We start from the raw sequence: 144179 nt of genomic DNA on the forward strand, positions 1-144179 counted from the left end.
TGGTGCTACCTTCAGAGAGATAAGATATAACTCCAGACCAGAACACAGGCACAAGACCCCTCAACCAGGAAGCCATCACAGGACACTCGTCCAACTACACCCACAGGGAGCAGAGTCCACAACTAGGAAGAACTGTGACCTTGAGAACTTTTTTCAGTTTCTTCTTTTAAATCACAATTTTTATTCTTCCTATACACTTCTACTTCTACATTGACCTTTTGCAGTGCTGTGGATTTTTCCTTTTTAAGATCTTTTAAAAGACTGTTTCTTCCTCTTTTGGGATTTTTTGTTGTTGTTCTGTTTTACTGTTTTTCTTATTGTTTTTCCAGCTGTAGCCATTCCTTAATAAATACAAATCTTTTTCACATACATCTTTTTATCTTGGCTTTTCTATTTTTCTTTTATCTTTCCTTCTGCCCCCTCCTTTTCTCTTTTATTTCCCTTCTTCTCTTTTTTATTCCTTCACTCTTTCTTTTTTTTCACCAGGTACGTTAATTTACGTTTTCTTTGCTATATTCCCCAGTTGACACTGCTCTGACTCAGTTTTCCAGTCTGAGTTTTAGTTAACCCTGTTTTTAATTTTCAATATCATTTTTGGTTTCTTTTGCTCATCAAGTCAATCTCTTGTACTTTCTTTTCTTTGGAATACTTTGGTTATATTTGTGTGTGTGTAAGAGTGTGTATTGGAGAAGGCAATGGCACCCCACTCCAGTACTCTTGCCTGGAGAATCCCATGGATGGAGGAGCCTGGTGGGCTGCAGTCCATGGGGTCATGAAGAATCGGACATGACTGAGCGACTTCACTTTCACTTTTCACCTTCCTGCATTGGAGAAGGAAATGGCAACCCACTCCAGTGGTCTTGCCTGGAGAATCCCAGGGACGGGGGAGCCTGGTGGGCTGCCGTCTATGGGGTCGCACAGAGTCGGGCACGACTGAAGCGACAGCAGCAGCAGCAAGGGTGTGTATATGTCCCATTGTTTTTGTAATTATCTGCCTGACCTTGTATTTACCATTTATGTAGGTTCATCTTTTATCTGTTATGTTTTGCTTTTGTATTGATATGTTTGTTTTAATACCCTTTAATCTCATAAAAAAATGACTTATGGAGTCTCCCATCCAGGGAATTGGCCTAAACCATTGAAGTGGGAGCCCTCAGCCCAGGAATGCAGACTGCCAGAGAATTTCTAACCCCAGGGGATATTAATTATTGAGAACTTCCATGAAGGCCTACACCTGTACACAAAGCCTGATATCATACCCAGTTGCCAAGGCACCCAGTGCAGGACATCTCACCCAAACAACAAGCAAGACAAAAACACAAAAACAATCATCGCTGACAAGATTCCCACAGACACTCCAAAATGTCTCCTGACATTGTTCTGCCTATCAGAAGGAAAAAACAAACAAACAAAAAAAAAACACAAAAAACCAACAACAAAAAAACCCCAACTCACCTCCTCCCACTAGAACTCAGGCACAAGTCACCCCTAACAAGAAGTCAACACAGACAACTGAACCAACCTTAATCACTGAGGGCAAAAATCAAAAGGAAGAAGGAATATGACCCTAAAGCCTGGGAAAAGGAGATCTCAAATGGAGTCAGTTGGGGAGAGAAAATGAAAAGACAGAAATATAGCAGAAAGGAATAAACAAAGTAGCAACACAGAAGATCAAATAAACAAAGAGGAAATAGGAAAACTACCTGAAAAAGAATTCATAATAATGATAGTGAAGATGTCCCAAAGCCTCTAAAGTAGGATGGAGTAAATATAAGAAGCAAGCAACACAATTAATAATGACATAAGAGAAGTAAAGAATAAACAGAGATGAATAACACAATTACTGAAATTAAAAATACTCTAGAACGAACCAAGAGTAGAATAACTGAGGCAGAAGAACAGATAGGTGAGCTGAAGATAGAATGGTGAATTCTGCTAAAGAGCAGAGTAAAGGGAAAAGAATGAAAAGTATTGAGGACAGCCTCAGAGACTTCTGGGACAATATTACATGCACCAACATTAGAGTTATAGGAGTCCTAGAGGGAAAAGAGAAAAAAGAAAGGCCCTGAGAAAATTTTTGAAGAGATTATAGTCGAAAACTTCCCCAACATGGGAAAGGAAATAGTCAATCAAGTCCAAGAAGTGCAGTCCCACACAGGATAAACCCAAGGATAAACTCGTTGAAACACATACTAATCAAGCTAACAGAGATTAAACACAAAGAAAGAGAGCAGCAAGGGAAACAGTGATACAGTATATTGACGCATATATATGGAATTTAGAAAGATGGTAACGATGATCCTATATACAAGGCAGCAAAAGTGGCACAGATATAAAGAACAGACTTTTGAACTATGTGGGAGAAGATGAGGGTGGGATGATTTGAGAAAATAGCATTGCAACACATATGTTACCATATGTAAAACAGATCACCAGTGCAAATTCAATGCATGAAGCAGGTCACTCAAAACCAGTGTTCTGCAACAACACGGAGGGATGGGGTTGGGAGGAAGGTGGGAGTGGGGGTTGGGATGGGGGGAAACATGTGCACCCATGGCTGATTCATGTCGATGCGTGGTGGAAATCACCACAATATTGTAAAATGATTATCTTCCAATTTAAAAAAAAAAAGCAGCAAAGGAAAAGCAACAAGTAACATACAAGGAAAAACCCATATGATTAACAGCTAATCTTTTGGCAGAAACTCTGCAGGCCAAAAGGGACTGGCAGGATATATTTAAAGTACTGAAGTAGAAAATCTACAACCATGCTTACTCTACCCAGCAAGGATCACATTCAAAATTGATGGAGAAATCAAAAGCTTTACAGACAAGCACAAGTTAAGGGAATTTAGCAATACCAAACCAGCTTTACAACAAATATTAAAGGACTTATATAGGCAGTAAACACAAGAGAAAGGAAAGGCCTACAAAAACGAACCCCAAACAATTAAGAAAATGCCAATAGAAACATATATATCAACAATTATTTTTAATGTAAGTGGATTAAATGCTCCAACCAAAAGACACAGACTGGCTGAATTGATACACACACACACAAAAGACCCATATATATGCTGTTTACAAGAGACCTACTTCAAATCTAGAGACATAAACAGAATGAAAGTAAAAGGATGGAAAATGATATTGTGTTCAAGTGGAAATCAAAAGAAAGCTGGAGTGGCAACTCTCATTTCAGATAAAATACACTAAAAATAAAGATTGTAAGATGTAAAGAAGGACACTACATAATGATCAAGGGATCAATTCAAGAAGAAGACATAACCCTTGTAAATATTTAAACACCCAACACAGGAGCATCTCAGTACATAAGCAAACATTAACAGACATAAAGGAGGAAATTGACAGTAACACAGTAATAGTAGGGGATTTAAACACTCCACTTACAGCAATGGACAGAACATCAAAACAGAAAATCAATAAAGAAACACAAACATTAAATGAAATATTAGAGCATTAGTACTTTCCATCAAATGCAGAAGAATACACTTTCTCCTCAAGTGCACATGGAACATTCTCCAGGAGAGACCACATCTTGGGTCACAAATCAAACCTCAGTAAATTTAAGATTTAAAATTGTATAAAGCATCTTTTCTGACTACAACACTATGAGACTAGATATCAGTTATAGGAAAATAATATTGTAAAAACAACCACAATTACATGGAGATTAAAGAATACATTTCTAAGTAACAAACAGGTTACTGAAGAAATAAGAAGGGAAACAAAAATAAAGATTCCTAGAAACAAATGACAATGAAAACACAATGACCCAAAACCTATGGGATGCAGCAAAAGCAATTCTAAGAAGGAAGTTTGTAGCAATACAATCCTACCTCAGGAAACAAGAAAAACATTGAATAGACAACCTAACTCTACATCTAAAACAGCTGGAAAAAGAAGAACAGAATAAACCTCAAAGTTAGTGGAAGGAAAGAAATCATAAAGGTCAGAGCAGAAATAACTGGAAAAGAAACAAATGAAGCAATAGTAAAGATTAATAAAACTAAAAGCTGGTTCTTTGAAAAGATAAGCAAAATTGATAGACCATTAGCCAGAGTCATCCAAAGAAAAAGGGGAAAAAAATCAAATCAAAAAAATCAAGAATGAGAAAGGAGAGGCTGCAACAGACAATGTAAAAATACAAAGGATCTTGAGAAACTGTTAAAAGCAACTAAATGCTAATAAAACAAACAACAAAATAGACAACATAGAGGAAATGGACAACATAAAGGAAATAGACAACATAGAGGAAATGGACAGATTCTTAAAAAGTTTAACCTTCTAAGACTGAGCAAGGAAGAAATAGAAATTATGAACAAGACAACTGCCAACTCCAAAATCAAAACTGTGATAAACAAAAATCTCCCCCAAAACTAAAGTCCAGTGTAAGATGGCTTCACAGGTAAATTCTATCAAACATTTAGAGAAGAGCTAATGCATATCCTGAAACTCTACCAAAAAAGTGCAGAGGAAAGAACACTTCCAAGCTCATTCTATGAGGCCACAATCACCCTGATACCAGAGCCAGACAAAGACATCACAAAAAAGAAAATTATAGGCCAGTATCACTGATGAACATAGATTCAAAAATCCTCAACAAAATTCTAGCAAACAGAATTCAACAACATATTAAAAAGATCATACACCATGATCAATTTTATGCCAGTGACACAAGGATTGTTCAATATACACAAAGCAATCAATGTGATACACTGTATTAGCAAGTTGAAAGATAAAACCATATAATAATCTCAATAGATGCAGAAAAAGCTTTTGACAAAATTCAGCACCCATATATGATAAAAGCTCTTCAAAAATTGGCCAAGAAGAAACATGCCCTAACATAATAAAGGCCATATACAACAAACACACAGCAAATATTCTCAATGCTGAGAAACTGAAAGCATCCTCTCTAAGGTCAGTAACAAGACAAGGTGCCCACTCTTGCTACTATTATTCCACAAATTTTGGAAACCCTAGTTATGGCAATCAGAGAAGAAAAAGGAATAAAAGGAATCTAGATTTGAAAGGAAGAAGTAAAATTCTCCCTATTTGCAGATGACATGATACTGTACATAGTATCATGTACTATCATGTACCTAAAGATACTATCAGAAAATCACTAGAGCTAGTCAGTGAATTTAGTAAAGTCACAGGACACAAAATCAATATGTAGAAATCTCTTGCATTTCTATATACTAACAAATAAATTAGAAAGAGAAACTAAGCAATCAATCCCATTTACCATTCCAAAAAAACACTAAATACCTAGGAATAAACCTAACTAGGAAGACAAAAGAACTATATACAGAAAACTATAAGACACTGATGAAAGTAGTCAAAGAGGACATAAACAGATGGAGGGATATTCCATGTTCCTGGGATGGAAGAATCAATATTGTAAAAATGACTATACTACCAAATGCAATTCAGAGAAGGCAATGGCAACCCACTCCAGTACTCTTGCCTGGAAAATCCCATGGACAGAGGAGCCTGGAAGGCTGCAGTCCATGGGATCACTGAGGGTCGGACATGACTGAGCAACTTCACTTTCACTTTTCACTTTCATGCATTGGAGAAGGAAATGGCAACCCAGTCCAGTGTTCTTGCCTGGAGAATCCCAGGGACAGGAGAGCCTGGTGGGCTGCTGTCTATGGGGTCGCACAGAGTCGGGCACGACTGAAGTGACTTAGCAGCAGCAACCAAATGCAATCTACAGATTCAATGCAATCCATATCATTACCCATGGCAGTTTTCACAGAACTAGAAGAAAAAATTCACAATTTATATGGAAACACAAAGGACCCCAAACATTCAAAGCAATCTTGAGAAAGAAGAATGGAGCTAGAGGAATCAACTTACCTAATTTCAGACTGTACTACAAAGCTACAGTCAAGACAGTATGGTATTAGCACAAAAAGAGAAGTATAGACCAATGGAATAAAATAGAAAGCCCAGAGATAAACCCTGGGATTTATAAGCCCAGAGATAAACCCACACACCTATGGGCACCTTATCTTTGATGAAGGAGTCAAGAATATACAATGGGATAAAGGTAGTCTTTAACTATAGGTGGTGCTGGGAGAACTGGACAACTACGTGTAAAAGAATGAAATTAGAACACTTCCTAACACCATACTATGCTGTACTGTGCTGTGCTTAGTCGCTCAGTCATGCCTGACTCTTTGTGACCCCATGGACTATAACCTGCCAGGCTCCTCTGTCCATGGGGATTTTCCAGGCAAAAATGCTGGAGTGGGTTGCCAGGCCCTGGATCTTCCCAACCCAGGGATCAAACCCAGGTGTCCCACATTGCAGGGAGATTCTTTACTGTCTGAACCACCAGAGAAGCCCTTTTAACACCATACATCAAGATGAATTTGAAATGGATTAAAGATCTAAATGTAAGACCAGAAACCATAAAAGTCTTAGAAGAAAATATAGACACAACACTGTATGACAAAAATCATAGCAAGGTCCTCTTTCTATAATGGAAATAAAACCAAAAATAAACAAGTGGGACCTTAATTAAAGAGTTTTTGCACAGCAAAGGAAACTATAAACAAGGTGAAAAGGCAACCATCAGAATGGGACAAAATAGTAGTAAATGAAACAACTGACAAAGGATTGATCTCTAAAATATACAAGCAGCTCATACAACTCAATACCAGAAAAACAAACAATTCAATCAAACAGTGGGCAAAAGACCTAAACAGACCTTCTTCCAAAGAAGACATATGGATGGCTAATAACCACATGAAGAGAAGCTCAACATCGCTCATTATTAGAGAAATGCAAATCAAAACTACAATGATATATCACCTCACAGTGATCAGAATGGCCTTCATCAAAAAATCCACTAACAGTAAGTGCTGGAAAGCTGTGGAACAAAGGGAACAATCTTGCAAAGCTGGTGGGAATGTAAATTGGTATAGCCACTATGGAAGACAGTGTGGAGATTCCTTTAAAAACTGGGAATAAAACCACCATACAATCTAGCAATACCACTTCTAGGCATAGGAAACCAAAACTGAAAAAGACACATTTATCCCATTGTTCATTGCAGTACTATTTATAAGGGCTAGGACACGAAGTAACCTAGATGCCCATCAACAAATGAATGGATAAAGAAACTGTGGTACATATATACAATGGAATACTACTCAGCCATGAAAGGAACACATTTGAGTCAGTTCTAATGAAGTGGATGAACCTAGACCCTATTACACAGAGTGAAGTAAGTCAGAAGTGACAGTCACTCAGTTATATCTGACTCTTTGCAACCTCATGGACTGTACAGTCCATGGAATTCTCAGGCCAGAATCCTGGAGTGGGTAGCCTTTCCATTCTCCAAGGGATCTTCCCAACCCAGGGATCGAACCCAGGTCTCCCACACTGCAGACAGTCTTCACCAGCTGAGCCACCTGGGAAGCTCCATATATATTAATGCATATATATGGAATCGAGAAAGGTGGTACTGATGAGCCTATTTTCAGGGCAGCAATGGAGGCACAGACATTAGAAAACAGACTCACGGACCAGGGTTGGGGAGAGAAAGGAGAGGGTGAGATGTACAGAGGTGGTAGCATGGAAGCATATACACTAACATATGTAAAATAGGTAGCCAGTGGAAATTTTCTGTATGACTCAGGGAGCTCAAATTGGGGCTCTGTAATAACCTGGATGGGTAGGAAAGGGTGGGAGGTGGAAGGGATTTTCAAGAGGGAGGTGACATATGTATCAGTTCAGTTCCGTTCAGTTCAGTAGCTCAGTCGTGTCCAACTCTTTGCAACCCCATGAATCGCAGCACGCCAGGCCTCCCTGTCCATCACCAACACCCAGAGTTCACCCAGACTCATGTCCATCAAGTCAGTGATGCCATCCAGCCATCTCATCCTCTGTCGTCCCCTCTCCTCCTGCCCCCAATCCCTCCGAGCATCAGAGTCTTTTCCAATGAGTCAGTTCTTTGCATGAGGTGGCCAAAGGACTGGAGTTTCAGCTTTAGCATCATTCCTTCCAAAGAAATCCCAGGGCTGATCTCCTTCAGAATGGACTGGTTGGATCTCCTTGCAGTCCAAGGGACTCTCAAGAGTCTTCTCCAACACCACAGTTCAAAACCATCAATTCTTTGGCACTCAGCCCTCTTCACAGTCCAACTCTCACATCCATGCATGACCACAGGAAAAACCATAGCCTTGACCAAACGGACCTTAGTCGTCAAAGTAATGTCTCTGCTTTTGAATATGCTATCTAGGTTGGTCATAACTTTCCTTCTGAGGAGTAAGTGTCTTTTAATTTCATGGCCGCAGTCACCATCTGCAGTGATTTTGGAGCCCCCCAAAATAAAACCCGCCACCGTTTCCCCATCTATTGCCCGTGAAGTGATGGGACCAGATGCCATGATCTTCATTTTCTGAATGTTGAGCTTTAAGCCAACTTTTTCACTCTCCTCTTTCACTTTCATCAAGAAGCTCTTTAGTTCTTCTTCACTTTGTGCTATAAGGGTGGTGTCATCTGCATATCTGAGGTTATTGATATTTCTCCCAGCAGTCTTGATTTCGGGAGATTCTGGGAGGTGTTACTTACCTCCATTTTTCCTGAAAATCAGAGTGGGTTTAAACAGTCCTGGAAAAGACTGGGCTTAAGGAAGCAGACTGACAGGTGGAAGTTGTCCAGGCTGAACTGAAGTGGTAAGGCCCTAGTGATAGGACAGCACACTTAATGGTCTGCTACACACTTCAGCACATGGTGGATGCTCTCACACCTGCTTTTGTTACTTTCTCTGGTTCTTGGATCCACGTTTTCCTCTCTCTTGAATTTTCATTTTACAAAAGCCCATCCTTTGGAAACTGCGTGAGAAATGATGCATAGAAAGTAAAACTTTGGATCTTTGCATGTTTGAAACTGTCTTCACTGTCACATGTGATTTAGTTTGATTGTGTGTAGAAGGCTGGCCTAAAAATAATTTTTGCTCGCATTTTAAAGGAATTTTTCTCTCATTTTAAATAGATTTCTCCTAATACTTGCATTGTAGATTGTAGCTATTGAGAGTCAGAGAACCTCCTGACTTCTGACCTGATTTTCTCTTCTCTGGACGTTTTTAGGATACTCTCTTGTCACCCACGATGTTCTAAAATATCATGCTGCTGCACTTTGCTATATTTTGTCTCTTTATTCATTTTTCTAGGATTTGACTAATCTTTCCAATCTATAAACTCATGTCCTTCTGGTCTGAGAAATTTTCTTATATGATTTCTTCTATAATATTTCTTCACTCTTATCTCTTATGGAAGTCCATTTTGTCTGATAATTGGATTTCTTTGTTGATTGGTTGATTTGCCATATTTTCTGTCTTCATTCTTACACCCAACCCTTTACACACTTCTTAGGAGATTTCCTTGGCTTTGTATTCCAAACCTTTTGTTGATTTTCAGTTTCTTTTAAGAACATACAATAACGTTTTTCAAAAGATTTCTATTCTCTTTAAAAAAAAGTACTGCCTGTTTTTTCCTACCTAGATTAATTCTGTCTTCATGCAGTTATTTGTGATAGAGAAGTGTTATTTTTCTCCCTGCAAACTTTTATTAATGAACATGGTCTTTGAAGACTGATGCTTGAATAATCTCATTTAAAGTTCTGTGTATATGAACAAGTTTTGCTGACTGTAATCTTGCTTGCAGTCTGATGGTACAGGTGAGGTATTTACAATTAAATTGTTGTCATAACAGCAATTACTAAATTTTTTCTATTTTAACCACCCCCCCTTTGATTTTAAGAAACAGAACCACTTCTGGTTTATCATTTTAAATATCAGCTGGACATATCACTTTTCACTAGAGCCTACCTATCTTGGAGCAACTTTCTAATGAATGCAACTTCCTGATCAGTTACTTAGAAAAGAAACTGCTTGACAAAGTCATAGATACAGAGAATAAATAGGTGGTTACCAGAGGGGAGAGGGGTAGGGGAAGGAAATAAACAGATGGGGGGGGGATTAAAAGGTACAAGGGTTTCCCTGGTGGCTCAGTTGGTAAAGAATCCTGCTGCAGTGTGGGAGACCTGGGTTTGATCCCTGTGGTGGGATGATCCCCTGGAGATGGGAACGGCTACCCACTCCAGTTTTCTGGCCTGGAAAATTCCATGGATAGTATAGTCCAGAGGGTCGCAAAGAGTTGGACACGGCTGAGTGACTTTCACTTTCACTTTTAAAAGGTACAAACTTCCAGTTGTAGAATAAATTAGCCATCTGTATGAAATGTATAGTGTGGGGAATACAGTAACTATGTTATATTTTTGTATAATGAGATTTTCTAACTGTACTTATCATGGTGATCATTTTGAAATGCTTAGAAATACAAATTATCATGTGTAACAGGAACACCATGGTACATGTGTACCATGGTGTTGTTGTAAATCAATATACTTCAGAAACAAACTAACAAAGAAAAAGAGATCAGATTGAGATGATTGGATGAAAGCAGTCAAGAGGTACACATTTCTAGTAAAAAGATAAATCTGTACTAGCGATGTGATGTGGGCTTGCCTGTTGGATCAGTGTAAAGAATCTGCAGAAGACTCAAGAGCCACAGGTTCAATCGCTGGGTCAGGAGGAGGAAATGGCAACCTGCACCAGTATTCTTGCCTGGAAAATTCCTTGGACAGAGGAGCCTGGCAGGCTACAGTCCATGGGGTCACAAGGAGTTGGACACGACTGAGCGCATTCACACACAGGGATGCAATGTACTACATAATAAATATAATGTATGTTATATATGAAACATTTGTTACATTGAAAATGCTATATGCTATCACATAAGCTGTATGTTATATATGAAAGTGTTAAGAGAGTAAATCTTAAGGGTTTTATCACAAGAAAAAATTTTTTATATTTCTTTAATTTTGTATCTACATGAGATGATGGATGTTCATTAAACTTACTGTGATAATCGTTTTGTGATGTATATAAATCAAATCATTATGCTGTACACTTTAAACCTACACAGTAGTATGTGTTAATTATATCTCTGTAAACGATGTGAGAGTTGGACTGTGAAGAAAGCTGAGCGCCGAAGAATTGATGCTTTGGAACTGTGGTGTTGGAGAAGACTCTTGAGAGTCCTCTTGGACTGCAAAGAGATCCAACCAGTCCTTTCTGAAGGAGATCAGTCCTGGGTGTTCTTTGGAAGGAATGATGCTAAAGCTGAAACTCCAATACTTTGGCCACCTCAGGTGAAGAGTTGACTCATTGGAAAAGACCCTGATGCTGGGAGGGATTGGGGGCAGGAGGAGAAGGGGGCCATAGAGGATGAGATGGTTGGATGGCGTCACCGACTTGACGGACATGAGTTTGAGTGAACTCCGGGAGTTGATGATGGACAGGGAGGCCTGGCGTGCTGTAATTTATGGGGTTGCAAAGAGTTGGACACGACTGAGCGACTGAAGTGAACTGAACTGAAATGAAACGTGGGAAGGGGTTGGGAGTAAGAAGCTGCTTGCTCTTTGCTTCTTTTATCCCCAGAGTCAGGGCTGAAATGCAGACATAGTGCTGGTGAGCCAATTTCCGCCGTGTTTAATTGCAGCCATGAAATTAAAAGACGCTTACTCCTCGGAAGGAAAGTTATGACCAACCTAGATAGCATATTCAAAAGCAGAGACATTACTTTGACGACTAAGGTCCGTCTAATCAAGGCTATGGTTTTTCCTGTGGTCATGTATGGATGAGAGAGTTGGACTGTGAAGAAAGCTGAGCACCGAAGAATTGATGGTTTTGAACTGAGGTGTTGGAGAAGACTCTTGAGAGTTCCTTGGACTGCAAGGAGATCCAACCAGTCCATTCTGAAGATCAGCCCTGGGATTTCTTTGGAAGGAATGATGCTAAAGCTGAAACTCCAGTACTTTGGCCACCTCATGTGAAGAATTGACTCATTGGAAAAGACTCTGATGCTGGGAGGGATTGAGGGCAGGAGGAGAAGGGGACGATCGAAGTTGAGATGGCTGGATGGCATCACTGACTCAATGGACGCGAGTCTGAGTGAACTCCGGGAGTTGGTGATGGACAGGGAGGCCTGGCGTGCTGCGATTCATGGGGTCGCAAAGAGTCGGACACGACTGAGCAACTGAACTGAACTAGGAGGATAGCATCCTGTGGGATGCTGAAGCAACAAGGAAGAAGGAATCTGGTCTTTGGTTGAAGTACTGCTCTTCATCCTGTTCAAAGTGCCAGATGTCTTGCTGCTCACACCCTCTGCACTGTTTGCTGAACCCAGGGTGGGCAAGGTGCGAGCTGGGAGGATGAAAGAAGATGCGAGAACCGCAGGGACTGCAAAGGTGTTTATTCTCTTTTGGTTGGCACGGCAGCTGTAGCAGCAGACATAACATAACACAGCCACTCTCCTGGCTGACACAACAGCCATAACACAGTATTCTCTCCTGGCTGATGCAGCAGCCCTGGAAGTATTCACATTATATTCTCTCCGCTTGTGGCTGACCTAACGGACACAGCCATGACGCAGCAGTAATTCCTGCCACTGTATTGGTGGAGCTCATATATCTGCGCAGCACAAGGCAGTCGTGTGCAGGGCTACAAATGATCTCACCTGTTACATAGCCATTATTTACAAAACTTGGGGCGAGAGAGCCTGAACACGCCATCTTGGCTAATTTCCCCACTGTTGATCATGTGGTCAGAACAGCTGACTGTCCTAAATGCCTTTAATGACTCCTCTTTCGTGAAAGACAAATAAATTTCTGTCTACTTTGAGCCACTGAGCTTTCGGATGTCCTATTTCCTGACAAGTAGACGGTGAAGGTGAAAGTGAAAGCGGAAGTTGCTCCATCGTGTCCGGCTCTTTGCGACCCCATGGACGGTAAAGTCCGTAGAATTCTCCAGGCCAGAATAGTGGAGTGGGTAGTCTTTCCCTTCTCCAAGGGATCTTCCCAACCCAGGGATCGAACCCAGGACTCCCGCATTGCACGCAGATTCTTTCCCACCTGAGCCACAAGGGAAGCCCGAGCACAGGGTAGGGACTCCCCAGATCTCAGTGGTTATTAGTGTTTTCTCTGTTGCTGTCCCAGGTCTCCAGAGAAACGGTTTCTGGTCTTCTGCCTGCTTGTTTACTTGAACTTCTATCATGCAAGATGAAAAGGTTACTGCTTCTATATTCTCTTTGAATTCTGTTTTCTCCCTCCACTTCCTGGTCTATTTCTATCACATTACTTTTGCTCTATCAACTCTGAGAGAACTTTCAGTCTTTCCTGAGATAGTTGCTCCCTTTCTTAGAATGCAGAGGATTTGCATTTCTTTAACAGCATTTTCCCTTCCACTATGATTAATTCATCTTTGTTTTTCACTCAGAGGTTTGCTCAGAGTGGTGCTGAATAATCATATTGTGAGTAAAAGTGTATACAGTTATGTGAAATGTTAATTTGGTGCCAAAGTTTAGTTCGGTCTAAGAGAAGTCAGTTACAAAGCTTCTGCTGCTAAATATTTTCTGACCACAGGAAAATGAATTACAACAAAGTGAATTATTTCTATTTTAGATTTAATAACCTTGGGGAGAAGTAAATTGGTAAATCATAGGTTCTGTCAAGAAACATTTTAGCTAAAGGGGGACTATATTGATTGTACTGCCATTTTGTATTTATGGGAACCAAAAAAAGGGCATGTTATTTTCTAAAACTCATCTGAATTCAGGAATTATTCTTCCTAGTTCTTTCACCAATTTTAGGCAAATAATACACTTTCTGGTATGATAATGAGTCTATTTGCATATTTAAAAATTTGATGAGTCCTCCTTCCTATGTTCAAAGTATATTGAAATAGTCTACATGAGTTTATGTACTTTAAAATTTTTATTTCTGAAAATATTTGTTTTTCTTAAAACCATTAGATGTCATCTAGCTCACCTGACAGGAGCTTGGGTATTATAAGTTTTAAATTATATCCATTTTTAATGTGTACCAAAATGTACATGTATCCATCTGGGTTTGATCTGGAAAGAAAGAAATGACACAGTGATTTAAATGGGGAAAGTTTAATATAAGGAATGGTGAAATTTTGATACAAGAGAAACTTTAGGCTTTAAGAAAACTCTATATGTTTCACTAGGGCAGCAGGAAGGTACTCAAGCAGGACAAACTTCAAAGGGGGTCCTTTTCTGATGTTTGGGTTTAGATCTTGTTGGAAAAGGCATAATTGTAACCTATTAGATGCCAGAGAAGTTCAGTAAGTTGCCTGAACTGGAGCTGGTCTACAGAAACCAGCCCTTGGGCGTGCAGGCAGAGTAACTGAGCTGCAGCTGGTGACTGCTTGTGGGCCTGCAGCTGGCCTGGGGCACTAGAACATTCTTTGTGTGTGCAGTGGCTGCCCGTGGTAGCCAGGAGCATAGGTGTGCAGTGACAGGGAACCCACTTGCCAGCCTACAAGACAGAGATGGGTGTAGGCACATGGCAACTGGCAGCCAGGTGTGCAGACATGCAGACAGTGCTGGTATGGCAGAAGGGCTGGCATAGCATCCCTGTCAGGAGAACCTATAGGAAGTTGGTGGCCAGGCCAGTTCACGGCTGCAAAATTACCATGAAATTCTGCATTCTGGGCAAGGACTGGGGCTGACTGCTGCTAGATAACCTCACACTCACAATGCTAACCTACTGTGAAGCAGCAGGAAACAGCAGGAGATACCTTCTTCCTACAATGTTCCCTTAGCACCCTCTGCTGAGAAAGCTTAGCATCATGTTCACTGCAGAGGGGAAATGTTCATTATCACAGTTGTCTGTAATTGGAGCCAAAGGGCAATATAGTGATAACGGGCAGAGAATTGATACCTTAAAGTTGCTAAAACAGAAATGTGAAGTCAAGACACTCCATGATTGCTTCAGAATTAAATCTATAAAGAAGGAAATGCTGGAAGAGAAGCAGAAAATTCATTAAACTTAGGTTTATTTACTTTAATTTTTGGCTGCACCACATGGCATGTGGGATTGTAGTTCCCCAACCAGGGACTGAACCCATGCCCCCAGCAGTGGAAGTGAGGCGTCTGAACCGCTGGACTGCCAGGGAAGTCCCAAAACTTAGATTCATAATCTAAACATTCCATCAAGGAAAAAATGAGAAATGGTTATATATTTCCTGTTGGTTGATAAAACTAAACATATTTCTGACAGAGGGCCATATTTGCTCTTACTAAAACAGGTAATATTAAATAGAAAATTATGATTGATCTCAGGTTACTTTATAAGAAATGAATAACATCATGGACAACACCATCACCAACTGCAAAGCTCTACTTTCAATAGCCAAAGGTATAGCCTTTTATAAGAACTGAGTTGATTGATCTATTAAAGCATAAGTTGAGATTGATGCATTTGAAAGGAGGTAAGCTCCATCACTTCATGGAAAATAGATGGGGAAACAGTGGAAACAGTGTCAGACTTTATTTTTTTGGGCTTCAAAATCACTGCAGATGGTGACTGCAGCCATGAAATTAAAAGACGCTTACTCCTTGGAAGAAAAGTTATGACCAACCTAGATAGCATATTCAAAAGCAGAGACATTACTTTGCCAACTAAGGTCCGTCTAGTCAAGGCTATGGTTTTTCCTGTGGTCATGTATGGATGTGAGAGTTGGACTGTGAAGAAGGCTGAGCACCAAAGAATTGATGCTTTGGAACTGTGGTGTTGGAGAAGACTCTTGAGAGTCCCTTGGACTGCAAGGAGATCCAACCAGTCCATTCTGAAGGAGATCAGCCCTGGGATTTCTTTGGAAGGAATGATGCTAAAGCTGAAACTCCAGTCCTTTGGCCACCTCATACGAAGAGTTGACTCATTGGAAAAGACTCTGATGCTGGGAGGGATTGGGGGCAGGAGGAGAAGGGGCCGACCGAGGATGAGATGGCTGGATGGCATCAAGGACTCGATGGACGTGAGTCTAAGTGAACTCTGGGAGATGGTGATGACAGGGAGGCCTGGTGTGCTGCGATTCATGGCGTCGCAAAGAGTAGGACATGACTGAGCGATTGAACTGAAGCTACTGATATTCAGATAAATAGCTACTAAAGCTCTATTTTGAAACAAAGATAGATCATGGAATACATAGAGAAATGAATAAATAGCATCTCCGTTAGATTTGTGGTTCTCCAATTTGTTGCATATGAGAATCACTAGGGCCATTTCAGGAATATTTCAGATCCTCGAAGCCTTACCAAGTGTATTTCTTTAGGCGACAGAGCCTGAGAATCTGGATTTTTAACCACCATAAGGCATTTTGGGGGAACTACCTCACCTAAATTTGCAATCTCTCCTTGAGGGCATCTGATAATTATTCACAAGTTGATACAGTGTTTCAAAGGCTCACCTCCCTTGACCTTGATCTTCCATCTTTTGCGTGCCTGGGGGATCTGCTGTAACTTCTGATGCCACTGCGTCCCAGGTCAGCTTGTCCCTCCACCCAATCCTGGCCCCGTCATGCCTTTAAGGCATTGTTCCTGAAAGGACTCCTGAATGACCCATCTGCGTGCAGCCTCCACCTTTGAATCTATTTCTCAGGAAATGGAATATATGAACTATTCATCAGTTAACCCAACCTATGAAATATCTCCTTTTTTGATTTACTTGTTCATTGTCCACATTTTTACATGCTAGTTCTATTTTTGGAATGATTTGTAAAAAAGTCTTTTCTCTTTATAGCATTGTCTTAATTTGTTATATATGTTTTAATTATTTTATTATCTTTTCTACTGTTTAAGGTGTAAGTGGTGTAAAAATTATACTTGAGTTAAGCATTTTCCCCTTTGTTTTCACCTTTGATATTGTGTTTAAAACTTTATACCCCCAAAATATGTGGTTCTACATGGACATTGAGAATGCTCTCCAAAGACAAAAAATCCATAGACAAAAGAAAAAAACAAAAAATTCATGGATAAAAACAATCTTCAAGGATTGCCTGCAATTAGATCCATAAGAAGAGGACATGTCAGAAAAGTAAATAGTGGACAAAATGACAAAGGGACAGAGTGAGAATCAGAAGGAACAGACTGGGGATTCTAACCGTTACTTCTGAAGTTTTGCTATAAAGAACAAAATATTAAATATCTCATCAGCAAATGCATAAATGCCTTCACATTAAAATTACAAAGCTCTGAGAGGATCTGGCTGCAGCAAGAGGGCACATATAGTCAGAACACCTTTGCCATGGGTAATATTTGAGGATACAGATGTTTAATGATGACATTTGTATCACACTTTAAGGTCTGACAATCGATGTACCTATGTGATGGTTTTAATCAAGTCCTCACTTTTGAATCCAAATCTTTCAAGAGTGTTTGGAAACTAAGACAGTATAGATGCTCCTACTCAGCATGTGGGAGACTCTGGTTCAATATCATAGTATTTCTTATCTATTCAGTTTCTATCCACCTCTGAAACATATCTGCAATTTACTTCAGAAAGGCTCCAATTCTGCCTGCCACAACTTTGTCTTACATGATTTCGTCATGCCTCCATCATTATCCTTCTTGATGTGTAGTGGTCACTTCCTTTATGTTATTTATAGTTTGATGAAATAAGTGTGGATCCTTAATTATTAGCTTGCATGCTCAGTCACTTGAGTCATGTCCGACTATTTGCAACCCCACAGACTGTAGCCCACCAGGTTCCTTTGTCCATGGAATTTTCCAGGCAAAAATCCTGGAGTGTGTTGCCATTTCCTTCTCCAGGGGATCTTGCCAACCCAGGGTTCGAATCTTCATCTCTTACATTGGCAAGTGGACCTTGAACCACTGAGTCACCCAGGAAGTCCAATTACAAGCTTGGGGTTGATTTATTTCTTTTTATAATTGGGATCATGTAATATGTATTATGGGCTTCCCAGGTGGCTCAGTGGTAAAAGAATCCACCTGCCAATGCAGGAGACACAAGAGACACAGGTTGGACTCTTGGGTCAAGAAGGTCCCCTAGAGAAAGGCATGGCAACCCACTCCAGTATTCTTGCCTGGAGAAACACATAGACAGAGGAGCCTGGAGGGCTACAGTCCATGGGGTCACAACAAGTCGGACAAAACTGAAGCGACTTAGTTGCTGCTGGTGAGATGAGCTTAAAGTGGATTTTATTTATGCATTGTTTAAACTTAATTATAGGAGCTAGTTCTTCGTCTAACACTCTGAGTTAGGAATAGCAGGTTTTAATGCTTTCATTTTTCAGCAAATAAAATCCAGTCCCCAGGACAGGAAGATATCATAGATCCAGCTTTCCTAGCCTCTAGTTCTACATTTTCTTTCCCAGTGAACACTGTTGTTTTTTTGGTTAGGTCATGGGAATCATCCTTCTAATTATCCCTCATGGGTAAGGTAAGCAAAGGGAACAATGAACTATTATGACATGTTATCAATTTGGAGACTTGTTAAGGGGAAGGAGGAAATTAAGTATCCACTGCCACTTTTCTCTGCAGTTAATTATTTGCAAGGACAATTAACGGTTACTTCTTATCTACACCAACCGCTCATTTCTACCTGACCAGCCAGCCACCAATCACATTGCTGGAACTCAGAGGATTTTCAGCTGAGCACTTGCTTGAAAGGCAAGGACGCTGTGATAAATTCTGTTATAGAGAGGGCTAAGAATATCAGATCAAAGGTAACTCATTCTGAGAGAGAGAAATCAAAGCAACACTGTGGAGTCTGTTTCTCGTTCAGAAACCTACAGTAATTTACTAAGCACTCAGATTACCTTAAGGAAGAGACCGATGTTTTTGTCTGAGGAGTGAAGGCTTCAAAGGATAAGGCAGAGAGAAATAATCAAGTGTCTGTTCATCAGAAATCTTTTCAGGATTCCTGTGTTTTGTGGTAGAAAGAAAACGGTTTGTGGGACTTGAAAAATATTTAAAAATTTTTGAAGGCTTGGTTATTTGCTTATAGATGGGGAGAAAATAATGCCTACCAATGAAATAAATTGGAAAGTAAATCAGGAGTGTAAGATGCTATTTTTACTGATTCTAAAATATGTGTGTTTGTTGGTTTTCTGCCTATGTCTCACGTCTGGGAGAAGAAGCTGGAAGTAACTCAAATTTGCTGGAAACACAAGGGTGGTCCAGTGAGGAAGTAGGGCATAGAAGGTCTGGTTTTCAGAGCCTACATTCAGCAAATGTGTTAGGTTTCTCTTTGGAGATTTCATCCACCTGTCACCAGTCTTTGAAAGCAAAGATTTGTAGATAATAAGTGGATACTGGTAACCCTCTATTCAGTCTTTTAAGCATGAAATCATAGTCTTCCTTACCTCTTTTCTCTCCCTCACTTTCTGTAATTGGCATTGGTCTCTTCTGCCTTGAAATTCTCTTCTACCTTGGTTGAGCATGGCATACTTGCATTTTGGTTGTGAATTCATTCATTTCACCCACTCCTTTCCTTGGCTGCATCTGTTCTGACTTAAACTGGTAGTAAAAGGAGAGTGAAAGTAAAGTAGCTAGAATAAGCAGAAGCATTAAAAAAAAACAAAAAAACAAAAAACCCCAAAACTCAGAATGGATCTCAGACAAGCAGAAGAACTAAAATGGTGAAACACTTAGAAGTGTTTAACACTCTTATTCCTAAACACATAGGAATAAAATCTTCACATTGAGTTAGGCAATGGTTTCTTTGATACATAGTCAACAAAATCAAAAAATAAATTACAAATTCATCTAAATTAAAAACACTTGTGCTTCAAAAGATACTATCAAGAATAAATAGAAATCCCACAGGATGACAACTAACTTGTATCTGGAATATATAAAGACCTCATATAACTTAGAAACAAAAAGACAATTAACCCAATCAGAAATGAGCAAATGATTTTTAATAGAGATTTCTTATAAAGAAGGTATCCATGTAATAATAAGCACATAAAAATATTCAACATCATTAGACATTAGAGAAATGTAAATCAAACCCACAATGAGGTACCACTTCATACATACTAAGGTGGCTAAATTAAAAAAGACAACCAATTGCAAGTGTTGAGGGATAATGCAGAAAAACTGAAGCCCTTGTTCTCTGCTGCTGGGAATGTAAAATGATGCAGTCACTTTGGAAAATTATTTGGCAGTTCATCAGTATATTAAACCTAGAGTCACTGTATGATCCAGCAATTCTAGTCCTAGAAAAAAGGAAATACACCCAAGGAAAAATGAAAACAAGTGTCTATGCACAAAAATGTACATGAATGTTCATAGCAGAATTATTCCTAATAGCTCAAAAGTGGAAACAACTCAAATGTCCATTAGCTAAAGGATGGATAAACAAGAGGTGGAATAGTCATAGAGAAGAATACTATTCAGTCATAAAAAGGAATGAAGTACTAAAGTTATGATATCAATGAACCCTAAAACATTATACTAAGTGAAGGAACCAGTCACAAAAACCCACATACTATATGATTCTGTTTATATGAAAAGTCTGGAATAGACAGATCCACAGAGATGGAAAGTAAGTTAGTGGTTGCCAGGGCCTGGGAAGGAGATAGACGTGGGGAGTGACTGCTAATGGGTATAGCATTTCTTTGGGAGTGATAAAAATATTCAAAAATCAGATGGTGGTAATGGTTATACAACTCTCTGAATGTACTAACAGCCACAGATTTTATGCTTGAAGTAGGTGAAATTTGTGGTTTGTGAATTATTTCTCAGTAAAGCTTTTTATAAAATGATTACATGTGGGATGAAAGAGGGTAGAAAAAGGTTTTTATTTTATAAGATTTTTATTAACATACATGCTCCATAAAAACCAGAGATAGCTGGGCCCAGAGATCTGTGAATGATTCACAGGTGATGGTCAGAGTCAGGGAGCTGATGAGTTCCTCCCAGGAAGACAGTTAAGGTGAGGGAAGAAGCAGCCCAGCATAGAGCTTCATGGGTGCCCCATGCTCTGGGTATGGGACTGGGTTTCTCTATTACCACGAGCCATAGTGAAGGCCAGACCAAGGCTTCTGGCTGAAGTCCAGCGTGCCTTCCTCTGCACCAGGGCTGAGTTAAAGACTCCTGGAATTGCAGCCACTGGTCGTTGTAAGTTTAGATCATTATTGTGATGATGTTTTGTCTTCTAGGAGTTCACCTTCTAGCAAAGTCACACGGTAATTCCAGTTCTGTTCCTTTCTTCCCTGGGTTTAACAACTGCCAGCACCACGGCAGTTTCAGTGACTATGCCAAGCCCTTTACAGAAAATATTCTTATTTAATTTTGTCAACAATTTTGAGAGAATTGTGTAGTTTTTTATAGAGGAAATTTGAGCGTAGAGAGCTGAGTATCTTGCCATGGGAACACATTTCCCATGTGGTAGAACCAGGAGTAAAACTCACATGGCCTGGGCCTGATTTCAGAGCTCACGCATGGGTACTGGCCACACACTGTCCTCCTCTGTAGATAACACTTTGGCTGTGGCCTAAATAGGTGTAGATAAAAGGAGTGAAATCATTTCCCGTCACTTTCCATCTGCCATCATTGCCTAACTTGGCTGTGAGCTGCAGAGAAAGAAGAAACATTTTTTATTCCTCTCTCTCACTCTCTTTTTACTGGTCTTATGCCATTGCTTTCCATTAATTGGTTGATAACATTGACTCAGGTTAAAGATGGGAAAGGGGAACCTTGGAACCTACAATAAAATTACCTGGTAGTATCTTATTAAAATAAAGAGATACTGGTTCAATCCATTGGTCAGGAAGAGCTCCTGGAGAAGGAAATGGCTGGGAAATCCCATGTGTCCATGGGGTCACAAAAGAGTCGAACACAACTTAGTGACTAAACAACATCTTTAAGATAAATACAATCTGACCACACACACACACACACACGGATAGAAATGGACATGAAGCATTTTTCCTTTTTCCTCTTTAAAGCATATTTTGTCACTGTATACTTTTGAAATTAAATTTAGAAAATATTTGTTCAGCACCTTTTCTGTGCAAGGCGGTGATAAATGAGAGGGTTTTCACCCTCTCACTTCAAGGAGTTTATGGTTAAGCTGAAAGACAGACTTTTGACATTAGCTGTAATCCAAGTCGCAATTAGAATTATGAGCACTAAATTGTAACTGGAAAATGGAAGCTGAAATTTCGGATAGAACCAATGGTTGAGATGTGTCTGGAAAATGAGTGGGATTTAATGGAGGAAAGGGTGAAAGAGCTGATGATGTAGACAGCTAAGATGTGAACTAGTAAGACAGTGGAAAAGTGTTTGACAATTTCAGAATATATTGAAGAATACAAATATTTTTCAATTGAAGATAGGCATGAGAATATACTTTTAAATATCATTTTAAGACTGTCCAATGCACTGATCACATGGCAGAGCTATTATTTATAATGAGTGCATTAAATGCATACATTTTTCTTATAAATTTAGGTACAAATATGGAGTTATTTAGAAGGCATTTTCACTTTAAAGTGTCATTACAAAAATTTAAAGCCATTTACTTTTTTTGCCAACATTTTAGTATTTTAGGATTTTTATTCCTTTCATTAAATGACCAGTTTACTATAGCTAGCAAATTACTGGCTTACTGACAAACTACAGTTTTTTCTTTTTCCTTGGGAAGATTTTAATACTTTTGAATACTTCTGTGAGCTTGGAGTTTGGTTTTCATCATGTACAAATTGTCTTGTGACAGCTCCCTCTGCCTTAGAGGAAGGTGGTAAGGAGACAGCCCAGATGGGGACTAGACAAAGGCGGTCAGTGGTCCCGCCTCTCCTGGGGCTGTCCCAGTTTTAGTACTGAAAGCCTCACATCCTAGAAGACCCCCTCAGTCTCAAGCAAACAGATGGTGACCCTGTGCCGCAGAAGTGGAGTGATGTGAATGCCTCAGAGATCTAGATTTCTATTTCTGCATGCTTGTAGAACAGGCTGACTCATTCCATATATACTCAACATTACTTGTTATAGACAAATTTGCTATTGTGTTGATTGAATTTTTGGCAGAATTGAAGTCATGAATAGAGCATGTGGAATGAGGCAGGAGGATTGGCTGAACATGCAGGAGATAAGTTTGGAGGAGTGGTGTGATTGCAAGATTTAGAAAGTTAGTGTGACTTGAGTCTTCACTTAATCAAAGAGCTAAGCCGCTGCTAAAATAGATAGCTAGTGGAAAGTTACTCTATTTCACCGGCGGCTCAACCTGGTGCTCTGTGACAACCTAGATGAATGGGATGGGGTGTTCAAGAGGGTGGGGGCATATGTATACTTATGGCTGATTCATGTTGTTGTATGGCAGAAACCAACACAACACTGTAAAGCAATTATCCTCCAATTAAAAATTTAAAAAATGAGCAAAGCGTGTGAATAGATATTTCACCAAGGAAGAGATACAGATGGCCAATGAGCACACGAAAAGTTGTACAGCATAATTCATCACAGGGGGACACAAATCAAAACCACAGTGAGATCCCACTGCACATCCGTGAGGATGACTACCATCAGACCAACAGTGACAGGTCTTGGTGAGGATGCAGAGAAATTGGAATCCCTCAAGCTGCTGATGGGAATGTGACATGGTACAGCCATCATGGAGAACACTTGGGCAGTTCCCTTCAGCAGTCAAACAACTTACCACGTGACTTAGCCATTCCATTCCTAGGCATCCTCTAGAAGAACTGCAAACACCTGTCCTCACAATGACTTGCACACCATGCGCACAGTAGCTCTGGCTTCAACCCCACAAAGAAAAATACCCAAATGCCTATTTATGCATGAATGGATAAGCACATACTGATGCAGTTGTAGAGTATTATTCAGGAATACAAAGGAAACACCAATATAGCACGAATACACACAACAATATGGATATATCTCATAATAATTCTATGAGAGTGAGAAACCAGACAAATAAGAGTATACCTGTATGTTTTCTGGTCACACAGCTTTCTAGAAAATGCAAATTATCCTTCAGTGACAGACAGCAGGCCAGAGGTTGCTGGGGAAGGGTGTGGAGGGAACTGGAAGAGGCTGGAGTGCTGGATGACGAGGGGAAGACTGTGGTTGATGAAGGTGAACTGTCTTCACTGGAGCAGTGGCTTCACAGGTGCCACAAGGATTAAACCACCAGATTGCACATTCGAACATAGGTTTATTGCATACAAAATACACCTAAACAAAATATTCAAAGGAGGGAGGAAATCATGTAGCAGCAATCTTTTCTTTTATGGGTTCAGGATCTCATGACATTTTTCTCCTAGCATATTTTTGAAAGACTGGGCAAAGATTTCTTATGAACAACATCTCAGATAGTTTCATTTTTCATGTGCATATAATTCCATTTGGAATTCGTTTGAAATACTGTGAGGTAGAAATCCAGCTATTTCCCCCAATTAGGTCAACACTATTCATTGTAAAAATTCATCTTCCTACCCTTACTTGAAATGCTACCTTTATCACATAACAAACTGTGTATACATTTGGAAAAAAAGAGAGTTAAGCTGCTGCGTACAATGAGAGAGGTACCATAAGCTTCCCCCCCCCAGCAAGGAGCACAGTGACAGCTTTGGGAAAAATAGAAAACTGCTTTGACTTAAGTGGGCATCTGCTGACAATTACTATAATTAAGGGTTAATGGTAATATGAAACCATCTCAATCTATGTCAGTTTTTAGAGTAAAAAGTGAAATTTTGTGTTTTACTAAAAGTTAATTTTATATATCAGGCTTCCCAGGTGACTCAGTGGTAAAGAGTGATAAACAAGCAGGAGATGCTGGTTCAGTCCCTGGGTTGGGACGATCCTCTAGAGAAGGAAATGGTAACCCACTCCAGTATTCTTGCCTGGGAAATGCCACTGACAGAGGAGCCTGGCAGGCTACAGTCCATGAGATTGCAGAGTTGGACGTGACTTAGTGATTAAACAACAATTTTATATATCACTTTAGATTTAAAGTCTATTTCTTAAGTAAACTAAGGTATGTGAGGTTTTATCCCCCAATTAAGGGGTAAAAATGGCCCAGTAGGGCCAGCCATTAAAGAGGTCTCTGATTAATGAATGACCAGAACCAAGAGAAACACCAGGAATGCCTCCCCCCTTTCCTCCTTCCTTCCTTTCTCCCCCTCTCTTCTCTTTCCCTCTCTCTCTCTTTCCTTTCTTCTTGGTGGCAAAACTGATGCTTTGAAAAGTTTGAATTGACCCGAAGGATTACTGTTCTTGTTGATAGCTGCCATAAGAAACGTACATAGCTATAGATAGATATATAAGTTAGTAAATAATAGATAGATCAGTAGGTGTAACTCCTTTCCTCTGTCTCATCATTTCTCACTTTTCTTTCATTTGCTTCCACTTCCCTGATTCCTGTGCCATTTCCTTGTTCAGAGCATCTCCATTGGTTTATCTGGCCAACTGCAATAATTTTCTTAATCTCCCTGTCTCCTCTCTCTGCCCCTTTCAATCTATCTTGTTCACAGCTGTCATAGTGATCCCCAAAGCACAGTAATCACGTCACTTAAGAAAATCAATGGCTGTCCATTACCTATCCAAACTCCTAACCTTGGCATTGAAAACTCAATAAATCCCAGCTCTAATCAGTCCTTTCTTTTGTCTCTACCACGCATTCCTTACCTGCCAAAAAAATGGAAGCACTAATTAATATTGCCCAGAAATAATCTTTATCTTATATACCTCACTGTTATGTTTTTCTATATCTTCATTTTTGACATAAAATGTCTTGCATCCAATGCTCCAATTTCATAGCAGTGCCTGTCACCTCAGATACAGCCATGTCCATAAAGCCCACTCCCATTTCTTTACCTGGAATTAGCTATCCTCCTGAGGATGCTCCTGAAACAGATATATGCTATCTTTTATTGCAAATATTTGTGCTTAATGTTTTATCTTCTGCACTCAATTGTAATCTCCTTGAAGGGATGGTTCCCATGAGATTTTTTGTAGCCCTTTACAAGGAGAAATTCAATAACTATTTATTAAGATGAGTTCTTCCAACAGAGAGATATTGAGGAAACATCAGATCATGCATCCTCTAAGAGTTCCACATGGGGTCCTTGACACAAAAAGGAAAATGGCAGCCAGGCCCTTCTCTGGGCTGTGGAAAGTCTCTGATCCAGCTCTGTTACAAATGACCTTGGTCGCTGGTCTGTTGGCTTCTGTTTTTGGTGAGTAATGGGAAAATGAGGTCAGATTGTCACCATACAACTGAGTTCATCAGCACATCCTATTGTAAGAGTTGTCTAAAAGATACCCATCCTTAACATTGTGGAGTGTATTTGACCACTTGAAATTTAGGGAAATTTATTATAACCCACTGCCTTCCCCCAGCATTAAAGGTTTATTATGGTCACTTTTAATACTCCTTTTTAGGGCTTTCTCTCCAGGGACCTTTCAAAAGATCTAACCACAAAGCAAATCATGATTTGGAATAAACACATATTATCTGCCACCTGACCATGAAGAGTTTTCATTGCCTGTGTGGTTCTTTAGAAAGTAGTGAATTGGGTGTAATTATGCTGGGGCTCCCATCCCTTTATTTAATTATTTCAAGGGAGGTAGAATTAAGGCTTTACTTTTTAAGGATTTAATGAATCTCTACCTTGTGATGCTTTTTGAAAAACATTTTATTTTCAAATACATAGTCTATTTAAAATCATGTGTAAAATAGCTAGCTGGTGAGAAGTTGCTACATAACCCAGGGAGACAAGCCTGGCATTCTGTGATGACCTGGAAGGGTGGGATGGGGGGAAGGGACACATATATAACTATGGCTGATCGCATTGTTGTATGGCAGAAACCAACACAACATCATGGACAATTTTCCTCCAATTAAAAAACAAGTTTAAAAAAGAACTAGTAGAGGGAAAAAAAGAAAAAAAAAACACAAAATCCCAAAGGTCCAAAAGGACATAAGGAAATGTCTCCTCATTTTTGACTCCTGAGCCAACTAATCTTATATATTGCTATTATTGCTAAAATATGTATTATTTCTCAGGCAAGAAGATAGGATTACACGGCAAGGTATAAATGCCAGTGTTCTGAATATGTAGATTGGGGAATCTAATAGAATGATGAAATTCATGTCTGTTCATCCATTTTCTGACAAATTATCACATATATGGGAGAGGAAGGATGAATTTTTCTGCCCTTTTCCATTATTATTTTCATTGTTATCAAACAACAAACATGCATTATAGATTGTTTCCTATGTTTTCACTGAACAGCAGAGTAGCAGGAGTCATGATAAAGAGGAGCATGATCTCTGCTCTAAAAGTCCTATTACGAATGATTGAGGTGCTATGTTCTAATCTATAACTTGATTCTCCTTGTCATTTTGGTATCCAGGAGACTGTGGTCCTCCACCTAATTTACAGTTTGCTTCTCCAAACAAGTTGAATAACAAAGACTTTAAAACTGGAACTACACTGAAGTACACCTGCCTTCCTGGTTATAGCAGAATCAGTTCAAGTTCAGTTACTTGTAATGATAGAGGCTCATGGGACTATCATGTTTTTTTGTGCTAGTAGGTATCAAAGTTTATTTTTCTCACCTGACCCCATGGACTGCAGAACCCCAGGCTTCCCTGTCCATCACCAGTGCTCGGGGCTTGCTCAAGCTCATGTCCATCCAGTCGGTGATGCCATCCAATCATCTAGTTCTCTGTCATCCCCTTCTCCTCCTGCCTTCAACCTTTCCTGTCCATCCAGTCGTTGATGCCATCCAATCATCTAGTTCTCTGTCATCCCCTTCTCCTCCTGCCTTCAACCTTTCCCAGCATCAGGTCTTTTCTAGTGAGTCAGTTCCTCCAACAGGTGGCCAAAGTATTGGATTTTCAGCGTTAGTATCAGTCTTTCCAATGAATATTCAGGACTGATTTCCTTTAGGATTGACTGGTTGGATCTCCTTGCAGTCAAAGGGACTCTCAAGAGTCTTCTCCAACACCACAGTTCAAAAGCATCATTCTTTGGCTCTCAGCTTTCTTTATAGTCCAAGCTGTATATCCATTGTACTTTTGTGTTTATTTGGGGGGGGAAAGTTCTCTTAGGAACTTAATAAATTCTTTAATTGAAAGACTACTTTGATGAAAGTAGTCTTCAAAATTCACATCACCTATAGTAATTGAAGCCAGTATTTGGAGCCAGTCAGTTGGGAATATACACAGATATTTTGCTAAGAGTAAAAATAAAGAATCTTTTCCCTTCTCTTGTTTCCCTGTGACCAAGGACAGATATTTTTAGAACATACTTTACATAACTTGTCCATCCTTTATTATCAAAATGATCTAACTGAGGCACCAAATATAAGCATATTTTTTCTTCTTTTTAAAATTTTTAAAATATTCAAAAAATGGGATAAATATTTACTTTTATAAATATAAAGTATACTGAAATATAAAGTTCAGTAAGTCAGGGTAATGTATGGCAAAACCCACAATATTGTAAAGTAATTAGCCTCCAATTAAAATACATAAATTTATATTAAAAATTATTTAAAAAGAAGTTTTAAAAAATTTTCTGTGTTTATGTGGAAGTAGCAGTTAAAGCTGATCAATCAGACTTTTCCCCTCAATTACTGCCGTTCAGTAATTGTAATCAGTCATTAATTTCATTTTCTTCCTAGAGAAGCAATGCAGAAACCTAGAAGACTTACCCAATGGGAAAGTGGAAGTTAAGACAGATTTTCTTTTTGGTTCAACTGTAGAATTCAGCTGCTCAGAGGGGTAAGTATAAGGTAATCCAGAAGCAATACTTTTCCTTGCTAATTTTTTATATGTAGATAATACATTCACATATTTCAAAAATAAAATGATATAAAAAGGTATCATCCAGGATTCTTACTTCCTGTCCATCTCATTCCTCTCTGCCCTCTGACAAGCAGTGACTTTAGTTTCTGATTTATCTTCTTAGTTTTTACGTATGTAAATACAGATGAGTACTTTATCACACAGAAGACAGATGACTACCCATGTAGTTTGAACCTTGCTTTTATTTTGTTCACTCAACAATATTGCCATGGGTTGAACGTTTGTATTCTTCCCAAATTTATATGTTGAACCCTGATTTTCAGTGTGATAGTATTTGTAGATAAGGCCTTTGGAAGTTAATTAAGTCACAAGAGTGGAGCCCACATGATGGGATTAGGGCCAATATAAGATGAAACACAGAGCTAGTTTCCTTTCTGTCTGTCTGCACCATGTGAGGACACAGCAAGATGACTGCCACTTACAATCCAGGAGGAGGGTTCTTGCTGGAACATGGTCATGCTGGTGTCCTGATCTCCAACTTCCAGAACTGTGAGAAATAAATTTCTGTTGTTTAAACCATTAATCTATGGTATTCCATTATAGCACCTTGGACTAAGATACATATGTACTGGAGATCTTTGATATTCATGTGCTGTTTCCTCATTCTGCGCCTATATGTTTACAGCTGTATAGTTTTTCAGTGGATGAATCATAGCTTATCATAGTTTGTTTAATGGTTCTTATTGATAGAATTTGTGAGTTTCTATTCTTGTGTTATTACTTACAATGCCCTGATGCATAATTTTCTGTACATGATATTTTGCATTCATGCGGTTATGTCTGTAGGAAAAATTCCCAGAAGTAAGATTATTGGATCACAGAGACAATACTTTAAAATATTGATAAACATTGCTAAATTTCTCTTCACAGACTTTGTACAATTTTGTAATGCAAACAAACATCTATTTTCCCACCATCTCTTCAATTGAGGATTGCCCATTTAGATGAGAAAATAAAACTTCCTTGTAGTTTTTAAAAACTTATTAATTTGAGATGTGTAGGTTGATATGCAGTCATAAGAAACAGCAAAGAGAGATTCTATATATTATTGTTCCAGTTTGTCCCAGTGGTACTGTCTTCCATGTCTGTAGTACAGTATCACAATCAAGAAATTGACACTGATATAATTCATTAGCATTATTCAGATTTCATTTCTCTCTCTCTCTGTGTGAGACTTTATTGCTGATACCATATTCCATGATACGAAATTTGTTTAGCCATTCACTTGTTGAAAACATTTGCATATAGGTTTTGTGTGTGTGTATATGTGAACTTAAGTCTTCGTTTTTTGGGGGGATAGATATGTAGGTGGGTCATATAATAGTCACACATTTAATTTTTAAAGGAAATTGCCTGTTTTCCAGAGAGGTCAAACCATTTTATGTTCCCATCAGCAATGTCAGACTAACCCGTACCATCCACATCAGCATTTGATGTTGCCAAATATTTTAGCCACTTTGATAGATGTGGTGATATCTCACTGTGGTTTTAATTTGTATTTCTGTCATAGACATTGATGCTGAACTTCTTTTTATGTGCTTATTTGCCATTTGTATCTTCCTCCGTGATTGTTGTTCAGTCATTCAGTTGTGTCTGACTCTTTGCGACCCCATGGACTGCAGCACACCAGGCTTCCCTGTCCTTCACCATCTGTGGGAGTTTGCTTAAACTTATGTCCATTGAGTCGGTGATGCCATCCAACCATCTGATTCTCTGTTGTCCCTTTCTATCTCTGTTCATATCTTTTGCCCATTTTCTAACTGGATTATTTAGCTTTTTATCATTGAGTTCTGAGATTTTTTAAAAAAATATATTCTGTATACTAGTTCTTTGTTGGATATATGATTTGCTAATGTTTTCCTCTTGAAGAGATCTCTAGTCTTTCCCATTCTGTTCTTTTCCTCTATTTCTTTGCATTGATTGCTGAAGAAGGCTTTCTTATCTCTTCTTGCTATTCTTTGGAACTCTGCATTCAGATGCTTATATCTTTCCTTTTCTCCTTTGCTTTTTGCCTCTCTTCTGTTCACAGCTATTTGTAAGGCCTCCCCAGACAGCCATTTTGCTTTTTTACATTTCTTTTCTGTGCGGATGGTCTTGATCCCTGTCTCCTGTACAATGTCACGAACCACATTCCATAGTTCATCAGGCACTCTATCTATCAGATCTAGGCCCTTAAATCTATTTCTCACTTCCACTGTATAATCATAAGGGATTTGATTTAGGCCATACCTAAATGGTCTAGCGGTTTTCCCTACTTTCTTCAAGTTAAGTCTGAATTTGGCAATAATGAGTTCATGATCTGAGCCACAGTCAGCTCCTGGTCTTGTTTTTGTTGACTGTATAGAGCTTCTCCATCTTTGCTTGCATAGAATATGATAAATCTGATTTCAGTGTTGACCATCTGGTGATGTCCATGTGTAGAGTCTTCTCTTGTGTTGTTGGAAGAGGGTGTTTGCTATGACCAGTGCATTTTCTTGGCAAAACTCTATTAGTCTTTGCCCTGCTTCATTCCGCATTCCAAAGCCAAATTTGCCTGTTACTCCAGGTGTTTCTCCACTTCCTACTTTTGCATTCCACTCCCCTATAATGAAAAGGACATCTTCTTTGGGTGTTAGTTCTAAAAGGTCTTGTAGGTCTTCATAAAACCGTTCAACTTCAGTTTCTTCAGCGTTACTCATTGGGGCATAGACTTGGATAACTGTGATATTGAATGGTTTGCCTTGGAGATGAAGAGAGATCATTCTGTCGTTTTTGACATTGCATCCAAGTACTGCATTTCGGACTCTTTTGTTGACCATGATGGCTACCCCATTTCTTCTGAGAGATTCCTGCCCGCAGTAGTAGATGTAATGGTCATCTGAGTTAAATTCACCCATTCCAGTCCATTTTAGTTCGCTGATTCCTAGAATGTCGATGTTCACCCTTGCCATCTCTTGTTTGACCACTTCCAATTTGCCTTGATTCATGGACCTGACATTCCAGGTTCCTATGCAATATTACTCTTTACAGTGTCAGATCTTGCTTCTATCACCAGTCACATCCACAACTGGGTATTGTTTTTGCTTTGGCTCCATCCCTTCATTCTTTCTGGAGTTATTTCTCCACTGATCTCCAGTAGCATATTGGGCACCTAATGACCTGGGGAGTTCCTCTTTTGGTATCCTATCATTTTGCCTTTTCCTACTGTTCATGGGGTTCTCAAGGCAAGAATACTGAAGTGGCTTGCCTTTCCCTTCTCCAGTGGACCACATTCTGTCAGGTCTCTCCACCATGACCTGCCCTGTCATTCCTTCTTCAAGAAAATTAGAGAAACCAAGGGAACATTTCATGCAAAGCTGGGCTTGATAAAGGACAGAAATGGTCTGGACCTGACAGAAAAAGAAGATATTAAGAAGAGGTGGCAAGAATACATGGAAGAACTGTACAAAAAAGATCTTCACGACCCAGATAATCATGATGATGTGATCACTAATCTAGAGCCAGACATCTTGGAATGTGAAGTCAAGTGGGCCTTAGAAAGCATCACTGTGAACAAAGCTAGTGGAGGTGATGGAATTCCAGTTGAGCTGTTTCAAATCCTGAAAGATGATGCTGTGAAAGTGCTGCACTCAATATGCCAGCAAGTTTGGAAAACTCAGCAATGGCCACAGGACTGGAAAAGGTCAGTTTTCATTCCAATCCCAAAGAAAGGCAATGCAAAATAATGCTTAAACTACCACACAATTGCACTCATCTCACAAGACTAGTAAAGTAATGCTCAAAATTCTCCAAGCCAGACCAGCAATACGTGAACCGTAAACTCCCTGATGTCCAAGCTGGTTTTAGAAAAGGCAGAGGAACCAGAAATCAAATTGCCAACATCCGCTGGATCATGGAAAAAGCAAGAGAGTTTCAGGAGAACATCTATTTCTGCTTTATTGACTATGCCAAAGCCTTTGACTGTGTGGATCACAATAAACTGTGGAAAATTCTGAAAGAGATGGGAATACCAGACCACCTGACCTGCCTCTTGAGAAATCTGTATGAAGGTCAGGAAGCAACAGTTAGAACTGGACATGGAACAACAGACTGGTTCCAAATAGAAAAATGAGTACATCAAGGCTGTATATTGTCACCCTGCTTATTTAACTTCTATGCAGAGTACATCATGAGAAACGCTGGACTGGAAGAAACACAAACTGGAATCAAGATTGCCGGGAGAAATATCAATCACCTCAGATATGCAAATGACACAACCCTTATGGCAGAAAGTGAAGAAGAGCTAAAAAGCCTCTTGATGAAAGTGAAAGAGGAGAGTGAAAAAGTTGGCTTAAAGCTCAACATTCAGAAAACGAAGATCATGGCATCTGGTCCCATCACTTCATGGAAATAGATGGGGAAACAGTGGAAACAGTGTCAGACTTTATTTTTTTGAGCTCCAAAATCACTGCAGATGGTGACTGCAGCCATGAAATTGAAAGATGCTTACTCCTTGGAAGAAAAGTTATGACCAAGCTAGATAGCATATTCAAAAGCAGAGACATTACTTTGCCAACTAAGGTCCATCTAGTCAAGGCTATGGTTTTTCCTGTGGTCATGTGTGGATGTGAGAGTTGGACTTGAAGAAGGCTGAGCACTGAAGAATTGATGCGTTTGAACTGTGGTGTTGGAGAAGACTCTTGAGAGTCCCTTGGACTGCAAGGAGATCCAACCAGTCCATTCTGAAGGAGATCAGCCCTGGGATTTCTTTGGAAGGAATGATGCTAAAGCTGAAACTCCAGTCCTTTGGCCACCTGATGCGAAGAGTTGACTCATTGGAAAAGACTCTGATGCTGGGAGGGATTGGGGGCAGGAGGAGAAGGGGACGACAGAGGATGAGATGGCTGGATGGCATCACAGACTCGATGGACGTGAGTCTAAGTGAACTCCGGGAGATGGTGATGGACAGGGAGGCCTGGCGTGCTGCAATTCATGGGGTCACAACGAGTTGGACATGACTGAGCGACTGAACTGAAACTGAATTGAACTGAATGTTTTCCTCTAGTTTGTAGCTTGATTTTTCATCCTTTTCACAGATCTTTCACAGAGTTAAGGTTTTTAATTTTGGTGAGGCGCATCTTTTCAATTTTCTTTTAGGCATCATTTTATTGGTGTTAAGTCTAAGAATTTATTGCTTAGTCTTTGATACTGTGTGCTTCTGTGGGTCTATTTCTGGGTTTTCATTTTCTTCCACTGGGTCTATTTTTCTGCCAACACCACACTGTCTTAATTACTATAGCTACATAGGAAGTCAGCTTTCGGTAGAGAAATCCTTTCACCCCCTTTAGGTTTTCCAAAATTGTTTTAGGTATTCTAGGTTCTGTGTATTTCCACATAGCTTTTAGAATAAACTGCTCTATGTACACAACAAACTTTGCTAGAATTTTGATAAGATTTGCATTCTGTATAGAATTTGACATCTTTAAAATGTCTAGTCTCCCAATTCATGAATACAATACTCTTTTCCATTTACTTATGTCTTTTAAAAATTTTTTCAAAATTTTGTAACTTTTAGTGCATGTTTTATATTCACATTTTATTATATCTATATTTGTATCATTTTCTTTGGAGCAATGGTAAATGGCATTGTTTCTTAAAGTTTGATTTTCTCATCTCTGTTCTTGGTGTATAGTAATATGATTGATCCTGTGTGTTGATTTTTGTCCTGCTGTCTTACTGAACCCACTAAACTAGTTCTGAAAGATTTTTGTTTTGTTTTTATAGGTTGCTTGTGATTTTCTACTTAAACATCAATGTCATCTACAAATAGAAAGTTTTTTTTTTTTCCTGCATTCGCAATGTGTATGTCTTTTATTTCTTTTTCTTTCCTTATTGTGCTAGCTAGAACTTCTAATTCCATGTTGAGCAACCATGGTGACTGTGGACACCCTTGCCTTACTCCCAGTCTTGGAGAAAAGCTTCCTTCTTCCACCATTAAGTATGTTAGTACAGGCTTTTTTTTTTTTTTTTTTTAATAGATGCTCTTTACTGAGAAGTGCGCCTCTATTCTTAGTTTACTGAGAGATTTTATCATGAAAGGTTATGGATTTTTAAAAATGTTTTTTATTCATCACTGTGCATACAATCACATAATTTTTCTTTCTTCCTTTTTTTTTAATCCTGTTGGTATGATGGACTACACTGACTAGTTTTCAACTTTTAAAACTGTTTACCTCAAATAAGTTTCATTTGGACATGATGCATCATTGTTTTTACAAATTCTTGGGTTGATTTTCTAATATTTTGCTGAGGATTTTTGTGGATACTTTTAAGAGAAATAAATTGGTTTATATTTTTCTTTTTTTTTTGGTACTATGTCTGAATTTGATGTATGAGTAATGATAAGCATTATAACGTGAGCAAAGAAGTGTTCCTTTCTCCTCAGTTTTCCAGAAGAGATTGTGGAAAATAATTTTTTAAAAATATCTGATAGAATTCTCCTATAAAACCATCCGGGCCTAGACATTTCTTTTTCTGTACTCTTAATTATGAAGTCAATTTCTTTAATAGTTCTAGGATTACTCAAATTGTTTACTTTGACTTTGTTGCATTTTGTACTTTTCAAAGAATTATTCTTTTTCTTTTAAGATCTTGAATTTATGAGAATAAAATTGTTCATTCCTTCATTCTTCCTTCAGTGGCTGCACGATCTATAGTGAAATTCTCTGTTTCATTTCACTATATTCATGATATTGCTGACTTCTGTCTTCTACCTTTATCAATCTTATAAGAGATTTACCAATTTTATCGTTTTTTTTTAGAGTCAGCTTTTTGTTTAATTATTTTCTTATTGTTTTCCTGTTTTAAATTTACTGATTTCTGCTTTTGTTTCCTTTTTCCTCCTTGCTTTGGGTTTATGGCTTCTTCTTTTTTCATGTTTCTTGAAGTAGGGATTTCGATTCCTGATTTGAGAACTTTTCTATTTTCCTATGTAAGCATTTATTGCTATGAATTTCCATTTCAGCACTGATTTATCTGTGTTCTACACATTCTCTTATGTCATAGTTTCATTTTTATTCTGTGTATTTAATTTCCTTTGAGACTTCCCTTTGACCATGGATTATTTAGAACTGTGCTATTTAATTTTCAACTGTTTTGAGATTTTTCTCTTGTCTTTCTGTTATTTGTCTCTAGTTTAATTTCATTACAGTCAGAAAATATACATTGCATGATTTAAATTTCTATATGTCTGCTGAGATTTATTTCATGGTTCAGGATATTATTTTTCCTGGTGAATTTCTCTGGGTGCTTGGGAAAAATGTGTATTCTGCTGCTGTTGAATGGCTTACCTGTAGTCTTAATGTGCATTTTTCTATTTACAAGTGATGTTGAGCATATTTCATATATCTAAAAGATGTTCAGCTGATGCTGAAGCTGAAGCTCCAGTACTTTACCCATGTGATGAGAACAAATGACATGTTGGAAAAGACCCTGATGCTGGGAAAGATTGAGAGCAGAAGGAAAAGAGGGTGACAGCGAATGAGATGGTTGGATGGCATCACCGATTCAATGGATATGAACTTGGGCAAACTCTAGGAGATGGGGAGGGACAGGGAAACCTGGTGTACTACAGTCCATGGAGTTGTGAAGAGTTAGACACAACTTGGCTACTGAACAACAACAAAAAGGTATATATATATGTGTTTTCTTTTTAAACATCAATGAATTACAGTATTTTTTCTCACTGTGTCATCTTTCCTTTGACTTGGCTTATAGTATTTCTTTCTTGCCAAGAGAAATGTATGTGCCATATATGTTGAACTTATCAATCTTTCTTTTTTTAAAGGCTTTTGGATTTGAGTTATAGCTCAAAAGGCCTTCCTTGCTTGAAGATTGTAATTACCCATAATTATTCAACTACGTTTATGGTTTAATGTTATTTAATTCAGAGAGTTCAGAGGCACTAGCCAATTTTATCTTTCCCTAGATGGATTTTATATTGTCTTGCCACCATTTATTAAAGTCCATGATTAATTCAGTAATTTGTGATAACACTTTTAAAAACTATATTTAATTTCCATATGAATATAGTCTATTTTTGGACTTAAATTGAATGCTTTTAGTTTATCTATATATTCATACAACCAGTTCCTCTGTGTTTTAATTACTGAGTTTTCATATTGTGTAACATTGCTTTGAAGTATCTCCCTTACTCCTATGCTTTTCCAGGGTTTTTCTGACTATGTTTGTTTATTTGTATTTCTGTATGAACTTTAAAATTAGTTGATTTTGAATTTCTAATAAATTACATTGATTTTTTAAACTAACTTTAGGTGCACAGACATTATATGATGTTGAGCCTTCCTAGCCCAGAATTCGTTGTGTCTTTCCATTTGTCCTAGTCTTGTGTGTGTGTGTGTGTGTGTGTTTCAGGATTGTTTTAAAGATTTCCTCTATTTAGATTTTATTATGTTTATTCTTTGATTTCATGTTTTATTTTTGACATTTGGAATGGTTTGTTTTATTCCATTATATCTTCAAAGATCTTTTATCTCTATATATGGAACCTATGGATTTCTATATATTAATTTTGTATCTCATCTGATATACTGAATTCACTCCTTACTTTTAATAGCATTTCAATTGTATTCTCTTGGAATTTCCTGGCAAGAAATTATGTCATCTGAAAATAATGATAGTATTATTTTTCCTTTCTAATTTTTTTCACCATTTTTAAAGCATATTTTTTTTTGAGCTGTTTTAGATTTACAGAAAAATTATGAGGATAGTGCAGCTACCTCCCATATGCCTTATACAAAGTTTCCTCTAGTGTTAACATTTAACATGAGTGTGACACCCTTGTTATAACTCCTGAAGCAGTATTGAGACATATTCATTAGCTGAAGTCTGGCCTTTATTCAGATTTCATCCGTTTTTACCTATTAGTACCCCTTTTCAGTTTCAGGATTCTATCCAGGAAAACATGTTACTTTTAGTTGTCACATTCCCTTAGACTCTTGGCTGTGACAAGTTCCGAGTGTTTCGTTGTTTTGGGTGACCTTGTCAGTTTTCAGGACTACTGGTACTTTGAGGATGCCTCTCTGTTGGAATTAGTCTTATGTTTTTCTTATGGTTAGACTGGAGCTGAACACAGAAGTTGGCAGTCATTTGATCAGGGTTAGCTACTACAGTTTGCTCTTAGACTCAGCATCCTTTTTCTCATAATTATGCTAGCAATTTTATCTCAAATAAAATACTAATACTGGCCTTTGATTTCTCCTTCTTGACTTTAGCAGAAACAACTCTAGTATTTCCCCCCTAAGTTTGGTAGGGCTCTGTCTCCACTGTTTCCCATTATATTGGACACTTTTGCTAAGAATGTTTGATTTTATTCAAATGTCATTTTCTTCTTAGATTTATTACATCATATATATATTAATCTGATCAGGCTGTCACAGCAACAGAAATTTATTTTAACAGTTCTGACGCCTGGAAGTCCTAGATTTAGGTCTGACAGCATTCAGTCACATGGCCTTCCCTCTGCACATGCATGTGGAAAGAGAAAGAGGTTGAGAGAGAGAGGTTGAAAAAGAGAGAGCTCTGTGAGCTCTGTGATGCCTCTTCTTATAAGAACTCTAATCCTAGTGAATCAGGTCCCCACTCTTATCACTTAATTTAGCCTTAATTACTTCCTTACTCCAGATACAGCCATACTGGGGATAAGAGTGTCATATGAATTTTGGGAGGACACATATATTCAGTTCATAACAATATATTGTATATTGATATGTTTCCTAATTTTGAAGTTTCCTTTCATTTTTTGTATAAACCTACTTGATTATGGTATGTTTCTCTTTTGAAGTGTTTTTAAATTTTGTTTATTTTATTCAGGAACTTTTTATTGATATTTAGGATATATTGATATATAATTTTTTTTTTTTAAGTAACAAGTTCTAGAAGAATTACTGAGACTTGTTTTAAGGGCAAGAATAGCAAGATGATAATCAGGAAGTTAGTGGTTTATGAAAGTAAGCCAAACTCTAGTGCCAGAAGAATGATTCAAATTAGAGGTCAAAATTGTTTTGTTAATCAGAAATTTATCTGGATCTTCCATTCAAATGAAGCTATATAGGAAACTCAAGTATATTTTTATTCTTTTGTACTGCTTTATTTGTAGCTTGTTAGATAAAGAGTTTAAGTGGAGTTCTAAGATTCTGAATGCAAAACTTGACATTCATTTTTTTTTATTAGCGATGAATATATGCCCTGTAGAAAAATAAAAATAATATGGTTTAAAAAATGAGTAAATAAAAGAAAAATGGAAAAATAAGGCTTTCTCCTTGATATGATGAAATATAACTCAACATTGGCCTAAATGGTAATTAGTAATCAAGAAATCATTATTTTTTCATTTTTAAATGTTAAATAGAATTTCTTTTCATCCAGATCTTATTAACTGGCAATTTACATTTAGAATAAGACAAATTCCACTAAAATCTCCGGCCTGTCTTATTCAGGTATATCTTAGTTGGCTCAGCTACTAGTCATTGTGAGATCCAAGATAAAGGAGTTGACTGGAGTGATCCTCTCCCTCAGTGTATAAGCAAGTAAAGACTTCTTATGACTTGACTATAAACCTAAACCATGTTAGGTAATAAAACACCTGTGCCTCTTTGTTGCTTATTGTACACTCCATTAGAATTTGCATCATAAGTGTTAGATTTGTAAGTATGCTTTCCCTCATTATTTCTTCCTCTTCATTCATCTCAGTTGTCAAGTGCGAGCCTCCTCCAACCATCAGCAATGAGAGGCATAATGGTGGAGATGAAGATTTCTACACATATGGCTCTTCTGTCACATACAGCTGTGACCCTGACTTCTCAATGTTAGGCAAAGCCTCCATTTCTTGCACAGTGGAAAATAAAACGATAGGTGTCTGGTATCCAAGCCCTCCTACTTGTAAAAGTAAGTGACAATGCTGAATGTATTAAGAGAAATGGAATTATTCAAAGGCAAACTAATCAAGGCAAAGTTGAATTCATTCACTTGTTCAGCTGCTGCTGTTGCCAAATCGCTTCAGTCGTGTCCGACTCTGTGTGACCCCATAGACAGCAGCCCACCAGGCTCCCCCATCCCTGGGATTCTCCAGGCAAGAACACTGGAGTGGGTTGCCATTTCCTTCTCCAATTCATGAAAGAGAAAAGTGAAAGTGAAGTCACTCAGTCATATCCGACTCTTAGCGAACCCATGGACTGCAGCCTACCAGGCTCCACTTGTTCAGCTACTCATATGCTATTATTAGTCAGAAAGCATAGGCTATAAAATCCCCAGATTTTTTAACAGTAAAAACTTTGTTCTTTGTTTGATTTTTGTTTGTGTGTGTGTCTATATATATACATACATATATCAGTCAGTCAGTTCAATCACTCAGTCGTGTCTGACTCTTTGCAATCCCATGGACTGCAGCACGCCAGGCCCCCCTGTCCATCACCAACACGTAAATGTATGAAAGTGAAAGTGAAGTCGCTCAGTCGTGTCTGACTCTTTGCGGCCCCATGGACTGTAGCCTACTAGGCTCCGCCATCCATGGGATTTTCCAGGCAGGAGTACTGGAGTGGGTTGCTATTTCCTTCTCCAACGTAAATGCATACATATATATACATTTTTATTTTTTTTAGGCTCCTTGTTAGTGCACAGCTCACCTGGGAAATCCTCTAGGGGGCAGTCATTTACATGGTAATCCAGATTGTTTATATCTTCTGACAACTCCCTCACAAAACATCCAAAATCACGTCTGTTCTGTACATCTGCATCTCTATTCCTGTTCTGCAAACAGGCTCACCTGTACCATCTTTCTTGATTCTATACATATGCATTAATGTACAATATTTGTTTTTCTCTTCCTAACTTTTTCACTCTGTATGACAGACTTTAGTTTCATCCACAGCACTACAAATGACCCAATTTTCTTCCTCTTTTTTTTTTTTTTTTTTTGCTGCAGAAAATAGCACAACATTGTAAAGCAATTATACACCAACAAATAAGGTAAGAAAACCCACAAAACTTCCACAATCAGTTTATCAGGGGACGTGAACAAGTAGACAGTCCTGGGCTCATAATGTTCTTTGACTTGGAAGTGATATATCTTGCTTTTCATTAAAAATTTTGGCCAAACTAGTCCCTTGTTTCTGCCTAGTATAATTGAAATAGGAAATGTAGTCTTCTGTTTCCCTGGAACAACTAGAAATATGGGTGGACACCACACTTGTAATGTTAACCACATATGTATACAGGGCACACAAAGTCATACCAACGTTAGCAGATCAAAAGTAAAAGATAAGCATAGAAGATATTTTACCTTTCATTTCTAAAAGCCATGCCAGGATCAGGAATGACTTATCTTACTGGTATAAAACACCTCTAATTGTGGCAATTAACGGACTTTAACAACACAGTGTCATTTACTGTTTTGATTTAGTACAACACTGGGGCTAGAGAGATAATTGTGAAGAGTTCAAAATACCTAGAGTCTCGCTGCAAGAGCTGGAACTGGCAGGACCTGAGGCTGGAAAGGTTGCAGGGCTAGGTTATGAAGGACCTTTTGTGTCTTCAGGAGTTCAGAACAAATGTGAAGGGCAGACATTGGAAGGCTTTAACCAGGGGAGTAAATGTGCTGCATTTTAGAAAGAGAAGTCTGGCTGTGGAGTGAGCAACAGTTTGAAGTGGGACAGAACTTAACCCATAGACAGCTGCTGCAGCTATCCAGCCAAGCAGTGAGGCTGGTTTCAGCTGAGGCAATGGCAGTTGGCCTGAAGAGAAGTTGAGAAATCCTGAAGGAATTAAAAGTGGCAGGACTGACAGGACTCGATGACTGACGGCTGTAGAGTGGCGAGGGAGGTGGGGTTCGTTCTGCGCTTGTGATCTGGGACGCCCTGACTGCCTCTACATCACAACTATCACATCAGTACTATTGGCCACTGAACATGAAAGTGAAAGCTACTCAGTCGTGTCTGACTCTTTGCAGTAACTGTATAGTCTATGGAATTCTCCATCCAGAATACTGGAGCAGGTAGCCTTTCCCAATTGGCCACTGACCCACCACCAAAATCATCCAGGAGCCTAAACCGTTAGAAGAGGAAGATTTTGGGGTCTTTAGAATTTGGACTTTGGGTTTTAGATATTGATTAGGGGTTTTTGAGATATAACTGACAGATAATATTAATTTCAGATGTACATCATAGTGATATGATATTTGTGTATATACAGTGGAATTGATCATAATAAGTCTAGTTCACATCTTGCACCATACATAGTTACAAAATAATTTCTCTTGTGATGATACTGTTAAGACTCTACTCTCTTGGCAATTCTCAAATATATATTGCAGTGTTATTAACTATAGGCACCAGGCTGTACATCACATTCCCATGACTCATTTATATCTGGAAGTTTTAACCCACATCACTCATTTTTCCAATTGCACATTCTCACCTCTGGCAACCACCAATCTATTCTTTGTAATGATGAAATGGGGTTTTCAAATACTTTTTTCTTTGATGAGAAATATTAGGACCTTATCCACATTGACTAATATGACAGGACCTCATTTTGCTGAGATTCCTAGGAATTAAAAGCACATACATAAAACTTTGAAATATTTTCTTTGTATGTACTTGATGTAGGCTTGTATCAGGTCTCCCCGAGACCCATATATCAATAGTAATCACATCATTATTGCCATTTCTCTTTTATAACTCGGATGTCCTTTTCATGCTTCTTTAGATATAGTCTGTCACGGACCACGAGTTTGAAATGGAATCATTCTGTCTGGATTTGGACCCATCTAGCACTACAAAGACTCTATTCTGTTCAGCTGCAAAAAAGGTTATATCCTCAATGGGAACAATTTAATCCGTTGTGATGCTAATAATGAGTGGCATCCTTCTCCTCCCACTTGTGAACTCAGTGAGTATGCACCAAAGGGATTTTCATAATTGGCATCTAAAATTATGCAGGAATATGGGTGTAGCATGCTCACAGGCACAAGCCCACTTAAATCCCAAGAGTCATTTTACATTAAATTAGTACTTTTCTCTAGTTTTCTCATGTCGGGAGGAAGTTTTTCTTTAATTTTGTTTTTTGTTTTTCCTTTTCCTGCTAGTAATCTCTTTGTGTTATCTGAGGATTTTCTATACATATATATCATACAGTTTTGATCCCAGTGACATCACAGACATAGCAGATTTATTTATTCCTTACAAAAATATTTCAGTAGACACTAGACATCCTAACAAAATAAACATATTCTGAGAATTTTTTGAAAGATGGAGGTAAAATTCCTTCAAGATCTTCCATTTTAAAATTTGCACAGAGATGCTCTATGGGCTAATGTTGGCCTTGATACCTTGAAGTTGTAAATACATACAGATCAGTCATAATGTTAATGATACTTATTGCTAAGAATTATTAAGCACTTTATATCAAGCATTCCTTTAAATACATGACAACAATTAATTCCTTTAGTATTTACCATGATCCTAAGTGGTAGATGTTACTTTTTTAAAAATCACATTTTAATGATGACAGAACAGAATGATTAAGTAACTAGCACAGGCTTACATAGTTATTTGGCAATGGAAGCCACTGCTACATTGTGAAATATTCATTTCCTTCTGCCATTAGGAGAAATAGGTGATGATTTACACATATAGTGACGAAATTTGATAAATATGTGATTTGACAGATCTGCACCCCTTCTTCAATCCATATATACCTTTGGCATCGTACCCATTAGGGAGTAAAAGCAGAATCCAATATTATGTGAAACAAGGTTTAAGCTCAAATAAGAAGTTCCTGGTGACAGTGTTATAGTATCTGGGGAACACAACAACTCTTATTCTAATTCCCTTTAGCCAAGGAGAATCAGGCGAACATTTCATTTATTTAGCAGCAAACGTGTGCTGTGTATCCTCAGTGATCTCTGATGCTCCTATGCTGAAGTGCTTTGACATGGAAGCAGAACTAAGCTGCTGGAAGTTGACCCAGTAATCTAGATATTGCCCCTTTCTGCACCATGGTGTGTCACCTCAGTAACATCCTCTGGGCTGCTGTGTGCTTTGAGTGCTTGGCAATAGCCTATCAGATGTTGATGCTGCCAAGTCTCTTCCTGGAATTCCCATTTAACCTTTGCCATCTCTTTCTCCCTCAGTTAATATGAGCTACCTTTTCTGGGAACGGGGGCTTGTGTGTGCCAGGCTTATTGGGTCAGTCTGCCAACCCCCCAAACAGCTTTCTTTCATCCTTGCACTTTTTTTTATGATCAGATAGTTGTATTGGGTTACCAGACATTCCTCATGCTGTCTGGGATAGAAGAGACAACAAGCTAAGCAATCAAGAAGTATTTGAAGTTGGGACTGAGTTGAAATATCAATGCAAATTTGGCTACAGACCTATTCCAGATGAACCTCTGACTTTGACTTGTCAGGAAAATTTCACGTGGACAGCATCTAAAGGGTGTGAATGTAAGTAAACTTTGTTTTGTGTACTCTTATGTGTGTGTATTCTTTTCCATTGAAAATGTTGAGCATGTGCCTGAATTTTGTACTTTACTGGTTACAATTGATATCTTAAAATGTATGCTTTGAAATATTTCTAGAGTTAATTTATTGGATCTTTGCAAATTAGTAGAGGAGCTATTTTAAAGGTCATCCTGAAGACTGGGAGAGCTGAAAAATCATGTCCTTCATACTCTGTCCCTTCAAATTCAGCATCAAATGAAAAATCAACTTGCGTATCAAAGATGGGTATCAGCTTTATCATTGGTAACCCTCTAGGGCAGCTGCCATTTATATGGTAATCCAGATTGTTTAGATCTGTAACAACTCCATATAAAACCTCAGTGGTCAGTTTTGCAGGCAAAATGAACAAGGAATCTAAAATCTTTGAACTGGAAATGATATATCTTACTTTTCATTAAAGCCTTTTGGCTAGTCTGGTCCCTTGTTAGGGCTTCCCAGATGGTGCTAGTGGTAAAGAATCCATCTGCCAATGCAGGAGATATAAGAGATGTGGGTTCAATCACAGGGTGGAGGAGAGCATGACAACCCACTTCAGTGTTCTTGTCTGGAGAATCCCATGGACAGACAAGCCTTGTGGACTTCATGGGGTGTGTCTATAGGATCACAAAGGCACACAACTGAAACCACTCAGCGTACACACACACACACACACACACACACACACACACACACACACACAGAATACCTTGTTGCTGCCTAGTGAAAAAGAAATAAAAAATATAGTATTCTGCTTCTTCTGAAGCAACTGAAACTATCGGTGGACTCTATACTAGTGATGTCAGCAGGCCTATAGGATGAAAATAAGATCATACCAACATTTGTAGGTTAATAGTAAAAGGCAAGCAGAGATATCATGTTCACCTTCTCTGGAAAAGCCAAAAGGGATGTTATATCAGTATCAGTAATGACTCGGCTTCCTGGTCTAATTCATATCTTTCACAGCAGTTAAAAATGCAGTGTCATTTACTGTTTTGATTCAGTACAATGCCGAGGCAAACAAGCATTTTTGTTGTTCAGTCACTAAGTCAGGTGTGACTCTTTGGGACCCCACAGAGTATAGCTTGTTGGGCTTCCCTGTTCTTCACTATGTCCCTGAGTCCACTCAGACTCATGTCCATTGAGTCAGTGATGCCACCCAACCATCTCATCCTTTGTCATCCCCTTCTCTTGACCTCAGTCTTTCTCTGCACCAGAGTCTTTTCCAATGAGTTGGCTTTTCCCATCAGGTGGCCAAAGTATTGGAGCTTCAGCTTCAGCATCAGTCCTTCCAATGAATATTCAGGGTTGATTTCTTTCAGGATTGAATGGTTTGATCTCCTTGCAGTCCAAGGGACTCTCATGTGTCTTCTTCTAGCCTGCAAAAGCTGGAATTGACTGGACCTGAGGCTGGAAAGTTAGCAGGACTACGTTATGAAGGACCTCGTGTGTCTTCAGGAGTTAAGAATGTATGTGAAGGACAGACATTGGAAGGCTTTAACCAGAGGAGTAAATGTGCTGCATTTTAGAAAGAGAAGTCTGGCTGTGGAGTGAGCAACAGTTTGAAGTGGGACAGAACTTAACCCATAGACAGCTGCTGCAGCTATCCAGCCAAGCAGTGAGGCTGGTTTCAGCTGAGGCAATGGCAGTTGGCCTGAAGAGAAGTTGAGAAATCCTGAAGGAATTAAAAGTGGCAGGACTGACAGGACTCAATGACTGACAGCTGTGGGTGACGGGGGAGGGGGGGCTCCTTCTGTGCTTGTGATCTGGAATGACCTGGCTGCCTCTACATCACAACCATCACATCAGTACTATCGGCCACTGACCCACCACCACAATCATCCAGGAGCGTAGGCCATTAGAAGAGGAAGATTTGGGGTCTTTGGAATTTAGATCTCAGGCTTTAGATTTTGCTAAGGGTTTTTTTTTTTTTTTAAGATATAATTGACTTATAATACTAATTTCAGGTGTACACCAGTGATTTGCTATTTATGTAAATACAGTGAAATGATCATAATAACTTTAGTGAACCTCTATCACCATACAAAGTTACAAAATAATTTTTCTTATGATGAAACATTTTAAGTTCATTCTCCAAACAACTTTCAAACATATATTACAGAGTTATTAACTTCAGGCACCATGCTGTACACTACATCTCCATGATTTATTTATAACTGGAAGTTTGTACCTTTTGACCCACTTCATTCCTTTTGTCCACTCTGCATCCCCACCTCTGGCAACCACCAATCTATTATCTGGAACTAAGAAATTGTTTTTTCAATTTTTTTTTCCACATTGAATAACATGATGGGACCTCATTTCACTGAGGAACTAGGAACTAGAAAGATATCATCCATTCTTAGTTGCTAAGTTGTTTCTGACCCTTTGCAACCCCTTGGTCCATAGCCTGCCAGACTCCTCTGTCCATGGGATTTCCCAAACAAGAATCTTGGTGTGGGTTGTTATTTCCTTCTCCAGGGGATCTTCCAGACCCTGGGGTTGAATCCCTGTCTCCTTCATTGGCAGGTGGTTTCTTTACCACTGAGCCTCTTGGGAAGCCCACTAAAAGGATATACATACGACTTTAAAAATTTTTCTTTGTGTGTTCTTGATGTAGGCTTGTATCAGGTCTCCCTGAGACCCATATATCAGTAGTAGTCACATCATTATCACCATTTCTCTTTTATAACTCTGATGTTCTTTTTATGCTTCTTTAGATATTATCTGTCATCCACCTCAAGTTCCAAATGGAAACATTCTCTCTGGATTTGGACCTGTGTATAATTACAACGACTCTGTTCTGTTCAGTTGCAAGAAAGGCTATATCCTCAATGGCAGCAATTTAATCCACTGTGGTGCTGATGACGAGTGGCATCCTTCTCCTCCCGCTTGTGAACTCAGTGAGTATGCACCAAAAGGATTTTCATAATTGGCATCTACAGTTATCCAGGAATATGGGTGTAACATGCTCACAGGCGCAAGCCCACTTTAATCTCAAGAGTCATTTTACATTAAATTAGTAATTTTTTCTAATTTTCTCATGTCAGGAGAAAGGTTTATAATTTTTTTCTGCTGGTAATTTCTTCATGTTATCTGTCTGAGGATTTTGTGTACCTATAACATGATTTTGACAAATGATGTCATAGATATTGCAGATTTATTAATTCCTAACAAAAATATTTCAGTAGACATTAGTGAGGTGTCTCATCCTCACAAAATAAACATATCCTGAAAAGTTTTTAAAAGATGAAGGTAAAATAGGGCATATTTTATTAATAAAAAGACAAAATTAAAAGCATATTTAAAGAAAAATAGGAGGGTGAGTAAATAGCATCTTTGGAGGAATCTACCCTAATGAATAGAAAAAACAGCTAATATATTAGTTTCTCATATATAAATAGATGCTTACAGATGCTTAAAAATCTACCTGTTTTCTAAGTTAGGTTTAAAGTTTCATTGACTGCTATGTTATATTATAAAGTAATTAACCTCCAATTAAAATAAATAAATTTATACTTAAAAAAACAAAAACTTTTTACCATCTATAAAATAAAATGAGAAGTTGCATATCCAAGTTGTCACAAATGTGCTATATCCATATATTTGTAATTGATGATATTTATGGGTAAATTATAACCTGATATAAATGTCAGGTATTACTATGACATTTTAAGGCTTATTTTGAAAAATTAAGAAGTTTGACAGATACGGAGATAATTCTAGATTTATTTGCAATTAGAGAGCTAGCGTATTTTATTCTAAATTATTTAAAAAGAAATCTAGTGTGAAAAAGTGTTATCTGAGAGAAAATTACTACAGCTTTAAAAAGTATATTTATTTGATGCATATTAATATATGTACATTTATGTCTGTGTGTATTTGTATAACTAAATGACTATATTGTATACCTGAAACTAACATAACATTGTAAATCAAATACATTTCAATTAAAGTAAAGGAAAATAAATATATATTTATTATATTTCCCTTATGTCAGCTTTTTAGAACATTTCAAATTAGGAATTTTTTTACAGCTTTATTTTTTTATTGACATGCAATAAAATACATACATGTAGAGTATGTAAGTCTATCAATTTGACATACGTGTTCACCTTTGAAATTATCAGTACAATCAAGATAATGAATATATCAATCTGTCTGAAAAGTTTTCTCATGCTTCTTCCTCAAGCCCTTCCTTCACTGTCCCCAGAAAATCACTGCTCTGCTCACATTGGCTCATATTGGCTCATAGATTGGCTCACATTTTCTAGAATTTTATACAGATGAAATAATATGCTTTTTTATAAGGCTTTTTTCATTCGCCACAATTATTTTCAAATTGATATATGTGATTATGTACATCAATAATTTATTCCCTTTTATTGCTGAATAGTATTCCATGGTATAAGTATCCCATAGATGTTCAGCTATTTCCTGACTGAAGGACACGTCAAGGGAAAAACTTTCCACTTACTTACATATTTACCATTTCTGATGCTCTTCATCCTTTGTGTAGACACAGATTTCTATCTGGTATCATCTTCCTCTTGCTTGAATTATGTCCACCAATATTTCCTATAATTTAGACATGCTGGTAATGAATTGTTTCAGGTTTAAACATTTGAAAAAAATTTAGTTTTCTTTGTGTTTGGAAGATATTTTTTCTGAATAGAGTATTCTAGATTGATTGTTTTATTTCTTTTGCTACTTTAAAAATATTGCTTCTATTGTCTTCTTTTTAAAAAATACTTATTTATTTTGCTGTATCAGGTCTTAGTTGCAGCAAGTGGGACCTTTGCTTTGGCATGTGGGATCTTTTTGTTGCAGTGGTCAGGTTTCTCTCTTGATATTGTATGTGGGCTCCCAAGTGTGCAGGCTCAGTAGTTGTGGGGTGTGTGTGGGGAGCTTACTTGCCCCATTGCACGCGGGATATTATTTCCCCACACAGGGATTGAACCTGAGTCCTCTGCATTGAAAGGCAGATTCTTAACCACTGGATCATTGGGGAAGTCCCTATTGCCTTTTATTTATTTATTTTTTAAACTTTTGTTGAAGTATCATTGGTTTATAGCAGTCTATGTTTGATGTATGCAATAGTATATTTCAAACTTGGCATATACTACAGCATGCTCACCACCAGAATTCGAGTTTACATTCAACACCATACAGTTAATTTCTTTCCCAGTTTTGCCCTCCCCCAACCTCTTTTCCTCTGGTAGCCACTACTCTGTTCTCTGCATCCACATGTTTGTTTTGTTCATATAGTTTTGATTGGTTTTTATATTTCACATATAAGTGAAACCATACAATACTTTTTTCCAACTAGATGTTTGTTGTCAGCCTTGTTCTTTGCTCCTCTGTATTTAGGGTGTCTTTTTTCTTTCAGTTCAGTTCAGTTCAGTTCATTTCCGTTGCTCAGTCATGTCTGACTCTTTACGACCCCCATGAATCGCAGCACGCCAGGCCTCCCTGTCCATCACCAATTCCCAGAGTCCACCCAGACTCATGTCCATCGAGTCAGTGATGCCATCCAGCCATCTCATCCTCTGTCATCCCCTTCTCCTCCTGCCCCCAATCCCTCCCAGCATCAGAGTCTTTTCCAATGAGTTAACTCTTCGCATGAGGTGGCCAAAGTACTGGAGTTTCAGGCTCAGCATCAGTCCTTCCAATGAACACCCAGGACTGGTCTCCTTTAGAATGGACTAGTTGGACCTCCTTGCAGTCCAAGGGACTCTCAAGAGTCTCCTCCAACACCACAGTTTAAAAGAATCAATTCTTCAGCTTTCTTCACAGTCCAACTCTCACATCCATACATGACCACTGGAATTAGAAAGATTAAAAAAAATTTTTTTTATCTTTGATTTTAGGAAATTTGATTATGATATGTTGTATCTTCATTCAGTTTTCTTTTTGTTTATTGTCACTGGGGTTTGTTGAGTTTATTTAATCTATGGTTAATAATTTTCACAAAACTTGATAAGTTATAACCATTATTTACTCAAATATTTTCCACCTCTATTCCCTTCTTTCTTTCAGGATCTCTGCTTATGCATATATGAAACCACCTGAAATTGCTTCACAATTGATTGTAGCTCTGATTCTTTTTTTCCCAGTCTTTTGACTTTTGGTATTTCATCTTTTATAATTGCTATGTGTTCAAATTTCTTAATCTTTTCCTTTGGAGTGTTTAATATAATGTAAATCTGACTAAATTTTTTCTTTTTTTACTTTTAAATACTCATCTGTTAAGTGAGACCTCTCAACTACAAGTTTTTATTTCTAAAAGTTTAAGTTGGGGCTTTTAAAATATTTTTAATGTCTCCACTTATCATGCTCAATCTCTCATTTATATACTTAAATATATGAAATATAGTTATAATAACCATTTTAGTGTCTTTATTTTCTAATTACATTATGTGTCACTTTAGGGTTTGTTTCTATTGATTGAGTTGTCTCTTCATTATGTGTTATATTTTCTTTGGTTCTTTGTATTTGTAGTAGTTTTAAAGTTTAATGCTAGACATTTTGAATGTGGTGTTTTGGTGCTGGATATTTTTGCATTTGTTGAAAATATCTTTGAGTTTAGTCTGGGATGCAGTTAACTTATTTGGAAGCTGATTATCTTCAGTCTTGCTTTTTAGCTTTGTCTAGAGGGATCAGAGAAGCCCCCTGCAGAGACAATATTATTCTGATTATTTTATCAATTCCCCACAAAATATGAGGCTTTCCAGTCTATGCGGTGGTTAAATGAGCTATATTCAGGCCTGAGTGAATATAGATATTGTTCTCCCTGCTCTTTGGGGTTCTTATTTGCTTACATGCAACTGAAACTTAACATGTAGCTGAAAACTTGGAGGGGATCCTCTGCAGATCTGCAATGCTCTGTCTCTGACCAGACCTTTTCTCTTCGTCACTCTGCCCTGTGAACCCTGACTTCTCTGGACTCGCATCTCTGTCTCCTTAACTCCTTAATAACCTTCAGGGAGAGGCGGAGTTTCTGCCTTGGTTCTCCCCTCTCTGTGCTGAAGCCTGAAAACTCTCAGACTGTGACCATCAAAGAGCTTTTCTCATTTGCTTCCTCACTACTGGGGACTAATGTCTTGTTACTGCTTGATACTTAATGTCAAAAAACATGATTTCACTTAGTTTGTCTTTTCCCTCTTTGCCCTTTTTAAATTGTTCCAGGCTGAGAGTGAATCCTATCCTTGTTATTCCATCTTGACCAGAAGCAGACATCCAAATAAAGGTTGTAAAGTATTCTTTCTCTTCAATTTTACAACAAAAGAAGAAAAAACCCTTGCCTCAGGCAATGACTAAATTTCACCCTGCGTATTACCGCTAAAGCTGATATAAAACTCTGAAAATATTTATTTCTTCATCCTTGAGAATAGAGAGAGAGGTGTATATGAGTCAGTAAAGATTTGCCAAGAGGTGTATGTTAATAGGCAGTTCCAATCATTCTGGATGTGGTAACCCCAAGGAAGATCACAAAAAGATGAATTAAGAATTTATTATTGTTCATGAAAAAATGTTGAAAATTAAAATTTTATACAGCCTTCCTTTAGCACCTAAGTTTTCAACATTTTTGTTGAAGAGTAACACAGACGAGAGCACAACAAACACACCCATGTAACCACTGAGAGGTATCCTCATGGCATCAGCCAGTTGTCAGTCACTTTCCTATCCAAAGGTAAATGTTCGGCTGACTTACAACCAATATTTTAGAGCTTTATATAAACCGAATGATTTGGTGTTTGTACTTTGCTTCTTTTGATCACATTATATTTGTGACATTCATATTCTGGCTTGAAGCTCTGGTATGTTTCTTTGTATACGTGTTTATTACTCCCTTGTAACATATGTATATAATTGAGTTATTCATTCTCTTCTTGATGGGCATTTGGATTGTTTCCAGTTTAGAGTTATTAAGAATAACGCTGCTTTTAGTATTCTTGTATGTCTTTGGGTGCACAGATGTATGCCAGATAAACATGCAAGAGCGAAACTGCTATGGCATAAATAAGTATCAGTTCAGTTCAGTTCAGTTGCTCAGTCGTGTCTGACTCTTTGTGACTCCATGAATCGCAGCACGCCAGGCCTCCCTGTCCATCACCAACTCCCAGAGTTCACTCAGACTCACGTCCATCGAGTCGGTGATGCCATCCAGCCATCTCATCCTCTGTTGTCCCCTTCTCCTCCTGCCCCCAATCCCTCCCAACATCAGAGTCTTTTCCAATGAGTCAACTTTTCGCATGAGGTGGCCAAAGGACTGGAGTTTCAGCTTTAGCTTTTAACTTTCTTTCTTCCAAAGAAATCCCAGGGTTGATCTCCTTCAGAATGGACTGGTTGGATCTCCTTGCAGTCCAAGGGACTCTCAAGAGTCTTCTCCAACACCACAGTTCAAAAGCATCAATTCTTCAGCGCTCAGCCTTCTTCACAGTCCAACTCTCACATCCATACATGACTACTGGAAAAACCATAGCCTTGACTAGATGGACCTTTGTTGGCAAAGTCAAATGTTCATAAATAGTAGATAATGTCAAAGTTTTAAAAATAGTAGTCTATATGATCCCAGTCCTTTAAATTTATTGAGACTTCTTTTATTGCAAAGCATAAAGTAATTTTTTGCAAATGTTTAGCATGTACTTGAAAAGAAGTGTATTTTGGAATTTTGGGGTGCAAATTTGAAAGTTTTGAATTGGCTAATGGTGCTATTCAAATATGCATCCATTTCTATGCTGAGTTCTTGTCAATTTTATCAGTTCCTGAGGCAGGTTTGCATGTCTCCCTGATGATTTTCTTAAACATGAGCATCATTTTTTATTTATCAGAGGTATACTGCTCAACACAAGGGATGGAGACTATTAGAATCACAAGTGAAAAGAGAGGTTTTCCTTATAGGAGTGAGTATACCAATGAAGACCATATTTTATATACATGTGATGGAGGCTATTACCCTGTTTCTCCTGATGGAACAAGTGTATGCCAAGAAGATGGCACATGGAAGCCTGAAATGCCAGCATGTAAAAAAGTTAAGAATAGTGAGAGAACTTCTCACAAGTATTCTACAGATTTCTCAAATGGTCCCACTTGGTTCCACAAATGATCATAGTACTTAATACCAGGTGACTTTGGGGTTGTTCTTTTCAAAAATATTATGCAAAGGTGGTTGCAGATACTATACATATCACTAGGCACCCTACTCCAGTACTCTTGCCTGGAAAATCCCATGGATGGAGGAGCCTGGTAGGCTGCAGTCCATGGGGTCGATAAGAGTCGGACACGACTGAGTGACTTCACTTTCACTTTTCACTTTCATGCATTGGAGAAGGAAATGGCAAGCCACTCCAGTATTCTTGCCTGGAGAATCCCAGGGACAGAGGAGCCTAGTGGGCTGCCGTCTATGGGGTTGCACAGAGTCAGGCACGACTGAAGCGACTTAGCAGCAGCAGCAGTGCCATGCAAGAAGCTATAGAACAAAGTTTATCAGTTGGAAAACATAAACAAACAAAAAGTCTTAAAAGAGAAGTTTTCTTGCAAGAGAAAGTAGCAGAGTTGATTTTTCCTGCATATATAGTGTATAAGCTGGAGAAGGCGATGGCACCCCATTCCAGTACTCTTGCCTGGAAAATCCCATGGACAGAGGAGCCTGGTAGGCTGCAGTCCATGGGGTTGCAAAGAGTCAGACACGACTGAGCGACTTCCCTTTCACTTTTCACTTTCATGCATTGGAGAAGGAAATGGCACCCCACTCCAGTGTTCTTGCCTGCAGAATCTCAGGGACGGGGGAGCCTGGTGGGCTGCCGTCTATGGGGTTACACAGAGTCGGACACGACTGAAGCGACTTAGCAGCAGCATAGTGTATAAGCACTGTGGCCGATGTTCCAGTAAAGAGAGACACCACCCTACAAAGCTCTGTATTTATAAGTCAAGAGGGCAAGAAGCGTTTATAAACTTATGTAACAATGGAAGCTCCCACGTTGAGGAATTGACTTAGAAAGGGGAGCCTTTGATGTCTAGTGGCATTTCTTGCTCTAACTCAGTCTTGCTGATTCATCTGATTGTTTAAATGCCAGAAAGGAGAAGAAATGAGTACCTAGGGCTATAAAGATCTGACTCTAATCAGGTTAAGAAACAAAATGTCATCATTGTGAAAGATTCTTCACACCAACATGATAGAGATTATTGGGTAATAATAATAATAATAATTATAATTATATATTATAATTATAATTATAATTATTATTAAGCTTGACAAAATGACTGGAGTACCAGTGGTTCATTTTGGATGTGCTCGGCTCCAAAAGTGGGAACTAGGATCTTGGGGAACAGGTGTGCAGGATGACATGGAGACAGGGAAAAAAGGAACAGATAAGTATTATAAACAGAAGGTGCTCAATTCTTTGAGACCACTAAGTATAAGGAATGCCTTTCAAAATTGTCTGTCTGAAGGATGGGAGACTGGGGTGTTTATCCACTGCTTTCTGTCTCCCATCAGTTTAGGGTTGCCCTAAGGGCAGTAACTGCTTCCTCTTCAATTCCAACTATAGCTCTCCAGCTTCAGAGAAGGCCCAACGCAGGAAAACTGAGGTTTACTGTGAATGCTTTCTGTAGAATACCATCCATATAAACATAAGCATGTGTAAACTGTGTACCCTGGCTGAGACGATAATAAGTGGACCAAGGACGTCACATGGGTGCATAAGCATTTATACCACTCCAGCCCATTTATGCCCCCATTTACCTGTACTCTATCACTAACTCTTTAAAGAACCAGCTGGCTGCAGTCTCTCAAAAATCTTTCTAAGGGAGGGACAGTGGCATGTTACCTCTGATCTTGAGGCTATAGTTGATATAAATCATCTTCCTTTGCTACCACCCATGCTACATTTTTCTCACCTTTAGCTAGTACTTGCGTTGGCTTAGGTTGCTTGCTAGATGGGATAACCAACTTTTATATCTGAAGAATGAGATTTCTTGATGTCTATGGGTTGTTACATGTGTTAGTTATTTTATTTTTAGAAAACAGAGCAATCCCAAATCCCTTTCACTTAGTTTTAACCTTAGGAAGAAATTCTCCCACATCTTTTACTACTTCAACATAGGCCTTCCTCTGGCATGCCCATGCCTCTAAATTTATTGCAATTTTTCATATAAAATTGTGAAACTGCAGACAATTCCCTTCAAGTGTTTTTACCCAAACATTTCTTTTCCTTGTTTCAACAGGTAAGTGACTAAGTTGTAAAATATAATAATTACACTCTTATGGTGGTATTGCAGTTGTGAAAAAGTTAGGGCTTGTTTGGAAATCCTGCATTTATTCAGAGTCCGTATAATTTTTCACAGTTGAATATTTTCTTTTTTCAGCCTGATGTCTATTGAGAACAATTCTAGTTTAACATGGCTCTCTGTGAATAATTTATGCTTTCATGCCAAGTGGGAGAATTCCCTCAGCCTACATTGCTTATATTCACACACGTTTTCTTCCAGCTTCTCAGCTTAAAAGCAGTAGATATTTTTGAGCTGTGGCAAGTTATCCTGAGAAAAGGATATGAATGGGAAGATTGAAACCTCTTATAAGTCACTTGGATTTAGGAGAGTCCTGTTAATCTGAAACTATGAACTCACACTCTTCCCTCTCTCTCACCATCCCAGTTTGCAGTTTACCTCCAGAATGGCCATGGACACTACAAGGGAGATATTTTATTTATACGTTTTATTTTTATTAGACTTAAAAGCTGAAGATTTTGCATTGCTTTTCAAGTTTTATTCTTATGTCCAGTTAAATCTCTCCATCCCTTAAATTCTCATCCATCCTCTAAAACCCAGTTTTCAGTTCTATTTTCAATATAATTTCAGAGAGTTGTACAGTGTTCACTGATCTCCCACATCTTTTATCATTTCACAATTTTTTCATTTTGAGATAATTTCAGACTTAGAAAAATTGCAAAACCAGCACAGAATATTTTCATATGCTCTTCATTCAGATTCCTCGAATATTAACATCTAGCAATTTGATGATCAAAATAAGGAAATCAATATTGAAATAATACTACATATCTTATTCAAAGTTTTCATTTTGTTCCACTAATGCTCTTGATTTGTTGTAAGAGTAAGCATTCCATTTAGGGTTTTTTTTTGTAACTGTAGTTTTTTAATTTTTTTAAAAGCTTTATCATTTTATAGGAGTTTAAGGTTCCAAAAAAATTGAGAGGAATATACAGAGGTCTCCTCTCAGAAGTTTCTCACATGCATACCTGCCTCTCCACATGCATACTCCTCCCCATGATCAACATCTCACTCGCCAGAACTAGCAAGAGATTTTTAACACCTTCTCATCCTAAAGCTCCTGGTTGGTCAACTTGTAGTAACAAGATGTGTCAAGAATGGGCTTGCCTTCAATGTCCATGGTATTTACATCATTTTGCTAACAATTTCATTTAGCTCAGGAAGATGATGAGGCCTGAACAATGAAAAGTACATACCTAAGGCCATATGTAGATCAAGGCTGGGGGGCACGGTGTAGCAACTAAGAGCAAAGTTTCTGCTGCCTGAAAGTGATGTGGCACTGAGGAAATCATTTTACAGTTTCTTTGTAGTATCAGATCAGAGTTGTAGTGGGAATTAAATGAGATAACGCATGTAAAGGATTTAGCACATTACTGACAAAAGGACTTGCTCAACAAATGTTAATTATTACTACTGTAACTTGTATATTGCTATTATAATACTATTGTATTATGAAAATGAAAGATAATATAGAACAACCTGCAAGACCTGAGTATAACTTATGAACAGACTTTCTCGTCATTCTGATTGTTAAATGCTGTTATATTGCCTTTTATTGAGAAACAGTGTGCTCAAAAATATGTTTCCCTTACAGTTACATGTTTGAAATCAGAGGTAGGAAATGGAATGCTGTTCATGGATGAGGAAAAGTATGTTGCATCTGAGAGTGTCACTGTCCAGTGTAACTCTGGGTTTAGTTTGGTCGGTCCCCAGAGTATCACTTGCTCAGAGAATACCACCTGGCACCCAACTGTGCCCACATGTCACTGGGTAAATTGCACCCATGTATGTTTCTGTGCTTTCAAACCTTAAAAATTGTGCCTCTGCCAAAGCACTTATCCCAGCCAGCACAGGTGAGATCTGACTTTGTCAAGATGTATATAAACAACTCACTAAAAGTACCACCACTTTCCACCATGAAGCACTGTTGTGAGCTGGCAGAGGCAACTTTCCCGCTAAATTAGGTGGGTTCCCATAGTCCCGGGTATCCTTACCCTTGGGTCTACATTTTATATAATAAATGCTGCTTGCTCCATTCCTTATTGGTCATTAGAATTTTTCCTCAGTTATCCTTTTAGGGATACTCTAGGCCTCCTTTGCATCTCTGCATCTTTTTTGCTTCACTGGTGCTTGGCTACTGCTCAGAACAGGTTTGGGCTTGGCCTGAATGGTCACCTTTGCTAGGATGCAATCTTTCTTGATATTCTCATCTATCCATCCACTGGACAAGCTTGCATTTGTCAGTAATGCCTCTCAAATCTTCTTGACCCCTTTGCCTCCTCTTTTCTTTAAATCACTTTTAGGAAGTCTATAAGCAAGTGCACAAAGGCAGACAGTTCAGGCAGTGTCTCCAAGCCTGCAGGATATGAAAATGACCCTAGAGTTGTATAAACTGTCTTTAAGGACCAGACGTTTTTAACTGAAGGATACCCTGGCCAGTCCGCCAATTCTTCCAGCCATTTCAGTAGTTTATCTGTGTAGATCAGGGCTTGGAATTAGGCAGATGCCCTGTACCTTTACTTCCCTCATAGCCCAGTTGGTAAAGACTCTGCCTGTGGTGCAGGAGACCCGGGTTCGATCCCTGGGTCGGGAAGATCCCCTTGGAGAAGGAAATGGCAACCCACTCCAGTATTCTTGCCTGGAGAATCCCATGGACAGAGGAGCCTGGCGGGCTACAGTCCATGGGGTTGCAAGAGTCGGACACGACTTAGCGACTAAACCCCTTTCCCCTCAACCTCCGGTACCTTCAAAAGCCGTCTCCTGGACTGGGCCTTTCCCTGACAGCAGCAGCACTCTAGGTGCTTGGCTATCCTCAGCTGCGTGGCCCCCATGCTCAGTGTGCCCCTCTTCTGCAGGCCTTCAGCAGCGGGAGACCTCCGGGCCCTGGAGCTAGAGCTGATCCCAGTCACCTGCAAAGCCTTCAGGGTGGAGGGAAGCTTTTTTGAAAGTCATCCTGAGGTGGCAGCTTTAAACTAGTGACAGTCAGCCCCCATTTGCACTAGCTGCCTGATAGGAGCTCCTCTTAAACAATTGGAAGGAGAGAGTCAAGTTTAAGAACATCACTAAGACATTTCCTTAAAAAGAGGAAGTGAGTGAAGTTGCTCAGTCGTGTCCGACTCTTTGCGACCCCGCAGACTGTAGCTTACCAGGCTCCTCCATCCATGGGATTTTCCAGGCAAGAGTACTGGAGTGGGTTGCCATTTCCTTCTCCAGAGGATCTTCCCGACCCAGGGATCGAACTCAGGTCTCCCACATTGTAGGCAGATGCTTTACCATCTGAGCCATCAGGGAGGTCAAAACAAAAGAGGAGAGAAGAGTTATTTTTGCCTTTAGATCAATGTACAGAGTCTCTGGTCAAGAAATGTGCTGTTCCTTAAGCACCATCACTCATTGTAATAAGTGTCTTGGCTTGGAGAGCTGGGATTATGATGATTGCTACTGCAAATGTGTAATTTTTGATTATTTAGACTTTTCTGATCCAAATATTTAATCTTCTGGACTCGAAGCTCTGGTCAATTAAATAAGCATTTTTCAAATATCACATTGTCTCTGTTGCTGTTATTGTGCCATGTCTGTTGTTCCGTGCACAGCAAACCAAAGCTTACAAGGAGAACAAATCTCAAATCCACTTCCCTGAAGGCATAGGGCTTGGGTATTTATGAAATAAAGAATGAAGAAGCTGGGAGGCATGAGGCACAAGGAGCATGTGGAGTATGGGGAAAGGTGATTGGGAAAAGGCATAGTAATTGTCATTTACGCAGGTATACCTAAGCTATGGGCCTCTGCAAGTTCAAAATGTCATCAAGTGGACACTGGTGCATGCCCAGTTGGAGGGTCAGTGGTCCTATCCAGTGTCAAACAGCTTAGGTCCAACCAGATGCAACTGACTCCACGTCCCTGGAAAACAATGGGCAAACATCTGATTGTTTTGGCTACATGCTGCTTGGAGGATATGCAAGTCTTCTGTTGTAACAATTAAAATGACCTCCTTTATACCTATGGCTGATTCATGTTGGTGTATGGCAGGAACCAACACAATATGGTGATTATCCTTCAATTAAAAATAAATAAAATTTTAAAAATGACCTTGACTAGATGAAATGGATTTAACTAATGACTACTCATGGGTTCACAAGTCATCTTGGTTAGTATGTCACATAGAATATGACACATTTCTAGTACCAAAATCCACAAATGTCTGCAAGTAAGTTCATATTTTTTTTGGTACCTCAGAAAGAATGCAAGCCAGGAAATTCAAAAGGTATTTATAAGTTACCTTTGCTTGAATGCTTTTACTCCACATCTCAACATATCCAAACGCTACCTACTCTTTGTCAACAGAATAGGGCACAAACATTTTGGATTCTCAAAGTAAAACATTTCTGTAACTAGAAACCAAAGCAATAAAACAACCACAACAACAACGCTGAAAGTGCAGAAGTCCTTTGTTGCTCGCTTGTTAGTTACTAACTCACCACTCTATCCCTGCAAAGGATTCCACTATTCTCACTTTTAAGAGCACAAATTGGTTTTATGTTATTTAACTTTACAGAAATGGAATAATACATTGTGTATTCTTTCTTTCATGACTTTTCCTACTAAATATTGTATTTGTGAGATTCATCTGTGTTGTATATAGTTAAGGTTCATTCATTTCCATTTCTATTAAGTATTTCATTGTATGATTATATCACAGTTTACATATTTATTGTATTTTTAATGGACATTTATTTTCAATTTTCTTGGCTATGAACATTTTTTCATGTGTCTTTTGCTGAACATATGTATTCTTGTTGCACAAATACCTAAAGATGGAATTTCTGGATCATAAGAGGTATGTATGTTGGAGAAGGCGATAGCACCCCACTTCAGTACACTTGTCTGGAAAATCCCATGGACAGAGGAGCCTCGAAGGCTGCAGTTCATGAGGTCGAGAAGAGTTGGACACGACTGAGCAACTTCACTTTCACTTTTCACTTTCATGCATTGGAGAAGGAGATGGCAACCCACTCCAGTGTTGTTACCTGGAGAATCCCAGGGATGGGGGAGCCTGGTGGGCTGCTGTTTATGGGGTCACACAGAGTTGGACACGACTGAAGTGACTTAGCAGCAGCAAGAGGTATGTATGTATTTGCTCAGCAGTTTTCCAAAGTGGCTATACCAAATTGCATCCCTCCATACACCCCCTACTCCCTACTTCAATCCCTGCCAGAACCTGCCTGCTCACCAATGCCAGCTGTGTTCCTTTTCTTCCCTTCCATTTTTACATCTCTGTTCCTTTAGTGATGCTTTCTAGAATTACCTATCAGATAGATTTCTTGCACTCAAATCTGGTCTCAAGAACTACTTGTTGTCAGACTAAGGCAAACAGCACATTCTTATTCATTCATATAGTTTGTTTATTCAGCAGGTGTTGAGGTGATCTTTTCATGGAGAGTTGGGCTTAAAATTTTTTTTAAGACCTATTCCTGTCCTTTCTACCCTTTATTTAAGAAAATAAACACGTATTTTCTTCATCCTTTTGCATAAACTTAGAATTTCTGAACTGAAAATATTAGATCCCATTCTACTTCCAAACCCTTCTTTAAACATATGTGGAGACTGAGGCCTGCAGTTTGTTGTTTAGTTGCTGTGGGGAGAGAGAAAATTAGACAAGATGGCATGGTCAGGCTGTCTCACCCCTCCTTTTGTAAATAACCACTATGGAGGCACTTGCTACAGCTACTTTGTGCTATAAGGATACAGTGAGCTCCACCTAGAGAGTGGTGGCATTACTGCTGCATCACCGCTGTGTCCATTGGGTCAGCCACGAGAGGGGAGAATAAAGCGAGTCTACTGCTGTGGCTGCTGCATCAGCCGGGAGAGAATACTGTTACGGCTGCTGTGCCAGCAGGAGAGAGGTTGTGTTGTGTTAGGTTATGCTATGGCTGTTGCTTGTAGGGAATAAACTTGTCTGCAGTTCCTGCCAACTCCCCCAATCTTCTTCCAGCCTCTTAGCTGTAGTCTTGCCTACCCTGGTTTCAGCGAACAGTGTGGGCAGTGTGAAGAGCAATATAACTGGTACTGTGAACAGGATGAAGAGCAATACAATTGGCATGATCTGCAGGATACCCAGCGGATAGAGGAGCCTGATGCTCCTCAGAAGAGTTGGCAGGATACACAGTTGGTAGGGGAGCCTGAGGTTCCCCTGAAAGGAGGAAGCCAGTGGCCGCCGTATAGAACGTGGTACTTTGTGTCGGACATTCTCCAGGCTTCCGCTCCGGTGGAAAACTGGGAAGCGGTGAATGGGTCACCAGACAGCACTGGAAAGGCGTTACAGGCGGTGAGTTCCTGATTGCTGAACAAGGTGTCTCAGATCGCTGCTGGCACTGTGGGGTGGATTTTCCTGACTATCCTGGAGGAGAATATGGATTGTGTGATAGGCGATGCTGCACCAGTGCTCAAAGTGCAGAGACTCTTGGAAGAACTAGAGCAATGCATATTGGTGTCACCCTTGAAGAACCCAGCATCTCTGACTGCGAGATGGTAAGTGATGGTGATGATGAACGTTATAACACTGTGGGCCTCCACTTGGCAGCTAGGGCTGTGGTACAGCAGAAAGTGAAGTGTGAGCAGCCTATGGCCCAGGGAGGGCATCCTCAAGGGGCCCCCAAAGCTACTGAGTTCACCATGTATCGACCATATACTCAGGAGGAGTTGGTCAACTCGGGTAAGAAGTTTCAGCAAATGCACAGGGAACCCTCGGCAGCACGGCTTTTGTGACTTTGGGAGGCAGGGGTGGGCCCAGCACCTGTGGGGGTTTTTGCAGGTCCTAACTGAGAGAAGTAGAGGGATAGAATGTGAGATACCATTTTGAAAGTGTGAAAACCCAAAGGGGGCCCGAACTTGCAGTGGTCCCACCTGGGTGATATGTTTGTGCATGTGGGTGGATTTGTGCAGAGGTGTACTGTAAGCGCTGTGTCCTCAGATTTAGAAAAGTATAATCATGTGGGTGGGCTGTGAATGCCACAAAAATCCCCTCCTTGAAGGGGTGGTCCTGGTGCCTGTAGGGGGTTTTGCAGGTCCTTAATGAGAAATCCCGCAGGGATGGAGTTGCCCCCGCGGAGGCTTTTATGCAATCTCACAGGGCGAGATGGCGGATTGGACTTGGCTATGGAAGACGGAGGCACTCCACATGCAGTGGGTGGCTCCTCTAGCCCCATGAGGGCAAGGACTGCAGCATGAGTTCCAGGTGATTGGGCTTTGTTGTGTATTGGGGATGTAACTGTTCATTGTTGTTGCTAATGCTGTTGCAAGATGTGAATCCAAGGGTCAGTGTTACTTGCGAAGGGAATATCACAGAAGATGGACTGCACATAGAATGTGAGGTGAGAGACCCTGAAGGATTGGAGTATGGGGAGAGAGCAAGTTAGCCAAGATGGCAGTGGTCAGGCTCTCTCACGCTTTGTTTTGTAAATAATGACTATGTTACAGCTAGGCTCACTTACAATACTGTGCATGAACATCATGAAGTACTCGCTTGGTCAGGAGCTACTCTGTGCTGTAGGGATATGTGAGCCCCACCTAGAAAGTGACAGTGTTACTGTCAGCCACCAGAAGAGAGAATATAGTGAATCTACTTCTATGGCTGCTGTGTCAGCCAGGAGAGAATACTGTTATGGCCACTGTGCCATCAGGAGAGAGGTTGTGTTGTGTTAGGCTTTGCTATGGCTGTTGCCAGGAGAGAATAAATGCATCTGCAGTTCCTATTGGCCCCTCCAGTCTTCTTCCAGCCTCTTAGCTGGAGCCTTGCCTACCCTGGGTTCAGCAAACAGAATGCCCAGTGAAATACAGAGAGACAATTGGTATCATGAACAGGATCAGAGATACAGTTGCTAAGTTGTGTCTGACTCTTTTGTATCCATGGACTACAGACCTCCAGGCTCCTCTGTCCATGGGATTCTCCTGGCAAGAATACTGAGGTGGGTTGCCATTTCCCAGATTAGTACTTGTTTGAATCTGCCCTTTGGAACTCAGGGAAGGTCATGGTGGTTGGAGGTGAGTTCTTTATAAGAAACCGGGGAGAAAAGGGCTTCCTTGCCCAGAAGCCCCACAAGATCCTGATCAATTTCATGCAGAAGAAAAAATGCTTATAACTGTGCAATTGTATGGTCAGATCTGAATCCACAGTTCAAAAAAGGAAAATGTTAAATAAAGCTGGCACAAATTCTGTAACTCCTGTCTTACTCTCACTAAAGTGAACTGCTGACTTATTAAAGACAGGGAGAGGTGCACAGCCCAGCACCCAGTAGCTTTCAGTCTCTATCTGCTAAATGAATGAAAGGATAGAAAATCAGATCTTGAGATGAGTGTCATTCTTCCTCTCCTCACGTTTTTGCAGTTTAAGTGTTGGAGCAGTAGGAAAGAAGAGCAATGTAGAAGCAGATGAAATTCTCAAATTTAGATTTGATTTCTTCTCTTAGAAAGAAAGAAAGTGAAGTCACTCAGTCATGCCTGACTCTTTGCAATCCCATGGATAGTAGCCTGCACCAAGCTCCTCTGTCCATGGGGTTTTCAAGGCAAGAAGTACGGGAGTGGGTTGCCATTTCCTTCTCCAGGGAATCTTCCCAACCCAGGGATTGAACCCAGGTCTCTCACATTGTAGACAGACGCTTTACCATCTGAGGCACCAGGGAAGTCCAAAATGTCTCTTAGAAATCTACTCTTAATTCATCTAAAGTGTGCGTGGACTGCAGAAAGGTCCAATACTAGAAAATTTTCTTATACTTTGGTACCTTTTTACCTAGAAGTTCCCATACCCTGCTCAGTTGTGAGTATATTGATCTTAGGACCCACTGGTTGAAACATGTGGGCACCCTCCCAGGATACCTGGTAATAATGTAATGACCCTATTATTGTGTGTTTATGGATCAATGCCCTGAACACAGAAAAAGCTTGGCTTTTGTCCCAGTGTCAAGGATACTGCTAATACCATAGCATAATAGGGTTTTGAATATCCTCAAGGACAGAATTTCTCCTTGGATAAGGGAAATTAGAACAATGAACTTCACAGGGGATACATACTATTAACATATTTTCCATCAAGAAAAAGACAATGTGTCGTTCTTCATTCCCTTCCATGCTTTTTTCATAATTTGATTTTAAAATTAAGTTTAGAATGTAAGTTTACTGTGTTCTACTCTTTACCCCTAAATTGTTTGTATCATTTGAACACAGCAAATGAACTTGCAGTGAAAATCCTTTACTGCAGCATCATTCAGTTGGAAAAAGGAAACAAAACAAAACAAAACAAAAAACACACTAGATTAAAAGGTTGTATTTACTGAACGCTTTTTAAGTGGATAAGTTTGTTAAAAAATACTGCTCCTTTTAGTCTAATTTTCTCTTTTCCCCCCATTGTTTGTTCCCATTCTTTTGACTTTGCTGGTTTCCTTTCCTTTTCTGAATCAATGAAAAGAGGCCACATCTAATAGATAAGCTAGACATTTCAATTATTACCTTTTGTTTCTTGATATTTATTCTTTTCCCTTCCTCTCTTTCTGGTTTCACCTACTGGTGGCTCAGATGGTAAAGTGTCTGCCTGCAGTGCGGAGGCCTGGGCTTAATCCCTGGGTCAGGAAGATCCCTTGGAGAAGGAAATGACAACCCACTCCAGTATTCCTGCCTGGAAAATCCCAAGGATAGAGGAGTCTGGCAGGCTGCAGTCTATGGGGTGGCAAAGAGTTGGACACGATTGAGAAACTTCACTACAGTATAAAACTTGCTGAAATCTATTTGAACCTGCCTTTCAGAGTTTACATCTTTTCTTCCTTCCCTACCTTTCATACTCTGGAACATCATCATGCCATCTAATCTTGCTTATTCAGTAGAATTAGCATGATGTCATTGATGTTCTGTATCAAAGTGCTGTTCTTTGAGTGCCTGCATGGCCATGCTATTTTCAGAGTCTGTTATGACAGGGACAGAAGTGTTATCACAGCCAAGGACTGAAAATGCAGATGGATGGTCTTGACCTTTCCATATGTATGCAAACTGCTTGTGATGCTCTTTTCTGACAGGGATGGAAAAGAAGGCCTGTGCTGAATCAGTGGCCGCACTTATCAAAAAACATGTTAATCTGCTCCAGCAAAGATACCACGTGTGGCTGCAATGCTGTTGCGTTTTTAGAAGTCTACTGTAATTCTCCAGAATCATAATTTTTCATAGTAAACAGACTTATGAAGTACATGGGGATATGATGACCACTATGGCATCTTTAATTCTTTAAGAGAGGCTCATATTTCCCCTTTCCCCCAACTATTAGTACATGATATTTAAAAGAACTTATCTTCTTTGCCTCCAAGGGGAGGGTTTAGGTCATATCAATGACTTCTACTTGTCTTCTTGGATAGAATGGTCTAGCCCATAGGCCAAGGACCCATATGGGATTGTGCCAATGATCAATTTTGTCTATCCAGCTTACACTTTCAAAGATAATGGAGGGGGTGGTCCTAAGATGGCGGAAGAATAGGATGGGGAGACCACTTTCTCCCTCACAAATTCATCAAAAGAACATTTCAACACTGAATAAATTCCACAAAACAACTTCTGAATGCTGGCAGAGGATATCAGGCACCCAGAAAAGCAGCCCATTGTCTTCAAAAACAGGTAGGAAAAAATATAAGAGACGAAAAAAGAGACAAAGGAGTTAGGGAGGGAGCTCCATCACAGGAAGGGAGTCCTGCGTCCTGGGAAGGGAGTCTTAAGAAGAGAGAAGTTTCCAAACACCAGGAAACACTCTCGCTGCTGAGTCTGTGGCGAGCCCTGGAAGCACAGAGGGCAACATAACAGGGAAGAAAAATAAATAAATAATTAAACCCCACAGATTACGAGCCCAGCGGTAACTCCCCCAGCGGAGAAGCAGCACAGATGCCTGCATCCGCCACTAGCAAGTGGGGGCTGGGCAGGGAGGCACAGGCTGCAGTGCTTTTTAAGAATCAGGCCAGAACACTCTGAGTGTAACCAGAGAGAACTAACTTGGGCTAGCATACCAGACTGTGGGATAGCTACCATGCGAAAAGCTCTAACATAAAACACTGCCTGGACTGCACACAGAACAAAGGACAGAGCAGAAATAGCTGGCTGCAGACCATCCCCCTCCGGTGACAGGCAGCTAGAGCTGTAAGGGCTGGAAGGGGGCAATTGCAGCCCAAGAGAGACATTACCTACCAAAATGCAAGCAGGCTTCTTTGCTAACTAAGACTTCTGGGGGTTCTGGACAGTCATCATCCTCCTGAGAAGGAACGCCAGCGGTACACCCAGAACACTGAGCAGCAGAGACGGGAAAGGTGATAAGTCGCAGAGACCGCGCTCGCCAAACACCCGAGCTACTCGGACCTGGGAAGGGCACAAAACGCAGGCCCAACTGAATCTGCGCCTTTGAGGGCTACCTGAGTGCCGAGCCTGAGTGGCTTAGACCAGGGAGGTGCATGCAGCCTAGGGCCGGCCTCAGACGGTTCCCGGCGGAGCAACGTAGAGCCTGAGCAGTGTGTGCCATGAGCAGGGGCAGGCCCAGTGGGGCTGAGACACTGCAAGCACATGCCAGTGTTATTTGTTTGCAGCATCCCTCCCTTCCCACAGTGTGACTGAGCAAGTGAGCCTAAAAAAATAAAAGTGTCCACCACTGCCCCCCTTGTGTCAGGGAGGAAATCAGACACTGAAGAGACCAGCAAACAGAAGAAGCTAAACAGAGGGAACCACCTTGGAAGTGACCCCACACTGCCACAACACCAGAGAAAGTCCCAGATATATCTTTACTATTTTTACGATCATTTTTTTGTTGATGTTGTTGTGTGATTGTTTTTTTCTTCTTTTCTTTTTCTTCTTCTTTTTTTAACTTAAGAAAATTTTAAGTCCTCCATTTCTCCTTTAATTTTAATTTTTATAACCTACTATTATTTAAAAAAAAAGATGCTATTTTTAAAGCAATGCCATATATATATATATGTGTGTGTGTGTGTGTGTGTGTGTGGTGGTTGTTGTGTTTTAATAATTCTTGTGGCTTTTTTTTTCTTCTTCTTCTTTTCTTTAATATTGTATTTTTGAAAATCCAACCTCTACTCTAGATTTTTAATCTTTGCTTTTTTGGTAGTTGTTGTCAATTTTGTACAATCGTCAGTACTCAATTTTACCTGAGAGCAAGATTACTGGCTTGACCACTCTCTCCTCCTTTGGACTCTCCTTTTTCTCCACCAGGTGGCCTCTGTCTCTTCCCTCCTCCTTCTCTTCTCTACCCAACACTGAATCTCTGTGTGTTCCAGATGGTGGAGAACACGTAGGGAACTGGTTACTGGCTGGATCTGTCTCTCACCTTTTCATTTCCCTCTTTATCCTCCTGGCCATCTCTGTCTACTTCCTCCCTCTCCTCATCCCTGTATAACTCCGTGAACATCTCTGAGCAGTCCAGACTGTGGAGTGCACATAAGGAAGTGATTACTGGCTAGCTTGCTCTCTCCTCTTTTGATCCCACCTCATCTCATTCCAGTCACCTCTAACTACTCCTCCCTCTTCTCTTCTCCATGTAACTCAGTGAACCCCTCTGGGTGGCCCTCAATGTGGAGAAACTTTTCATCTTTAACCTAGATGTTTTATCATCAGTGCTATATAGATGGAGAAGTCTTGAGGCTACTGTAAAAATAAAACTGAAAACCAGAAGCAGGAGGCTTAAGTCCAAATCCTGAGAAACATCAGAGAACTCCTGAATCCAGGGAACATTAATCAATAGGAGCTCATCAAATGCCTCCATACCTACACCGAAACCAAGCACCACCCAAGGGCCAATAAGTTCCAGAGCAAGACATACCACACAAATTCTCCAGCAATACAGGAACACACCCCTGAGCTTCAATATACAGGCAGCTCAAACTTACTCCAAAACCATTGACGTCTCATAACTCATTACTGGACACTTCATTGCACTCCAGAGAGAAGAAATCCAGCCCCACCCACCAGAACTCTGACACAAGCTTCCCTAACCAAGAAACCTTGACAAGCCACTGATACAACCCCACCCACAGTGAGGAAACTCCATAATAAAGAGAACTCTACAAACTGCCAGAACACAGAAAGGCCACACCGAATGCAGCAATATAACCAAGATGAAGAGACAGAAGAATACCCAGCAGATAAAGGAACAGAAAAAATGCCCACCAAACCAAACAAAAGAGGAAGAGATAGGGAATCTACCTGAGAAAGAATTCCAGATATTGATAGTGAAAAGGATCCAAAATCTTGAAATCAAAATGGAATCACAAATAGCCTGGAGACAAGGATTGAGAAGATGCAAGAAAGGTTTTAACAAGGACCTAGAAGAAATAAAAAAGAGTCAAAATATAATGAATAATGCAATAAATGAGATCAGAAACACTCTGGAGGCAACAAATAGTAGAATAATGGAGGCAGAAGATAAGATTAGTGAAATAGAAGATAGAATGGTAGAAATAAATGAATCAGAGAGGAAAAAAGAAAACGAATTAAAGAAAATGAGGAGGGGAGGCGCAGGAAGGGACGCGAGCGGCGCGCCACCGTGGGTGGGCGCTCGAAGCCGCGGAGGCAAAGTTTGCACGCGGTCCCCGCGGCGCACGCGGGGTCGGGACCGCCCTGCGCGCCGCCTTGCCCCGCGGGACCCGCACCGCCCCGGCCCGCCGAGGGTTGCAGGCGGCCAGGCGTAAGTTATTTTTCTTAGGAAAAAAAAAATAAATAAATAAAAGAAATGAGGACAATCTCAGAGACCTCCAGGACAATATGAAACACTCCAACATTTGAATTATAGGAGTCCCAGAAGAAGAATACAAAAAGAAAGACCATGAGAAAATCCTTGAGGAGATAATAGTTGAAAACTTCCCTAAAATGGGGAAGGAAATAATCACCCAAGTCCAAGAAACCCAGAGAGTTCCAAACAGGATAAACCCAAGGTGAAACACCCCATATTAATCAAATTAAACATATTAATCAATTAACAAAGATCAAATACAAAGAACAAATATTAAAAGCAGCAAGGGAAAAACAACAAATAACACACAAGGGGATTTCATAAGGATAACTGCAGATCTTTCAATAGAAACTCTTCAGGCCAGGAGGGAATGGCAAGACATACTTAAAGTGATGAAAGGAAACAACCTACAGCCAAGATTACTGTACCCAGCAAGGATCTCATTCAAATATGAAGGAGAAATCAAAAGCTTTACAGACAAGCAAAAGCTGAGAGAATTCAGCACCACCAAACCAGCTCTCCAATAAATGCTAAAGGATATTCTCTAGACAGGAAACACAAAAAGGACATATAAACCCGAACCCCAAACAATAAAGTAAATGGCAATGGGATCATACTTATCAATAATTACCTTAAACGTAAATGGGTTGAATGCCCCAACCAAAAGGCAAAGACTGGCTGAGTGGATACAAAAACAAGATCCCTATATATGCGGTCTACAAGAGACCCACCTGAAAACAAGGGACACATACAGACTGAAAGTGAAGGGCTGGAAAAAGATATTCCTTGCAAATAGAGACCAAAAGAAAGTAGGAGTAGCAATACTCATATCTGATAAAATAGACTTTAAAACAAAGGCTGTGAAACGAGACAAAGAAGGCCACTACATAATGATTAAAGGATTAATCCAAGAAGAAGATATAACAATTATAAATATATACACACCCAACATAGAAGCACCACAATATGTAAGACAAATGCTAACGAGTATGAAAGGGGAAATTAACAATAACACAATAATAGTGGGAGACTTTAATACCCCACTCACATCTATGGACAGATCAACTAAACAGAAAATTAACAAAGAAATGCAAACTTTAAATGATACAATAGACCAGTTAGACCTAATTGATATCTATAGGAAATTTCACCCCAAAACAATGAATTTCACCTTTTTCTCAAGTGCTCAAGGAACCTTCTCCAGGATAGATCACATCCTGGGCCATAAATATAGCCTTGATAAATTCAAAAAAATCGAAATCATTCCAAGCATCTTCTCTGACCATAATGCATTAAGATTACATCTCAATTACAAGAGAAAAACTATTAAAAGCTCCAACATATGGAGGCTGAACAACATGCTGCTGAATAACCAACAAATTACAGAAGAAATAAAAAAAGAAACCAAAATATGCATAGAAACAAATGAAAATGAAAACATAACAACCCAAAACCTGTGGGACATTATAAAAGCAGTGCTAAGAGGAAAATTCATAGCAATACAGGCATACCTCAAGAAACAAGAAAAAAGTCAAATAAATAACCTAACTCTACGCCTAAAGCAACTAGAAAAGGAAGAAATGGAGAACCCAGAGTTAGTAGAAGGAAAGAAATCTTAAAAATTAGGGCAGAAATAAGTGCAAAAGAAACAAAAGAGACCGTAGCAAAAATCAACAAAGCCAAAAGCTGGTTCTCTGAAAGGATAAATAAAATTGACAAACCATTAGCCAAACTCATCAACAAACAAAGAGAGAAAAATCAAATCAATAAAATTAGAAATGAAAATGGAGAGATCACGACAGACAACACAGAAATACAGAGGATCATAAGAGACTACTATCAGCAATTATATGCCAATAAAATGGACAACATGGAAGAAATGGACAAATTCTTAGAAAAGTACAACTTTCCAAAACTGAACCAGGAAGAAATAGAAAACCTAACAGACCCATCACAAGCATGGAAATTCAAACTGTAATCAGAAATCTTCCAGCAAACAAAAGCCCAGGTCCAGATGGCTTCACAGCTGAATTCTACCAAAAATTTAGAGAAGAGCTAACACCTATCCTTCTCAAACTCTTCCAGAAAATTGAAGAGGAAGGTAAACTTCCAAACTCATTCTATGAGGCCACCATCACCCTAATACCAAAACCCGACAAAGATGCCACAAAAAAAGAAAACTACAGGCCAATATCACTGATGAACATAGATGCAAAAATCCTTAACAAAATTCTAGCAATCAGAATCCAATAACACATTAAAAATATCATACACCATGACCAAGTGGGCTTTATCCCAGGGATGTAAGGATTCTTCAATATCCGCAAATCAATCAATGTAATTCACCCCATTAACAAGTTGAAAAATAAAAGCCATATGATTAACTCAATAGATGCAGAGGAGGCCTTTGACAAAATTCAACATCCATTTTTGATAAAAACTCTTCAGAAAGCAGGAATAGAAGGAACATACCTCAACATTATAAAAGCTATATATGACAAACCCACAGCAAACATTATCCTTAATGGAGAAAAATTGAAAGCATTTCCCCTAAAGTCAGGAACAAGACAAGGATGACCACTTTCACCACTACTATTCAACATAGTTCTGGAAGTTGTGGCCACAGCAATCAGAGCAGAGAAAGAAATAAAAGGAATCCAAATTGGAAAAGAAGAAGTAAAACTCTCACTGTTTACAAATGACATGATCCGCTACAAAGAAAACCCTAAAGACTCCACCACAAAATTACTAGAGCTAATCAATGACTATAGTAAAGTTGAAGGATATAAAATCAATAATAATGAGAAAGTAGAAAAAGAAATTAAGGAAACAATTCCATTCACCATTGCAATGAAAAGAATAAAATACTTAGGAATATATCGACCTAAAGAAACTAAAGACCTATATATAGAAAACTATAAAACACTGGTGAAAGAAATCAAACAAGACACTAATAGGTGGAGAAATATACCATGTTCATGGATCGGAAGAATCAATATAGTGAAAATGAGTATACTGCCCAAATCAATCTACAGATTCAATGCAATCCCTATCAAGCTACCAGCGATATTTTTCACAGAGCTAGAACAAATAATTTCACAATTTGTATGGAAGTATAAAAAACCTCGAATAGCCAAAGTAATCTTGAGAAAGAAGAATGGAACTGGAGGAATCAACTTGCCCAACTTCAGGCTCTACTACAAAGCCACAGTCATCAAGACAGTATGGTACCGGCACAAAGACAGAAATATAGATCAATGGAACAAAATAGAAAGCCCAGAGATAAATCCACACACATATGGACAGCTTATCTTTGACAAAGGAGGCAAGAATATACAATGGATTAAAGACAATCTCTTTAACAAGTGGTGCTGCGAAATCTGGTCAACCACTTGTAAAAGAATGAAACTAGATCACTTTCTAACACCGTACACAAAAATAAACTCAAAAATGGATTAAAGATCTAAACATAAGACCAGAAACTATAAAACTCCTAGAGGAGAACATAGGCAAAACACTCTCAGACATAAATCACAGCAGGATCCTCTATGATCCACCTCCTAGAATATTGGAAATAAAAGCAAAAATAAACAAGTGGGATCTAATTAAAATTAAAAGCTTCTGCACAACAAAGGAAACTATAAGCAAGGTGAAAAGACAGCCTTCTGAATGAGAGAAAATAATAGCAAATGAAGCAACTGATAAACAACTAATCTCAAAAATATACAAGCAACATATGCAGCTCGATTCCAGAAAAATAAATGACCCAATCAAAAAATGGGCCAAAGAACTAAATAGACATTTCTCCAAAGAAGACATACGGGTGGCTAACGAACACATGAACAGATGCTCAACATCACTCATTATCAGAGAAATGCAAATCAAGACCACAATGAGGTACCATTTCACACCAGTCAGAATGACAGCGATACAAAAAGACTACAAGCAACAAATGCTGGAGAGGGTGTGGAGAAAAGGGAACCCTCTTGCACTGTTGGTGGGAATGCAAACTAGTGCAGCCACTATGGAGAACAGTGTGGAGATTCCTTAAAAAAATGCAAATAGAACTGCTTTATGACCCAGCAATCCCACTGCTGGGCATACACATCAAGGAAACCAGACTTGAAAGAGACACATGTACCCCAATGTTCATCGTGGCACTGTTTATAATAGCCAGGACATGGAAACAACCTAGATGTCCATCAGCAGATGAATGGATAAGAAAGCTGTGGTACATATAAGAATACATTTGAATCAGTTCTAATGAGGTGGATGAAACTGGAGCCTATTATACAGAGTGAAGTAAGCCAGAAAGAAAAACACCAATGCAGCATACTAACACATATATATGGAATTTAGAAAGACGGTAATGATAACCGTGTGTGCAAGACAGCAAAAGAGACACAGATGTATAGAACGGACTTTTGGATTCTGTGGGAGAGGGACAGGATGGGATGATTTGGGAGAATGTCATTGAAACATATATACTATCAGGTAAGAAACGAATCGCCAGTCTATGTTCGATGCAGGATATAGGATGCTTGGGGCTGGTGCACGGGGATGATCCAGAGAGATGATATGGGGTGGGATGTGGGAGGGGGGGTTCAGGATTGGGAACTCATGTACACCCGTGGCGGATTCATGTCAATATATGGCAAAACCAATACAGTATTGTAAAGTAAAATAAAGTAAAAATAAAAATTAAAAAAAAAAACAACAAAGATAATGGAAATGCCCAGCAAGTGGTTTATTAAGGGAACCTTGATGGTTCCAGGTATCTATATTAACTCAAGCTCTATTTTCAGAAATTCTTGGATTATTATGCACCTCTCATCTGTGTACAGTACCTATGAAAATAGATACAGGTCCTCATGGAAGACTGGGAAATTCTACTGTGCGTATGTCTCAAGGTGTTTTATCCTTACTCTTGGAAATTTTTTCTTCAGTTAGTGATCTCCAGACCCGACAATATCAATAGCACAGGTACAAAAACTCAGCGGGCTTCCCTGGTGTCTCAGATGGTAAAGAATCTGCCTGCAATGTAGAGACCTTGGTTCGATCCCTGGGTTGGAAAGATCCCTTGGAGGAAGGCATGGCAACCCACTCCAGTATTCTTGCTTAGCCCTGGTGGGCTACAGTCCATGGAGTTTCAGAGAGTCAGACATGACTGAGTAACTAACCACAGCATAGGAACTGAGCAACATATTATAACTTTTTAATGGGCCAAATGCCATCAGCCTCCTGATCATCCATCCTTTATTTCTTTCCATGGTACAGACTGAGTAGTAGCTAGTTGGCTGCTCATCTGTTTTCACCCTTAGGAATGTCATGTTCTATTAACCATCTTCCTAATCTCAGTCTGGTTCTATCTCCAACTTGCCACTCCTTATGATGATTACAATTATTTACCTTCTAAAGCCTATGAGCACCTCTCAGACTCTGACTGCTAAGGGTGAAACTTGGTCTTTAACAGTCTTCCCATCATCAGCTCTGGTCTCTGATACAGTGCTCCTCTCATGATATTGCTTCTGTCCTTGGTAAATGTATCCTCCAGGTCTTCCCAGACAACACAATCACTTGGTGGAGTTTCCTGCATGTGTGTGGCACATCTCCTCCAGCTTACTCACTCTTCTGAATCACTTAATCACTCTCTCTACCACTTGCCACAGCAACTCCAGCATTTGAACCTCATTGTTGGCATCACATTTTCCATGCCTCAAGGAGGCATCTTAGGATAGTACTGTAGATACTATCATCCATCAGTTTAATATTTTACTGACATTTCCAAAAGTGTCAAGTGTTAGTTGCTCAGTTGTGACTGACTCTCTGAGACCCCACCAGGAAGCCCACCAGGCTTCTTTATCCATGGATTCTCCAGGCAAGAATGCTGGGGTGGGTTGCCATTCCCTTCCCCAGAGGATTTTCCCAACCCAGGGATCAAACCCAGGTCTCCCTCACTGCAGGCAGATTCTTTACGGTCTGAACCACCGGGGAAGGCATTTCCAATGACCTGTTTTATTTAAACTTCTCATGCAGTGTTTCTGGGTCCTGACAGTGTTCCCTTTCACACAGGTGCTCAGCACTGTGTCACGTCTCTTGTTCCAGCATGCAAGCCATCGTTTTTATTCTTTCTATAAGCTCTTTCTGAACTGTTTTAGAGGACAGTGAGTATACTCTTGGGAGGATAGATGGACTGGTCTTGTTGGGAGCAATGAGTCAGAGCTTGCAGATTTATCTTGCACCGTTAGTTTCTCCCAGATATACTTCTCTGCATTTAGCACAAAAGCAGTGGAGTGTGACACCAGTACAGGGTGACTTTGACTGAATTCCGTCTTCCTGCCAAAATGGCTCCTAAATAGTGTCAAGTTTAGTGAATTTTCAAAAAAATGAAGCAAATCCTAAGCGCTTGTCAGTCCATTGTAACCTTTCTATGGTTCCCCAGCCTCAGGCCTTTATGAAGGCAGCTCAAGTTCTGTGTTTGGCTAAGTGACTGAATGGGTAGAGAAGACAGAAGGACAGACGGAAGCCTCCTTTGAACCGCACAGGTTCTAGGATGAGTTATTATATGCATTCTATATGCTGACCTTCTTTCACTTTTATGTCTCACCTCAAGATTGTGAATCCCCTCCTGTCATTGCCCACGGACAACGTAAAATAGTCTCTAAACTCTTTGCATTTGAACAACAAGCTGTATATGAATGTGATGAAGGGTACATTCTGATTAGAGTGAACAGACTCTCCTGCGCTTTTTCAGGCTATTCACCTGGAGCCCCTCAGTGTAAAAGTAACTCTGGCTCCCTCTTCATTTTAGGGGGCGGGGGTGGGGCTATCATCAAAGGATTGAGAGCACAGTTTTTTCCCTGTGAGAGGCAGCATAAAACCATTTGATTTGATTTATTTAAAATAATCACTATAGTCTGATGGTATCCAAAGCAGAAAGCACAGAGAAAAGAACATTAATCTCCCCTTCTTTCTCCCAGGAACAAAATTCAGCCTTTGTGAGGCAGCCCAATGTCCCAGTTTCTTGTATAATTCCAGAAATAGTCTAGAGATGGTACATTCTATCTGAGTGTAGTTGTGTCCTCCAGCAAAACTTTCATGAAAAGTTGGTCTAGAATGTAAGCCCTAGTGGGCTAATGCCAAGCATTGTGAAATCACAAGTATATCCATCAGTGCCAGTGCAGGGCACCAGCTGCTCACAATGTAGCTGTGTGATGAGGGACTCCTAATTTTCCAGCTGTTATGGGGACAAGAGGTCAAAATGAGGTCTGATTATTGTATGCACATAGGTTTACTATCATTTCATCATCAACAGCTTCAGGGATGATTTGCCACCATCGTTTCCTTTGCACACAGGAGAATAATAAGCAAGAGGGAAAATTTTTTTATCTATTGTTTTACAATAGATAAAAATGTCAAGGCTGTATATTGTCACCTTGCTTATTCAACTTATATGCAGAGTACATCATGAGAAACGCTGGGCTGGAAGAAGCACAAGCTGGAATCAAGATTGCTGGGAGAAATATCAATCACCTCAGATATGCAGATGACACCACTCTTATAGCAGAAAGTGAAGAGGAACTAAAAGGCCTCTTGATGAAAGTGAAAGAGGAGAGTGAAAAAGTTGGCTTAAAGCTCCACATTCAGAAAACTAAGATCATGGCATCTGGTCCCATCACTTCATGGGAAATAGATGGGGAAACAGTGGAGACAGTGTCAGACTTTATTTTTTTGGGCTCCAAAATCACTGCAGATGGTGATTGCAGCCATGAAATTAAAAGAGGCTAACTCCTTGGAAGAAAAGTTATGACCAAGCTAGACAGCATATTCAAAAGCAGAGACATTACTTTGCCAACAACGGTCCATCTAGCCAAGGCTATGGTTTTTCCTGTGGTCATGTATGGATGTGAGAGTTGGACTGTGGAGAAAGCTGAGTGATGAAGAATTGAAGCTTTTTAAAAAAATTTTTTTTATTTTTACTATATTTTACTTTATAATACTGTATTGGTTTTGCCATACCTTGACATGAATCCACCACAGGTGTGCATGCATTCCCAAACATGAACCCCCCTCCCACCTTCCTCCCCATAACATCTCTCTGGGTCATCCCCGTGCACCAGCCCCAAGCATCCTTTTGAACTGTGGTGTTGGAGAAGACTCTTGGGATTCTCTTGGACTGCAAGGAGATCCAAGCAGCCCATTCTAAAGGAGATAAGTCCTGGGTGTTCTTTGGAAGGAATGATGCTAAAGCTGAGACTCCAATACTTTGGCCACCTCATGCAAAGATTTGACTCATTGGAAAAGACCCTGATGCTGGGAGGGATTGGAGGCAGGAGGAGAAGGGGATGACAGAGTAGGAGATGGCTGGATGGCATCACCGATTCGATGGACATGAGTTTGAGTAAACTCCGGGAGTTGGTGATGGACAGGGAGGCCTGGCGTGCTGCGATTCATGGGGTCACAAAGATCGGACATGACTGAGTGACTGAACTGAACAGATTGTCTTACAGGAATCAAGATACAAGAGACAGCTGATTTGATAGTTGAAGATTTGGGGTCACATGCCCATTTTATATTCTGTCAGGGTATTTAAAATTGTTATATATCCTTCAGCATGTCACTTATCCTCTCTGTATCTCACTTTCTCTTAGATAAAATAGTGAGACTTAAATAAGATGTTCACATAAAGATCTACCCCAAAGTCTGATAAAGTGCTATCCCAATGTTCAATAAATATGCTAATGAATATTATTTTTCTTCTCAAGATTAAAAAAAAGGTAAAACAATTAGCAACACTTAAATACAGTTCATTCTTAGTACCCAAGGCTGGCATGTTTTTTCTTAGACTTGTGGATTGCTTAAAATTATGTTTCCATTGCAGCATGGTGTGTGAAACCAGAGATAGAATATGGAAGGTTATCTGTGGAAAAGGTTAGATATGTTGAACCTGAAAGAATTACTATTCAGTGTGAGTCTGGCTACAGTATGGTTGGTTCTGAAATTATCACTTGCTCAGAGGACAGAACTTGGTACCCGGAGGCGCCCAAGTGTGAGTGGGTAAGTCACACAACTTGAGGTAAGTTTTGTTTTATTAAACCCCAAAGCATTGTCCTGCCAGCAAAGGTGATACCTGACTTGTCAAGATTCATTCATTCAAAGGAACTCTCATTTTTGCTTTGGAGCCTTCTGGTCAGATAGGAAATGCAAAATTTTTGTGCTCTCACTTGTGATCAGGGAAAACTGAGCCCCTTTGAAGTGGAGGGTCTCAGACCTAGTAGTACTGGCAGAACTGGTAGTACTGACTGGCAACTTTTCTAGAGGATTTGATATACTCTTGTTCCATTTCTGGATGGTCAGAAGTAGTGTCTGTTCCCATAGAAGCTTTCTGGGAGGCTGTCTCAGAGCAGAGTTGTATTCCTCTCAGGAAGATGATGGTGGGAAACAAGGTGTTTTTGGTTTTCCTGCTCCCCCAGGAGTCCTGGGGTGTGTCTTGGTCCTGAATCTGCAACCCTGCCTGTTTCTACATGAACTGTGCCCCCTAACAATCGGGAGAGAAGTCTTTCAAGCATACTCATCATGTGTTTCTTTTTTAGGAGTATCCTGAATGCTGTGAGCAAGCAGTCACAGGCAGGAAACTCTTGCAGTGCCTCTCAAGGCCAGTGGAGGTGAAATTGGCCCTGGAAGTGTACAAGCTGTCCCTGGAGACTGGACAGGAGCTTCAGCTCCTGGAGCTTCAGCTAGAGAAGCCAAACGATGCCTCTTAGTGGTAAGCACTGTAATGTTTCTCAAGAGAGAGAGGAAAACGTTTCTTGCTGCCTTCATTCCAATATGGATCACCTCAGTTAATCACCTTTACCATCTCTTTTATACCACCAATTTTGGTAATAATTATCTAGAAAGGGTAATTTTGTTAATATTTAGTGCTTTGAAATTGTGGAGTTATTGATGATTTTCTGACTCATGTTTCCTCTTTTCTGGACACAGAGTACACATTTTTTAATTAAAAAATTAGCATATCCAACATCATTTTGTCTTTGTGTTTAATTTTGTAAAATAAGGTCTGTGAACACACACATACATGAAGTTGATATGTTTATTTTACTGTCGGTATCTTGGACATAGGGACTTGGGTTCACAGCAGTACATTTCCTTGGATTGCCTTTACTCCACAGTTCCATATTTATAGGTTACTCAGGAGCTCAATATTTAGATTAAACATCAACACACCCCAAAATTCTTGTCCACTGTCCGCACTTTGAAGCAGTCACGTCCTTTAGTGAGCCCCCATGCACTTGGCCTTTGCCTCAGTCATGCTCCCTCTTGGCTTTTGCCTTACAGGAAGGGGATTCCTGTCTGTCTTGGTCTCCTGACCCTTTCCTCAGGAACAGACTCTGAAAGCCTGGTGAGTGGAATCCCGCCTGGCAGCCACCTTTGTGCTCCCAAACCCTCAAAATGATTGATCTCATTTTTCTTATTAGAAGTGTTAAAATGGCTCAAGCAACCACCCCCCACATTAGAAAATGCCCCGTGTCAATCACCCTTATATCTTGGGGTGTTTGGAGGCTTTTATTCTTTGCATTTATCCCTTTTCTCAACTCTTGCATCCTCTGATATTTCTCTCCTACTCATATCTTGGCTCCTTGTCCCATCTGTTTTGTACATAGAACTCTATGGGGAATATTGGCCTCATTGGTTTAACTTTCTCAAGTGTACTCCAATAAGGCAAAGTTGTATAGCGGGCTTTCCCTAACCCTTAGATGCTACAGAGGATCTTGAATGGTTAGAGAAACCTACTTAATAGAGAAGGTATTTATTCATTTTCTTAAAAGCTGTCACCTGCTCCTGCTACTAGGAATTATTTTGGCTGATATTTATTTTGGTTCTTGTGAGTCACAGACTTGTGAGTGTCTAGTTTCTGATCCAGGAAAACACTATGAGAGAAAGGTAGTGAGATGGGGAAGGGAGGACAGCCTAAAGAGGCAGCAAGTTTGAGGGGATCATTGTTGTTGCTAACAGGAACTACACTATGCTGAGTGCCTTCTGAATGTATGGAACAAAACTGAGAACCTACTCCTGGCGATTGAGATTTCAGGAGTTTTTTAGAAACATGTATAATATCATATATGAAATGAGTGGCCAGCCCAGGTTCAATGCATGATACTGGATGCTTGGGGCTGGTGCGCTGACACGACCCAGAGGGATGGTATGGGGAGGGAGGAGAGAGGGGGGTTCAGGATGGGGAACATGTGTATACCTGTGGCAGATACAGGTTGATGTATGGCAAAACCAATACAATATTGTAAAGTAATTAACCTCCAATTAAAATAAATAAACGTATATTTAAAAAAATGGAATGCAAACTAGTACAGCCACTATGGAGAACAGTGTGGAGATTCCTTAAAAAATTGCAAATAGAACTACCTTATGACCCAGCAATCCCACTGCTGGGCATACACACCGAGGAAACCAGAATTGAAAGAGACACATGTACCCCAATGTTCATCGCAGCACTGTTTATAATAGCCAGGACATGGAAACAACCTAGATGTCCATCAGCAGATGAATGGATAAGAAAGCTGTGGTACATATACACAATGGAGTATTACTCAGCCGTTAAAAAGAATTCATTTGAATCAGTTCTAATGAGATGGATGAAACTGGAGCCGATTATACAGAGTGAAGTAAGCCAGAAAGAAAAACACCAATACAGTATACTAACACATATATATGGAATTTAGGAAGATGGCAATGACGACCCTGTATGCAAGACAGGAAAAAAGACACAGATGTGTATAACGGACTTTTGGACTAAGAGGAAGAGGGAGAGGGTGGGATGATTTGGGAGAATGGCATTCTAACCTGTATACTATCATGTAAGAATTGAATCGCCAGTCTATGTCTGACGCAGGATACAGCATGCTTGGGGCTGGTGCATGGGGATGACCCAGAGAGATGTTATGGGGAGGGAAGTGGGAGGGGGGTTCATGTTTGGGAACGCATGTAAGAATTAAAGATTTTAAAATTTAAAAAATAAAAAACTAAGGGGAAAAAAAAAGGGAAAAAAATTCTAGTTGGAATATAGCTGGTTTACAATGTTTTGTTAATTTCAGGTGTATAGCAAAGTGATTCAGGTATACATATAGATATGTATGTATCTATCTATATCTGTTTCTATCTATACAGATATGTATTTCCCTATATCAGTTTCTTTTCTTTTATAGGTTGTTAAAAAATACTGAATATAGTTTCCTGTGCTATACAGTATGTCCTTCTTGGTTTTCTATTTTATATATCAGTTTAGTTCAGTCACTCAGTCCTGTCCGACTCTTTGCAACGCCATGGACTGCAGCATGCCAGGCTTCCCCGTCCATCACCAACTCCCAGAGCTTGCTCAAACTCATGTCCATTGAATCAGTGATGCCATTCAATCATCTCATTCTTTCTCATCCCCTTCTCCTCTTGCCTTCAATCTTTCCCAACATCAGGATCTTTTCCAATGAGTCACTTCTTGGCATTGTGTGACTGAAGTATTCGAGTTTCAGCTTCAGCATCAATCCTTCCAATTAATATTCAGGACTGATTTCCTTTAGGATTGACTAGTTTGATCTTCTTGCTGTCCAAGGGACTCTCAAGAGTCTTCTCCAACACCACAGTTCAACAGCATCAATTCTTCAGCGCTCAGGTTTCTTTATAGTCCAACTCTCACATCCATACATGACTACTGGAAAAACCACAGCTTTGACTAGACAGACCTTTGTCTGCAAAGTGATGTCTCTGCTTTTTAATATGCTGTCCAGGTTGGTCATAGCTTTTCTTCCAAGGGGCAAGCATCTTTTAATTTCATGGCTGCAGTCAACATCTGCACTGACTTTGGAGTCCAGGAAAGTAAAGTATGTCACTGTTTCCATTGTTCCCCCATCTACTTGCTGTGAAGTGATGGGACCAGATGTCATGATCTTAGCTTTTTGAATGTTGAGCTTTAAACCAGCTTTTTCACTATCCTCTTTCACTTTTGGCAAGAGGCTATTTAGTTCCTCTTCACTTTCTCCCATAAGGATGATGTCATTTGCATATCTGAGGTTATTGGTATTTCTCCTGGCAATCTTGATTCCAGCTTGTGCTTCATTCAGCCTGGCCTTTTGCATGATAGGCTCTGCATAGAAGTTAAATAACCAAGGTGACAACATATAGCTTTGAAATTCTCCTTTCCCAATTTTGAACCAGTCTGTTGTTCCATGTTGTTCCATAACTGTTGGTTCTTGACCTGCATGCAGATTTTTCAGAAGGCAGGTAAGGTATTCCTATCTCTTGAAGGATTTTCCAGTTTTCTATGATCCACACAGTCAAAGGGTTTGGCATAGTCAATGAAGCAGAAGTAGATGTTTTTCTGGAATTCTCTTGCTTTTTCTATGATCTGATGGATGTTGGCAATTTGATCTCTGGTTCCTCTGTCTTTCCTAAATCCAGCTTGAACATCTGAAAATTCTCAGTTCTCCTACTGTTGAAACCTTTCTTGGAGAATTTTGAGCATTACTTTGCTAGCATGTGAGATGAGTGCAATTGTGTGGTAGTTTGAGCATTCTTTGGCATTGCCTTTCTTTGGGATTGTAATGAAAAGTGATCCTTTCCAGTCCCATGGCCACTGTTAGTTTTCCAAATTTGCTGGTAGATTGAGTGCAGCCCTTTTACAGCATCATCTTTTAGGACCTGAATAGCTCAGCTGGAATTCCATCACCTCCACTAGCTCTGTTCATAGTGATTCTTCCTAAGGCCCACTTGAATTCACATTCCAGGATGTCTGACTCTAGATGAGTGATCACACCATCGTGGTTATCTGGGTCATTAAGATCTTTTCTGTAAGTTCTGTGTGTTCTTGCAACCTCTTCTTAATGTCTTCTGCTTCTGTTTCTGTCTTTTATTTTGTCCATCTTTGCATGAAATGTTCCCTTGGTATCTCTGATTTTCTTGAAGCGATCTCTAGTCTTTGCCATTCTCTTGTTTTCCTCTATTTCTTTGCACTGATCACTGAGGAAGGCTTTCTTATCTCTCCTTGCTTTTCTCTGGAACTCTGCATTCAGGTGAGTATATCTTTCCTTTTCTCCTTTGCCTTTTGCTTCTCTTCTTTTCTCAGCATTTGTAAGGCCTCCTCATACAACCATTTTGCCTTTTTACATTTCTTTTTCTTGGGGATGGTCTTGATCAAAGCCTCCTGTACAATGTAACAAACTTCCGACCATAATTCTTCAGGCATTCTGTCTATCAGATCTAGTCCCTTGAATCTATTTGTCACTTCCACTGTGTAATCATATGGATTTGATTTAGGTCATACATGAATGGTCTAGTGGTTTTCCTTACTTTCTTCAATTTAAGTCTGAGTTATATATAGTAGTATGTATATATTAATCTCAGACTCCTAATTTATCCCTCACCCCTCCTCCTCCTTTGGTAACCATAAATTTGCTTTCTATGTCTGTGGATCTCTTTTTGTTCTGCTTATAAGTTAATTTGTATAAATCTTTTTCAGATTCCCCATATAAGTGATATCATATGATATTTGTCTTTTTCTGTCTGGCTTATTTCACTTAGTATTATAATCTCTATGTCCACCCATGTTGCTACAAATGGCACTATTTCATTCTTCTATGGCTGAGTACTATTCCACTATATAAATATACCATATCTTTATCAATTCACCTGTCAATGGATATTTAGTTTGCTTCCATGTCTTGGCTATTGTGAGCAGTGCAACAATTAATATTGGGGTGAATTAGTCTTTTTGAATTATGATTTTTTCTAGACATATGCCCAGGAGTGAGATTGCAGGATTATATACACAGAAATCTGGTGCATCTATATACTAACAATGAAAAATCAGAAAGAGAAAGGAAGGATACAACCTCACTTATTGCGTCAAAAAGAATAAAACACCCATGAATAAATCTATCTAAGGAAGGACAAGATCTGTACTCTGAAAACTATCAGACACTGCCAAAAAGAGTCAAAGATGACATAAACTGAAGGAAAGATATATTTTTGGATTGGATCAATCAATATTGATTGTACTACCCAAGGCAGTCTATATATTCTGTGAAGTTCAGTTCAGTTCAGTTCAGTCGCTCAGTCGTGTCCGACTCTTTGCAACCCCATGAATCACAGCATGCCAGGCCTCCCTGTCCATCACCATCACCCGGTGTCCACTCAGACTCACATCCATCGAGTCAGTGATGCCATCCAGCCATCTCATCCTCTGTCGTCCCCTTCTCCTCCTGCCCCCAATCCCTCCCAGCATCAGAGTCTTTTCCAATGAGTCAACCCTTCTCATGAGTTGGCCAAAGTACTAGAGTTTCAGCTTTAGTATCATTCCTTCCAAAGAAATCCCAGGGCTGATCTCCTTCAGAATGGACTGGTTGGATCTCCTTGCAGTCCAAGGGACTCTCAAGAGTCTTCTCCAACACCACAGTTCAAAAGCATCAATTCTTCAGCGCTCAGCCTTCTTCACAGTCCAACTCTCACATCCATACATGACTACTGGAAAAACCATAGCCTTGACTAGCTGGACCTTAGTCGGCAAAGTAATGTCTCTGGTTTTGAATACACTATCTAGGTTGGTCATAACTTTTCTTTGAAGGAGTAAGCATCTTTTAATTTCATGGCTGCAGTCACCATCTGCAGTGACTTTGGAGCCCCCCCCCCCACCCCCCCCAAAAAGTCTGACACTGTCTCCACTGTTTCCCCATCTATTTTCCATGAAGTGATGGGACCAGATGCCATGATCTTCGTTTTCTGAATGTTGAGCTTTAGGCCAACTTTTTCACTCTCTTCTTTCACTTTCATCAAGAGGCTTTTTAGTTCCTCTTCACTTTCTGCCATAAGGGTGGTGTCATTTGCATATCTGAGGTTATTGATATTTCTCCTGACAATGTTGATTCCAGCTTGTGTTTCTTCCAGTCCAGCATTTCTCATGATGTACTCTGCTTAGAAGTTAAATAAGCAGGGTGACAATATACAGCCTTGATGTACTCTTTTTCCTCTTTGGAACCAGTCTGTTGTTCCATGTCCAGTTCGAACTACTGCTTTCTGACCTGCATACGGATTTCTCAAGAGGCAGGTTAGGTGGTCTGGTATTTCATCTCTTTTCAGAATTTTCCACAGTTTATTGTGATCCACACAGTCAAAGGCTTTGGCATAGTCAATAAAGCAGAAATAGATGTTTTTCTGGAACTCTCCTGCTTTTTCAATGATTCAGTAGATGTTGGCAATTTGACCTCTGATTCCTCTGCCTTTTCTAAAACCAGCCTTGAACATCAGGAAGTTCACGGCTCACGTATTGCTGAAGCCTGGCTTGGAGAATTTTGAGCATTACTTTGCTGGGGTGTGAGATGAGTGCAATTGTGTGGTAGTTTGAGCATTCTTTGGCCTTGCCTTTCCTTGGGATTGGAATGAAAACTGACATTTTCCAGTCCTGTGGCCACTGCTGACTTTTCCAAATTTGCTGGCATATTGAATGCAGCACATTTACAGCATCATCTTTCAGGATTTGAAATAGCGCAACTGGAATTCCATCACCTCCACTAGCTTTGTTCATAGCGATGCATTCCAAGGCCCACTTGACTTCACATTCCAAGATGTCTGGCTCTAGATTAGTGATCACACCATCATGATTATCTGGATCATGAAGATCTTTTTTATACAGTTCTTCTGTGTATTCTTGTCACCTCTTCTTAATATCTTCTGCTTCTGTTAGGTCCAGACCATTTCTGTCCTTTATCTAGCCCATCTTTGCATGAAATGTTCCCTTGGTATCTCTGATTTTCTTGAAGAGATCTCTAGTCTTTCCCATTCTGTTCTTTTCCTCTATTTCTTTGCATTGATCACTGAAGAAGGCTTTCTTATCTCTTCTTGCTATTCTCTGGAACTCTGCATTCAGATGCTTATATCTTTCCTTTTCTCCTTTGCTTTTCACCTCTCTTCTTTTCTCAGCTATTTGTAAGGCCTACCCAGACAGCCATTTCGCTTTTTTTGCGTTTCTTTTCCATGGAGATGGTCTTGATCCTTGTCTCCTGTACAATGTCATGAACCTCATTCCATAGTTCATCAGGCACTCTATCTATCAGATCTAGGCCCTTAAATCTATTTCTCACTTCCACTATATAATCATAAGGGAAATCCCCATCAAATTACCAGGATCATTTTTCATAAAACTAGAACAAAACATTTTAAAATTTATATGCAAACACAAAAGAACCCAAATAGCCAAAGCAATCTTGAAAAAGGAAAACGTAGTTTGGAGGCTCCCTGATTTCAGACTATGCAACAAAGTTACAGCAGTTTAAAAAGTACTGGCATAAAAACAGACATGTAAGCCAATGGAACAGGATAGATATCTCAGAAATAAACCCATGCACCTATGGTCAATTAATCTACCACAAAGGAGGCAAGAGTATACAATGGAGAAAAGACAGTCTCTTTAAGAAACGGTGCTGGGAAAACTGGCTAGTGACATATGAAAGAATGAAATTAGAACATTCTCTAACAGCACACACAAAACTAAACTCAAAATGGATTAAAGACCTAAACATAAGACTGGATACTATAAAACTCCTAGAGGGTACCTAGGCAGAACTTTGACATGAAATGCAGCAGTATCTTTTTGGATTCCTGTCCTAGAGTAAGAGAAATAACAAAAATAAACAAATGGGACCTAATTAAACTTAAAAGCTGTACACAGCAATGGAAACCGTAGTGAAAATACAACGTACAGAATGCGAGAAAATATTTGAAAATGACTTGCATGATAAGGGATTCATCTCCAAAACATACAAATAGTGCATACAGCTTAATAAAAAAAAGAAACTCAACCCAATAAAAAAATATAGCTCACAGTGAACGGTGTCAGATTCGTGGTCTCTGAAAGAGAAGAATTCACTCTGGGACCAAAGACGTGGCCTCAGTCACTCAGAGGTTTATGTAGCGGAGATTTTATTAAAGTGAAAGGATAGAGAAAATCTTCCAGCAAAAGGCACTGGAAGGGGGTAGAAGAGTATCCACCATCACTAGTTTAGGTGGGGCGTTATACACTTTTTTAGTGGACTGCTAAATATAGATCAAAGAAATACCTCAAAGCTGTGAAAGTTTTACCAGGCTTCTCTCCCACAACATACGTCTTGCAACAACATCAACATAAGATCAACCAAGGAAAACAGTCTCAGGATAAGATGTCTCTGCATGAGATATTTTGTATCCATATAATCAAGGGCATAGGTTTTTGAAGAAAAGTAGGTTTCCAAATAAGATATATTGGTTTGAATTATAATGATTAACATAAAGCCTAGTAAAAACATTTCCAAGATGTATTGTTTTGATGAATAATCATTAGCTCTGGGCATAAAGAAAGCTAATTTCAGGTGAAATAGTTTGTTACCATAGAAACCCAGAGCTTAAGAAAAACATCCTATGTGACTAAGGTGAAGGAATGTAGAAAATGTTTGCCTCCTACTCCTCAAGGGCCCTGGACTTCCTATCAACCAACCTCAGAATAAACTCTCTCATTAGGCAGAAAATCTCAATAGACATTTATTCAAATAAGAGATACAGATGCCCAAAGCTCAGATGGAAAGATGCTCACTACTGCTAATTATTAGAGAAATGCACCTCAAAACGACAGTGAGATATAAGGGGCCATCAACAAAAAGTGTATAAATAACAAGTGCTGGAAAATGTGTGGAGAAAAGGGAACACTCATATATTGTTGGTGGGAATGTAAATTGGTAGAGCCACTAGGGAGAACAGTATGGAGGTTCATTAAAACAACTTAAAAATGGACCTGAGGTATTTGTCCAACCCCTCTTCCCTCATTGGAACAGGCTTGCTCCAGCAACACTATCTTCCGGGACATCTGACTTGCACTGTGGGTGCCAGCTTAACACCCTTCTGAAAATGCCAACAGTGGAAGGCATGATATCTAAAGGGCTGTTTGCAGTGACCCCCAGGGTAAGAATATGAGTGGAGCAGAGATGGCCTATTCTACAGCTAGCTGTCTTTTCTATCTGGTTATGTAGATATCATACAGAAAAGTGATATGATATGTTGTGATGATCCTGTTCATCACTTTTTATGTCTTTTCAAATCTCTCACTTCCCTTTATCAGGCCTCTTCATTGCATGTTTTTGCTGGCTCTAGCACAATTCTTTGAGTTTCCCTTTTTCATTTTGGGCATAAGGATACCGGATGAGTCCCCATAGTGCCTCAGACGATTCACAATTGATCGTCTTTCTGCTCTCACTAAGCGTTTTGTGCATTTCCAATATCATTTCTCTACATTTTTCATTGAAAATAAAATTGAGAGTGGAAGATACTGTTTAGAATGTATTGAGACTAAGTGGCCTAGAAAAGCCTCATCAGAACTAACCAGAAGGGTTCAGTGTGATGCTCACTGATAATTGGTGAAAGGGAAGGAAAGGAACCTGGATAATTTAATTTAAAATATTAAAAGTAACTTTTAGAACATATGGAAAATAATTCCTATTGCCTTATCAGGAGGTGGGCAGATTTACTACATGAAAAGCAAAAGCAAGAAATGAATTGGCAGCATATGTTAGCAGGGTCTGCATTATTGTGAGAAAAGGAAATTCAAACAGATGTCCATTTTACGTCTGTGACTTCCTGAGTGGTGTTTTCCATGTACTTACAAAGTCTGCATGGCCTGGAGAAGAGGGTGTTGACTAGTTCCTTAAAGTTAGATATAGATAATTATCAGACACTTACTGTTTCACTCACTGGCTCTCATTAATTCTCACCTCCCACCAAAATGAGTGACTATACCCTCTTCCCAGACCCCTTCTCTTGCTACCAAGCCTCTGAAAAGTTTTTAATCATTGATAATATTTTTTAAGCAACACTTCCTTGCTTATTTTCTTTTAATTGCTTTTTGAATTAGTTTTATATCTTAAGCAAGGCATTTCATTGCTTATTTATATCAGAATAAAGTTTTTAGAGAGGAGGATGAAAAACTATTTCCTATTTTATATTGTAGCGTATCAGTGTATTCTGCAGCAAAAACTCACTTGTGAGTTCATCTAGTGATAGATACCTGATGTTTTAGGTGTTATATATTCAGAAATACTTGGTAGATTTTATGTAGGTGCTTAAAGTATGTTTATGAGTATTTAAGAAATTGAGTGAGATAATGAGCAGACGAGAAGGTGGCCAAAAAGAGCTGCATCGTCAAGCCACCTGCCTCTGTGGGTGACTGGAATCTAAACCCATGGGAAACCTATAAAGGGTGTCAAACACATACCTGAGGGTTATCTCTCTCAAAGGCAAGGGATGAGGTATTGTATTGGTACAATGTCTTCCATCCCTCATAGATGTTAAGGTTTGCCTTTGGGAAGTGCTAATTGCCTGATACTTTTGACCTGTTTTGCAAGCTGTCAGAGTAGCCTTCATAGGCTCTGGAAAAACCCTGGGCATAACAGAGCAGATACACAGGCTTTAAGAAACTGTTCAGAGTGTGCTGAAGTGGTAGGGCTCTGGTGATGCTGACAGGACTTTGACTCTGTCTCTTATACTCTTCAGCAGAAGTGGGTACTCTCATGTCTGTATACTTGCCTCCCTACTCTGTTTGAGCTTCTTGGCTTCAGGTTCTCCTCCTTAGTAATTTATTTCCTCATTTTCCTGGAGTACATCTTCAAGGAGCTGCTTAGGAAATGATACATGTGTGCTAAGGCACTTCAGTCATATCCGACTCTGTGACCCCATGGACCGCAGCCCACCAGGCTCTTCTGTCCATGGAATCTTCAGGCAAGAATGCTGGAGTGGGTTGTCATGCCCTCCTCCAGGGGATCTTCCTGACCCAGGGATCAAACCCGCATCTCTTTTGTCTCCTGCATTGGCAGGCGGGTTCTTAACCACTATTGCCATCCTCAAGGAGCTGCTTAGGAAAATGACATAAGGTAAGGCACTGAGTTCCTTCATGTTTCAACTCTTTTCATCTGAACATGTGAGTGATAACTCTGCTGAATGTAGAAAATTAGATTTAAAATAAGTTTCTTTTAGAACTTTTAAAGATAGGATCTTCTCAAGTGTGATAGCTTCCAACACTGCGATGAAAAAGTCAGAAGTCGTTTTAACTATTACTTGTATAGGACTTTTTCATATCTAATCTTCTGTAAGGACATTTGTATTATTTTTTTTTTTCAGGGACATTTTGTATAGCTTCTATATATTTGGTATAGTTTCTTCATATTTCTCTTCATTTTAAAAAAGTTTATGGGTATTCTATAAGTCAGATAACAAACCTCTTTATCAATCCTATAATTTTCTCCTATACCATCATCTCTGACTCATCCCTCCCCCATGGTCTTTGGAGATATATCCTTGATGTTATACTTTAATAATTGTATTGATTTTATAAAATGTTGACAGCATTTTAAAAAACATTCTGTTCTTTAGATATGTGCAGGTTACTCACATAGTTCAGAGAATACTAATAACAGTTTCTTTGGAATTTCTATTCATCACAAACATCTGTTGATGATAATTTTGGATTGTATGTTCATTTTCAAGGGTGAGGCCCTCAAAAACTGATTTAGGTTCTAGGTACATGAGGAAATTAGGCAGTGAGCTATTTTTTTTCTTGTTGGGGGCATAATGGAGGTGTTGTTTTGTAGCATTTTCTGCCTCCTGTAAATAACAGAACTACTCTTACCCCTTTAGATATTAGCAGGGCAAATGGCTCTTCAGCCAAACTTCCCTTGGGACAACCTCCCACTGGGTGTGGCTTCCTACTCACTTTCCTGAGAAGGAAGCTGCTTACTTTCCACTTCCTCTTTCACACTCTGAGGGCTGAAATGCTGACAGGGTGCTGGTGAATGAACTTCCACCATGCCCATGGGGACAAGATCCTTGGAGATGTTGGAACAACAGAGGAAGGGTCCTGATAACCTCTTTGGACAAGCTGCTGACCAATCTGAATACACTTCTGCCTCTGTACTGTTGCAGAAAAAAGATATGAACTACTACTCTTGTTTCAACTGCTTAGTTTTACCATAATACATTCAGCAGACTCTCCAAGCATCGATGTTTATTGATATCCTCTCTGACACTATTCAGTTTCTTCCAAGAAGGATCCTCCAGTATCTTGCTGGCTTCTTTATTAAGAAGATGAGCTTATTGCTTCTCTGCTTCTCCCTAAGGTCCTCAACTCATTTCCACTGCAACATTACTTTCCCATACTTAGCACTAAGGTTGTTGTCTTTCTTCCTTAAAATGATTGCTCCCATCCCTAGAAAGTAGAGCAGTTGCATTCATCTCCTTGTTTTAAATGGAATTGTTCTTCTTAAGTTCATCTTTATATTTCCATTAGAGGTTAGCGGACAGTATGTGCTGAATAATGGATGTCATGAAGAAAGAGTCTATGAAGTTACATGACATGCTACTTTGGTACTAACACAGCTGAACAAAAGATCAATGAAAAAAAATTCTACCACTGAATATTGTTCTCTGACTATAGGGAAACAAACTGTAAGAATCTGCCATTCTTTCTTCAGATTTAACAAGAGAGCCTGGGAGAAGAAAGCTGATGGATCAGAGTCTTTCAGATACAACATTTTATGTGAATGGAAACTGAATTGAGCTGCCATTTTGCTGCCTCTTTAGGGAAGCAAAGGGTCGCAAAAGGAGCAAGATTTCCTTAAAATTCCTCTGATCTAATAGTGAATGTGAATAGCTCCTAATCATGTATTCCCATCATTTTTAGCAAGTCATAAACATTCTGATACTGATATTTTTAGGTTTAAAGATAAAATGAAATATCACTCATTATAACACTTATACATAACAAACGATGTGTATTTATATAACTGAAATTTTTTCTTGCGAAAGAGTTTTCTTCAGTAGTTTTCTTTTTTTAAAGTTAAGCACATTATGCAGTAAAAATAATAATTTCAAAATTAAAAAGGAATATATCAGTTTATATTAATAGTAGCTATACATAGTTTAAGCTTGCTAAGATAAAAATGAAAAATTAGTCATTAGAGATAGAAGTAAATTTACTAAAATTTAATTTACATAGTAATTTTGATTGAGTTTATTTTCAGTGTCAGCTGCAAATTTCCACTTGCCATGGGTACTTGTGGAGGTACTCCAAGGATTAAATCATGTGCTGCTACAGCTGCTGACCTTCAGCACCACTGAAAGGAGTTCAGGGTGGAGAGCACAAATGAGGCACTCTGTGCTTGGGAAAACTGGCAGGACAGGTCTGCAGATAGGCATTTTCAGGAGCTGATTTTATGAGCCCAGTTCTTGTATCACCCCATATCTAGAAAAGCACTAAACTGCTTCATGGTGACGACTATTCCCTGTGACTAGCAAAGGCTTCACGACACCAGTAGAAACCTGGGAATATATGTGTTTGATTGCATGCATTCCCCCTTCACCAAAATCTCATATATACTGACCTTTCCCCTGCTTCTTAGGAGCAGTTTCTCAGAGCTGCCTAAGGTGCTATTTCCTGGGCTGTAGTCCTCATTCACCCAAATAAAACTTAACTTGCAACCCTCACATTGTGAATTTTTTAAAAGTCAACATCAAGCAAAAGAGGGAAATATAATGGATCAAATATTTACATTCATTGTTAAAACATTATTGTATAGGAGAACTTTTTTGGGTCTGATATAAAAATAGAAAAGCAGTTTATTTCTTGGGTTATTTTATAAGGAACAGTGAATATCATAATAGATTATGCCTTCAACCTCAGCTCATGAGTTTTTTAAAAAGCTGAACATATCACGCCTTTATAACAGCAGTCTCCTACCTTTTTGGCACCGGGGATCAGTTTTGTGGAAAGCAATTTTTCTATGGTGGGAGGTGATGGGAGGCAGGGACAGTTCAGGTAATGTGACCAGTGGGGGGCAGATGAAGCTTCCCTTGCTTGCCTGCCATTCACCTGTTGCTCACCTCCTGCTGTGTGACCTGGGGGTGCGGTGTGTGGGGAAAGAAGCTGGGGCCACTGCTTTATAAAACTGAGATGATATATTAAAATGTGAGTTAGCATTAACTCATTGCAAGGACTTAAGTGACTGTGGTTCAGGCAGGTGTGTGTTAGAGATAGAGTTCTATAACAAAGCTTAGACCCTGGTATATACATAGAGGAATGACTGCATATTATACTAGCTAGTAATTCTCAAATTAGTTTTATATTTATGTCTATGACCCATTTTGAATTAATATTTGCATATGGTAAAAGTTAAGAGTCAAACTTTCACTTTTTTTTCTTTTTGCATATGAATGGCCAATTGCTCTGGTACCATTTGTTGAAAAGTCTACCCTTCTTCCTGCTTTACCTTGGTACTTTTGCTTACAATCAATCAACTATACCCGTATTAGTGAATTTCCTGACTTTATTTTTGCCATCGATCTGGTCAACCACAAGCTGGCACTTGCCATAGGTGCTTGCCATCTACCTCTACCAGGATTAAATCATGTGCTGCTATAGTTGCCGACTTCCAACACCCCTCTGAAGGAGGACAGAGTGGAGAACAGAAATGAAATGAGGCACTCTGTTCTCCCAGAAAACTGGCAGGGCAGGTCTTCAGATTGTTAGATATTCTCAGGAGCTGATTTTGTGGTCCAGTTCTTGTTCAGTTCAGTTCAGTTCATTTCAGTCGCTCGGTCATGTCTAAACCCTTGTGGCCCCATGGAATGCAGCACGCCAGGCTTCCCTGTCCATCACCAATCCCAGAGCTTACTCAAACTCATGTCCATCGAGTTGGTGATGCCATCCAACCATCTCATCCTCTGTCGTTCCCTTCTCTTCCTGCCTCCATTCTTTCCCACATCAGGGTCTTTTCCAGTGAGTTAGTTCTTCGCATCAGGTGGCCAAAGTATTGGAGTTTCAGCTTCAGCATCAGTCATTTCAATAAATATTCAGGACTGCTTTCTTTTAGGATTGACTGGTTGGATCTTCTTGCTGTCCAAGGGACTTTCAAGGGTCTTCTCCAACACCACAGTTCAAAAGCATCAATTTTTCGATGCTCAGCTTTCTTTATAGTCCAACTCTCACATCCGCACATGACTACTGGGAAAACCCAGAAAAGGTGATGGCACCCCACTCCAGTACTCTTGCCTGGAAAATCCCATGGACGGATGAGCCTGGTGGGCTGCAGCCCATGGGGTCGCCAAGAGTCGGACAAGACTGAGTGACTTCCCTTTCATTTTTCACTTTCATGCATTGGAGAAGGAAATGGCAACCCACACCAGTGGTCTTGCCTGGAGAATCCCAGGAACAGGGGAACCTGGTGGGCTGCCATCTATGGGGTTGCACAGAGTCGGAGACGACTGAAGTGACTTAACAGCAGCCTTGGGAAAACCATAGCTTTGACTAGACTGACCATTATTGGCAAAGTAATGTCTCTGCTTTTTAATGTGATTTCTAGCTTGGTCATGACTTTCCTTCCAAGGAGTAAGTGTCTTTTAATTTTATGGCTGCAATCACCAACTGCAGTGATTTTGGACCCCTGCAAAATAAAGTCCCTCACTGTTTCCATTATTTCCGCATCTATTTGCCATGAAGTGATGGGACCAGAAGCCATGATCTTAGTTCTCTGAATGTTGAGTTTTAAGCCAACTTTTTCACTCTCTTCCGCTTTCATCAAGAGGCTCTTTAGTTCTTCTTTGCTTTCTGCCATAAAGGTGGTGTCATCTGCATATCTGAGGTTATTGATATTTCTCCTGGAAACCTTCATTCTAGCTTGTGCTTCATTCAGCCTGGCATTTTGCATGATATATTTTGCATGTGAGTTAAATAAACAAGGTGACAATATACAGCCTTGATGTACTCCTTTCCCGATTTGGAAACAGTCTGTTGTTGCATGTCCAGTTTGAACTGTTGTTTCTTGACCTGCATATAGATTTCTCAGGAGGCAGGTCAGGTGGTCTGGTATTCCCATCTTTTGAAGAATTTTCCACAGTTTGTTGTGATTCACACAGTTAAAGGCTTTGGCATAGTCAATAAAGCAGAAGTAGATGTTTTGCTGAAACTCTTGCTTTTTTTGATGATCCAACAAATGTTGGCAGTTTGATTTCTGGTTCCTCTGCCTTTTCTAAATCCAGCTTGAACATCTGGAAGTTCATGGTTTGTGTACTCTTGTAGCCTGGCTTAGAAAATGTTGAGCATTACTTGGCTAGGATATGAGATGAGTGCAATTGTGTGGTACCTTGAACATTCTTTGGCATTGCCTTTGTTTGGGATTTGAATGAAAATGGACCTCTTTGAGTCCTGGGGCTGACTTTCCCAAATTTGCTGGCATATTGAGTGCAGCCCTTTTAAAGCATCATCTTTTAGGACCTGAAATAGCTCAGCTGGAATTCCATCACCTCCATTAGCTTTGTTTGTAGTGATGCTTCCTAAGGCCCACTTGACTTCACATTCCAGCATGTCTGGCTTTAGCTGAGTGATCACACCATCATGATTATCTGGGTCATGAAGATCTTTTTTGTATAGTTCTGTGTATTCTTGCCACCTCTTCTTAATATCTTCTGCTTCTGTTAGGTCATACCATTTCTGTCCTTTATTGTGTCCATTTTTGATTGAAATTTTATGAGTCGATTTCTTGTATTTCCTCATATCTAGAAAAACACTAAAATCCTTTATGGTGACTACTGCTTCTCATGACTAGAAGAAGCTTCACAAGACAAGCAGAAACTTTCTTAAAAAACATGCTTGGTTTCATGTACTCCTCCTTTACCAAAATCACATATATACTGTCCTTCCCTCCTACTTCTATGGAACAGTTTCTCAGTTTCTGGAGGTTCTGTCTGTCAGGCTGCAGTCCTCATATGGCTCCAAAGAAAGCTTAACTCACTACTCTCATATTGTGCATAAAGTCAACAGTTATAATGACTGATGAAGTGACCTGAAGTCTATGAGTAACTGGAGCTTTGGTACCAGCAGCAGCCCCTGGTACCCATCCATCTCCTCAGAGAGTCCAGATGAATTTGGTAAGTCTCTCCTGGTTCTCAGATCTACCATATTTGTTGGTGATCCTGAGTTTTATTTGGCAGTGGAGCAGGTTGCCTGCCCCCTCCCAGTTAAAAGATACTGGGGGGGGTGGCAGTTGAAATATACTAGGGCATACCCACTTATGGTCTAGACATTGAATGGGGCTCAGTTGAAAGATACAGTGGAATTACCACCCAATTGAAAGATACTTGGGTGGGGGGGCTGGCTGAAAGATGCCAGGGAGCCCTGATTGAAAGACAGTGAGGAATACCCAGGGCTCAGTTGAAAGATATCAAGGTTGCTCAGTCATAGAAGACTGAGTGGTATGTGCTGAGTAGTTAGGAAAGATGCCTTTCCTGATCTGATTATGTCCCTCAATCCAGCTGCCTTAATAGAGTTTTATGGGATAAAGGTGAAGATACTAATGATAGCTTTGCTCTGAAGAAAAGGGACAAGACTCTTTCTAGCCAGTTATGGTTTTCTCAGGTGACTGAGAAATTGACGGGAGTGGTGGAAGCCAAGTCATCATATCATGCAGTGCTCCTACAGGGAAACCCACTCATTCATTAAAACACTTGCTTGTCCAGGGGTCACAGATAAGAAGTGGCCATTCAGATAAGGAAGTTATTGCACATATACACAATGGAATATCGCTGCTGCTGCTAAGTCACTTCAGTCATGTCCAACTCTTTGTGACATTATGGACCATAACCTGCCAGGCTCTTCTGTCAGTAGGATTCTCCAGGCAAGAATATTGGAGTGGGTTGCCATGCCTCCTCCAGGCAAAGGAATATTACTCAGCTATAAAAAGGGAACACATTTGAGTCGGTTCAAATGAGGTGGATAAGCCTAGAGCCTATTATACAGAGTGAAGCAAGTCAGAAAGAAAAAGACAAATGTTCTAAATGAACACATATATATGAAATCTAGAAGGATAGTACTGATGATCCTACTTGTAGGGCAGCAAAGGAGACACAGACATTTTGAACACAGTGTGGGAAGGAGAGGGTGGGATGATTTGGGAGAATAGCACTGAAACATATACATTACTGTGTGTAAAATAGGTAGCCAGTGGGAGTTTGATGTGTGATGCAGGAAACCCAAAGCTGTGGGACAACCTGGAAGAGTAGGATGGGTCAGGAAGTGGCGGGGGGGGGCGGGGGGAGGTGCTGGGGGGTGGGGGTGGTTCAAGAGGGAGGGGACATATGTATACCTAATGCTGATTAATGTTTATGTATGGCAAAAACCACCGCAATATTGTAAAGTAATTAGGCTCCAATTAAAATAAATAAATACAAATTAAGTAAAAAAAAAAAAAATTGGTCATTTGGTGAACTGAGAACCTGTCGTGGTCTTGAACTGCTGAAGGGAGGTACTGAGACACATAAGAGGGCTGAAGCAGCTCTGGGCTGACTCCGAGAGGAGTTAAGCTCACAAACAGCACACTGGCCCACCACACAATCTCACTAGTGAATTTCATCTATTACAAATTCAGCTAAAAGTGGGAAATAGAGCCTGTCAAACAGAAACAAGGAACATGAGAAAGCAGCCTCTAACACTCCATCCAGTGCTACAAGACTTGTACTTGAAACTATGTAACAAACTGGGGAAATTATACTAAAGATCTCTATCTAAAATGGCCAAACTGGAGGACTGTTAATATTCCAAAATTGTTATTTTGACATGCACAGTTAGAAAAAGCTGGTTATAAAATCAAGCAGACTGAATGGAATGTTTACTTTGGCATCTAGACGCTTTTAAAAGCGGAAACAATAATGTAGCTTCTTTGCAGGAATCCAACTAGAAATTGCTTGAAACTGTGTCAGAACTAAAGAAGGCGGCCAGCACTGACACTGCCTCTCCCTCTGCTCCTTCTGTGTATCCTCTTCTATCTCAACTGCCTGGCCAAGATGTCATTTTCTCTTCCAACTCTTCCACTTCCTGCTGCTCCCTTTTGCCCAGCAAAGGAGGATTAAATACAAAAAGGCAGAACTGATTATAGCTTCCTTGAGGGGAAATCATTGCAGGAGAGATGTGTCATCCTCGGTTCTAATCTGTATACCCTGGACTCGAACAGCATTTAAGGCCTTAGCCAAGGAATTTCCCGATCCAAGTCAGGATCCTTTGGGATTTACTAAGGAATTTGAATTAACCATCCAGACCTAGAAGTCTGGGTTTTCAGATCGATATAAACTAATACAGCTGTTTGTTTCTGAAAGCAAAGCAAGGGAATGAATATAGAAAGCAGGGTGGAAATGCCCCTTAATGGACTTTGAATCATGTAATCCAGAGGTTTGTACTGAAGGGAATAGCTCGAATATTGCTCAAACCTCTCCCAGCATTCTTCAAACACTGTAAAGTGGACAATGATTCAACAATGAAAGCAAGGATTGAATGAATCAATCTAGGTTATTGTGGGAGATTGGGGGAAAAAAAAAGTTTTTGCAATATTCAGGCTTGACACCTGAATCATTCTCTAACCAGCAAAATGATTTTTGCTTAACTCCACCTTTTTAGAAGGTCTAAATGAGGATTTGGTTACTCTGGTCAAAGGACACAATTTATGTTGTTCTGCTTTACATGCCAACACCCATAAAGTAATGCTCAAAATTCTCCAAGACAGGCTTTAGCAATACATGAACCGTGAACTTCCACATGTTCAAGCTGATTTTAGGAAAGGCAGAGGAAGCAGAGATCAAATTGCCAACATCTGCTGGATCATGGAAAAAGGAAGAGAGTTACAGAAAAACATCTATTTCTGCTTTATTGACTATGCCAAAGCCTTTGACTGTGTGGATCACAATAAACTGGAAAATTCTGAAAGAGATAGGAATACCACCTGACCTGCCTGACCTGCCTCTTAAGAAACCTATATGCAGACCAGGAAGAAACAGTTAGAACTGGACATGGAACAACAGACTGGTTCCAAATAGGAAAAGGAGTACGTCAAGGCTGTTTATTGTCAGCCTGCTTATTTAACTTAGATGCAGAGTACATCATGAGAAATGCTGGGCTGGAGGAAGCATGAGCTGGAATCAAGATTGCAGGGAGAAATATCAATAACCTCAGATATGCAGATGACACCATCCTGATGGCAGAGAGTGAAGAGGAGCTAAAGAGCCTCTTGATGAAAGTGAAAGAGGAGCACGAGAAAGCTGACTTTAAACTAAAATCATGGCATCTGTTCCCATAAATTCATGGCAAATAGATAGTGGAAAAGTGAAAACAGTAACAGACTGTCTTTTCTTGGGCTCCAGAATCCCTGCAGATGGTGACTGCAGCCATGAAAGGAAAGCTATGACAAACCTAGACAGAATATTAAAAAGCAGAGACATTACTTTGCCAACAAAGGTCCTTCTGGTCGAAGCTGTGGTTTTCCCAGTTATCGTGTATGCATGTTAGAGTTGGACCATAAAGAAGGCTGAGTTCCAAAGAATTGATGCTTTTGAACTGTGGTTTTGGAGAAGACTCTTGAGAGTCCCTTGGGCTGCAAGGAGGTCCACCAGTCTGTCCTAAAGGAGATCAGTCCTGAGTATTCATTGGAAGGATTGGTGTTGAAGAGGAAACTCCAATACTTTGGCCACCTGATGTGAAGAACTGACCCACTGGAAGACCCCAATGCTGGGAAAGGTTGAAGGCAGGAGGGGAATGGGGTGACAGAGGATGAAATAACATCATCGACTCAATGAACATGAGTTTGAATCAAACTCCAGGAGACAGTGAAAGATAGGGAACCTGGTTGGTTGCAGTCCAAGGAGTTTCAAAGTGTCAGACATGACAGGCGACTAAACAACAATGTGTCCATTGAGTCAGTGATGTCACCTAACCATCTCATCCTCTGTCACCCTCTTCTTCTGCCCTCAATCTTTTTCAGCATTGGGTTTTTTTTTTTTTTTTTTTTTTTTTTTCAGTGAGTCAGCTCTTCTCATCTGGTGGCAAAAGTATTGGAGCTTCAGCTTCAGCATCAGTCCTTCCAATGAATATTCATGATTGATATCCTTTAGAACAGACTGGTTTGATCGCCTTGCTATCCAAGGGACTCTCAAGGGTCTTCTCCAGCACCACAGTTTGAAAGCATCAATTCTTCAATGCTCAGCCTTTTTTATGGCCCAGCCCTCATATATGTACATGATAACTGGAAAAACATAGGTTTGAGAGGAGTGGTCCCAAGATGGCAGAGGAATAGGTTGGAGAGACAACTGGTCAACTTTCACAAAACAACTTCTGAATGCTGGCAAAGGACACCAGGCACCCAGAAAGGCAGCCCATTCTGTTTGAAAGGAGGTAGGGCACAATATAAAAGACAAAAGGAGAGGCAAAATAGTTAGGGATGGAGACCTGTCCTGGGGAGGGAGTCGTGAAGGAGAAGTTTCCACACAGTAGGAAATCTCACAGGCGGGTCTGTAGGGAGTTTTGGAATCTCAGAGGGCAACATAACCAGGAGGAAAAAACAAACAAAGAAACAGAATAGTGCTTAACTGCAACTGCCAACGGAGAAGTAGCCCAGAGGGTCACGTCCACCAGCAGTGAGCAGGAGCTGGACAGGGAGGTGTGGGCTACATAATCATTGCTTAGGGTAAGGACCGGGCCTAAATACCCTGAGGACAATCTGAGGGAGCTAACGTGAGATAGCAACCCAAACTGTGAGATCACCAGAGAGAAAAAAAAAAAAAGAAAGAACTTATCTGTGAAAGTGCAAAAGGCTCTAATGTGCAGCCTGGCCCAGTCACAGAACAAAGGATTGAGTGAACACCAAAGGAGAGCTAACCAGCTGCATACAGGCCCCTCCTCCCTCAACTTCCCCAAGGCAGAGAGGCAGGTGTGTGACAGCCAGAGTCAGAAGGCAAGGGGTTGCTGCAATCTTGGCCCCAGAGACAGCAATTTCCCCAAACTGTGAGCAGGCTCCGAGTTGCTAATCATGTCTTCCTGGGATCCTGGATGGCTGACAACTGCCAGAAGGGTCTCAGCCTCAGATCAGCACCCCAGAGGAGACACATAGCACACTTGAGAAGGTGCTCTTGTGGTGCACCCGCAAACCTGGTGGGGACTGGGGAAGTGTTTAAGACACTCTGCTTACTTAGACAGTGAGCTCACCAAGCACCTGGTCTCCTGAGCAGCTCGGACCTGGGAAGGGCACAAAACACATGGCCAGCTGAGTCTGTGCCCTGGCAGAGTACCTGAGAATCTAAGTGGCTTAGACCTGGGAAGTGCATGAAACGCAGGGCCCACCTGGCGCCTGAGCAGTCTAGACCTGTAAAGCACATGCTGTCGTGAGCTGTGTTAAACCCAGTGTGTCCATACACTGGGAGCACTCCCCACACACGACAGTGATATTTGTTTGCAGTGTTCCTCCCTCCCCACAACACAACTGAACAAGTGAGCCTAAATAAATGACCACCTTCGACCCCTTGTGTCACGGCAGAAATTATACTCTGAAGAAACTTGCAAAAGGAGGAAGTCAAAATAAACAAAGAAGAGGGAACCGCTCTGGAAGTGACAGGTGTAATATATTAAAACCCTGTAGTTAACATTGACTAAGTATTGGAAGGGGCCAATAGACCTTGAGGACAAGTACAAGCTGGAACAAGGAACTATCTGAAACCAAACTGACCCCACACTGTCCACAATAGGTCCAGAGAAATTCCTAGATATATTTTTACTACTATTACTTTTTAATTTTGTTTTATAAATTTAAGTTCTTTATTACTTCTTTTAGTTTTTATAACCTACAGAAAAAGTTAGTTTTTATAACCTTGCAAAAAAAGGCTCTATTTTAAAGCAACTTTCATATATATACTTTTAAATTTTTGTGACTGATTTTCTTTTGTATTTTTTGTATTGCATTTTTAAATTTATTTTTTTTATATTGTATTTCTGAAAGTTTAACCTCTATTCTAGATGTTTAATCTTTGCTTTATGGTATTTGTTATCAATTTTGTACCTTTATGAATCTAATCTTCAGTGTCCATTTTCACTTAGGGATGTGATTATGTGATTACTGGCTTGATTGCTCTCTGCCCTTTTGATTCTCCCTTTTCTTCCCCAGGTCACCTTTACCTCCCTCCTCCCTCTTCTCCTCTATGTAACTCACCTAACCACCAGTAGCACCCTGTGCAAGATGCTACTAAACAAAAAACAAAACAGAAATACAAACCCAGTCATCAGTGGACTGGATTACCATCTCACTCAGCCTTACCATCAGAGAAAAAACAAACAAACAGAAAACTCAGCACAAATCTCACCCTATATAAAGATTCTTAAAAAAGTTCAATCTTCCCAGACTGAACCAGGAAGAAACAGAAATTATGAACAACCCAATTACAAGCACTGAAATTGAAGCTGTGATCAAAAATCTCCCCCAAAACAAAACCCCAGGACCAGATGGCTTCACAGGAGAATTCTATCAAACATTTAGCAAAGAGCTAATGCCTATCCTCCTAAAACTCTTCCAAAAAATTGCAGAGGAAGGAACACTTCCAAACTCATTCTATAAGACCACCATCACCCTGATACCAAAACCGGACAAAGACAATACACAAAAAGAAAACTACAAGCCAATATCACTGAGGAACATAGATGTGAAAATCCTCAACAAAATTATGCAAAACAGAATTCAACAACAACATCAAAAAGTTTATATATCATGATCAAGTTGGGTTTATTCCAGGAATGCAAGGATTCTTCAATATATGCAAATTGATCAATGTGATACACTATATTGACAAATTGAAAGATAAAAACCACATGATAATCTCAATAGATGCAGAGAAAGCCTTCGACAAAATTCAACATACATTTATGATTAAAGCTCTTCAAAAAATGGGCATAGAAGGAACCTGCCTCAACATAGTAAAGGCCATATATGATAAGCCTACAACAGACATTATTCTCAATGGTGAAAAACTGAAACATTCCCCCTAAGATCAGGAACAAGACAAGGGTGTCCACTTTCACCACTATTATTCAACATAGTTGTGGAAGTCCTAGCTACAGCAATCAGAGAAAAAGAGAAATAAAAGGAATTCAGATCAGAAAAGAAGTGAAGCTCTCACTGTTTTTAGATGGTATGATACTGTACAGAGAGAACCCTAAAGATACCACCAGAGAATTACTAGAGCTAATCAATGAATATGGTAAAGTTGTAGGATATAAAAGTAATACACAGAAATCCCTAGCATTCCTATACACTAACAATGAGAAAACAGAAAGAGAAATTAAGGAAACAATCCCATTCACCATTGTGATGAAAAGAATAGAATACTTAGGAATAAATTTACCTAAAGAAACAAAAGACATATATATATATAAATCTATAAAACATTGATGAAAGAAATCAAAGATGACACAAATAGATGGAGAAATATACCATGTTCATGGATAAGAAGAATCAATATAGTGAAAATGAGCATACTACCGAAAGCAATCTATAGATTTAATGCAATCACTATCAAGCTACCAATGGTTTTTTTCACATAACCATGAACAAGTTATTTCATGATCTGTTTGGAAACACAGAAAACCTCGAATAGCCAAGGAAATCTTGAGAAAGAGCAATGAAACTGGAGGAATTAATGTGCCTGACTTCAGGCTATACTACAAAGCTATGTCCTAGCACAAAGACAGAAATATAGATCAATGAAACAAAATAAAAAGCCCAGAGAAAATCCACAGACCTATGGATATCTTATATTTGAAAAAGGAGACAAAAATATACAGTGGAGAAAAGACAATCTCTATAACAAGTGCTGCTGGGAAAACTGATTAACCACCTATAGAAGAATGAAACTAGAACACTTTCTAACAAAATACAAAAAAATAAACTCAAAATGTAGTACAGATCTAAATGGAAGATCAGAAACTAGAAAACTCCTAGAGGAAAACATAGGCAGAACACTCTCTGACATAAATCACAGCAAGATCCTCTATGACCTACCTCCCAGAGTAATGGAAATAAAAGAAAATAAACAAATGGGACCTAATTACACTTAAAAGCTTTTGCACAGTGGAGGAAACTATAAGCAAGGTGGAAAGACAGCCTTCAGAATGGGAGAAAATAATAGCTAACAAAGCAATTGACAAAGAATTAATCTCAAAAATATACAAGCAGCTCATGCAGCTCAATACCAGAAAAATAAATGACCCAATCAAATAATGGGCCAAAGAACTAAACAGACATTTCTCCACAGAAAACATACAGATGGCTAATAAACACATGAAAAGATGCTCAACATCATTCATTATCAGAGCAATGTAAATCAAAACCACAATGTGAGGTACCATCTCACTCTGGTCAGAATGCTGCTGCTGCTGCCAAGTCACTTTAGTCAGGTCTGACTCTGTGTGACCCCATAGACGGCAGCCCACCAGGCTCCACCATCCCTGGGATTCTCCAGGCACGAACACTGGAGTGGGTTGCCATTGCCTTCTCCAATGAATGAAAGTGAAAATGAAAGTGAAGTCGGTCAGTCATGTCCGACTCTTCACGACCCCATGGACTGCAGCCTACCAGGCTCCTCCGTCCATGGGCTATTCCAGGCAAGAGTACTGGAGTGGGTTGTCATTGCCTTCTCCATCTGGTCAGAATGGCTTCTATCAGAAAGTCTACAAACAATAAATGCTGGAGAGGGTGTGGAGAAAAGGGAACCCTCTTACACTGTTGGTGGGAATGCAAACTAGTACAACCACTATGGAGAACAGCATGGTGATTCCTTAAAAAGCTGGAAATAGAACTGCCATAGGACCCAGCAATCTCACTGCTGGGCACACACACCAAGGAAACCAGAGTTGAAAGAGACAGGTGTACCCCAATGTTCATCACAACACTGTTTACAATAGCTAAGACATGAAAGCAACCTAGATGTCCATTGGTGGACAAATGGATAAGAAAGCTGTGGTACATATACACAATGGAAAATTACTCAGCTATTAAACAGAACACATTTGAGTCAGTTCTAATGAGGAGGATGAAACTGGAGCCTTTTGTATACAGTGAAATAAGTCAGAGAGAGAAACATCAATACACTATATTAATGCATACATATGGAATTTAGAAAGATGGTAACAATGATCTTATATGCAAGACAGAAAAAGAGACACAGATATAAAGAACAGACTTTTGGCCTCTGTGGGAGAAGGTGAAGGTGGGATGATTTGAGAGAATAGCTTTGAAACATGTATATTACCATATGTGAAATAGATGAACAGCCCAAGTTCAATGCATGAAACAGGGCACTCAATGCTGGTGCACTGGGACAACCCAGAGGGATGGAATGAGGAGGGAGGTGGAAGGGGTTTAGATGCATGGCTAATTCATGTCAATGTATGGCAAAAACCACCACAATATTGTAAAGCAATTAGCTTCCAATTATAATAAATAAATTAATTAAAAACACATAGCATTGACTACAAGGACCTTTTGAGCAAAGTGATGTCTCTGATTTTTAATACACTGTCTAGGTTTGATTTAGATATAATGTGTGTGGAGAGTTCACATCAGCTCCACTGTTATTACTCTCTACTCAATGTCAGTATTTACAGATTGAAAAATGTTAAGAGGAAGCTCAGATTAAAGAGAAGATCATATGCTCGGAAAACCAAATCATTTGCTTATATAAGCATACAGAAATGCAGAAAGATACCATCAAGCTCTGCATATAGAACAGAGATCAATCACATGTTCAAAGTTAGGCAGAGGTCAAGTTTCAGAATTTCAAAATCATCACAGTGAATGCAGTATTGAGATTATTTTATCTTAGTGAGTAAGAGCCTCATCAGAACACGTGGAAATTCAAATGTTCCCTTCTGAGCATTGCTGTTTAGTACTGAAGCAGTTCTATACACTGGATGCTTTTGATAAAAGCTGAATCTACTCATCTGAACCAGCTGTACTTCATCAACATATAAAAAGACTACAGGGATAAACACTCAGCCTCTCTGGCTAACACAGCCCACCCCTAATCCATTCCTAAACTGGAACAAAGGTTAGTTACTGAGAAATCTCTTGGAATCAAACTAATAGGACATTGGGGCCTATCCTATAATTGCTCTGTGCACCTAAGTCATTATATATATACTTTAACTAGTACTGTTCTCTTTAAGACTAAAGATCACTGGGTTTTTCACCTCTTCCCTTTCCCTTGCACTCTACATCTAATCAGTTATATAATTTGGTTGCTTCTTCCTTTGAAATGTTTTCAAGATAATGGAAAAAATATTCATGTTAAGATTATAGGTGTGTTTCTACAATATAGGATATTTTTTATTTGTTACTCCAATTCCAACAATTATTTGACCTAAAATGGACCTTTGGTCCATTGTTTTTTACTTGCTATTATTCTCCACCTCTCTTTTGAGAGTCTTTTCAAACAATGTTCAAGAGAGACTAAACTAAGAAGATTGAAACATGTATAATATCATATAAGAAATGAATCGCCAGTCCAGGTTCGATGCATGATACAGGATGCTCGGGGCTGGTGCACTGGGATGTACCAGAGGGATGGTACGGGGAGGGAGGGGGGAAGGGGGTTCAGGATGGGGAACACATGTACACCCATGGCGGATTCATGTTAATGTATGGCAAAACCAATACAATGTTGTAAAGTAATTAGTCTCCAATTAAAATAAATACATTTAAATTAAAACAAGGTTGAGAGTGCATAAAATGAAATGATTATAGAGATTAACAATAGAATCTAAATATATCTCAAATTCTTTCATGTTTAGCATTTACCACTATTACCCTGAACTGAGACATTATCAATTCTAGCCTAGATTACTCCAAAAGGCTTCCATTCTTGTGCCTCCTGGTAGCCATGGAGAGCTACTGGTGTTGTTCCTCTGTTCAAAATCCTTAATTAGATTCCCTTCATAGACTAAGCTACATCAGAGCCTACAAAGCCTTACGTGATCTAATGCTCTTCTTGCATCTCCTTCAGTGCTTTAAAAAGGCTGGTCTTCTGGCTTCTGCTATTTCTGGCAAGAAGTTAGCAATCATTCAAAGTGTTCTCTGTATATAAATAATATTTTCTCTAGATGCTATAAGAAATTTTATCTTTGGTTTGTAGTTGCTTGAATATAATGTCCCTAGACATGGTTTGCATATCTTGAATCTGTAAATACACCCTCTTACACTAACTTGAGAATGAACGTCCTTGGACAAATTGTTTAATATATGCTGCTCATTGCTCCTGAGACATTATTATCTTCCAATTTACCCTGCATTATTTTATTTCACAGTACTTATCTTTCTGACTTCATGATATGCTTAAATTTTTCTTTTGCTGATATTGATCTTTCTTACTAGACCATAAGCTCTAGGAGTATTGAAATTTTTGTCTGCCTTGAGTAGTGTTGCACCCACAGCACCCAGAAGAGATTTTGGCTCATTGTTGGGGTTCAATAAACACTTGTTGAATTAATAGCTCATGCTAGAAAGTTAAAAATAAATCTACACACAAATATGCTTAACTGATTTTTGATGAAAGCAATAGCAAGCCAATGGAGAAAAGGTAGCTTTTTTGACAAATTGTGCTAGAGCAACTGGACATCTATTGGCAAAAAATGAACTTTGATCTAAACCTCCCACTTTACATAAAAATTAATTCAAAATGAATCCTGACTTAAATGTGAAACATAAAATTAAAAAAATTATGAAAATGTACAGGAGATACAATATGGAAACTAAGACTTAAATGCAATGTGTAAAAGTATAACACTTTTAGAAAAAAAATAGGAGACTTTCTTGGGATATAAGGCTAGAGAAATATTTTAGGCTTGACACCAAAAGACATAAAAGGTAATCATGAAAGTAAAGTTGATAAGCTGGACCTCATTAAATGGAAAGATTTTCTCTCCAAAATACCATGTGAAGGAATGAAAGACAAGCTACAATCTTTTAAATCATATACCTGACTAGAACTAATATGCCAGCAAAATTGGAAAACTAAGCAGTGGCTGCAGAACTGGAAAAGGTCAGTTTTCTTTCCAATCCCTCAAAAGGGCAATGACAAAGAATGTCCAAACTACTGTACAATTACACTCATTTCTCATGTTAGCAAAGTACTGATTAAAATCCTTCAAGCTAGGTTTCAACGTTATGGAAACCGAGAACTTCCAGATATACAAGCTGGATTTAGAAAAGGCAGAGGAACCAGAGATCAAATTGCTAACATCTGTTGGATCATAGCAAAAACTAGCGAATTCCAGAAAAATATCTACTTCAGCTTCATTGACTACTCTAAAGCCTTTGAGGATTGCAACAAACTGTGGAAAGTTCTTCAAGGGATGGGAATACCAAGACCACCCTACCTGTGAAACCTGTGTGCAGGTCAGGAAGCGATAGTTAGAACAAGACATGGAACAACAGACTGGTTCAAAATTGGGAAAAGAGTATGTCTAGTGCATGATTATTCAGGATTTCAGGCACCACTCTTCCTTCTTCTAACAGATTAGAAAGGCACCAAAGGGTGACTCATTAAGTGTCTTAGGTAAAGCAACAATAACTACAAGGAATGTCTCGCTGAAATATTGTCTGAGTACTATTGTCAGTTCAGCTCAGTCACTCAGTCATGTCCGACTCTTTGCGACCCCATGGACTGCAGCACGCCAGGCCTCCCTGTCCATCACCAACTCCTGGAGTTTACTAAAACTCATGTCCATCTAAATGGTGATGTCATCAAACCATCTTATCTTCTGACATTCCCTTCTCCTCCCACCTTCAATCTTTCCCAGTATCAGGGTCTTTTCAAATGAGTCAGTTCTTCGCATCAGGTGGCCAAAGTATTGGAGTTTCAGCTTCAACATCAGTCCTTCCAATGAATATTCAGGACTGATTTCCTTTAGGATGGGCTGGTTGGATCTTCTTGCTGTCCAAGGGACTCTCAAGAGTCTTCTCCAACATCACAGTTGAAAAGCATCAATTCCTCAGCACTCAGCTTTCTTTGTAGTTCAACTCTGACATCCATATATGACTACTGGGAAAATCATAGCTTTGACTAGATGGACCTTTGTTGGCAAAGTAATGTCTCTGCTTTTGAATATGCTGTCTAGATTTGTCATAACTTTTCTTCCAAGGAGCAAGCGTCTTTTAATTTCATGGCTGCAGTCACCATCTGAAGTGATTTTAGAGCCCCCCAAAATAAAGTCTGTCACGGTTTCCCCATCTATTTGCTATGAAGTTATGGGACCAGGTGCCATGAACTTAGTTTTCTGAACGTTGAGTTTTAAGCCAATTTTTTCACTCTCCTCTTTCACTTGCATCGAGAGGCGCTTTATTTCTTCTTTGCTTTCTGCCATAAGGGTGGTGTCATCTGCATATCTGAGGTTATTGGTATTTCTCCTGGCAATCTTGATTCCAGCTTGTACTTCATCCAGCTCAGCATTTCTTATGATGTACTCTGCATATAAGTTAAATAAGCAGGGTGACAGTATACAGCCTCGATGTACTCCTTTTCCTATTTGGAACCAGTTTGTTGTTCCATGTCCAATTCTAACTGTTGCTTCCTGACCTGCATACATATTTCTCAGGAGGCAGCTCAGGTGGTCTGGTATTCCCAGCTCTTTAGGAATGTTCCAGAGTTTGTTGTGGTTTACACAGTCAAAGGCTTTGGCATAGTCAATAAAGTGGAAGTAGATGTTTTTCTGGACCTCTCTTGCTTTTTTGATGATCCAACAGATGTTGGCAATTTGATCTCTGGTTTCTCTGCCTTTTCTAAATCCAGCTTGAACATCTGGAAGTTCACGGTTCATGTACTATTGAAGCCTGGCTTGGAGAATTTTGAGCATTATTTGCCTAGCGCGTGAGATGAGTGCAATTGTGCGGTAGTTTGAGCACTTTTTGGCTTTGCCTTTCTTTGGAAGAGTCATATTTTCAGGCCCATCTTTATTCCTGGGTCTTTTCATGCTTGTCTTTCCCCACTGGGCTTTAGAACTTCAGGAAGGAAACAGCTTTCTCCAACACGTTCTGTTTTTTAAAATGTCGTCCTGCTATTTGCAGTCCAAACTAATAATCAAAGTCACAACTTTTCCTAATAGTTAGTGCTTTTCAGGAATGGCTTCCTCTCACACTAGTATCCAAGCTCCACTGGACTTAATGCTCAGTTTGAGCTAACTCAAGTTTTGCTTTGAGAATTGTGGAGACTTCCACTCTGAACCAAAGTGCTTAAAAAAAATCATCTCTTATTTATCTTGTCACTCAGAAATTAATCATTTACATTTCAAGAGAGCCTTTCCAGTCCTAGCACAAAATAAAAATAAAAATAAAAAAGATTGGCATTATGGTTTCTAAATACTCTCAGAGTTCTAAATACTCTCAAAAGTCCCAGTTGCTCGTGGCATCAGATCTTGATGATAATATTGAGGTTTCTCATGCCCTTTGACTCAGTTGATTGCAAAAGTCCTAATTCTGCCCTGTTCCACCCAGTTTCTTCCTAACTGAGGAGGAAGAAGCTCTCAGTTCAGAGTTTTGACTTGTATTTCTTTTTACGCTGGGGTTTTGCTGACTATTGTGCAGCTGAACTCATTTGGAGAGTGCTGCTGCTAACTCACTCTCTTCCTTCCATATATTTTCAGGTGCAACCTGTGATCTTTGAGCTTCCGTTGGTCACAATTGTCAACACTTACCATGAAGCCTGTGTCAGGGAGAAAGTCCCCAGTTCTGTACCTCCTTGGGATTCTGACCGTGCTCCTCTGCCCGGACAGCTTACAAGGTGAGTAAAATAGCTGCGGATTCTCAGGTCCCAGAAAAGCGATTAGAAAAGTGTTCAATTAATGGCAAGAAGGTAGTTAAACCAATCAATTGCAAATATATTCATTCCATATTAGGAATTTTAAAAGTATGATCAAATTGAAATGTTTTATATTACTTTGTGGGAGGTATAATAACTTGTTTTACTAATGTCAATTTCAGTTAACAAATTGCTTTACCAATGTTATAATAAATTGTTTATTAACTTCTATTTTATTAATGGAACAACTGAATTCCCAAATATTTTCAAAATGTTTTTTTAGTACTTTTATATTTATATTATTATTATTATTATTAGAGAAACAGCTGTTTTGTATGAATTGCTAGGGGTCTGCTCTAGTAAACAGATAATGAATTGTGGGAATAAAATGAACAGAAGGGGGAACATGGTCAACAGTATTGTAATCGCCTTGTATGATGACAGATGGTAACTAGATTATCATGGTGAGCATTTATAAAGGGCTTCCCTGCTGGTTCAGATGGTAAAGAATCTGCCTGCAATGCAAAAGATGCAAGTTCGATCCCTGGGTTGGGAAGATCCCCTGGGGAAAGAAATGGCAACCCATTCCAGTATTCTTGCCTGGGAAATCCCATGGACAGAGGAGCCTAGTGAACTATAGTCCATGGAGTCACAAAGAGTTGGACATGACTGAGCAATAAAACATGCATGCATTTTATGAGGTAAATAAATGTGTTGTACACCTAGATTGAACATAATATTGAGGTCGATTATGTTTCAATTTTAAAAAAAGAATAAACTGCAAATAACATTACTTTCATAATTATACACTAAATATGAACTCACAAATGCTTGTAATTTCTTAATTTTTAAATTAGTTTATTACCCTCAGAGATAATTTTTTTTCTAATCCTTTGGCATGTAATTACCATCTCTTAAGCAAATTTGAAATTGTAACTTTTACCACTAATTCTGAGAAAATTAACTAGAATCTTAAGTCATAAGTAATATGTGAAAAAGCTCTCTGTAATGACATTTTATACATGTAAAGTTTCATTTTTTGCAGTTTGGTAATGTTTATAAATTAATCAGCATTGAGAAGATTTGATAATACCTGTAGGACTCTATGGAGAAATGTGACTAGAGCATTTAGTTGTGCTTTATATAAATACAATCTGTGCATTAAAGGTGAATTTTTAAATCAGAAAATGTGATTTCTTTTTTTCCTATTGATAACTTAAAATATGTACAAAGATTCAAATACTTATTACTCAGATTCAGCAATTATCAACTCATGACCATTCTTGTTTTAACCATATCCACATCCATTTTGCCCAGTCTAAGCTATTTAGATGGAAATCTTGGATATTACTTCTGAATATTTTAGCATGTATCTCTAAAAGATAGGCATTCTTTCTTAAAAGCTATGATAAACCATTATCATACATTAAATTAAGTAATAATTACATAATATCAAGTATCTAGTTTTCAAATTTTCCTGATTGTCTTATTTATAAATGTTTTTGTAACTTTATTTATTCGAATTAGAATCCAAGTAAGGTCTACACATCACAATTGATTCATACTCCTCTTGAGTTTCTTTTAATGTATAGATCCTTTTTTTTTCCTTATATGATTTTTCTTTTGTCTAAGTTAGTTTCTAAAGAGGATACGGTGGTATCATTATTTTGGAGGCTTCTTCCACAAAAAGATGAAAATAATTGAGAGAAGGCTAAACAAGTCAATATAGGATTATAAACTTCAAGTGTTTGGCTAGGAATTGGACCTGATGATTTTTTTAAACTTATTTAGCAAATAATAGATTCTCTTTCATGTATGTGTGTGTCTCTGTGTGTGGTGTATTTATTCTACCAACCTTCCACGTTCATCTTTGAATTTCTATTTCTATTGGGTAAGTCAGTAAAGAAAGGCCATATATCATTGGTCAAGAAGTCTTGTGAGTTATTCATTTATCTTTTGAATAAACTCCTTCCTTTTCATTTCCTTAATTTCTCCATTGTTTATGGAATTATGCCTTTAACCCAGCCTATTGTTTAAAACCTGTCTTAATCTGATCCCAGCTTCATAGCCTACGTCTCATACTTCTCCCCTATGTGATTCTCTAGTCAAACTAGCCTATTAACCAACCATAAAGATTCCCATGTGATTTGCTCCCTCTCATTCTTGTTAATTTCCCTCAATATAAAATGCCTCATCAATGCAGCTAACTATCCAATTCCAAGTCCTGCTCCTAGAAGGCATTTTCCTGCCATATTTAATGCATGGGATTCTCTCTCCCTCTTCTTATAATACATATTTTCTGCTTTCTTTTGACAAATGCCATACTCTTCCTGCTATTTTGACAACTATTTATATGCCATCCTCACTATTTTAATGAGGCTCCAATGTGCTCCTTAATATTCTCCATGGAGTTTAGTGCAACAGTCTTATGTCTATTGTGTTAATAAAAATTTATTTCACGTGAGCCTCAGGAAGGGCTATACTTGAGCTCTAGACTTCCTGTATAGGTAACATCACCTTCTCACAAATATCTGTTTGGGAACTGCCCCTTTCAGAAGAACACTCTAAGTGTCTGTAGTGTGGGGAGGTATGAAATGTGCTCCCTGCCCTCAAGATGCAAAAGGAGAATAAAGATCTGTCCATCTACGTATCTATCTGTCAGCACAGATATGCATACACACATACCCCACAATATAACTGCCAAACCAGTGAGACAGAAAATAGAATGTCTTTAACAGATTTGAAGACTTGTACTTCATTGTGTGATTTATTTTCTTAGTCTTTCTATTTATACTTTATTGATTAGTCTGTTCCTTCGTCTGTAAATGAGGATGAAAATGACACTCAAGTAAGGTTTTTTTGTTTTTGTTTTTTTAAGATTAAATGCGATGTTGTAAGTGAAGTGCTTAACACAGTGCTTAAGACACAGATAGATACACCTGTTATTGCTAACAAGAAATGTAGTTCAGAGAAACCAAAGATTGCTGTGTGCCAGAGTTGCTCAGGTACATTCACAAATGTGATAATGTGATTTGAAAGAAAAAAATATTTTTGGGTCATTTGGTCATTCAGAAAATGTGTATTTGGTCTTTGTCCAAGGTTCCTGGCTCACAGCTCCCAACATTCTGATGATATCCTAAGTAAAGATGATGAGAAAGTTGTCTAAGGAACTAATTTCAGAACCCCAACTAAAGATGGGTGCTCAAGTCGCTTCAGTCATGTTTGACTCTTTGGATTGTAGCCCGCAAGGCTCCTCTTTTCCTGGGTTTCTCTAGGCAGGAATACGGGAGTGGGTTGCCATGCTCTCCTCCAGGGGGTCTTCCTGACCCAGGGATCGAACCCATGTCTCCTGTGTCTCCTGCATAGCAAGCGAATTCTTGACCGCTGAACCATGAGTAAGCCCAAAGATGAGCACTGGTTGCTAATCATATGATTAGAGGGTTGGAATTATCAGTCTTACCTTCAGCCTCTGGTGAGGAGGCAGGTGTTGGAGGTTGAATCAGTTGCTAATGACCAATGTTTTTATTAGCCATGCCTATGTGATAAAGCCTCCATAAAACCCCCAAAACATGGGACTTAGAGAGCTCCTGGTTGGTGAATATGTAGAGGTGCAGGAAAACTGGCATTTCTGGAGATGGCATGGAAGCTCTGTGCCCCTTTCACACACTTTGCCCTTTGCATCTCTTCCGTATGGCTGTTCCTGAGTTGTATCCTTTTAGAATAAATATGGTAAGTGAAATATTTCTCTAATTTCTGTGAGGTGCTCTAGAAAATTCATTGAACCCAGGTTTACTCTATGGCTTTAATCTTTTATTTATAGAAAACACAAAATTATGAAAACTTTCCAAGTACCGATAAACCTAACATCTGTTTCTTAAAATGATGTGTATTTACCAATATTTAAAAATTATTAACTAAATCCTCCAAGGCTTTGTGAAATTTGATATAATGTCTTTGTATGGATTAATGCTTATTTCATTATCGAAGTAATTTCAGAACACATTTTCTAACATTCTCTTCTATAAAAGGTGCAAAAACACAGAATACTCTTGGGATTGATGGGTGGTAAGGTATTCTGGATTTGCACAGTCCCTACACGTTTTCACAGAACAATGTCTCGATCAATCACAAATGTTTCTTTAGTAACTTTAGTTAAAAAGAAAAAATAGACTGACTCTAAACTTTAATTACTGAAAGTCTTCCACTGTCCCCAAGTAGCCCATTCTCTTTGCTGAGGGCAGTGTATTGCCAAGACCATGGTCTGCGTGGAGCAGAACTGCACTGACTGAGTCCCTCCCTTGTGTGACCTTGGGAAAGTACTGTACTTCTCTGTGTTTCCTCATCTATGAAATGAAAATAATAGTAATGCCTACCTCATAGGGTTGTTTGGGAGAATTAGATGAGTTAATATTTGTTAAATGCTTCAAGTACTGCCTGACACTTTATAGTAAATGCTTTACACATATTTTGCTAAATATTTAAACTTATTGAAAAAAATAGTTGTAAACAAGGTGAAGATCAGTTCTCTTTCCCTCAGATACGCTTATAGATAACTCCTTTCCTTAATTCCCAGCCACATGGTAATAGAGGAGCACAATCCTTCTTTGGTTCTTCCTCCATAGCTCAGTTGGTAAAGAAACTGCCTGCAATGCTGGTGACCCGGGTTTGATCTTTGGGTTGGGAAGATCTCCTGGAGAAGGAAATGGAAACCCACTCAGTATCCTTGCCTGGAGAATCCCATGGACAGAGAAGGCTGGCAGGCTACAATGCATGAAGTCATAAGAGTTGGACACGACTTAGGGACTAAACCACCACCACCACATTCCTTCTTTGTGAATTATTCCAATTATCTTATGGGCAATGAAATTGATTGGGAAGGATGAAAGTCTTTCAATAGATCAATTTAGTTGAATGCTGCTTTGTTTAATGTGCTTCTTTGTTTAAACAACAACAAAATCCTCTTCTCTCACCATTGAAGGTTGTAGTGCACCACCTGAAGTTAAGCATGGACACTTCACATATATTGAAAGAGAAATATTTGGAACTGATGTGGTTGAGTATGAATGTCAGGAAGGATATACTCTTGTTGGAGAGGCTAGAATCTCCTGCACATTTATCAATTGGTCACCACTGGCTCCTCAATGTAAAGGTAATCTAGGTTCTCTTATAGCACTAAGAGATAGAGCTACTGTAGAGTAATTCAGAAGTGACTCTGAGAGAATGTGTCCTCCCAGCCAGAGGTAGAGTTGTCATGAGCATGTGCTTGAGCCTGAGTGAGGTCCACTGTGGTTTATTTCCCACATATCCAATAAATGGCACCCTCAAATTCTTATAGAGGCCAGAACTTTTCATGGGAGAGTTGACTGATGGGGTTGACCTCCTTATTGGGTAAGTGACTATTATGGCAGAATAAGGAAAATGTTCCTAAAGGTTATTTAAATCATTTCACTCATAATAACTCCAGGAGCTGAGTTACTGGTGCTATTTTTTTTTACACAAGAGGAAACTGAGGCAAAAGAGAGGTCCCATAGGGCAGAAGTTAACAGCTCAGAACAAACCCTAGGCTCTCACTTTTTCTCTGCCACTGCAATTCTGTCATGTGGGGCAAGGCATTTAACTTTCCTGTGTCTCAGTTGCCTCGTCTCTAAGGTGGAGATAACCATAGGGCCTCCCTCACAGAGTTGCTGAAAGCTTACACTAAGTGATGTATATATTGTGTTTGCACATAGGTGATTCCAGCCAGATCTCCATAAATACTTGCCAGTGTTGGTAGAAGTAGTAGTAATAGTAGGGTATCAGTAGTGTAGAAAAGAAAGGTAGAATTCAGCAATATTTTTATCCTTTTTATATGATATTATTGGTGTTAAAATGTGTTGTATTTGAGATAGTCACAAGGCTAAGAAAATGTGTCTTGATTACAGCTGTATGCCAAAAACCAGAAATATCAAATGGAAAGCTGTCTGTGGAGAAGGATCAATATGTCACCCCTGAAAATGTCACCATCACGTGTGACCCTGGCTATAGGATGGTTGGTTCCCAGAACATCTTTTGCTCAGAGAACAAATCTTGGAGTCCGGACGTGCCCAAGTGTGAGAAGGTGAGTAACAGCCAATGAGTTTTATGTCATATGACACCTCAAAATAAATTAAAGGGAAATGGGATGGTTCATAAAATAGAAAAAGAAATAATACATCCCAAAGGTCTATTTCAGTTGTGGGGGGGTGAATTTATAAGGTGTCTATTGGCTCTTTCCACCTTACAGTAGGTCATCTCAGGTGTGTGAACAAGAGTCTTATTGACCATATATCTAGCCTTTGGTATTTCCTCCAATAAATTATGTGGTTTTGCTCCATTTCTGGTTGGTCAGCAGAAGTGACATGCTAGTTGTTTTTTGGGGGGATTTCCTTTCTGCTTATACTTCCTCTATGCTTGGCACTGATGCTGATTATTATTTGAGAATAGACACAGACTGAAATCTCAGGGCAATATTTTTCTAGGATCCAAAGTATTTTTCTGGAGTTTCCTATCCATCATCGGTCCTGGGGTTCTTCATTTACCAGTCTCCCTTATGCCATAAGACCTCCTGAAGAAGCACACCCTTTACAAGGATGAGGAAAGTTTCTGAAATCATTCTTTTTGTTTCCTCTTTCAGGTACCTGCTGAACTTTGTGAGGCAGTCTTGAAAGGCCAAAAACTCCTAAAGTGTCTCCCGAATGCCTGGGAGGAAAAGGTGGCCCTGGAGTTATATAAATTGTCTCTGGAGATTGAAAAACTAGAGCAAGAAAAATGCAAAGAGGAAATTGCTTGAGGCTTTTTCTTGCATACATGCTCAGGAAAGAAGTTGCAGTATCAATATACTTCACTGTGCAGGAGAGTTCTTGCATCACTCACACAAAATACAGTATTTTTTACCTTACTAACTTCCATAGTTGTGCCTTTCTTATTCTTTGATTACCTGTAGGATCTATAGTGATGCTTGTTCCTGATGCTGATAATTCATATCTTCTCTCTTTTTGCTTCCTGACCAGTCTGCCTTGAATTTATCAGTTTTATTGATACATGTTTTATGGCTTAGAATGTGGCACTTCCATGTATTCTTGTAAAGACTGTGTGTTTTGCTGCTGAGTGGCACTCCTTATAAATGTCAGTTAGATGAAGTTGGTTGCTAATATGGTTCCAGTCTTCTCTTTCCTGGCTGATTTTCAGTCTATCTGTCCTGTCAATGATTGGAAGAAGGGGTATCAAAATTCTCTTTTTAGGTTTGTCTATTATTTCCTGCAGCTTTTAGTTTTTGCTTCAATATTTTAAAGTACTATTATTAGGGGCATAAATGTTTAGAATTTGTATCTTCTTGATAACTGACCCTGTTTTAATTATGTAAGAAACTTTTTTATCTTTCATAATGTTCTTTGTTCTCAAATATATTCAAACATAATTTGGTTGACAGTAATATAACCTATTACCTTTATTTTTCTGTAAATTTCTAGAATAAATTCTGAGAGCCAAAATGTATAAATTTCAGTAGCTACATTTAAAAAGTAAAAATAAACATTTGAAATCAGTTTCAATAATATATTTTATTTAACCCAAATTTTGAAATAGAGTTATTTTGATATGTAATCAATGTGAAAGTTATTAGCATTGCATTTAACATTCTTTTCTTCATACTGCATCCTAAAAATCTAAAAATGCAGTATATATATATATATATATACTGCATTTAAGTATAGATATATTTAAATTAAAGCACATCTAAATTTGAACTAGCCATATTTGAAATACTCAATAACCACATGTGGCTAATAACTATATTATACAGTGCAATTCCAGATTTTCCACAATGTGTATGTTAACAAGTATTAGTATACCTTGCAATCTGGAAGCTGTAAAGAAAAGTGCAGAGAATGAAGTGCCAGGTACAAGACATGAGGATGTTTCTCTATGGGTAAATTAAACAATATTACAGAAATGCTAGTACTTGAAGTTAAGGAGTAATTGAAATTAAAAGAACTCAATATGCTAATTACTGCAGCTCTTAAAAATTCACATAGTAATGGTATGCTACTCAAACTTTAACTATTGAGTTCCTGATTTGGAAACCATTTATATAGTTGTTTACAAAAACGATCGTCTTTTATCCCAAGCCATACAGAATGGTGTTTTGTGCTATAGACACCAGTGCAGATTTGGGGAACTAGAGATGATATAGGACATATCTCAGGCTTCTGAAGGGTCCTGTGGGAGTGGAATGAGTCCACTGAGTGGACAGAAAGGAAAGAAAGCCTGAGGCTTTGAAAAGGAAGCCTGAGGCTTTGAAAAGGAAGCCTGAGGCCTGGGTTGGAGACTGCCCTTTTATGGCAGATGCAGAAAATGGCCACAGATGCTTCCTGTCCTTGTATCTACATCTTTAAGAATCCCTCCAATTTGAGGTAGAAGCTTTCTTCATCCTTTGAGTTTGGGCTACTTTGTCATTTGCTTTGGCCAATGGGACAGAAGTAACAAATATATTGTAAGCAGAACCTTGCAAATCACTTTGTGCATTAGGGTTCCCCTTGTTGCTGCTCTTGAAATCCTATGTCCACCATCATGTGAATAAGTCTAGGCTATCTTGCTGGCTGATGAGAGATATATGCCCCTTCTTTGACTCAGCTGATAGCAGATATGTGAGGCCATGGGAACTAGCCAGTCTCCAGTCAACTCGCCAACTGACTATAGGCACCTAAGCTAGGCTAACAGAGACAAGCTGAGCTTGAACCATATCAGAAAAACTTCCTAGAAAAATCCTTGTTTATAAGTAGTTGCTTTAGGTAACTACATTTTGGAGCTGTTTTGAAGCAAAAGCCAGTCAAAAAGCTCTTTTAATTAGCTTGCAGTTTGTAAAACTATGCCACAGAAAGGATTAGAGTTATTGGCGGTCATGTCAAGTTATCCACACCAGGCATCTTGCAGGCAGGGCTTATTATACATGGCACAGATTCAGGTTACAAAGGATTGATCTAGGTTTTGAAACATGAGATAATTCCTTTTTTGTTGTTTTGTTGAGGTGGACATTGGTCTGGCTTTTGTGGTAAAGGCAAAATGACAGAAACCTTGGAGGAAGAGACAAGTGTTCACCCAAAGCATTCTTTCCAACACATGGGAGTAAACCCTGACTTGAGTGCAGATGGAAAGTAAGTGTAACAGAGGCTGTTCTCCTAATGCTGCTACAGACCATCTGACACCAAGAGCTGTTCTCTGTAACGGTGTGAAAGGAACGCCATGAGCGACAGTGCAGATTCTCCATGGTCCTAATGAATCAGGCCAAGCGAGGAAGCAGGAAACAGGAAGGCTTACAGAGACGCTGCAGGCAATGCCCTCAAGAACAGTTGCTCTAGGCGAGGGTGCTGAGGGCGATAAGGATATTTCTCAAAATAACAATTATATTTTGTCTTCTTCCAATTTATCTGAGAGAGAATCATGCAGTACATTTGTTGAATAACAAATAATTCTTTGGAGCAAGGTAGCCAAGGGTAGAGGAAATTGTTATCAGAAGAAGTCAGAGAGGATGTTTACTGTACTGACAACGGTTATGTATCTGAAGCATAGCTCATCAGATGGGACCAGAGTACCCAGCACAGTCTTGGAGGAAGAAATGAATCAGGAAACCAACATGATACCTTTAGAAAATGTTCAATCTAGGAATAAATTTAATCAAGGAAATGAAAAACCTAAGACGATAAGACTTGAGAAAATAATGAAAGACAAGACAAATAAATGGAAAGGTATATTGTGCTCATGGATTCAGTTCAGTTCAGTTCAGTTCAGTCGCTCAGTCGTGTCTGACTCTTTGAGACCCCATGGATCGCAGCACGCCAGGCCTCCCTGTCCATCACCATCTCCTGGAGTTCACTCAGACTCACGTCCATCGAGTCTGTGATGCCATCCAGCCATCTCATCCTCGGTCATCCCCTTCTCTTCCTGCCCCCAATCCCTCCCAGCATCAGAGTCTTTTCCAATGGGTCAACTCTTCACATGAGGTGGCCAAAGTACTGGAGCTTCAGCTTTAGAACCATTCCTTCCAAAGAAATCCCAGGGTTGATCTCCTTCAGAATGGACTGGTTGGATCTCCTTGCAGTCCAAGGGACTCTCAAGAGTCTTCTCCAACACCACAGTTCAAAAGCATCAATTCTTCAGCGCTCAGCCTTCTTCACAGTCCAACTCTCACATTTATACATGACCACAGGAAAAACCATAGCTTTGAATAGATGGACCTTAGTCGGCAAAGTAATGTCTCTGCTTTTGAATATACTATCTAGGTTGTTCATAACTTTTCTTCCAAGGAGTAAGCGCCTTTTAATTTCATGGCTGCATGGATTAGTAGAATCAATATCCTTAACATGTCCATACTATTCAAAACATTCTACAGACTCAATGCAATCCTTAAAAAAATATAGGACTAGAGCAAATTATTTGAAGATTTGTATGGAACTACAAAAGACCCAGAATAGCCAAAGAAATCTTGAGAAAGAAGAATACAGCTGGAGATATCATACTTCCAGACTTGGAACTATACTATAGAATTACAGTAGTCAAAACAGTATGATTTTGGCACAAAAATAGACCCATGAATTAGTGGTACAGAATAGAATCCAGAAATAAAACCATGTTCATATGATCAATTAATCTACAACAAAGGAGGCAAGAATATACAATGGGGAAAAGACAGGCTCTTTAATAAACAGTGTTGGAAAACTGAAGAGCTACATGCTAAAGAAGGAATCTATATTATTTTCTTATATTATGTACCAAAAGAAGCTCAAAATGGATTAAAGACTGAAATGTAAGACCAAATGCCATAAAATTCCTAGAAAAACATAGGCAATAAAACTTTGACATCAGTCTTAGTGATACTTTTTTTTTGTATGTCTTCTTGCTGCTGCTGCTGCTGCTAAGTCACTTCAGTCGCGTCCAAATCTGTGCGACCCCATAGACGGCAGCCCACCAGGCTCCCCCGTCCCTGGGATTCTCCAGGCAAGAATAATGGAGTGGGCTGCCATTTCCTTCTCCAATGCATGAAAGTGAAAAGTGAAAGTGAAGTCCCTTCTTAGGCAAGGAAAACAAAATAAAAAATGAACAAATGGGACTACATCAAGCTAAAAAGCTTTTCATAGCAAAGAAAACCACCAACAAAATGAAAAGGTAAAAATATATTGGCAAATGATATATTTGATTAGAGGTTTATATGCAAAATATATAAACTGTCCATAAAACTCAATTTCAACAAAATAGAACAAAGTAGACAGACAACCTGAATAGATGTTCTTTCCAAAGAAGACATACAAACGACCAACATGAAAATATGCTCAACATAACTAATGATCAGGGAAATACAAATCAAAACCACAATGAGCTACCACCTCACACACATCTGTAGGAAGGGCTGTTTTCTTTTTCAAATTAATTAATTTATTTTAATTGAAGGCTAGGTACTTTACAGTATTGTAGTGGTTTTTGCCATACATTGACATGAATCAGCCATAGGTATATATGTGTTCCCCATCCTGCACCCCCTCCCCTTCACCTCCCCTCCCCATCCCATCCCTCAAGGTCATCCCAGTGCACCAGCCCTGAGCACCCTGTCTCATGCATCAAACCTGGACTGGCGATCTATTTCACATATGATAATGTACATGTTTCAATGCTATTCTCTCAAATCATCCCACCCTCGCCTTCTCCCACAGAGTCTGAAAGTCTGTTCTTTACATCTGTGTCTCTTTTGCTGTCTCACATATAGGGTCATTGTTACTATATTTCTAAATTCCATATATATGCATTAATATACTATATTGGTGTTTTCCGTTCTGACTTACTTCACTCTGTATAGTAGACTCTAGTTTCATCCACCTCATTAGAATTGATTCAAATGTGTTCTTTTTAATAGCTGAGTAAAAAAGTTATGACCAAACTAGACGGTATATTGCAAAGCAGAGACATTACTTTGCTGACTAAGGTCTGTCTAGCCAAGGTTATGGTTTTTCCTGTGGTCATGTATGGATGTGAGAGTTGGACTGTGAAGAAGGCTGAGCGCCGACGAATTGATGCTTTTGAACTGTGGAGTTGGAGAAGACTCTTGAGAGTCCCTTGGACTGCAAGGAGATCCAACCAGTCCATTCTGAAGGAGATCAACCCTGGGATTTCTTTGGAAGGAATGATGCTAAAGCTGAAACTCCAGTACTTTGGCCACCTCATGCGAAGAGTTGACTCATTGGAAAAGACTCTGATGCTGGGAGGGATTGGGGGCAGGAGGAGAAGGAGACGACTGAGGATGAGATGGCTGGATGGCATCACAGACTCGATGGACGTGTGTCTGAGTGAACTCCGGGTGATGGTGATGGACAGGGAGGCCGGCGTGCTGCGATTCATGGGGTCACAAAGAGTTAGACACGACTGATTGACTGAACTGAACTGAACTGAATATTAAATTGTGTATATGTACCACAGCTTTCTTATCCACTCGTCTGTTGATAGACATCTATGTTGCTTCCATATCCTGGCTATTGTAAGCAGTGCTGCGATGAACATTGGGGTACATGTGTCTCTTTCAATTCTGGTTTCCTTGATATGTATTTTCATCAGTGGGATTGCTTGGTCATTGGAAGTTCTATTTTCAGTCTTTTAAGGAATCTCCACACTGTTCTTCATAGTGGCTATACCAGCTTGCATTCCTACCAACAATGTAAGAGTCCGTAACCCTTTTCTCTGCACTCTCTTCAGCATTTATTGTTTGTAGACTTTTGGACACCAGCCATTCTGACTGGTGTGAGATAGTACCTCACTATGGCTTTGATTTGCATTTCTCTGATAATGAGTGATTGAGCATCTTTTCATGTGTTTATTAGCCATCTGTACGTAGAAGGGCTATTTTAGAAAGACAAGAAAGAAGCATTGGCAAAGATGTGGAGAAAAGGGAACACTTGTACACTGTTGGTTGGAATCTAAATTAGTGCAGTCATGGAAAACAATGTGAAAGTCGCTTGAAAATTTAAAAATAGAATGACCATATGATTCAGCAATTTTACTTCTGGGTATTTATCCAAATAATATAAAAACCAGATTAATGAGAAAAAGTTATATGTCCCCCAATGTTCAAATTGAAGCATTATTTACAATAGCCAAGATATAGAATCAACCTAAGTGTTCATCCATAGATGAATGGATAGAGAAGATATGATATGTATACACAGAGAATGAAAAAGATGAAAATTTTCCATTCCAGCAATATGAATGGATCTGCAGAGTGTTATACCAAGTGAAGTAAGTCAGACAGAGGAAAACAAAGACCATATGATTTTATTTATATGTAGAATCTAAATTAACAAGACAAATTAACCAACAAAACAAAACAGAAACAGACTCAAAATGCAGAGAACAAACAAGTTTGTTGCCAGAGAGGAGGGGGTTGGGGGATGGAAGAAATAGTTGAAGGGAATTAAAAGGTACAAACTTCCATCTGTAAGGTAAATATGTCATGGGGATGAGATAGATATATAGGGAATGTGGTCATTACTATTAACTGTTATGATGATGGATGTAACTGGTCTTACTGATTATTTCATCATGTGTAAAATATTAAATCACTATGTTACACATGTGAGACTAATAAAATATTATATGTTAGTCACAATTCAATTGAAAAAGTCCTTTATAAAAAAGAAGCAGCTTCAAGAACTTGATGTGGGCCTTCCCTGGACCACAGGGAAGTTGGGAGGAGCTAGGTTGGTTTCCATAGCAAACAATCCCTAAATTTCAAGGGCTTTACAAGCAAGATTTATTTCTTGCTATCATTGCATACCCATACTGTGTTGGCAGGGGCAGCTCTGTTGTGGGACCCATGCAAAGGAAGCCTATACTGTAAATGGAAGAACAAAACAATTGTGCTGGCTCCTTAAGACTGCAGCTGGCAGAAGCAAGTCACTTTAAGGGACCTTTAAAAGGGAACAAAGAACTATCCCACTCTGTGTCTGAAAGAAGAAGAATCAGAATCATTGATGAATCACACCTTAGTGGGACTAGAGAAATTTCCGGCAAATCCTATACATCACATATGCTCATTCTTGCTGGGTTTCTTGTTCATGCCAATCAAAAGCAATTTCTTTACTGGTCATACATGAAACAGAAACTATTTTCGCGAAAGTAGATGAAGGTATATAGACGAGGGGAGCCAGGAAGATATATGGACCAGAAGATGCAACAGGAAGGGTATGAACTGCTGTTCAGGCTAAGTTTATCTGCAAAAGCAATAAACTGAAGATAATCCAAGTGTAAATCAATAAAGCACTGCTTTCAAATGTAGTATACTCACTCGTAAACAGTGTAGTCTGTTCATTCACTTATTCATTAAATACTCATAAAATAAAAAGTGAAAGTGAAGTCGCTCAGTCGTGTCAGACTCTTTGCCATCCCATGGACTGTAGTCTACCAGGGTCCTCCGTCTATGGGATTTTCCAGGCAAGAGTACATGAGTGGGTTGCCATTTCCTTCTCCAGGGGATCTTCCCGGCCCAGGGATCGAACCTGGGTCTCCCACATTGTAGGCAGATGCTTTACCATCTGAGCCAGCAGGGAAGTCCATATTCATATTCATAGAGTGCCTGCTATTTGCCAGGTACTGTTCTAGGACCTGAGGAATAGAGCAGTGAATATTTAAAAATCATGAAAAATGCAGCTTTGCTGGTTCAGACAGTGAAGAGTCTCCCTGCAATCTAAGAGACCTGGGTACAATCCCTGGGTTGGGAAGTTCCCCTGGAGGAGGGAATGGCAGTCCACTCTAGTATCTTTGCCTGGAAAATCCCAGGACAGACGAGACTAGTGGGCTACAGTCCATGGGGTTGCAGAGTCAGACACGACTGAGCAATTAGCACACACATTAAAAAGAATGAGGTGTTGATTTGCATTACTCTAATAATGAGTGATGTTGTGCATTTTTTCATGTGTTCATTAGCCAACCATATGTCTTCTTTGGAGAAATGTCTATTTAGTTCTTTGGCCCATTTTTTGATTGAGTCATTTATTTTTCTGGAATTGAGCTGCATAAGTTGCTAGCATATTTTTGAGATTTAGTTGTTTGTCAGTTGCTTCATTTGCTATTTTCTCACATTCAGAAGGCTGTTTTTTCACCTTGCTTATATTTTCCTTTTTTGTGCAGAAACATTTAATTTTAATTAGGTCCCATTTTTAATTTTTGCTTTTATTTCCAATATTCTGAGAGGTGGGTCATAGAGGATCCTGCTGTGATTTATGTCGGAGAGTGTTTTGCCTATGTTCTCCTCTAGGAGTTCTATAGTTTCTGGTCTTACGTTTAGATCTTTAATCCATTTTGAGTTTATTTTTGTGTATGGTGTTAGAAAGTGATCTAGTTTCATTCTTTTACAAGTGGTTGACCAGTTTTCCCAGCACCACTTGTTAAAGAGATTGTCTTTAATCCATTGTATATTCTTGCCTCCTTTGTCAAAGATAAGGTGTCCATAGGTGCATGGATTTATCTCTGGACTTTCTATTTTGTTCCATTGATCTATATTTCTGTCTTTGTGCCAGTACCATACTGTCTTGATGACTGTGGCCTTGTAGTAGAGCCTGAAGTCAGGCAGGTTGATTCCTCCAGTTCCATTCTTCTTAAGATTGCTTTGGCTATTCGAGGTTTTTTGTATTTCCATACAAATCTTGAAATTATTTGTTCTAGTTCTGTGAAAACTGCCACTGGTAGCTTGATAGGGATTACACTGAATCTGTAGATTGCTTTGGGTAGTATACTCGTTTTCACTATATTGATTCTTCCGATCCATGAACATGGTATATTTCTCCATCTATTAGTGTCTTCTTTGATTTCTTTCATCAGTGTTTTATAGTTTTCTATATATAGGTCTTTAGTTTCTTTAGGTAGATATATTCCTAAGTATTTTATTCTTTTCGTTGCAATGGTGAATGGAATTGTTTCCTTAATTTCTTTTTCTACTTTCTCATTATTAGTGTATAGGAATGCAAGGGATTTCTGTGTGTTGATTTTATATCCTGCAACTTTACTATATACATTGATTAGCTCTAGTAATTTTCTGGTGGAGCCTTCAGGGCTTTCTATGTAGAGGATCATGTCATCTGCAAACAGTGAGAGTTTTACTTCTTTTTTTCCAATTTGAATTCTTTTATTTCTTTTTCTGTTCTGATTGCTGTGGCCAAAACTTCCGGAACTATATTGAATAGTAGTGGTGAAAGTGGTCACCCTTGTCTGTTCCTGATTTTAGGGGAAATGCTTTCAATTTTTCACCATTGAGGATAATGTTTGCTGTGGGTTTGTCACATATAGCTTTTATTATGTTGAGGTATGTTGCTTCTATTCCTGCTTTCTGGAGAGTTTTTACATAAATGGATGTTGAATTTTGTCAAAGGCCTTCTCTGCATCTATTGAGATAATCATATGGCTTTTATTTTTCAATTTGTTAACGTGGTGAATTACATTGATTGATTTGCGGATATCGAAGAATCCTTGCATCCCTGGGATAAAGCCCAATTGGTCATGGGGTATGATCTTTTTAATGTGTTGTTGGATTCTGATTGCTAGAATTTTGTTAAGGATTTTTGCATCTATGTTCATCCGTGAGATTGGCCTGTGGTTTTCTTTTTTTGTGGCATCTTTGTCAGATTTTGGTATTAGGGTGATGGTGGCCTCACCATCAGTTTGGAAGTTTACCTTCCTCTGCAATTTTCTGGAAGAGTTTGAGTAGGCTAGGTGTTCGCTCTTCTCAAAATTTTTAGACCACAATGAGGTACCACTTCACACCAGTTAGAATGGCTGTGATCCAAAATTCTGCAAGCAATAAATGCTGGAGAGGGGATGGAGAAAAGGGAACCCTCTTACACTGTTGGTGGGAATACAAACTTGTACAGCCACTGTGGAGAACACTGTGAAGATTCCTTAAAAAACTGCAAATAGAACTGCCATATGACCCAGCAATCCCTCTGTTGGGTATACACACCAAGGATACCAGAATTGAAAGAGACACATGTACCCCAATGTTCATCGCAGCACTGTTTATAATAGCCAGGACATGGAAACAACCTAGATGTCCATCAGCAGATGAATGGATAAGAAAGCTGCGGTACATATACACAACGGAGTATTACTCAGCCTTAAAAAGAATACATTTGAATCAGTTCTAATGAGATGGATGAAACTGGAGCTGACTATACAGAGTGAAGTAAGCCAGAAAGAAAAAACACCAATACAGTATACTAACGCATATATATGGAATTTAGAAAGATGGTAATGATGACCCTGTATGCGAGACAGCAAAAGAGACACAGATGTGTAGAGCGGACTTTTGGACTCTGAGGGAGAAGGGGAGGGTGGGATGATTTTGGAGAAAGGCATTGAAACATGTATACTATCATGTAAGAAACGAATCGCCAGTCTATGTTCAATGCAGGATACAGGATGCTTGGGGCTGGTGCACGGGGATGATCCAGAGAGATGATATGGGGTGGAAGGTGGGAAGGGGGTTCATGTTTGGGAGGTCATGTATACCCGTGGTGGATTCATGTCAACGTATGGCAAAACCAATACAGTATTGTAAAGCAAAATAAAGTAAAAATAAAAATTAAAAAAAAAAAGAATGAGGTGTACTTATGTGCACTAATTCGGAAAGATATCTAAAATGGAAAAAATGAAAAGAGCAAGTTGCAGGACAGCATGTATCACACAATTCCATTTATATAAGAAATTCTTATACATCTCTATACATAACAAACATATATGCACTATCTTATAGTGATTATCTCTGGGGTTTGTATTTGGGAGATGGTTAGGAAAAAAAAGCATTTATTTGACATTTTGTATTTCTGTAATATGAGCATATTTATATATAATATATAACAAGTCATAATTTTATACTTAATAATAGTAGTAAAGGGTAATTTTGAAGACCAGCAAAAGTTACCTTCAGTTGCTAAAGAAAGTAAAGACAAGGCGGTAATTGAAGCAGGACATCAGGTTAAGGGATAAATTGCCATGGTAGACAGAGGTGGAAGAGTAGCCGGAGTTTCTTGGGAAAGCCACAAGGAAAAGTATCAGAGCTCAGCTGGAGAAAATGACCTCAGGTCAGAGAATGGACGTTTCAGTTTCATGTGAGGAAGAAGGAAAGAATGGATGGAATGCTGCTTGAATGAGGCATCCTTTATTAACGCTTCTGTTTTCCCACTGAAGAAGCAAGCACACCTCCTCAAAGAGAGGGAGGAGTAAGGAGGTCTGAATGTCAAGCAAGGTAGAGAGGATTAAAAATATTCTAGAAAATGTAAAACCAGCCTCATGGAATAGAGAATTATCAGGGGGTTAGGGTTGAGGGCCCAGGTGAAATTGGTGTCATAAATTTATAGGGGTACTAGTCTGCTTAATTTTATGTTTTTGGTTTTTCCCAGAGCTCTGTTGGCATAAATAGCTGAGCCCTGATTCATTTAAGGTCTGGATTTCATTGGATGGGAGTGATGAAAGGACAAAGCAGCAAAGTTTAAGATAGCAATTAAAGATTAAAATGTGTGCCACTGACCCTCAGTCTGAAGAGGGGTTGATGATGTTGGGAGAAAAAGGTCTCAATAGCAGGAGATTATTCAGAATGAACAAACTGGAAAGATGGAAAATTGTGGTCACAGAATGGTGTTATCTGAATTTTTTATTCTTTAGGTGAATAAAAAGGTTCTGGGTGATGACCAAGTCTAGGATGGCCATCGGAAAGGGTGCTGAATGCCACTGACTGAGCAGAATGTTACTGCAGATACAGAGCCTGAGGAATTGAGAGGCCAGGCCCTCATTGGGGTTATTCATTTCAGTTCAGTTCAGTCGCTCAGTCATGGCTGACTCTTTGCAACCCCATGAATCGCAGTACGCCAGGCCTCTCTGTCCATCACCAACTCCCAGAGTTCACTCAGACTCACGTCCATGTAGTCAGTGATGCCATCCAGTCATCTTGGTCATCACCTTCTTCTCCTGCCCCCAATCCCTCCCAGCATCACATCTTTTCCAATGAGTCAACTCTTAGCATGAGGTGGCCAAAGTACTGGAGTTTCAGCTTTAACATCATTCCTTCCAAAGAAATCCCAGGGTTGATCTCCTTCAGAATAGACTGGTTGGATCCCCTGCCATCCAAGGGACTCTCAAGGGTCTTCTCCAACACCACAATTCAAAAGCATCAATTCTTCAGCGCTCAGCCTTCTTCACAGTCCAACTCTCACATCCATAATACGTGACCACTGGAAAAACCATAACCTTGACTAGCCGGACCTTAGTCGGCAAAGTAATGTCTCTGCTTTTGAATATACTATCTAGGTTGGTCATAACTTTTCATCCAAGGAGTAAGCGTCTTTTAATTTCATGGCTGCAATCACCATCTGCAGTGATTTTGGAGCCCCCCCCAAAAAGTCTGACACTGTTTCCACTTTTTCTCTATTTCTCATGGAGTGATGGGACCAGATGCCATGATCTTCGTTTTCTGAATGTTGAGCTTTAATGACCTTATATCTCCCAATCTGGGAGTCAAGGTAAGGGAGCTGCTAAGTCACTTCAGTCGTATCTGACTCTGTATGACCCCATAGACGGCAGTCCACCAGGCTCGCCCGTCCCTGGGATTCTCCAGGCAAGAACACTGGAGTGGGTTGCCATTTCCTTCTCCAATGCATGAAAGTGAAAAGTCAAAGGAACTCGCTCAGTTGTGTCCAACCCCCAGCGACCCCATGGACTGCAGCCCAGCAGGCTTCTCCATCCATGGGATTTTCCAGGCAAGGGTATTGGAGTGGGGTGCCATTGCCGCCTCCAGGTAAGGGAGCAGGGCTGGAGATAAAGTGGTGGCAGGAAAGGTGAGGCGTATTTGATGAGGCGTAATTTAAGTATTTTTGAGCCCCCTGGTCATACCGCTACTTGTGTGTGTGTTGCACGCTTAGTGGCTCAGTCATGTCCGACTCTTGTGGCCCCATAGGCTGTAGCCTGCCAGCTCCTCTCTCCATGGGGTTCTCCAGACAAGACTACTGGAGTGGGCTGCTATTTCCTTCTCCAGGGGATCTTCCTGACCCAGAAACTGAACCCGGGTGTCCTGCCTTGCAGGCAGACTCTACCAACTGAGCTACGAGGAATTGCCATTAAAATCACTATGTGGTCTCTAATAATGAAATCCCTGGTCCCCTGATGATCAGTGTTCTCTACCTTAGCTCCTGTCTCCTGGGACATGAAATTCCATCACTGGCCTCACTGATCACTGCTCCACATCCTCCAAAAGGGGAAGGCTCAGAGATTTTGCGGTAAATCTGTTTCCTTTATCCTGCCATTTACTAGGTCTAGTTTGTGGTCACAGTGTATTCACATGGGCTACCAAGAGAGGTTTCAGCCTACTCCCTCCAGGAGGTAGCAATCCTTGAGGGCCAATCAGTAGAGGTTCTGCTAGAGACGCTTTCCCTCTCTCACAGGTTCTTCTTTTCACAGCTCTCCCAACCCTCCCAGGGCTGCCCTTATTTCAGATTTTAGAATTTGCATGAGAGTTATTTATAGTCACTATAAGCCTTACTAGGCAATTTCTATCTGAGAAGGCAATGGCACCCCACTCCAGTATTCTTTCCTGGAAAATCCCATGGATGGAGGAGCCTGGTGGGCTGCAGTCCATGGGGTCGCAGAGAGTCGGACACGACTGAGTGACTTCACTTTCACGTATTGGAGAAGGAAATGGCAACCCACTCCTGTGTTCTTGCCTGGAGAATCCCAGGGACAGCGGAATCTGGTGGGCTGCCGTCTATGCGGTCGCACAGAGTCGGACACGACTGAAGCAACTTAGCAGCAGCAGCAGCATCATGAATAGTATGGGTTCTTGGTATTATTAGAGGAGATGGCATTTTGGCACTAGAAGAGATGGCTAGACACCAGAGTGTCTAGCCTGGGTGGGAAGGTGGAAGAAATTAGTGGGCATCCATGTAGGGCTTCCCTGGTGGCTCAGGTGGTTAAGAATCTGCCTGCAATGTGGGAGACCTAGGTTTGATCCCTAGATCAGGAAGAGCCCCTGGAGAAGGAAATGGCAACCCACTCTAGTATTCTTGCCTAGGAAAGCCCATGGATGGTGGAGCCTGGTGGGCTACAGTCCATGAGGTCTCAAAGAATTGGACACGACTGAGCGACTAACATGTGGAATATTCCTAATATTCCCACTGCTAAAGATTACAGAATGGTTCTGAACACTATTTGGGGGCATACCTAACCAGGGCATCTTAGCTAATGTTATTATTGCCTTTTTTTTTCTGCCAAAGTAAAGAGGATCATTGTAAGCCATATGTAATAACTGCTTGCCTCGACCGTATAGGGATGATTCAAGTGATTAGGGTCCATTTCCAAAGTGCTGAGTGGGGCCAAGTGTGTCTCTGGTGATGTACCTACATTTCACCACCTCCAATTCACCACCACTTGAGACACATGAACCCTGGCCAGAAACGCACACACTGACCGCTGCCCCTGTGTCCCAGGAAACTATCACATTGGATTTCACAACAGAACAACTCTCTCCAACCTAGAATACCATTTTAATGTACACCATTAAATGCTACCAGAAATGCACCGAGTGACCTCAGTACTTGGCCGCAATTTGCTTTTCAGCTTTGTCATGTGAAAGGCCAAATAGCTGAAAACTCTTGCAATGTAATTTCTGGCATCTGTGAAGGCCATATGTAATCACATCTAATCAGAGCAGCAGTGGTGGTAATATCTAAAAAGACTGTCATTCAGATTTATAGTTACTACCAAATATTCTCTCTTAGGTATAGGTAAATATTCTAGATGTAACTCAGGGTGAAAAGTTTTCTTATGTGCTTTACACTAAGATTCTATCAGTCAGTTGAAGGAAATATATATATATATATATATATATATATATATATAATATACACCATGTAGGCATTATCACAAATACACTCTATGATTACTGATTGTTAAAGCTATTAATTATATATTAAAATTTTTAACATTTAAATAAGTAGAGAACTAGTTTGATAGTTAATATATAAATATTGAGAGTATATTATATAGATAACTTTAGGGGAAACATAATTTTTCATCCAACAAACATCTCATACATTAATTATATAAAGCAGAGTAATAAATTGTATCATAGTGATTATTTTTTTAATTTAAATATATTGATTTTTTTATTGTCTGTCTATTTAAAACTTTTTTAAATTTTTAAAAATATAAATTTATTTATTTTAATTGGAGGCTAATTACTTTACAATATTGTATTGGTTCTGCCACACATCAACATGAATCTGCCACAGGTGTACACGTGTTCCCCATCCTGAACCCCCCTCCCACTTCCCTTCCCATATCATCCCTCCAGGTCGCAGCACTGTTTATAATAGCCAGGACATGGAAACAACCTAGATGTCCATCAGCAGATGAATGGATAAGAAAGCTGTGGTACATATACACAATGGAGTATTACTCAGCCATTACAAAGTGATCATTTTTATAAAATTACTTGATATAGTGGCACCTGTATTAAACAAAATCACATTTAAGAGTAAAATCATCTTGAATGATTTTACTTCATTTAGGCCACTGCATTTTAAGAGCAAGTCTTATAAGGGACTCATCAAAGCAGAACAGAGGGGATAATGGCAACAATGGTCACTTCAAATGTGACAAAAAAGAAAACTTCAAAATCATATATAACATTCATGGTATAGCATCATCAATCTGAATATAATCACTTATAAGACATATGAAGGGGAGAAGAAATTGTTAAGGAAAAATAAAGTAGCCCCCAAATATCTTGCTCTCCTTCTGATGTCAGTTGAAAGTGAAGACCCATAAAGGATCACAATGAGGCAGTTCAGTAACCATAGGAGCAACTAAGTAGCGGGCAGTGCTGATAAATTCTTATCCCTGCATGAGAATATCAAATTTAAAAAATTGACTAATAAGTATTCATAATACATTTGAAATAATTATTAAATTGATTTGGATAAAAAGTCTAATATTTTTCTGCAGCACCCAAATGCGTTTTGTGATACTAAGTATTCATCTCCACTTGTTCAAATATTATTCTTTAATACTTGTCCATTTGACATTAACACAAATGTATATTTGATGTACCCATAGAGATGCACTTTACAAAGTGGTACACTTCAGGCACTCTATCAGATCTAATCCCTTGCATCTATTTGCCACTTCCACTGTGTAATCATAAGGGATTTGATTTAGGTCATACCTGAATGGTCTAGTGGTTTTCCTAACTTTCTTAAATTTAAGTCTGAATTTTACAACAATAGGAGCTCATGATCTGAGCCACAGTCAGCTCCCAGTCTTGTTTTTGCTGACTGTATAGGGCTTCTCCATCTTCAGCTGCAAAGAATGTAATCAATCTGATTTCGGTATTGACCATCTGGTGATGTCCACGTATAGAGTCATCTCTTGTGTTTTTGGAATAGGGTGTTTGCTATGACCAGTGTGTTCTCCTGGCAAAACTGTTAGCCTTTGAACTGCTTCATTTTGTACTCCAAGGAAACTTGCCTGTTACTCCAGGTATCTCTTGACTTCCTACTTTTGCATTCCAGTCCCCTGTGATGAAACGGACATCTTTTTGGATGTTAGTTCAAGAAGGTCTTGTAGATTTTCATAGAGCCATTCAGCTTCAGCTTCAGCTTCTTTGCCATTAGTGGTTGGGGCATAGACTAGGATTACTGTGATACAGAATGGTTTGCCTTGGAAATGAACAGAGAGATCTTTCTGCCATTTTTGAGATTGCACCCAAGAACTGCATTTCAGACTCTTTTGTTGACTATGAGAGCGACTCCATTTTTTCTAAGGGATTCTTGCCCAGAGTAGCAGATCTGAATTAAATTCACCCATTCCAGGCCATTTTAGTTCACTGATTCCTAACATGTCAATGTTCACTCTTGCTATCTCATGTTTGATCACTTCCAATTTACATTGATTCATGGACCTAAGATTCCAGGTTCCTGTGCAATATTGTTCTTTATAGCATCAGACTTTACTTCCATCACCAATCACATCCGAAACTGGGCATTGTTTTTGCTTTCACTCCATATCCCCATTCTTTCCAGAGTTGTTTCTGCACTCTTCACCAGTAGCATATCGGACACTTACTGACCTGGGGAGTTCATCTTTCAGTGGCCTATCTTTTTGCCATTTCATACTGTTCATGATCTTCTCAAGGCAAGAATACTGAAGTGGTTTGCATTTCTCCAGTGGACCACATTTTGTCAGAACTCTCCACTATGACCTGTACATCTTGGGTGGCCCTACAGGGTGTGACTCATAGTTTCATTGAGTTAGACAAGGCTGTGGTCCATGTCATCAGTTTGGTTAGTTTTTTGTGACTGTGGATTTCAGTCTGTCTGCCTTCATGAATAAGGATAAGAAACTTATGGAAACTTCCTGATGGGAGAGACTGACTGTGGGGGAAACTGGGTCTTGTTCTGATGGGTGGTGGGGTGTGGGGGGCATGTTCAGTAAATCTTTAGTCCAATATTCTGTTGAAGGGTGGGGCTGTGTTCCCTCCCTATTGTTTAGCCTGAGGCCAAACTATGGTAGGGCTAACGAAGGTAATGGCAACCTCTTCAAAAGGACTTGTGCACCCACTGTTGGATTCAGTCCTTCTGACCCTGCAGCAGGTCACTGTAGATCCTAAAGCAGAGGAACCACAGATCAAATTGCCACTTGTTGGATCACAGAAAAAGCAAGAGAGTTCCAGGAAAACATCTACTTTTGCTGTATTGACTATGACAAAGACTTTGACTGTGTGATTCATGACAAACTGTGGAAAATTCTTCAAGAGATGGGAGTGCCAGGCCACCTTACCTGCCTCCTGAGAAATCTGTATTCAGGCCAAGAAGCAACAGTTAGAACTAGACATGGAACAACGGACTGGTTCCAAATTGGGAAAGGAGTACGTCAAGGCTATATAATGTTAACCTGTTTATTTAACTTATATGCAGAGTACATAATGCAAAATGCTGGGCTGGATGAAGCAAAATTACAGGTTGAAATATCAATAATCTCAGATACACAGATGACACCTCCCTTATGGCAGAAAGTGAAGAACTAAAGAGTCTCTTGATGAAAGTGAAAGAGGGGAGTGAAAAAGCTGGCTTAAAACTCAACATTCAGAATACGAAGATCATGGCATCTGGTCCCATCACTTCATGGCAGACAAATGGGGGAACAATGGAAACAGTGGCAGACTTTAATTTTTGTGCTCCAAAATCTCTGTAGATGTGACTGCAGCCATGAAATTAAACGACGCTTGCTCCTTTGGAAAAAAGCTATGACCAACCTAGACTGCCTATTAAGAAGCAGAGACATTACTTTGCTGACAAAGGTCTATCTAGTCAAAGCTATCGTTTTTCCAGTAGTCATGTATGGATATGAGAGTTGGATCATAAAGAAAGCTGAGCCTCGAAGAACTAATGGTTTTGAACTGTGGTGTTGTAGAAGACTCTTGAGAGTTCCTTGGACAGCAAGGAGATCAAACCAGTCAATGCTAAAGGAAATCAATCCTGAATATTCACAGAAGAACTGATGCTAAAGCTGAAGCTCCAATATCTTGGTCACCTGATGCTTAGAACTGACTCATTGGAAAAGACCCTGATGCTGGGAAAAATTGAAGGTAGGAGAAGGGGACTGAGGATGAGATGGTTAGCAGGCACCAACGACTGGATGAACATGAGTTTAAACAATTTCCGGGAGTTGGTGATGGACAGGGGAGACTGGCTTGCTGCAGTCCATAGCATTGCAGAGATTCGGATATAACTGAGTTATTGAACTGAACTGAACTGAACTTGTGCATATGTAGAATGCCACTGTGGTGAGTCCAAAATAACTTTCAATTACTTCTGTTCTTGCAGCATCTAAAGGTTTGGGCTGGGGCCAAGGGGAGGCAAATGAAGCACCCATCTTTGGCATAAAACTTAAGGCAGCATCAACAACTTGATAATCAAGACAAGTAACATTATAGTGCAATGTTTTAAAAATAAACATTATTGCATAAAGCCTTGTGATGAACAGCTCTGTAGAAAAATACAAATTAGTCTCACTCCTGCTCTAGTATATGACATCGTTGCATTATTATGACTTAGAGCAGGTATATATTTTGATGTTTGGCTACAGTTCTTGGGTCACAACTCCCCAAAACTTTGGAATTACCTTAGTGATAAGAGCAATGGGAGAATATTTTGCTATAATATTTGGTCTGTTGCCCTTAGTTCCTGAAATGGCCACTGAGCCATAAAGGTGAAATTGTTGTTATTATTCATAACAAGCCCCCTTTTTGTCATGCCTGAGTTTATTTCAGTGAAGTTGTTACGGGAAACATTGACTGAAAGTGCCCACCCTGGCCAGCGCCATAGTAAACACTGGGATGCATTATTTTAGGACAGGAGTTACTAGTAAGGAACACGGAACCAAACAGATGCCACCAACCAGAAGAGTGTGGGAAGGGTCAAAAGGAGATGCCACCTGTCCTACCAGCCTCCCAGAATCCTCCTCACTGGAATCCATCTTTGCTGAACAATGTGGGTAACCAACAGAAAGGACACTGAGTCAGAATGATTGGCCAGAGACAAACTGGGAAACTAATCCCATCACCATAAAAATCTGAGACTGAACCACGCGGCAGAGCAGTCCTCCTGGCTTCCCTTACCCTCCTGCTCTCTGCCCAGGTTCCCCTTCCCAATAAATCTCTTGCTTGTCAACTCTGGTGGGGACTCTTTGCTGTGATTGACATCCTGACCACTCGGGGTACTCAGGAACCAGCTTGCTCATTGATGAAAAAAACCCCGTGGCCACAATTGGAACTCCTGAAATGGACTGACCAGAATGCCCCTACTGGGCAAGGAAAAAGAGACTTTATTTGGCCTCTCTCTCCTTCCCTCTCTGTTTCTTCTTCTTAATCCCTCCTATCCTACAGTTTTTTCTTGTCCCCTGGTTTTGGACTCAGGAACCTGGTTAAAGAGTCTCAGCCTGAGCTGAGGGTTTGAGGCAGATCACCTCTGGTGTTGACAGAGAGCTCAAATTCTGGTTCTGGTCTGTTCTGGATACTAGTAGGGGTGAGTTCCAGTCCCTCCTTCCTGGAAGCCCAGGGAAAAGTCCCGTAATGCCTGGACACCTGCACATGGCAACAGACATCTGTAAGTCCACCCCGTTTGCCTCCCTTCCCACCTCCTTCCTCCTCTTCTTTCAACCTGGCCTCCTTTGCTCCATTTGCAATCACTGAAGTCCTGAGATATTTCCATTTACTCTGTAAATACAGAATCTGAAGTTCTGTGGCTCCATAGGAGGTTTTCTGAGAGACTGTAATCTTGTATTTAAGGGAGTATCTGATTAGGACTGCCGGGCCTGTGTGTGTGTTTTATACTTTGTGTTCTCTGTGGTGATTTGAGATGGCTATTCTGTCTTGTGAAATGGGATAACATTGTGTGGTCACCATTTTGTTTAAGTCTCAGAGAAAGTTGATTTAGGTAAAAGTCTTCAAAATTGGTTCCCCAAATGGTTCTTGCTATATATACAGTTAGTAAAAGCAAGGTTGATCTTATAAACTAGTGAATTTTATACTGTGATATCTGATTCATGACTAAGTTTCAAAAATGAAGCTAGATCTCTCACTGTATCTGTCTGGATATACGTATGTCTCAGTACGTGACTTCATCCTTAGATAATATTGTTGAGGTTAAGTTGTAAATGAGCTCTATTTAATTTGTTTAAAGAAATGTAAGCACTTACAAATCAAACAATTCTAAATACAAGAGAAATTAAATTAAATGAATTTTAGGTTCACATGAACTGGGAAATATTCAGTATTAAATTAATCTGGTATTAATGTTTATTTGCTGATCTAACTAACATAGACATCTCTTTAGAACTATGAGAATTAAATGTAATACTTCTGTTGTACCTAAGTTTGTTGCTGTTGTTCAGTTGCTAAGTCATGTCCAACTCTTTGCAACCCTATGGAATGCAGCGTGACAGGTTTTCCTGTCCTTCACTATCTCCTGGAGTTTGTTCAAATTCGTGTCCTTTGAGTCAGTGATGCCATCCAACCATCTCATCCTCTGCTGCCTCCTTCTTCTCCTGCCCTCAATCTTGTGTAGCATCAGAGTCTTTTCCCGTGAGTCCAGTCTTCACATCACTTTTCCAAAGTATTGGAACTTCAGCTTCAGCATCAGTCCTTCCAATGAATATTCAGGACTGATTTCTTTTAGGATTGAGTGGTTTGCCCTCCTTGCAGTCCAAGGGTCTCTCAAGAGTCTTCTCCAGCACCACAGTTTGAAAACATCTATTCTTTAGTGCTCAGTTCAGTTCAGTTCAGTCGCTCAGCCATGTCCAACTCTTTGCTACCCCGTGAATCGCAGCAGGCCAGGCCTCCCTGTCCATAACCAACTCCTGGAGTTTACTCAAACTATTGTCCATCGAGTCAGTGATGCCATCCAGTCATCTCATCCTCTGTAGTCCCCTTCTCCTCCTGCCTTGAATCCCTCCCAGCATCAGGATCTTTTCCAATGAGTCACCTCCTCGGATCAGGTGGCCAAAGTATTGGAGTCTCAGCTTCAACATCAGTCCTTCCAATGAACACCCAGGACTGATCTCCTGTAGGATGGACTGGTTGAATCTCCTTGCAGTCCAAGGTACTCTCAAGAGTCTTCTACAGCACCACAATTCAAAAGCATCAATTCTTTGGCGTTCAGCTTTCTTCAAAGTCCAACTCTCACATCCATACATGACCACTGGAAAAGCCATAGCCTTGACTAGACGGACTTTGGTTGGTACAGTAATGTCTCCGCTTTTTAATATGCTATCTAGTTTGCTCATAACTTTCCTTCCAAGGAGTAAGCGTCTTTTAATTTCATGGCTGCAATCACCTTCTGCAGTGATTTTGGAGCCCCAAAAAATAAAGTCTGACACTGTTTCCCCATCTATTTCCCATGAAGTAATGGGGTCAGATGACATGGTCTTAGTTTTCTAAATGTTGAGCTTTATGCCAACTTTTTCACTCTCCTCTTTCACTTTCATCAAGTGGCTCTTTAATTCTTATTCACTTTCTGCCGTAAGGGTGGTGTCATCTGCATATATCAGGTTATTGATATTTCCCCCGGCAATCTTGATTCCAGCTCGTGCTTCCTCCAGCCCAGCATTTCTCGTGGTATACTCTGCATAGAAGTTAAATAAGCAGGGTGGCAATATACAGCCTTGATGTACTCCTTTTCCTATTTGGAGCCAGTCTATTGTTCCATGTCCAGTTCTACCTGTTGCTTCCTGACCTCCATATAGGTTTCTCAAGAGGCAGGTCAGGTGGTCTGGTATTCCCATCTCTTTCAGAATTTTCCACAGTTTATTGTGATCCACACAGTCAAAGGCTTTGGCATAGTCAATAAAGCAGAAATAGATGTTTTTCTGGAACTGTCTTGCTTTTTCCATGATCCATGGATGTTGGCAATTGGATCTCTGGTTCCTCTGCCTTTTATAAAACTGGTTTGAACGTCTGGAAGTTCACGGTTCACATATTGCTGAAGCCTGGCTTGGAGAATTTTGAACATTATTTTACTAGCGTGTGAGATGAATGCAATTGTGTGGTAGTTTGAGCATTCTTTGGCATTGCCTTTCCTTGGGATTGGAATGAAAACTGACATTTTCCAGTCCTGTGGCCACTGCTGACTTTTCCAAATTTGCTGGCATATTGAGTGCAACACTTTCACAACATCATCTTTCAGGATTTGAAATAGCTCAACTGGAATTCCATCATTTCCACTAGCTTTGTTCATAGTGATGCTTTCTAAGGCCCACTTGCCTTCACATTCCAGGATGTCTGGCTCTAAATTAGTGATCACAGCATCGTGATTACCTTGGTTGTGAAGATCTTTTTTGTACAGTTCTTCTGTGTGTTCTTGCAACCTCTTCTTAATATCTTCTGCTTCTGTTAGGTCCATACTATTTTTGTCCATATTGAGCCCGTCATTGCATGAAGTGTTCCCTTGGTATCTCTGATTTTCTTGAAGAGATCTCTAGTCTTTCCTATTCTGTTGTTTTCCTCCATTTCTTTGCACTGATCACTGAGGAAGGCTTTCTTATCTCTCCTTGCTTTTCTCTCAAACTCTGCATTTAGGTGAGTATATCTTTCTTTTTCTCCTTTGCCTTTTGCTTCTCTTCTTTTCTCAGCATTTGTATGGCCTCCTCAGACAACCATTTTTGCCTCAGACAACATTTCTTTTTCTTGAGGATGGTCGTGATCAAAGCCTCCTGTACAATATTACAAACCTCCAACCATAGTTCTTCAGGCTTTCTGTCTATCAGATCTAGTCCCTTGAATCTATTTGTCACTTCCACTGTATAATCATATGGGACTTAATTTAGGTCATACCTGAATGGTCTAGTGGTTTTCCTTACTTTCTTCAGTTTAAGTCTGAGTTACATATAGCAGTATATATATGTTAATCTCAGACTCCTAATTTATCTCTCACCCCTCCTTCTCCTTTGGTAACTATAAATTTGCTTTCTATGTCTGTGGGTCTCCTTGTTTCCTGCCTATAAGTTAATTTGTGTAAATCTTTTTCAGATTCCCCATATAAGAGATATCATATGATATTCATCTTGTTCTGTCTGGCTTATTTCACTTAGTATTATAATCTCTAAGTCCATCCATGTTGCTACAAATGGCACTATTTCATTCTTCTATGGCTGACTACTATTCCACTGTATAAATATACCATATCTTTATCAATTCATCTGTCAATGGATATTTAGTTTGCTTCCATGTCTTGGCTATTGTGAACAGTGCAACAATGAATATTGGGGTGAAGTAGTCTTTTTGAATTACAATTTTCTCTAGACATATGCCCAGGAGTCAGATTGCAGGATTATATACATAGAAATCTGGTGCATCTATATACCAAAAATGAAAAATCAGAAAGAGAAATGAAGGATACAACCTCACTTATTGCATCAAAAAGAATAAAACACCCATGAATAAATCTATCTAAGGAAGGACAAGATCTGTATTCTGAAAACTATCAGACACTGCCAAAAAGAATCAAAGATGACATAAACCAGAGGGAAGATATAGTTTTGGATTGGATGAATCAATATTGATTGTACTACCTAAGGCAATCTATATATTCTATGAAATCCCCATCAAATTACCAGTGTCACTTATCATAAAACTAGGACAAAACATTTTAAAATTTATATGGAAACACAAAAGACCCCAAATAGCCAAAGCAATCTTGAAAAAGAAAAATGTAGTTTGGAGGCTCCCTGTTTTCAGACTATGCAACAAAGTTACAGCAATTAAAGAAGTATTGGCATCCATGTCCTGGCCATTATAAACAGTGCCACGATGAACATTGGGGTACATGTGTCTCTTTCAATTCTGGTTTCCTGGGTGTGTATGCCCAGCGGTGGGATTGCTGGGTCATTAGGCAGTTCTATTTCCAGTTTTTTAAGGAATCTCCACACTGTTCTCCATAGTGGCTGTACTAGTTTGCATTCCCACCAACAGTGTAAGAGGGTTCCCTTTTCTCCACACCCTTTCCTAGATGTCGATCAGCAGATGAATGGATAAGAAAGCTGTGGTATATATACACAGTGGAGTATTACTCAGCCATTAAAAAGAGTACATTTGAATCAGTTCTAATGAGGTGGATGAAACCAGAGCCTATTATACAGAGTGAAGTAAGCCAGAAAGAAAAACACCAATACAGTATACTAATGCATAGATATGGAATTTAGAAAGATGGTATGATAACCCTGTATGTGAGACAGCAAAAGAGACACAGGTGTATAGAACAGTCTTTTGAACTCTGTGGGAGAGGGAGAGGGTGGGATGATTTGGGAGAATGGCATTGAAACATGTATAATATCATATATGAAATGAATCACCAGTCCAGGTTCGATGCATGATACTGGATGCTTGGGGCTGGTGCACTGAGATGACCCAGAGGGATGGTATGGGGAGGGAGGAGGGAGTAGGGAGTGGGGTTCAGGATGGGGAACATGTGTATACCTGTGGTGGATTCATGTTGATGTATAGCAAAACCAGTATAATATTGTAAAGTAATTAGCCTCCAATTAAAATAAATAAATTTATATTAAAAAACTAAAAAATGTACTGCCATAAAAACAGACATGTAAGCCAATGGAACAGGATAGATATCTCAGAAATAAACCCATGCACCTATGGTCAATTAATCTACTACAAAGGAGGCAAGAGTATACAATGGAGAAAAGACAGTCTCTTTAAGAAATGGTGCTGGGAAAACTGGATAGTGACACATGAAAGAATGAAATTAGAACATTCTCTAACAGCACACACAAAACTAAACTCAAAATGGATTAAAGACCTAAACATAAGACTGGATACTATAAAACACCTAGAGGGTACCTAGGCAGAACTTTGACATAAAATGCAGCAGTATCTTTTTGGATTCCTGTCCTAGAGTAAGAGAAATAACAAAAATAAACAAATGGGACCTAATTAAGCTTAAAAGCTGTACACAGCAATGGAAACCGTAGTGAAAATACAACGTACAGAATGCGAGAAAATATTTGAAAATGACTTGCATGATAAGGGATTCATCTCCAAAATATACAAATAGTGCATACAGCTTAATAAAAAAAAGAAACTCAACCCAATAAAAAAATATAGCTCACAGTGAACGGTGTCAGATTCGTGGTCTCTGAAGGAGAAGAATTCACTCTGGGACCAAAGACGTGGCCTCAGTCACTCAGAGGTTTATGTAGCAGAGATTTTATTAAAGTGAAAGGATAGAGAAAATCTTCCAGCAAAAGGCACTGGAAGGGGGTAGAAGAGTATCCACCATCACTAGTTTAGGTGGGGCGTTATACACTTTTTTAGTGGACTGCTAAATATAGATCAAAGAAATACCTCAAAGCTGTGAAAGTTTTACCAGGCTCCTCTCCCACAACATACGTCTAGCAGTAACATCAGCACAAGAGTAACCAAGGGAAACAGTCTCTGGATAAGATGTCTCTGCATGAGATATTTTGTATCCATATAATCAAGGGCATAGGTTTTTGAAGAAAAATAGGTTTCCAAATAAGATATATTGGTTTGAA

General features: G+C 39.5%; 2 protein-coding genes across 2 annotated transcripts; both read left to right on the plus strand.

The window, feature by feature from the left end:
* On the plus strand, window positions 25986-79247 carry LOC102185487 (C4b-binding protein alpha chain-like). The gene is given in 13 exon segments (XM_018059932.1): window positions 25986-26127; window positions 27308-27479; window positions 27799-27803; window positions 28583-28682; window positions 39242-39327; window positions 39495-39689; window positions 42507-42689; window positions 44048-44245; window positions 46999-47181; window positions 61821-62279; window positions 75934-76104; window positions 78202-78377; window positions 78914-79247. Coding segments are annotated over 13 exon segments (2241 nt in total). The 3' UTR covers window positions 79085-79247.
* Window positions 110747-117957, plus strand: LOC102179403 (apolipoprotein R). Its single transcript, XM_005690428.3, has 4 exons — window positions 110747-111023; window positions 116020-116190; window positions 116963-117138; window positions 117694-117957. The coding sequence occupies exons 1-4, from the start codon at window positions 110939-110941 to the stop codon at window positions 117847-117849; spliced, it is 588 nt and encodes a 195-aa protein (XP_005690485.2). The 5' UTR covers window positions 110747-110938; the 3' UTR covers window positions 117850-117957.

This window comes from Capra hircus, chromosome 16 (assembly GCF_001704415.2).
Source record: "Capra hircus breed San Clemente chromosome 16, ASM170441v1, whole genome shotgun sequence".
Lineage (NCBI taxonomy): Eukaryota > Metazoa > Chordata > Mammalia > Artiodactyla > Bovidae > Capra > Capra hircus.

What these genes read in the sequence shown, in the direction of transcription:
- LOC102179403 (XM_005690428.3), top strand. Translation starts at nt 110,939, where the DNA reads ATGAAGCCTGTGTCAGGGAGAAAGTCCCCAGTTCTGTACCTCCTTGGG. An exon ending in CTGCCCGGACAGCTTACAAG is followed by an intron (nt 111,024 to 116,019) that starts GTGAGTAAAATA and finishes TCACCATTGAAG; the next exon opens with GTTGTAGTGCACCACCTGAA. An exon ending in ACTGGCTCCTCAATGTAAAG is followed by an intron (nt 116,191 to 116,962) that starts GTAATCTAGGTT and finishes TCTTGATTACAG; the next exon opens with CTGTATGCCAAAAACCAGAA.